Here is a 144179-nt window from a genome sequence, read left to right as displayed (position 1 = left end):
TTCATAAGCATGTTTGGGAAAACAGTTTAGTTTTAGCTTGCTCTGGTTATCAGGATCCTAAATAAAAGGTCTGAGCCTTAGTGACTCTAGTGACTCTCATCTTGTCTTTTTCTTTCCCAACTACTCACTAACTCCCACATTTTACTCCTTCACCCAATTCTCTTAAACCTTCTTGCCCCTATTCCTTTTTCCCATCTTTTTTCTTCACAAAATCCTTCACTGTTGTTCTCCTTTCAATTTTTCCCTCATAATTCACCTTGTCCCACCCCTCAGCTTTTGTTCTGGTCAGGGTATAGGAGAGTTGACCCAGGTTTGGATTCTGAAGCAGGATTTTACAGGATTACACCCTTAGACAATTTTTTCTGCTGACCATTTATATAGAGCTTTACCCTCTTTTTGATTTCTGCAGACATCAAGTCCTTCTCAATAACAGATTTAGCCTGGGATCATATGGCTCAAGAAAAGAGCCTACCAAAAGGTATGTTCGACTGAGGAAATATCTCTCCTGAGTGGGCAAATATTCTCTCTTTGTCTCCCATCTGATTTCCACGTGCTGTCTGTCTTGCAGAAGTGACTTCCATTTTTTAGGTATCCCTCTATACAATTATAGACATTTTACCTATAATTTCCAATACAGCCACTGCTTTGCTGCAGTCATTTCCTTTCCAAATACTGTCAGGCACTTGGCACTTCTGTGGCCTTCCAACTGCTGGCACATAAGCCCACATGACAGATCATGAGGGTTATGTAGCTCGGTTTAGCTTATCTCCACAAATCTGTGTGAGCAGAACTGAGAGCACATATCGACATCCTGGATGAGGTACCCGAAGTAGGTTAACTATCTGCCTTCACTTACAATGCAGCATCTGACAGTGAATGTTCAGCATCTGGTGTTTATCCATTCAAGGCTGTGGCAGTTATTTGTAGCTCAGACCAAAGGGTTCATGCTCAAGAGACTGTGGCAGCTTTTGTCAAATGAAAATGCACCAAGAGAACAGGAATAGTAAGAAGCTGTCAGGACCAGTGCATTGCCCATGCATGCCCTAGGTTCCACTCCTGTTTTTCCTTAGGGACGTCATAATAGCACCTAAAGGCTCACCCAGAGTGAAGGGCTACCTGTGCTAGATGAAAAACACTGTTGAGGACAATCTATGGCACAAAATGTTGAGGACTGACACAGGTCTGTCTATAAAGGAAAAAGAAAGCATTATCTTCCCCAAATCAAAGATGGGAACTGAAACATTAACTGTGACTTGGCAAGGTCACTCAAGAATTGAGCAACAGATAAGAGAACAGAAATTTTTATTTTCCTGAGTCACAGCTGCGTGTCTCAGTCACAAGACCATCCTTAATCTCTCTTACAACATGGGATGAACATGTCATTCCTATTTGCTTACCTAGAAGCAGTTCTATCTACAGGCGATAGGGTCCTTCTAAGTGAGCAGGGTACCAGCAAGAGTAGAGTCTGAAGTAATGGGGACACATCAGAGCTCACCTCCCTTCCGGAGGCACATGACACAGCTGGTGTGCATTAGAAAGGCCACCTGATTCTACAGCACACTTGGATTTCGTGCCTCAAGAAGTCGACAGAGACAAGGAGAATCTGCAGCCCGATCCCTCTCAGATTAGGTTTCTGAACATTTCCTTTATGGTATGTACAGAGAATCTGAAGGAGAGCTCAACAGCACAGATATTTTCCTGGCAAGGGGATGAACCTTTGAAGCTCTCAAGTGGTCCCAGAATAAACTTCATGACTTGAGAATGAACACTATGTGCTGACAACGTCATCAGTTTACGGCTTTAAAGGCAACCTTCAGGGCAGCTTTTCTTGTGCCCACTGCAGTGCTGTGATCCAGCCAGATCTTCTGGAAAGAATGGAAAGGGTAGGGTGGGATGCCTCCATGGGCATACACAGTAGTGAGGACACCAGTTAGGGCATCAAGGCGGGGGGCGCTCAACCCTTGAGAGGCAGGTGTGAGTCAGAGCTTTCTGGCAGGCATAATCCTGCTGGTTTTAGTGCCTCTAGATGGGCTCACCTCAGAAACCTGGAATCTCACTGCAGGTGCAATGGAAGGGAAAAGAAATCGTTGGGGCATTGTATGGGAGAGGAATTGCAACACAGTGACCCAGTTTAGGCTGGTATAGCACAGTCATATTATGGAAGGCCTCACATATATCTAGAATAACCACATAAAGAAAAAGCAGTAACTCATATTAAGTGTTTCTTTGCAGAAGACGGCCAGGGGGTTAAACAGGATGAAGGCATTGGTCAGGTAGATGGTTTGGAATGCGTGCCAGCTAGGGAGCAGTGCGGAAGATTGAAAGAAGTTATTCTGACCAATATAGATGTGGAGGAAATCCTGGCTCTACTGAAATTCAAGACGGAGAAAGACTTTACTGGAGTCTATGTTTGGCTGTGGACATCTACTGTGCTTGCAATCCTGCAGGAACTCTTTTTACTCTTAGTCTCACCACGATGGACGTACATGTAGCAGGAGCTATTGGACTGGGGAAGAGTGGCTGGAAAGCTGCCAGGTGGAAAAGAACCTGGGAGTGTTGGTTGACAGCCAACTGAATACGAGCCAGCAGTGTGCTCAGGTGGCCAAGAAGGCCAACAGCATCCTGGCTTGTATCAGAAATACTGTGACTAGCAGGACTAGGGAAGTGGTATTAGGAAAAATTTCTTCACTGACAGGGTCAACAAGCACTGGAACAGACTGCCCAGGGAAGTGGTCAAGTCACTGTCCCTGGAGGTATTTAAAAGATATGTGGATGTGGTGCTTAGGGACATGGTTTAATGGCAGAGCTAGGTTAATGGTTGAACTTGATGAATTTAGAAGTCTTCTCCAACCTAAAAGTTTCCATGATTCCAACTAGTTTCTGTCTGCAGGGATGTTTCTGGATCTCAGGGTATTGTTGACAGTGGAAGATAAAATGCAGCCACAAAGCCACAGTTTTTCTTCAGCAGAGAAAGCTGATGACCCTCCCCAGTTGGATGTCCAAGTTCATGACCATTTTTCATTCCTACAGGGGAAACAGGGTAAAGGCATTATTACGGTCTTACTCATATCTGTTACCAGTTTTGGGAACAGATCAGTAATTGTGATCAAAGCTACAAGCAAAAAGCTGGTGACAGATGAGCTGGGCAGCTTTTTTAATTAACAGAGAGAAATCTGGGGATCTCCCCACAGAGAATAGCTTTTATCCTTGCAGATTCTCCCACCTGGTGGAAAGCAGAGTAGGAGAGCATGAGAGAGGAGCCCTACACATACAGAAGTTGTGGCTGCCTGCCCCTGTGTCCTCAAGCAGACACAGCCTTGGCTGGACTGGAGTTCACTACTCATCCCCATCCTCTTTCATATGCTGAGTTCCCATACTGTAAGGTGATGCATTGCCAGATCACCACATACTCACTAAAGCCTGTGATGACAGTCCCCAGAGTAAATGAGTTCCCACAGCTCCTTTAATCACAGGTCAGAGAAGGGATAGCAGGAAACCAGTAGCTGGAAATCACCAGTGGAGAAGGCGGTGTGACAGCTAAGCAGCCTTATGAAAGAGGCAATGCAGGGATACGTGTGCAGGGAAGACAAGAGCACATCACAGGATCACTGCTTCCAAGCACTGAAGCACATGGTTATAATCCTTGCTATAATCACGATGTGATGCCTCAGATAAAAGGGGATGAGCCCACATCAGCCATTTGGCTAACAGAGGCGAAAAAGAATCCTCCTGAACAAAGCAGAAAGCTTTGCATGAAGCTTTGCAAAGGAGCAGCTGGTGTATGAAGTGGGCTTCCCTTTAATTATCTTGCCAGTAAAGAAAGTTCTAACACTCCAGGGGGTAAGACTGAGGCATGGTAATGAAGATAGTGAGATCTGAGCCCTCAAGTCTTCACCATAGTGTGTGAGCTCCTTAGATTGGAGAGGAAATGGAGAGAAAAGGAGGAGAGTCAGGCATATCTGTGGCTCCCAGCTTTGTCAAAAAGTCTGTGGTAGAAAGCAGGCAGAAAGCTGATCAAAAAAGATTGCACTGAGGAAAAAGTGTAGCAGTGTTTCTTAGCAATCCAGTCTTTCAGGGAAAAAAAAAAAAAAAAAAAAAAAAAAGAGACACAACTCACTGCTTTTCCTTTCTAATCAATTAAAAATGTGACTAAAATGTTATAAATGCCTTTATTTTTTTCCTTCTTCTGTTTATATAAATTAAATAGCACTTTCTCCCTCTCCTTTTTGTTGTTGCTGGCAAGCAGAAATGTAGGTGAGTGGATTTTTTCAGTGTATATTTTTACAGTACATTGTAAAAAACCTTTAATGTCTTACCAAGCAGCTGTGGTCTTTGGACAACAGTTTAATTAGCATTGACATGAAACACCCAGTTTTATGTCTCTTGCTTCTTTTGCTATTTAAGAGCAGATAGGGGAGAGCACATCAAAATCTCTGGCCACTATAACAGTCTCCAAGGGACATATACTTGTGGCGTAGGTACCACAAAACCTAAACTCCTTTTAGTAACACTCTATTTGGATCCATTTTAATCTTTCTGCAGGTTTAGCATATATTTCTGAGGGTTAGCATATATCATCCTGCCCTGCACACTTTTGTCTGAGACAAATACTAATGAAGTTCATCTGAAGATCAGGTCCATTATGATCAGTAATTTTTCAAGACATTTAGGGCATTGACCACATTTATACATAACTAAGTCACTTCCTTGTAAGGAACTGCTGCAAAAATACCAGAAGTTACATCTGTTTAAATGGGACAGTGACAGGAAGATTGTGAAAGGCAAGTATCTCTGTTACTGGCTGTACAGTCAGATATCATGTTCACCATATCACAGTTGCTCTTGAGACTCCCTTCTTGGAAAGACAGACAAATGATGAGAAAGGTCTTCATTTTCATCACAACTTAGACACACAAAAGTTCTGATACTTCAGAGAAAATCTCCCTATTCAAAACACAAGGCTTGCATAAGCCTGATTACCAATAAGAAGGCTGCAGTGGCATCGACAGACGCTTTTGACACTGCACATAACTTTTGTCTCTGGAAACACAACAGTTACAGCAGAGCATGAATAATACACAATTAGCTGTTTTTCCAAATCAAAGCACATGTAGAGACGAGCTGCAGCTCACTCTGCCTGTTGATGCATACACACATGCGAGATTCCTTGCATTATAGATCCCCTCAGAATAGTATTTTCATATAATTTCAAGTCTTGCATAGCAACTGCAGCATCCACAGCCTTTGCTATCTTCTCTGTCAACTCATTTTCTCTTTCATGCATTATACTGATGGGAGTCGCACGGCATGGGAGTGGGGGGCACAGAGGAGACAGAGGCTGCAATGTTGTAGAGAAAACACAGAGCAAAAATTGCCTGCTGAGGGGAACACAAGGTGAGAATTAATTGCATGAGTTTTACACTTGATAAGCAAGATCTGGCAAGCCTGTCATATGAGTTTCTACCCACTGTATAAACCAGGAAGCCTGCTCAGGGCTCTCCAAAAGCCCTGCTTCCCAGTTGTACATGCATGTTGCCTCAGCTGGAGTTACTGATTTCTTTTATGTTCATCCTAATCACCTCTGTGCTGTTGCTGTGGTGATCCACAACTGTGAGAGCTGTGAGAGTGATGGATGGAGCAAATGGAGAACCATGAGAAATCAGAAGGCAGAGGCTTGAAGCAGAACACCTGAGCCATGTGCTTCAGCAGGCAAGGAGAAGAAAGAAGTGAAGAGGACGTGAATGAGCTTGACAGAAACAGACTAAAATGGAAGTGGAAAATGAAACATGGAAGAAAGGCTAGCAGAGACATTGGCTTTGTGGTTAGGCAGTGAGTAGGGATTTGGTAGGCAATCTGTTCTATTACAGGCTTCCCAAGCAATTTTAGGCAAGTCATCCCAGCAGCTTGAACATCAGTTCCTCTTCCATAAAACATTTCTGTGAGAGGAACTGTCACAAAGAATCATGAGAAGCATAAATACAGCATGGCAACCACCTTTTAAGTGATAAATACCAGACTGAACAACATCCAGAAAAAAGAAGGCTTTCATCTGAACAGCCTCAACAAAGTCACGGTTCATGGGGGAAAGCAAACAGAAACAGACAGGGAGAAAGTTGGGGCTGTTTCTGCCTGTCTCCACAATGGGTCTGTACACAGTGAATGTTGTTACCATACTTTTAGGAAGCTCCTTTGGCTCATCTGTTGTCAGCAGCATCACAGGGCTATATTCCCAATTTGCAAATGTGGTGATATTTGGTGTCTCCCTGTACCAGGTAAGAATAAGGGCTTTCCGCTGAAAAAACTGTTTTCCTTTCCTGCTGTCTTTCTCCTCCCACCAAGTGTTTTCCAGTGAATCATGGTGTTGCACCCTGAGTTGTACTAGTGTGGCTGAAAGCACAGACTAAAGTCTAGGTGAAGTAGAGACCTCCTGGATGTGGATGATACTGAATTGCTTTGTGATTAGGCAAATATAGCCCCAGAAACCTCTTGGTCACTGAGCGCTGTCTTGGGAAACCACAGCACTAAATGTCTTTCATTTGAGTGAAATCCTCTTAAGCCATGCTGGCCTCCTTACCTCACCTCTCCCATTAAAGACTGTTCCCAAATTTAATTGCTCTGTTGGCTAGAAGCTTTCTTCTCATTTCCAGGCTAAATTCCTTTGTGGTCAGTTTATACCCACTTGCCCTTGGGATACAATTGTCCTTCAGCTTTAATAACTTCTGATTTTTACATCCCAATACATTCAAAGAGAGGAAATACATGATCTCTTATCCTTCACTTTACCGGCTGTAAAAGCCAGTCTCTCTGATTCTCTCCACATAGGCTAGTGGTCTCACTGTTCCTGGTATGATCTGCTTGCTCTTCTATTCACCTGTTCCCAGTAGAATACATATTTCTAGTATGTAGGCAACAAACATTGCACTCCATTTTTCAGATGAGAACTCTCCTGAGTCCTGGAAATGCCAGAGAAGGAAAAAAGATTGCACTTAGTAATATATTACACTGTCATGACATGGTGACTGTGAGCCCCAACATGTTGCAATCATGAAAAGGCAAATAATACCCTAGAACATATCCAGAGAGAAAAGGGAGAGTGAATAGTGGCATGCAGGACTCAACAAAGCCAGTTCCTGAATTCCATTCTTCGAACCTGGTACCTTCCATTTCCATACAACCATCTCCCCACCAGCTAGCTCTTTATCTGCCTTCTGACTTTTTCATAACTTCTACTTTAGCCATTAATTTAACATATGGGACTGTGTCAAGTACTTTATTGTAATCTGGATGGATAAGATCTCTATCATTTCCTCTATCCAAAACAGTTGTCTTATCAAAGAGAAATATTGAGTTATTCTGGCATGCTCTGCCTTTGACAAAGTAATCACAGAATCACAGAATTACCAAGGCTGGAAAAGACCTTTAAGATCTTTAGATCTTTATGATACTTTAAGATACTTTAAGATCATCAAGTTCAGCCTATGACCTAACACCACCACATCAGCTAGACCATGGCACTAATATTGCATTATTGTGTAATATTGCATTGTACCTCAGTGTTCATTTGCCTCTGTGTTCTGTTGTGTATTTTTGGCTCTAAAGCTGAATGCAGTGTGGTGGTCAGAAGAAGGGGTCTGCATTTCCCTAGATCACATCCTTTTCCTTTTCTTAGAGGTAAGAGAAGTACTGCATCTGTTATTCTGCATTCAGACAGTGCCACCACCAACTTATAGATTAATTAAAAATCCACCCTGGAAGACTTGCTATTTCATATGCCAGCAATCTCAATATTCAGAGATATTCTGGTCTCTGTGACTGGAGCTGATCAAGATGCTTACGATCGTGTTTCGTCTCAAATGCAGTAATTTCCTTCTCTATACACACAGTGCTTGCCCTGTGTTGTCCTTTGTCAGAATTACTGAAAACTGAAGTGTCAGTCATTTAATTAATTAAAGCTGTCCTGGGGTCACACCTATGATCCCCTCATTACTTTCCCCAAGCATGCACAGGTCCTTTCCACATCACATCACATCGGAATTGTTTGTTGTTTCTTTTACTTGCCTTCACAAAGTCTATCTCAAGTTGACATTTGATCATTCTTAATTAATCCTTACAGTTTTAGCCCCCCTGCCCTCCAACACACAGCAACCACTGCTGTGACCTGCTGCTTACTTCAGGTGCACTCTGTGCTTTCTGGGCTCACATCACTCTAAAAGTACCATTGACAGAACCAGTCTGGAGCCAGTATAAAAGAGATGTGACAGGGGCTTGCACAAGTTTTACATTAGTAATGTTCTAAACTATTAAAATTTAAACTCAGGCAAGAAGTGTGTGAAAATACTCCCTAAATCCTTCACTGAGGTTTAAATGAAAACACTTCATACCCACAACACAGTTGCTCTGGGTCAGGGAGAAAGAAGCATGTTCTCTCCTTGCCTGTTCTACACGTTCACTTATTTTGTAGATTGTCTCTTTTGTATTTTTAGAAGTGGATGTTGCTAAGGCAACCAAAGTAGCTGAACATTTTGTTTCCCTCAGAACAATACATGTTTAAATATTCAGGCAGTTTTCCATTGTTCAGCAGGGATGGTGAGATCAGTCAGATTATCCAGACCAGATGAGGGAAGTTTAGGTTGGCTTTCTCTTATATTAAAAGCCTTCAGTATGCTGACAGCCATTCAACAGCTCTGTCCAAGGAGAAACAATATACAGCAGACACACAGATTATCCTCTATAAATGGGGTAAATGTTTCATTTTATTCCCTTCTGCTACATTCCCCACAATAAACCACAGCCCAGATGTATTTTCAGGTAGCCAAGCTAAACTCTACCCTGTGTTGAGGCTGACTCAAGGCTAGCTCATGCTCTGAAAGCACAGCATCAAATAATGATAGTATCATACAGGTCAGAAGGGGCAAATAGAAGACCTATCAAATTTATCACATCCTTTCTTCTTGTCTAGTCTGTGGTTTTCACGCACATGTTTCAAGGATCTGGAAAAGATTTAGAAGATTCTTGCAGAGCCTGCTGGTTGCTTGTACCTGCAAAACTGGGCTGGTGATGGGATCTTGTGAATGACTCTTGCCTACTTGTGCCAAGCTCACCAGCCTGGCTACCTGGCTGACTTGGCACTGGAGCAGATTAGGAGGGGCTGGCACAGCCCATCCCACTGGCTGATCTGTGATGGCAGGAACTGCCACTCCGTGCATGGCTTGGAGCAAACTGTAGTGTCCATACACTGTAAGAGAGCCAGAACCCTGCACTGAAGCTGAGATACCTTGAAGTCTGCTTCTGATCTTGACATAAACATTTTCTGGGATGATCACTGAGAGCACTCAGCTTCACTTTTCCAATGGCATTGTGGGATGGCTAAAACTATAAAAACCTGAAAAAAATATTATTATGGCTTAAAAATGTTTTTTGAAGAAGTGTCAAATATTATTAAAATGCTGAAAAGAGCAGAGGGGGAAGAGGGGAGGGAAAAAATTAAAGGAAATTAGAAGTATGAAACTGGTCAGCATGTGAGAATGGAAAAGGCATAGAGGCACAAAAAGCATGGCACAGTCAAGGAGGAGGATGTACTCCCAGAGCTGATCTCTAATCCAGAAGCAGGGAGCAGCCTGATGCTAAAGGATGGAAGGTGCCGAGTCATTATGTGAAGGGATGAGGAATACAGGAGTGCAGCTCCTGTCAGCAACAGCAGAGATGCTGTGCAGTGGAGCAGACACTCCTCCGCTGAGTGTCACACAGCACACGCCTGACTGACTAGTGTTACTATGGGTTGGAGCTATTTATCCTTTCCAATACATCCAGCTCTGGAAATATGTAACTCCCTCTGCCTTCTAAATATCTTTTTTGGAGATGTTAATAGTACACTATTGAAAATTATGAATCTGAGAAGAATACTTTAGAAACCCCTCTCTTTTTCATCATTTGGTAGTTTCTGTGTATCCATTTGTGCTGTTCTCTGTCTTTCTCTTTATAAAAGCGAAGCACATCACCGCGAGCATTCAAATACCTCAGCCTAACAGCTAATCTGTGCAAAGAGGGTTGTGCTGTTCAAAGAGCAATAGCAAGGTCTCCTAGTTTATCTAGGCCAGATCCAAGCATACCAAAGAGTAAGAGAAGTGTCCTGGGATTGCCAAGGATACTGAGCTGAAATGGCAATGTTGTCAGGGAGAACCAGTTTTCAGGAAACTAGCTGGTTCCTAGGATGATGAAGAGCTACGAAAAGTGTGAATAACCAGAGAAGTCAATGAATGATGGGTTATCCGGACATTGCCATCTGAGCCATGAAAGAGCCATATGAGCCATAAAAACTGTAGGCCAAAACAAGTTTATCTGTTCGGCTTCCATCCCACCATTTTTCCTGAAAGACAAAAAGAACTCATAGTTTAGATGATAGTTTCAAATTTTGCCCATGGTCTATTGAAACCTCTGTGCAGCTGGAGCATGGAGCACCTGAGCTTCACACCCCCATGAGGCAGCCAATTGTAGGGGGTGAAGGAGGGAAGAAAGAAGTGGAAATTGCAGACTGGGGTATATTAGGAGGGGGTAACAAAGGGACCAGGGGCAAAGGGGAAATACAAGGTTGCTTGCTCTCAGTGCAGCCTATTCTTGTAGAATCATCAAACAACAAAACCTTAGTTTCATCCTTACTGACTCTTTAAATGTCAGCATCTCTACTCCTGCCAGGTGGTGCCTATAAATTATTCAGTCACCCAACTACATCTTGTGCCAAAAAGGGAAGACTGAGCTGAATAGGACCAAAACCAGGAAGGGATTATTTTAAGAAAAAGTACCTATTGTGTAAAAATTCAGCTACTTTCTCACCACAGACACCCTCAAGAAAAAGAAAGAGGAAGGTCTGCCAGAAGAACTGTGTGGGATCAGAGCCAACATAGTGGTGCAACCACAGTGTCAGCTGCACCAGCCATCTCCAATGAGTCTCGCTGGGGCAAGAGTGGGGAGTCCAGGGATGTTGCAGTTCAGTTTATTGCACATTGTACAGAAGCTGGCCTAAGCCAGGCTCAGTCTCAAGACTGGGCATTACTAGTGATATTACACCACTTTGAGCAATTCACTTGCCCTCCATCTGTCTCAGTTTCTTTACCTGTGAAACAGAGCCTGATAGTGGCTTTGCAGTGTGTGACTGCTTTTCTGGCCCTGGCTTCTCTGCCTGTTCTACAGCTGCCAGCACAGCAGTCTGCAGGTAGGTCTGCTTTCAAGTCTGTAGCCTTAAGGGAGGCAGCTTTTGCTGTGAGAAACATGGTTGTATGAATACATGAAAAGTGCAAACAGTGCTACTATGGTTATTACAGACCACAGTAGTGGCTGATGCAACTTCTCAGAAAAGGTGATTATGGCCCAGAAAAGGCAGATGGTGTGGACATGCAAGACATGCACACCTACCACTTTCAAATCCTATTTGCATTCATATATGTGAACACACTGCAAAGTGGTTTAACCTTTCAGTTACCTGTACCTTTCAGGTAAAATCTTCTCTCTGAGTATGATACAAAAATATCTGAATAGTTCTTTTGTGACCATTCCCCAGTGTACCTGCCCCATTATGAGGTTCTGAGGCCTCTGCACATGGCTGTGAATACTCCATCTAACCTGGGCAAACCACCTCTGTCATGCACAGCAGGAAGGACACCTTCCATAAAGGAGCAACCAGAAACTGCACTGAGAACAGACATTGCTCTGCACTAAGCAGTGAGCCTCCCAAACAATGTTTATTACCGGTTTTCTGAGGACTGCAGTTTTCTATTCAGCTGATAAAAGAAACACAGCCATGGGCTTAGGGGTTTTTACAATGAGATTAATTCTTCCTCTTTTTTTACACACCTGCTCTTCCATTTGCTGTTTTTATCAAGCATTTAGGAAACAGGAGAAAGGGGACCAGGAGAAGAGGGAAAGAAACAGCCAAGCTGAAAGCAGATGCTTGTGTTAGTCTCATGACCAGCTAATTGGACTTTGTTTCTACATAGTAACTTGAATTTTGCAATGCAAAAGCAAGAAGTTAAAATAAAGCTGTGACCTTAGAAACAACAAAGCAACATAGCAAGGTACTTAAAAATCACATTAAAAAAAAAAAAAAAAAAAAAGGTTGCAAACCCAAACATGAATTAAAATGCTTACAGGAGTGGAAAAAAAAGGAGGTTTGGATTTTACTCTGAATTTCACTAGTTCCTCAATACACAGACACACTCCTGACTTGGGTGCTGTGAGTAAGAGGTGTTACATAACTGTGCAAAGTGCCAGAGATGTGGGGGCAACAATCTTGTTGGGGCCCAGGTATTAGACTGGGACACCAAAAATATTGTCGTGATTTCCATCACAAATCCACTGAGTCACAGAAATGTTAGGGATTATTCACACTGTGGGAGGAGCCAAGGGAACACAGACTGGGAAAGAGGCCTTTTGCATGAGCCAGCTTCTCCTTAAGGCAAGCAGGGAGCACTTTCTGGTCTATCTGCAAGTAGACTAAATGTCCTTTCAGCTATTGCATACCAGGGACAAATGTTTTCACACACACACCCATCCCTCTATTCTAGGTACCTGTGTACAAGGATCCCTTTGGTATCACCCCAAAATAATTTTGGCTCTGCTAGAGCTTTTTTATACTACACTGATCCAAAGAATTGGCAGCAAATTTATCCTCACATTGGCCAACCAGACTGGAACTTCTTGACAGTAGGCCCAGAGCTGAGGACACAGAGAGATGAGAGAGGGGCATCTCCATATGTGAGGGGATCTCCACACAGGCTGGAACAAGCAGCCCTTTGCTTTGATTTCAGAGCAATAATAATCTTCTCTTCAAAATGACAGCTTAGGGCTCAGCTGCTGCAACACTGTTTTTGGAATCAAATTACTCAAAAGGTCAAAATCATTAACATGTGCTTTAGGGAGAGGGAAAATACCAGGCAAAACCTGTTAGCTCCCACTGCTGAAAGATGCCCCCTGGACTAGCAGATGCTAGTATTTGCTTCATTTCACTGTAGGCAGAAGAGTGTCCTCTCACCAAGGGAACAGAGAAGGAGGTCATTCTTCTTGGAGGTCTTTCAAAAATGTGCATAGCAGGAGAAGCCTCTTGTGACTTTGTAGAATTTAAAAGGCACAAAACAGTGTTAGAGGAAGTGAATTCAGAGATTATGTCAGTCTTAACCTGGCATGGCCCTAGCCCGTACTCTCTGTAGGGCTCTCTTAGCATTCTGCACTGTTAGAGTTGGTTGTCTCAGTGTACGGACTTATCCTTGCTCCCACATCCAGCAGGAGAGACTGAATATGGAGTTGGTGCTACACCCAAAGGTCAAGAACTAAGAAGAGAATTTTGCTCATACCTCAATTACATGGGCTGGGACAAAAGCATAACAATGATTACACTGCAGTTCCTCTTCACCAAGAAGTGTTAAAAAATAAAATAAAACAGAGCAGACAAAGGCTTCCACAATGTTTGAGCTGCAGCTTTTCTTTTTGCTGCATTTAACCATCTCCTCCCATGTATGTAAGCTGTCTTTACATTCCATACCCCAGTGGTGCTTGCTTATTTGTCATATATACTCCTGGCTGGATAATAGGATTCACCTTGATATGATAGCATCAATGTCTCTAAACTAATCTGGCCCATATAAAAACATCTTTCTAATCCTTGAGAATGCCATGTGTATTAGTTGCAGCCTTTCTGGTATGAATCCTCTAGAGTGGATTCAATTTCACACAAGTCCTAGCAAGACAGACCATCCTAGGCTAGGAATTCATACCCTCTACAGCCTCTACTCTTCAGAGAGGCAAGTAACAGCTGCTTTTCCCATAGGATCCACCTTTAAATCTATGCATCATTTTTCCTTCCCAGAGCAGGGAGATTCAGTCTGGGAATGTGGAGGTCAAATGCTTTGGACTGTCTTGCCCTATGTCTCCCTTTTGTATTTGTACACCTTTTTGTGTAGCACTGCATGTTCACACTTAAGTGTTCACCTTTACCTGCAGAGTTGAGCTAAGCTTTTCCACAGCATTTTTCCTTATCCACTTCCCCTTGACTCACAAAACCCTATCACCTGTGTTTAATGAGCCATTCAATTTGGCTGAGGCTCAGCTTGTTAGCCATTGTGTTCAAAACTGCTAGTCTTCCAGTGCTTTTCCATAACTTTCTGAGTATTCCCAGTCTGCTACCAACTCACTACTTCTACATCAGAAATGATCCCTCACTACGACCATCTATACCAGGTTTAAATCCACCTGCAATGCAGTCTGATGGGCAAGCAATATTTCCACTGTTTCTATAATGACAAGACCAGCTTCCAGCTGCCTAGAAGAAAATGTATCTCCAGGGCCCTGCAGGGCCTAGGACCTCAGAGGTGACTGCCAAAGTCCTACAGCCTCACCTGAGTGAGCACAGCATTTCGAAGGACATGCTCTGGAACAGCTTGGCACACTTCTATTTGCTTGGTCTAGCTTAATCTGACCCAAGGTCATGCAACAACAACAATGTATCTTTCATGCAATGTACTCTCCTGAGCATTCACCTTTGTTGTGTGCTTTGCATGTTCCATGTAGCAGTTGCCACATGATTATTCTTATATTCAATGCAACCACTGTGGCATGGTCTGGCCTTTTTTTTTTGGCTTTTATTACTGTTTTGCATTGCATTTTGTTTGCTACAGTACTGTCATTGCAATCAAGTCTTTTGGTTCACAGCAAAATAAATGTTTGAATATGTGCATAAGTACCCTGATTTACCCTATTAACCCTGTAGACAAAACATAAAGGTTCATGCCAGCATCTCCACTGGAGAAAAGGTATGTCAGGAACAGATAATGTTAGGGAAGATATTGCTCTGTGCTCAGGAAAGGCAATTCAGGAAGGTTGTTTAGAGGTCACAAGTAGTTTGCCTTTAGTGTTTTGGAAGGGGAGAGTGTTTTGAACTTTTGGAAGTGGGTGGCTGCCTCAGAACAGTGCCTCCTTGACTCTAGCCTCTCCATTGGAGACCCCTCACTCTTTAGACCTGGAGAGTTGCTTAGGCCAGGATGAAATAACTGAAATCATGACCTTGCTCTTACCTTCCCCTCTCAGAGATTTATTTGACAGCTAGTACTTTTGGGGGCATGAGGGCAATGGAAGGATTGTATTCACTTAACAATGAGATCTAGACTTTGTGCAGGAATATAACAGATGTAAGGAAAACACGAGTCCTCCACTCCTCTTTTCTCTGTTGGGACTCCGGCATCTCCATACAGAATTTCCTGAAGGGAAGGGTTCAAAAATTAAAGAACTGGCTTCAGGCCACCACTTGGTCCTTTGCTTGTTCAGGCAAACTCCTGAGATGCCCTATATGTGAAATGAATTGTGGAGCTCTTCCTCTGAGGGAATTAGAGTTAATAGCTTAATGTTCTTACAGAAGAAAAAAAAAAAAAAAAAAAAAAAAAGAAGAAGAAGAAAAAAAGCCATGCAGGCATTTTAAGCAGCCTCACTGCTGGGCTGTGTATTAATGCAGTTTCAGGAGACATGGTTGTTAGGGAGAGAGAGCAGGATCCCATTTTGCATAGAGATTCCAGTGCTGAATTTAATGTCCCACAATCTCATGGTATCAGGGCAACAGCAGCAGTATCTGGCCATTCTTTTTGCAGTGTTCATCAGATGACCTTGAGATTTACCCAACTGAGGCAGCACAGTTTCTATAAATATCCCATTTTCCAGGATCATGTTTTCGACTGCATCAGAGACAATCCTGGTGAAGAATCAATTTAGTTGGGCACACCCTCTCTTTTCTGTCACCCTTCCTCTCCCACCCCCCAGCTCTCCTTTACTCTGTCTTGTAAAAAAAGCCTCCAAGATTTCTCTTTTGGCACTGACCTTCTGAGCTATCTCATGCTGAAGACCTGAAGAGGCTGCAACCAGACATTGAAAAAAGAAAAGCCTTTTTGCTAGCAGGGGAATGTGTGAGTAATACACACACTGTTGGACAGTGGCCAAATCACTCTAGTAACGGCTGTTAGTTCCCCTTACCAAGAAAATGATGAAATGAGAGAGAGAAGCTGCAGTAGGGTGTCAGAAATGCCGAGTCGCAACGGGAGAGTGCCGCATCCGATGGAAATTTACCCAAGAGCCAGTGACCTTCACACACTGGGGAGGAAGACTTGCAGGGATATCCTGCCCTCACTCACACAGTGCTGTGTTACCTCCATGTCACCGCCCAGGCAGAGCACATCCTGAAAAAGGAGGTCAGGAGATGAGCTCAGGAGCAGTGCAAGCTTCAAGACAGGCTTCCAGGGTGGCTGGCCCGAGAGCACTGCCTAGTCTGTGGTGATTACTTGCCTCAGGTGATTACTTGCTGCTCACCTGGCCCTTCCCCTGCTGCTTTGGACACATGGTCTTGAAACAAAACAGTGAGATGCAGCTGAGTCACGCCTGGGGCTACCCCACCTGGAGATGGCAGGTAGCAAATGTGGCTTCACAGCTCCCTGCTTTTACGGCTGTGCCTTGTGACAGGCTAGAGCTTCCTCGGTGGCTGCTTCAACCCATGACTTGTAGCCATTTTCACAAGGTTTCAAGCACTTACTGTAAGCAGAGTGCAGGCAAAGAGTCTGCCATCATCAGACATCTATCTCCCTTTCTCCTGACTCCCAAGTACTGGGACATAGTTGATGGCTTTGCCTGCAAGTTTGCAGCCGCTCCCTGAAAGAAGATGAGGAATGGAGAAGGGCGTGCAATAATGCCAGAGGACAAAGGATACAAGGCAGCAAATAAGAGTTGTAGCTGAAAATAGAGGAAAACTACTTGCATCGAGCTGGAAGACGGAAAAAAAAAGGGAAGAAGAGCTAGCTGGTGATGCAATGACGGGGGTGCTGGCTAGGTGGTGCTAGCATACACTCCTGTGTTTTTGCCAGTGACAAACAGAAGATTGTTACTGCATTTTCTTTAGACAGAGGCTTCATTTCCACTGCAAGAGCTGGAGAAACTACCGTCTGTTGGTCGTGCCACGAACAGAGAACTGGTAGTTCTCTGTGAAGTTCTTGTCCTTTTCAAAGATGGAGGGCTTCTGGAATATAAGAAAGATAATGTTCTCTTTGCACCACAGGAGAATGATAAGCAGCTGGCTGTCTCGATCCAGTGCTTCTGTGTTGGCTAAACAAAATATGATATCTGCCTCACAACATCCTTGAAATCACCCCTTCTCGTGCTGTGCTGCAGGAACTCGTTCTTAATCCTCTGGACTATTCTGGATTAGGCTTTCCTGGCTGTGCTGATAAAGCCGGCTCCAGTCACCAAGGCAACAGAAGGTTCCTCAGCCTCTGGAAGGAGCATACCGACATGGTGAGGTGAAGATCGTGGCTAAAGCACACCCAGTCCCACAGTTCACACACTTTCCTTTTGTACATTGTGCTTTTAGCTTGGTTGTACCCTGCTTGTGGCACAGCATCCACACAGACCTGCAGAACATCCAAGTCCAGAGAGTTCCTGTGCCTACTGTGGTGAGAAACCAATGGGCTTCTGGGACACCTGCTGGTGGGCAGGTACCTGACACACCAGGCTGTGGGAAGTTCAGGCCCGCAGGACTGTACCCTAAGCCCAGAGCTTGGATTAAATGTCTTCTAGCCCTCTTAGTGGATATCTGTGGTGAAAAACACAGATTGAGGGTAAATTAGATCTTGAAAGAAGCTCAGACCAGAAACAAACTCCCTAGGTAGCTACAGCTTACAGTGAGCCCAGCAACCACTAGAGGGAACAGAAGGCCACAATGAATGACAAGTTTATAAGAGTGCTCTCTAAAACTAATGCAGTCAACCAGAAAATACAAGCAGCCATTCTCCATTAAAACTGACAAAATATACCTGAGTTATAAACATCTTCCAATCTGGCAAGATGAGGAAGTGGAGAATGGAAACTGAGAGCAAGTAGGAATTTCATATCTTTGCCTGTCATCCAAGCCCCATCACCAACTATTCCTACAGGCAGAGGAGTAAAAGAGAACACTTTACATCCAAATTTCCCTGAATTGTTGATAGGAAGCCAGAGTCAATTGAGAACAAGGCAAATGAAGGCTTATCAGTGTTGTGGAGGGGTACAATACCAAAATGCAAATGGATTCCCACCAAGGTCTGGGCTTCCAGGAATTTAGACAAAGCTACAGCCTAGGACAGTGTATATTTGGGGGAGGAGAAGCTATCATCTTTGTCATCTGTATCAAAAAGATCCTACGAGCTTCCCAAACCCTTTCCTTGCAGTGGGCATAACATGTTGCCCATGAAAGCAGAACCGCTTGTGTTTGCTGTCCTGAGATTGCTCCTGGGTGCTCTGGTGACAACGTAGTTCTGCTCTGGGCTGCACTGTCCAACCAGCCTTGCCATGCACAACAGTGAGAAAAGAAAGCACCAATGTGACAGAAAGTGGAAGTAAAATTTTGCTCAAGAGGTTAGAAATATGGGTTTGAAATGAGTAGACGCAGGGAGAGCAGTGGATGTAGTCTATCTCAACCTTAGCAAGGCTTTTGACACTGTCTCCCATAACATCCTCATGAGCAAGAAGAGTAGACAGTGAGATGGACTGTGAACTGATTAAACAATAGAGCCCAGAGGGTGGTGATCAGTGGTGCAGAGTCCAGCTGGAGACCTGTAACTAGTGGAGTTCCCTGGGGATCAGTGCTGGGTCCAGTCCTGTTCAACATCTTCATCAACAACCTGGATGAAGGGACCGAGTGTATCCTCAGCAAGTTTGCTGATGATAAAAGACTGGGAGGATTGGCAGATCCACTAAGAGGCTTTGTGGCCATTTAGCGAGATTTGGACAGGTTGGAGACCTGGGCAAAGAAGAACCTATGGAGTAGGTAGAGTAAGTGTAGAGTCCTGCACCTGGGAAGGAATAACAACATGCACCAGTACAGATTAGGAGCTGACCTGCTAGAAAGCAGCTCTGTGGAGAAGGACCTTGGAGTCCTGGTAGACAACAAGTTATCCATGGGGCAGCAATGTGCCCTTGTGGCCAAGAAGGCCAATGGTATCCTGGGGTGCACTTAGAAGAGTGTGTCCAGCAGGTCGAGGGAGGTTCTCCTCCCCCTCTACTCTGCCCTAGTGAGACCACATCTGCAGTATTGTGTCCAGTTCTGGGCTCCCCAGTTCAAGAGGGACTGGGATCTACTTGAGAGAGTCCAACAGAGGCTTCAAGGATGACTAAGGGGCTGGAACACCTGTCTTAGGAGGAAAGGCTGAAGGCCTGGGGCTGTTTAGTCTAGAGAAGACTGAGAGGGGATCTTATTAATATATATAAATATCTGAAGGGTGGGTGCCAAGAAGGAGGGGCCAATTTCTTTTCAGTCTTGCCCTGTGATGGGACAAGGGGCAATGGATTCAAACTAGAGCACAGGAAGTTCAACCTCAACATGAGGAAAAACTTCTTTACTGTGAGGGTGTCGGAGCATTGGAGCAGGCAGCCCAGAGATGTTGTGGAATGTCCTCTGGAGACTTTCAAGTCTCAACCATCTGGTTGTGTTTCTGTGTGACCTGCCCTAGATTCTGTGGTGATCCTTCTCTAAAAGGAGGGTTGGACCCGATGATGCCCAGAGATCCCTTCCAACCCCTAACAGTCTGTGATTCTGTAAGTAACCTCAGCTTCAGTAGCCAGATATCCAGCACTGCTCATCCTCAGGATTAGCAAAGGAAGGGTTTCACAAGTGTCTTCTGCTGATGGCTCCTTCAAAGCTATTAACACTGCCACAGGTACCATTTAGCCCATGCTGGGACAACAGAAGGGTGCATTATTGGGTACCCCAATGCCAGGCATTTCACACCAGCCCTCCTACTGGCTGGTGGTGCAGAGCCGGGGGCCAAAACAGATACGTCGACAGAGCAGTCCTCACATAGTGATTCTCCCTAAAGATCAAGGTTGGCTGAACAGTGCTGTGGGAACAAATTTCAGCATACCTTTAAGTCTTCAGGGCTGTCCCTTTCCTGGCTGTTATGCATCTTCATCCTCTCAGTATGTCAGGACAACCGCACTGACTTCAACGGGTTCACTCCTGATTCATACTGCTCTCCCCATGAGGAGAGGCAGGCCTCCATGTCATTGTTCCCAGGAAGGAATGCTGAAGGTCGCTTTTTATCTGTGCAGCAGCTACAGCGATATTTGTAGTAGACACTGCCTCATTACTGCCATTTGTCCATATGACTCATCTTGATCCTGTTAACTGTTACTAATGTAATTCCTAAGAAATAAACTTTTTCAGCTTCAGGCTGCCAGGTTTAGTTCCACCTCCTTCGTATGCACAATTTTTCCTCTAATTGCTGTTGGTGCTGCCTTGCCTGGCACGGAGTGAACCATTTCCCACCCTCAGGGCCAGCGCAGTTACCCCTGTTGCCTGCCAAGCACAGCAGCAGTTCTGCTTTCAGCTTCTTAGGCACTGATCTGCTCAGATGTGTACACACAAGGGTATTGACACCTGCGCTCATGGCCTGTCTTTCCTTCTCTCTCTTCCTCTTCATATGTCACTCTCACAGAGGTATGGAGGCTGACTCACTCCAAGGCTACATGCTTCAGCCTCCCTGTAACCTGCGCATCTGAGCAATCCTCCTGGGCCAGCTTTATCTGAGAGCTTGGCTGTGGGAAGGAATGATGTGTCAGAGAAGAAAGCACAACACTTTTGTCATTGACAGGGAGGCCTCTGGGCCTATCTGACATAATGCTGCTGGTGAAATGGGCTGACATCATGCAACACAGTAATGGGAACAACTCAGAGGTCAGGGCAATGCCAGCCTGCAATGTCAGGTCTTCTATAAGGAGAGAATGACCATTTGCCTCTGTATGGATCCCATTTCAGGCTTGAAAATTGAACCTCAAAAAAACAGCAGGGTAGATGAATCCAAGGTCTGGAACTGGATTTCTCCCTGGTCTTTTCAGATGGTTGCTTTAGGTTTTTTCTATGAGACCCCAGGCTGCCCAAAGAAGAGTGTTATGGCCTCATCCTATACAGCTGTTGACTCAGCTAAGTGTGTGGTTATGAACCTTTCTTGACCTACTCACCACGGGAAAACCATTTCTAAAGCAAAATATATTTTCACAGCAAACTGGGCTAAGAAAAGATATCCTTCTGTATGGCAGCCTCTGAGCAGCTTAGACAAGCCCATCTAGACTTCAGACATTTATAGAAGGTAAAGTTTTGTCATACTTTGGTTCCAGAGATGTCACTGCGAGTTTTGCTCTTGATTTCTGTGTGACCAGGGTTTAAGGGCATTTCATCTCATCAGAAACCAAAAGCACTTCATACACTCTGTGCAGATAGGGCTCACCCCCCCCATTCAGGGAAATGCTATCTCTGTGGGATGACTATGGGCTGACAAGACATCCACATGCATATAAAATCACCATGTCAAGGCCCTCATTTTTCTGAAAATTTTTGCCTCCAAGAGCTATGCAAATTAAGCAGTTCACCTTCCCTTCTCTCTGGTGGAAAATAGGCTGGATCAAGAGAAGAATTACAAATGGGACTTGATAAAGCATGTAATTCTTCAGAACAATTAGGGCCACGGCATGGTATAGGAGATGTGCACTTCACCACTCTTCCCACTGTTCACATCTTAACATTTGCTGAGAAGTTTGCCACTGTCCCACAAAAAAATAGTGGCTGAAGCTCTTGAATTATGCAAAGGCCAAACAAAAAATGAACTCTCACAAGACAGCTCTGTAGCTCTTAAGCCTGGAGCCTCTTTCCCTGGAGCCAGTCTGATACCAAGATGACACCGTCATACCTTTGGCAGGAAGTCACACTCAAAGAAAGGAGGGGAGAATTGAAACACTGAAGCCACACATGACTTCAGCATAACCACAGATACACAGGTAAGTCTTAGGGACATGGGGAACTCATGCCTTGTAGCATGGAGAGAAATCTGCCATATGCCCAATGGCCTCACATCAAAATGGTCTACTTTAGTATGTGCACTGCAGATAATCACTGACAGTCCTTAATTTTGAAGGGATATTAAAAACATACAAATAAATAAATAAATAAATAAATAAATAAATTGGGGTGGGGGGTGTTGTATATAAATAGGGAGGTTTATATAAATATCTATGTTGTTTTACTAAATAAATAACTTTTTGCACTCCTGTTACATCAGAAGCATATCTTTATCTACAATGGGATTAGAGTTGAGGTGGTTGTTCAAAAGCTCCAGTAAGGAGTCCTTCTGTTGGACAACTTGCTTTTTACTCTGATATTACAAAAGCAAGGCTGCTCTGGGTAGCAGGGTGATAATCAGTGGGCCTCAACAAGGCATGAGGTAGTTCAACCATCAGTGACTGGCGATTAAGCATTAACAGAAATCAGTCAAAAGTACAGCAAAAGAGGACATCACAAAGCAGCGAAAAAAAGATCCTGCTGCAAAGCTCAAATGAGGTACAGAAAATGTCACATCTACATGGCAAGCGCCTTTCGCTTCCTCTGCAAAGGAGTTCTCTCTGCAAACAATCAAGGGTGAGGTTTAGACAAGGGGAAAAACAAATGGCTTTCTTAAGCATGGAATGCAGAATGCAAAAGGCAACATCGGCCTGAAGAGTCCAGCAATCCGTTAACACAAGCTTACATGAGCCACGTTTTCCATGTTTGTAAAACACAACCAAAGTAGCTAACATCTCTCCTGTGGCTGGAGTCCAGAGAAAGAGACAAGCCAAAGCAAGATCAGGCAGTCCTCCAGCAGTGTGGCTTAGCTTCAGAAGCTGAAGTGCACTTAAAACTTTAAGGGGGAACAAGAGGCCAGCTTTAGATGCTGTTTTACCAACCATATGCAGATTTCCAACGTGAGATGTTCCTCTCTCCATATTAATACTTCACCGTTAGACTATAGTTTAATACATATGAATTATGCCATTTAAGCAGCTGGGACAGGTTTCATCATTCCATCAATTAGCAGAGCCGACGTTGGCAAGTACTCTGCTCCGCATACAGGGCAAATTTTCCCCTAACTTATTTATTTATTCAGTCCAGGACAGAAAGTAGGGAGAATTGTTTTTGCAAATGAAGAGTGCTTGGGAAATTCTGAGAAAGGCAGAATGTAACTAGCATCCAATAAGAAGTGGCACAGTCATGTATGGATGAGTAATCATGTGTTTAGAAATAAGACAGTGACAGCCTTTGCTCTTGTGGAAAACAGCATAGGAGGGAGCTCATTTTTGGTCCCACCTGTAAAATACCATTTCCATCAGTACCAAAGCATCTAACAGGAGGCAGCTGATCCACTTGGTATTGTCTGAAGCCCTTGAGGATCTCCCATCCATGTTGTTCCTCCAGTCACTGATGCTTTCCTTGGATAGAGCTGGTTGCAACATGCTGCAAAGTCAGATCAGCCGGTAGCCAGCTTATCAGCATGGGGCTACTCTTTCTTATGGCTGTTTTGCCTTGCCTTGTTCCTACTGATAATGGATGATGTTAAACAAATGAGAAAATAAAAACAGATCTTTACAATCAAGACTTTTTCCTGTGAGCATACTTAGTACAGCCCAGTAATCTCAGCCTTACTGATCTGCAGTGTGCATGTTGCATGGAGCAGGCTAAAGGGGAAGGGGGCTATAAGGCTGCTTGTGTCAACCGAGGGCATAGAGAAGAGCTACTCACAGCACAAAAACACTGTCATGACACATAACTCTGTTCTTCTGACAGCCTTAGTGAAGGGAGCAAGAACTCATTCCATTTGGAGCCTGAACTCCTACCTCTATCCAGGAGTGAACGTCAAAGAGCAGGAGCACTGGTAAAGAGTAGAGGAGTGGAAAGGGGAAAAAAAATAATATTATTCTCTTACTGAAACTGGCAGACAGCTTCCCTGGCGTCCTTACATTGGCAAAGAGCCTCCCCTCCTCCTTAGCAGCTGCCCCTTGTTTCAATGCATTAAAAAAAAAAAAGGTAAAAAATCTATCCAGAAAAGGCATTTACATAATGCCTAAAATACAAAGAGTGCCCACATCAATAGAAATCAGAATTTTGAATTGACTGTCACTTCACAGAGTACATTGCCCAGAGCATATGGTTACATGCAGAAGTTACGTTATTTTTTTGGTAAGAGTAAAAATAAAACAAAAACATCCCATAAAAACCAATCAAACCATAAACACTTCCCTTTATCCAGTTGCAACATACATAGATTATTGCCTTTTTGTGGTGCACTGCAGGGCAAACGCTAAATATTTCATCCAGGAAGCGTTTGGGGAATTTCAATGTGGGAATAACAGAAAGAGAGTTTGTATTGTCCCTATATCATTTCTGTGAAATACAGGCTGGGACAAGATAGCCCACATTCCCACATACTACTGGAGATGGTCATGTGATAGATATTGAGTCCAGAAGGGCCCCAGGAACAGCATTCTCCGAGTCTACACACACTGCAGGTTCTACCACATTTCAGAATGACCTATGTATAAAGCAAAATACTAATGGCTTATAACACAAAGTTAAATGCCAGCACTATAATGGGACACAGGAAAAAAAGCAGGAGAGATAAGAATTACTGCCAAGTGCAAGTGTCCAAGGTCCCTGAAATAGCTGGGAGTTTGCTATGGAAATTCCTAGCTGTTAGCATGTAAAAGAGAAGCAAGACTGGCAGTGTGTGAGCACTGTATGGCATATGGATCCATGAGAGGAGTGGTTGAGGACCAGATCCAGATTCAAAAATCTGGAAAATAAACTCCACTTTTAGGGATAAGACCTGCTGAAAGAGAGGATAAGACACTTGATAAAATGGGAGAAAGGACAGGAAAGAGATCAGGCATAAAGGAAGGGAATGGCTAAAAGGGAAATAGATGGTGGTGACCTGTTTAGTTTTTTTTTCAATTGCTAGTTTTGCTATAAACTCAGTGCATGACCTTGATGACAAAGGAAAACTTTCCATGCTTTTCCTCAGTTTCCCATATCTGTGGGAATATAACATTGCTGTGGGATATAACATTGCTGTACCTCAATAGATGTAAATGCCTCAAGATCATAGAACCATAGAATGGTTTAGGTTGGAAGGGACCTGAAAGATCATCTGTTTAAACCCCCCTGCCATGGGCAGGGACATCTTCCACTAGACAAGGTTGCTCCAAGCCCCATCCAACCTGGCCTTGAAAACATCCCAGGGATGGGGCATCCACAGCTCCTCTGGGCTACCTGTGCCAGTGTCTCATCACCTTTAAAATAAAGAATTTCTTCCTAATGTCTAATCTAAACCAACTCTCTTTCAGCTTAAAACCATTCTCTCTGGCCCTATCACTACTTTTACTACTTTCTAAAAAGTCCCTTTCTGGATTCCCTGTAGGAAGGAAGGCTGCTATGAAAAGTGCTAGAAAGCTATAAAATATTACAGTGTAAAAGTATCAGATAGGCATAAGAGAGAAAAGTCAACTCAGTAAAAAAATCACTGGTATCTGTGGACAAGTGTCCATTTTGGTGCCACAAAGAGCTAAGTCATGTATGTTCTTAAAAGGATGCATGGCAGAGAAAAGCAGTGCTCTATCCTTATTACCACTATGGCTCCCAGCAGAGCTTCCTACTGAAAGAACAATGTAAACAAATAAATGTTGATGTGATGATGACAGTGACTGATGAAGGAAAAAGAGGATCCCATTGTGTTCAGCAGTGTGAACACCTCATGATCCTTACTCAAGAGTCTCATATTTAGACTGTAAGCAAGAGACAACCATGGATAGAGTAAGCTGGTCAGAGATGTACATACTGCAATGAAATTGCTTTTTCTGATTGGGTTTCATCTTGGTGAAATGATAACCAATCCCATCATCCCAGGCTCATATTTATGGGAATTTCTAGCTGTCTGTTGAGTATGAGGGCAGCCAGCAATTCTCTGCTGTGGAGGGTAGAGACTGTATCAGGCAATTCAAAGAGCAGTAACTATATGCAAATTGTTTTCTCTGCAGTGGTTGACAGTGAAGAAGGAAATTTTGGCAACAACTCCAGGTGTTTTGCTGTCCCCCAGGGAATCTCTGTCCAAGTGAAGGGCATTTATGAGGTACATTATTTCTTTATTCCTGCAGCTTGGGCATTATTTTGCCTGCAGCACTGCAGGGATCTTAACGTGCAGCTTTGGGCTTTGCCAGTCAGCTCGCTGGAGTACTGAAGCAAAGTGATGAAGGCAATGCAGCAAAAATGCTGATTGTACAACAGCCTGGGAGAAGTGCTATTCATATTCAACTCACGGCAAAGCCTGTTACAACGTCATAAATCCTAAAAGCAGGACAAGGAGGAGAAGCCTGCTGTCTCTGCTCTTCTTGCACAGCCTATTCTCGGCGCTGTGCGTCACGCTCTCCTCCTTCATCACTGTCCATCCCTTCTGCACAGTTCAGGCAGGCTCTGAGATCTGGGTTTGCAGGGTTATGAGTCAGCAAAGGCCTTTTCCAGCACAATGCCACAAAAAGCAAGGGAGTTTCTTGCTGTTGATCCACATGCTTGTGTTCTGAGTAAATTTGATGTAAGAAACATGTAGTCCTCATGGTGTCAATATTAACAACGATTTTCAGAGTACGACAGAACTTTAAGTGGGAAAAAAAAGGAAAAAGACAAAGCTCTTGGAAGGAATAAAAGCAGCTATAAATGTCAAATTCATTTAATGTCAGGAAATAATACATCTACCGAGACAGACTCCTAGTAGTTACTATAATTGCTGGGTAAGAAACAATTTTTCATTTTCTGCTGTATGTTGGAAGCTTTTCTCCCCATCTTCTTCCAAAATAGGACAAGACAGAGACTTGTGAGATTTTCAGTGAGAAGACAGAGAGCAAGAACCAAGAAACAAATAGTTAATAGGTGGGGAATACAGGCATTTGCTTGCAGTTGCAAGACACTGATTGTCAAATCTATAGTAAAAGACAGTAACTTAACAACTGATCTTACAGCATCAGACTAGAAAGACTAAAAATGTGCAGAAAGCCGAACAGGAACATGCTGAGTCATTTGGTGAAGGATACAGAACAGCATAGTGGCAGAGCCAGCTTGAGCCATGACTAAACCCAGAGTATCAGGGTTTATTAACCCAGGTTTCCAGGACTTACTAAACCAGCAGCTTCCACTGAACTGCTTATATTCTGAAGCTTGGGTTTAAATACATGAGAACATTGTTGGAAGGAAGGTATAAAAAGGCTTTCAAGCAATTAGTACGGTTCTTTTATTGGGTGCAAGGTTGCCAGGGCATCTGGAGAGCTGCAGCACTACTGGGCTAGGGACAGTGATAGTTCCCCAGGCAATCAGTCTAACCCATTGCTGACATAAAAGAACATTGACGCACACTTTTTAGCTGCTGGGGTTTACATCCTTCATAAAAAGAACTAGGTGAGAGCTGGCAAATGAGCCTAATATAGGCTGTGAAAGAGTCTTTGACTTTCACTGCATGCATGGCATGCATCTGCATCCATGCTGCTAAATATTCTAAGGTCACAGAGGCAGCAGGGCATGCCTCCTAAATTGAAAAATATACTGTTTTCAATATAACATTTTGAAAGGGATAGTGATAAAGACAGCTCCAGAGCAAGGAACTACACAAGTAGAAGACTAACAGCAGCTTTGATTCTGTTACCACGTTCCTCTGCTCACAAAGATTGCCAGGAACTGTGACTTACACTTTTTGTTTGCAGGTGAAAAATTGAGAGGTTACACATTCTCCATCCATGGATGTTTTCAAGACTGGATAGAGCTGTGAGCAACCTGGTCAGATCTTCAGCCAACCCTGATTTGAACAAGAGCTTGAACCAGAAACCTGCAGAGGTGCCTTCCAACCTAAACAATGCTGTGCCCATTGCATCTTGAAGAAGGTGAGGTGCTGGTGCTCATAGTAAGTAGAACAGCAGCTTCTGGCCCTTATTTCCTTCAGCTGATGCCAAGTATTTGATGCCTACTGAAGACAAACCCTTCCATTTTCCATGCTTCATCAGAAAGTGCCACAGGATACAGCTGCAGAGGCAGCTTAACTTAGAAGTGCAAGACTTTTCCACACATATTTCTAGTTAGCTAGAATCATGAGTTCCAGAACCAATGGGTGCTGACACTTCACATTGTGAAGTGTGGACACAAAATTCAGCCAGGCATTTAAGTAATGAGCAGAAATTTGTCTTAATGATGTTCTATTCCCTTGAAGGCAATGACAAATTAAAAGCACAATTCCACTAGTGCCTGTCATGCCTGCTTTTATAATACCTCACCTTATGATCAACCCAAACACATAACTTCATTTCCAGAGATTTTTTTGGAGTTCTGCTGATTTTTCTTCCTTCTTTCTGTGTCTATCTTTACATTTACTGGCAGCTATTTATTCTTCATTTATCCACATAAAGCAAATAATAACACCAAGGTTATGCACTCTCAAGGTTACTCTTCCACAGATGCAGAGTATTCTCTGATGATGAGCACTGCCTGCAAATAAGCTAATGATGAGAAAAGGTAAGTCTGCTGCCCTAATAAAGCTGTTGGAGCTCTCAGTGCAATAAAATAACCTAGAGCATAGCATAATAAAAGGAAATAATGCATAATTCTGTGGATTCTGTCGTTGGCAGGCCACCAGAAACTGATGTGATTAGGAAAGCCAAATGCAGTAATAGCTGTGTAGGCATTTTCCTGCTTCTTGGTGAACACAGTTACTGCTGGGATCTAGCAGAGTGCCAGGCACACCAACAAAGTACACAGGTGCTCTTACAAAAATGGCCTGCATGTAGATGGGCATAAGGCATGATAAGCTGTGTGGTGCAAAGGCAAATCTGCACGTTTAAAAGCTGAGAGCAGGCTCAGGAACTTAATGGTTCGAGCACGTAAAGACCAGATACTGAAATCATGTTTCAGGGGCTTCTTGTGGTGAGGAGGAGCTGATCTGCTCCAGCCCCACTGGGAAGCTGAACTAAGAAATAGGGAATTTGTAACAATAGTGATCATAGTAGCATTGCAACAACAAGTAGGGTGGGAAGGAAGCACATAATGGATCAGAACTAATTACGGCAATGTGGAACTACTGCAAAAAAGGGTACGGCCTTATCCTACACGACTATGGGTACCAGGTTTTATGAACACGGGAGTAAAAACACCTGTACCTATACAGGAGGGTGCAGAATAGGTCAAGCTTATATATTTTTGGTTTTATGTGAATCCTATCAGAATGGTATCTGATCCAGGGCAGTGTCAAACATACCTGTCACAGGCACTGATATAGTTAATCAGCAAGTTGACCTGCAGGGCTATTAGGATCTTTGTTACCTGAATGTGCATTATTTGTTTGAACAGATACAATGACTACACAGACTGGATGTAAGACATTGTTACACTCTCCATATTCCAGTTTTTTGTTTGAAACCCCAGATATTTCCCCGGGGAATGCAATCTTCCTTTGAGCTGTCACTGTGTCACCTCTGCACAGCAGGTGAGCAGGACATGCTCCTCATTAGCTAAACAGAGTAGCAAAAATTATGATCTCCATCCACCCCCTGCTTACAGGATAGTGAAGCAAGATTTGTAAATGTCATGTAACAGGGGCCTGGACAACAGCAGCTGCCACTTGGAGAAAGTCTAAAGATCAGGAACTTGTAGCATGAGGAGGTGGATCTGACCTAGCTTTCATCAACGTGGTGGAGGTATCCACAGCAGAAAAGATGGTGAGTCTTAGTGGCATGAACCAAGGGCCACATAAATGGGCAGGGACCCAGGTGGTTTTGTACTCTGTGGTGCTCACACAGGGGGAGAAGTCCCAAGCAGAGAGGAAGGAGAAGGAAGATGCACACAGAGCAGCAGGGTCTTTCCAGAGACTGGGCAGACAGACCTCATTTGGCACAGCTGTGGAAAGTCACATTTATCATCATCCATCCACACAGACTCTGGGGCTATCGACTTGAGCGCTCATGTGCAGCATCACTTCACACAGCCAGCAAAGAGAGGTGGCATGTGGGGAGGCAGGAGGGTGAAGCAGCCCTGGGAGCTGGGAGGACACAAGGAAAACAAAGCAAGGTGGGATGAGGTAGCTGGTTACAACAGCACAAGCATGGGATTGTCTCAGTGTGAATGCCAAGGAGCTACTTCTGGAGCACAACAGAATCCGTCCTGCGGTGACAGGGTTAATTTTAAATTGGCTGAGATCTTCTTGGACTTTTTCACTTCCACCACCAAAGCTCTGGGGCTGGCAGTTGCTAATTACAATAATGTGAGGTGACAGTCACATGAGGAGTGGTGGCTGACTGAGCAGGGCTGAAAATCCAGAAGGTCAGATTGCAAAGAATTACAATGAGAAGACACAGAAACCTCTTTCCCAAATTTTCTCTTCCTCTCTCCCTCCTTCTTCCCCCCTGCCATCTGAAGCACCAGAAAAGCAAAAAAAGTAAAGAAAAGAGAAATTATTCTCATGACTAGAATGCAAATGGACAGAGGGCACCAGAAACTGGGCCGAGAGCTGTGTTTAAATGGCTGTCACTCCAGCTGTCCAAATTCACAAACCATATGGCCAAAAGGGACCAACTAAGCATCTCTTCATATTTCCCACATAACTTGGGCTGCCAGATAGCACCCAGCTTAGTGACTATTAAAGCAAGATCATTCTGAACTCTTTCAGGTTTTATTTTGCACAAAGAAAATACAAAATCAATATACAGCACCAGGAGCTCTGAGTGTTCCTGCTCAGCATTCACTTTGCACTGGCCTGAATGTGGAGACAGGATCCTTTGCATGTAAAACTGAGACACTCCTAAGGCACATTCTCACCCCTTTTCCCCCTTATCTAGCTCAGAGAAAACTGGGTTTGGCTCAGTCCCATTCCCATGACCAGCAAGTGAATTACAGCTACTGCCATTCTCACATCAAAGATCAATTCAGCCCTGACCTCAGACTTACCCCGTGGGTCTGTGCAGAGTTATTAGGAGTGATTAGTCCAGATTTTCCCCTCCAGCATTTCACAGTGATGTTATGATCTGTAGGTCACAATCTAAAGCCATATGAAAAATTTCCAGTGATACCAAAATTCTGTGAAGAAGAAACCTGTTCACCATCCACAATGGTTGGTTTCCCTGGCAAGGATCATAGCTGACTGACTTCTTAATGCTGTTTAGTTGGATGACTACAGTCACATCCCTTAAAAAAGGTGGCCCATATTAAGGCCCAGGTCAGCAGTCCATGGATTTTGAAAATGTTAGAGCTGGCTGCTGTGGCCTTTTCTAAAAGGTTTCCCATGGATTAAACCAGAATAAAAGGTAACTGAGCCATACATGGAAACAAGCTTTGTGTGAGACTTGTAACATAAACAAAATAAGACTTGTGCCTCTTATGTACCTCTTCTCAGATTATGAAGAATACTTTAAAAATACTTCGACTGGCTTTTCTAACTTCTTCTGCATTGGAATTTAGCATTTTTCCTCCCCATTTTATCACAACAGGATTTCTCAATGCTTCAAGAATCTGCTGAAGCTACACTTTCTGAGGCCAAACTTAGAACAAGTTGAGAGAAAATGTAGGTAATTTTTAGTAGATCTGCTAAAAACTCCTTATGCATTAGGTTTAGAACCAATTTTATTCAAATGTCCTGAGTCCACTAGAGAAGGAATCTTTTTCTGAAAGAATCATATAAAGGTTAAGAATATTTCTGCCTCTGATCATGTGCTGATGGCTGTTCTTCCACCACAGCTCTCCAGCTATATCAGGTAGGACCCACTAACTTCTAGATAGCACCGAGATAGACAAGCTTGAATTTAGCCCAAAGAGTAAATATAAAGCTATTATATTAAAAAAAAAAAAAAAAAGAAAATATTAGGAGAACTTCTATGGAAATAAGGATTCAGTTAATGTATAAAAACCTCATGTATAAAAAGGTCCTGGTAAAATGCTGCCTGCTAAATCATAGAACCATAGAATCACAGAATCATCGAATGGTTTGGGTTGGAAGGGACCTTAAAGATTATCTGTCCCAATCCCCCCCACATGAATTTCCTGCAGCTGTTACAGATTTTAAGCATGTATGCTAAAAGAAATAGGGATAACAGCAGCAACAACTGCTACAGCAATAACAAATCAACTTTTTAGAAAAGAGAACTAGAAACACCTAGCTTTTAGCAGTGATATATAATTGGAAAAATACCATACCCTGTCCTCACATTTGAAACTGTAATTGCCAACGCTCATCAAATTGGCTTTTCCTCATTCTAATGATCCTGGCAGAGTCATTGTAATTGCAGCAGCTCTGTAATTTGCAACAACTTTGGGGAATGAATTTATTAGCACAAATGGTAAGAGTTATGTTCTGGTTTGGTTGGGTGGGTTTTTTGTAGCAGAGGAAGGGCCCCAGGAGTGGCTCCTGTAAGAAGCTGAGAAGCTCCCCCTGCTCCAAACCCAGCCAAGGAGCCATTAAAGGGACAACAGATGCACCTCAGCGATTAACATGTGAAAGAACACCTGAGCAGAGAGGCACTTAGGGAGAAGAGTCGTGCAGGAGGAGGAGAGCGATGCTGGTGGTTGGTGAGGAAAAAGGGGAAGAAGGTGCCCGAGCAGAAGTTTCCCTGCAACCCATGGCAAGATGGCAGGCTTTCATCATGCAGGCAGCGAAAGAGTAGGAATCATCTAACTTCTTCGCTACTAGCGGACCTGACCAAAAATTGCATCATTTTCTATTCAAAAGCTGTGCATGACTTCTTATTATATGTATGTAATAGTCTAGTTACACAGTTCCTCATGCCCAGATTTGAGGAATGGCTGTATCACAACTATTTAAACACCCCCTAGTAAATCTACTTGAAATTGTTTCTGGGGAAAGATCTGTGGAAGCCGATAATGATGTTGATAGGCTCCTGGGTTATTTAATGGCAGACTATTCTGTGCAGACATTGTAGGATGTCTGCAAAAACCCTAAAGCTGATAAGGATGTCTCCCCTTTCACAATACAGTTCTTTTCCTCTCTGCAACTTTTCCCTGCTCAAAGCTTTGTGTGAGCAAAGAGAGTTTTGTCACCAAGGTTTGTCACTGTCACTTTTGTACCAAGTTTCTTGGGATAATTTGATCTAGGAATGGTGATCAACCTATGAAACAGGTGTTCGCTGATTCCTTGAAAAATGTGGTTTTAAAATACTAGGTTTCAGCGTTGCAGATGGAAATTGTTTGTCATGTCATCTAGCTGGTTCCCCAGACCAGCAAAATGTGTTACAGTTGTTTCTTTACTGGTGTTTGAGTTCAACTTCCTTACCCTTTCCTCTGAGACGTTATGCCTTAGATTTTGTATTTCCTGTTTGCTCCTATTACTTAATCCATTATTTAATCCTATACATGCAGGCAGGAAGCTGTAACAAAAGCAATTCAAAAGGCTTATGATAACCTTGGAAAAACAGCAGTGCAGCTAGTGCTTTTTTCCTCCAGTATTTCAGGTGGTATTGTGTCAGAATTTTCTACAGCTACTTCCAAAGAGAAAAGAGCTTTGCAACATCCTCTAGTATCACAGGATTTTAAATAGTAGCTTCCCTTTTACAAAGAAAGAGCTACAAAAAGTAGAAGCTGAAGCAGCGTCTCTGTAGGAAAGCAGCAGGAAGAAAGGGTTGGGAAAGGGAGTGCTTTCCCAGGACTGGAGTCTGATGCTGATAGTCTAGATGCTGTAGCTTAAAATCTGTTTCTATCCCTGAGGTACCGGTTGACATGGGGCAAATCACTGAATCTACTGTGCAAAATAAGGGGTTTTTAACCTTTCATGCTTTTCAAGAAGGTGATTGAAGTTAATAAAAAAACTTGAGAATACCAAGTGAAAGGTGCTAGAAAAAATATTGTTAGCAACAGGAAGCCTTGACAAATGAACTCCAGCCTTCACCATACGCATTGCTCTGAAAGAAGATAATAACTTTGAGCTAAAGGGTTGACAACTATAATCTTCATGCCTTGTGAAGCACAGCTTTCCAGCAGCTTCATCCTTCTTCACATTACCAAGGTTTCTGTAACCACATTTCACAAACATAATAAAGGTACCCCAAATCCTCACACTTTTGTAACAACTGACAGTGCAGGAAGCTTATTAAAAAATAGAATAAAATAAAAAGTCATGCTGCAAAGGTGGCATTGAAAAATAATCAGTAATAGAATTCAGTTTACAGCTCCCAGATGATGCAGCCTCCCTGACTCATCCAAGCCACTCTGCTTTATCAGAACTGCCAGCATTACTCTGAGACAGTGTGTAATAAAATATGGAAAATGTGTTCAAAATGTGTGACCTCGCTGATGCAATGAGCTGACATGAAAACCACTTACTTTTCACTGTGAAATGCTATGATGCTATTTCTCCTGGTGCAAACTCTAGTTGAAGCCAACCTAAATCACTAAGCTGCAGCCTAGTTTGCAGCTCCCTAGAGCCACTGGCTTTTGAACCATGATGTTTGTCTCACTGACCAGAACAGAATCAGATATAGCAGCTAATATGCCAGTGAATCAAAGGAAACAGCTAAAATTGCAACTCTCAGCACTTGCAAGACCAGTGGTATTACCAGGGTTGGAGCAATGGTGTGAAATGTTAGTGAAACAAGTTGCATGTAGCCTCAGCTTTGCTCCATGAACCAAGCAGCTGTGAACTGCAGAGCTGAATGAGCGTTACTCAGAAACAAAATTCACACACACTATTCATGTTTTTTTAACTTCTACAGGAATTTTCAAATCACAGCTCTTCCCACTCACAAATACCACCCATCTCCAAGGTGACTAAAAACCATCATGTCCCTCCTGTAAGAAATTCTACTCCTGTTTTTATTCAGTATCAGAATGAAGCACAACATTTAATATTAAAAGTTTGCAGAAAGCACTGGATCTAGAAACACAGAACTGTAGATATTTAGGCAGCCCCTGGGTAGGATGTGTCTGCACTGCCACAACTGCTACAGGGATCTGTAGTTGGCCATCTCTCTTATTCACTGTCCTTCATGCACAGCTTTTTCCTGCAGCCAAACTGCTTCTTCACCACAGTGCAGAAGGGAAGCACCACCCTACCTGCTTGCTGGGATCAGGCAGAGTAGACTGTATGTAGGCAGTCACAACAGACACCTTGAAGATTCACAGACACCAAAGGCAGGCAAAGGAAGACTGTGCCCTGCTCTCCATAGAGCCTTCCTTCCTCTTCTCATCCCTTTTTGCCCCTGAGTTTGTGTGGGTTATGCAAGGACTTCCTTCCAAGAAATGGTGCTTATGAAGTATTATGTGAGGATCCTATAGATACTAGAATGTGGTGCTTCCTGATAAAACTTTCAGACTGCCTCTCGGGCATATACAGCAGAGTGCAGTGCTCCCAGATGTTGACTACGTGTCTGTGGAAGTAAGAGGGGAAAAATATGTACTATTGTGTTAGCTTAAAAAACTCACATGAGATTGTGAAGTTCAAGTCTGCACTCTGGTGCCCATTGGATAACCATGGGGTTTTTAATCTAAAATTTCCTCTCTCTTAAGACTTTGGCTACCTGTGTCCCCTACTGTTACCTAAGATCTAAAGGAGGGCAGCTCCAATGAATGGGCCGTTTTAGGCTGCCTCCATAGGCATCTGTGGCTGAGACAGCTGGAGGTGAGGCACCAAGCTAGATCAGCAACTCTCAGCTACCAGGTTCATGTGGATCTGCACTGGCTGTAAGCATGGACAACCGGATAGTGCTGCACTATGCTCCTGGCAAAGAGTTCAAATCACACGTACAGTTTTGCCAAACTCTGCTACAAAAAGTGCTCAAGGCACAAAAGTGCCTGGTTGATGAGTCTGGAGGCAGAGTTTGAGATGTGGGACTTCTTAGTAAAGACACCTGCCTCCTGGGATGCTTATGTTCCTGCAAAGCCATGACCATACATGCTGTGTTTGCAGATCCCTAAGCATCCAAGTCCACTGTTATCCATCACAGGTGATCTTCCTGATGATATCAGCAAGAGAATAAAAACTTATATAATTATACTTTGTGTGTGTGTGTGCACGTGTGCGTGCATGGCCCCAGTGGGGAAGAGGGGTAGTGAAAAGAGAAGAGAGGGAACCTGCAGCAAGAAAGAGTCTTCAGATCATTCACTGGAAGAGACAGGATCTGAATCTGGAGCTGTCCCAATCACACATTTCACTAGTAACACAGCACAGGCACAACATACACAGAGTATGGTAGATTGACTTTGGGCTGTCTTACTTACTAAAACATGCCCAAGTCCCAGAGTTTTCTATAGGTCAAGTACAAAGTTAAGTAAAGCACACTGTGTTTTCCTTACAAAATAATCATTTGAGGATGTGGCATATAAACACATTTCCAGGTAGCAAGCCAGGTTTTGAATTTGCAGCACTTCAGCTCTTCAGCAGTAGCCTCTTGCTTCTAGCCCATGATAAATGCAAGGTAGCTTAAAGAGCTTGGCTCAAAGATCTCAATAGGCTTTAAGCTCCTCTCATAGTAACTTGCTGATGTACTTCATCCTCATGTTAAAATATCTGCTGAGACCAAATTGTTACAGTATTTACACACAATTGTGGCAAAATCAGTTCTGAATGGAAGAAGCCAAAGCCCACCTTCTCAGAGTGGGCTGTTTCCATGCCAAACTGGAGTCACAGTCATTTGGGCTCCACCTCCCTTCCAACCAAATCAGCCCAAAATATCTAAAGGATTTTTCACAACAGGAGCAGTGAATTCCCCCACCTTGCCCAGTTCCTCTCTTTCTAGGGAATGGCACAATCATGTCACACATATTAGGGGAAAAAAGGCTGGGGACACACACACATTTGCATTTTGTTGCATGTTACTAATGATGGAAAACGGCAACTTCAAATAAAGCTTTAATTTCAAATAAAGTAGTTTTCAAACTTAGCTGCTGTCTCGGGGTTAAAAGTGGGTTGTCTGTGACAGTTGTACTACACAATGTGTATCTTGCTCTAAACAGTAGCTCTGCAGCAAGGGATCACAGATGGTTGATGGGGGTGGGAAGACCCTGCCATTCAGGCCTGCAGACTTACTGTACTTGCAGAATTCCACCTTAAAAACAATTGGACGTGTCTGCAACACAGAGAAGGTTTGCTAAGCAATGACACACTGCACTTGGATCTGGAAGCATAACATCTGGAAGCCAAATGTTAGAGGCAATATAAAAGGGCCAGCCCAACAAACCAGTGGGGCATTTCTAAGCCAAGAACATCCCCGGGATGGACCTCATCCTTCTCTGTGTGTTCCTGCCTCTGGTGACCATGGCATGGGGCCAGTATGGTGACTATTACTACGGCCCCTATAACTATGGAGATAATGATGAATGGGTCAACGTGTACCGCCAGGGTTTCAACTTCCAGTGCCCACATGGGCAGGTGATTGTGGCCATCAGGAGTGTTTTCAGCAAGAAGGAAGGCTCTGACAGACTGTGGAACTATGCCTGCATGCCAGCATCCCAGAGCCTCGGTGAGCCGACAGAGTGCTGGTGGGAAGAGATCAACAGGGCAGGAACGGAATGGTAGGATACCCCAAACCATCCCTGGAGGGCACAGCCCTGATACCCCCTGTGGAGTGTGGGTACTAATAGTGTGGTCAGAGAAAGGCAAACGTGTATTAATGCTATCATAACCAGTGGCTTCACTGCCCTGAATGACTGCCTGAGACTCATTGATCACTATTCATGCATGTGAGGAGATTAGCATCACATTTGTCTTCTCTAGAGCTGTTTCTTGCTGGAGAGTCTCAGTGTGCTTTAGAAATGCTGTGTGGTTTGGTCACTCACAATCCCAGCTGCAAAGTAGTTTGGTTTTGTTATTTTGTTCCACAGATGAGGAAAATGAGGCATGAACTGTCAGTGAGGAGAGGATAAAATCCCTGCTGAAAGGCCACACACTGAATCAGTGACTAAAGAGGGGAACAAATTTCAAAACTTCTCACTGTGACCTCCTGCTCTTATCACCAGAAAAAAAAAATACTCTATGTATTGCACTGGCTTTTCGTGTTTTTGTTGCTAAGCTTTTTGGCTCAGGCCCAGTCAAAGGCTGTTTTCTAGTCATGCTGGCATTACAGGAGCCAAAAATCCACATTAACGAGTGATGATATATATATGATAGATATATATATGATATATATATGCAGGATAATGATAACAGAATATCATGTTAGTTCCCTAATATAGTCAGTTTAGGTTAACTGTTACACTTTTCATGAACCTGAGAGGCAAAGGTGATGACATTTTATGGCCACCAATAATTTCTGAAAATATGTATGGTGTTTCTTGTTTAGGTAGCACAAAGAAAGTATTTCATTACCTTCCGAATTTTTCATGAAACCCTGTTTTGGAAAACTGAGTTTGAAATATTCTCTGGGTAGAATGAAATTAGTGCAAGGCTATTTTCAAATACTTGAAATGGTTTTGTTCCAGAAAGTGAAATGTGATTTTTGTAGATTTCACATTATATATGGGAACAGGTTAGCAAAGAAATGAGAAGCTTCTGCTTTTTAAATGATTCAAATTTTTGCCCTGAATTATTCATACTCTTTCATTCACCATGTGATACATTCTTATGGCTGATGCAATTGCTAAGATTTACTCTGTATTTAATTTTTTAATAAGTGCTGAAAAGAAAGAGGAAGGGCTGCAAAACAGACAGAAAGACAACACTGCTGAGAATGCCGGATGACTTCCTCATTTTTCATATATAGATGTAATTTCTATTTCTTGCACAATTATTTTGAATCAGACCTTTCTATTGTTCAAAATACAATTACTATTGTCTTTCTAAAAATCCCTGGCAGCAATTGCTCAAGTTCCCTTCTAAAAACAGGGCACTGTGTAAGTTTACACAGAACATTTCTTCTGCTATCAAACCATGGGGCCACAATTATGACCATGTTCTGTATGCTTAGCATGACTACACCCACAGAGACTCTCATTTCCTTCACCTATTAAAAAAATCTTTCCACTTTGTTCTCTTGCCTCCATCTTTTCCCATTACCAACTCCCTCTTTCCTCCAAGTCCTTTTTTCTTTTCCAGACCCTGTTATATGTTTTTGACTCTGGTTCACTCTCTTTCCTAGTTTTTGAAGTTATTTTAGTTATTTCTTCCCTAGCTCACCTTTCCAATCCAACATCTTTACCTCTATCTGCCTTCTCTGCATAGACCTCTTTTTTCTTCTATGTATTTTTGGGGAGCATACACCAAAGTGATTAGACATCACATAACCCTTTGCAAAGGTGAGCTTGTGCTCTTAATTACTTGTGCTGTTTCCATAGCTAGCTGTACCTGGCTATATCCTGTAGTTTTCTGCACCCAGGGCTGAGCTGGTTGCATCTACAATGCTTCATGGAGACAGGCCTGCTGTAAGTCAGCACATCCTTCTCTGTGCTGAGATGCTGCTGCCCAAGAACCCAGCAGGCTTACCTCAGACTGGAGTGAAAGGGTGGGCCAGCAGGCAGACAGCCTGGAGTGTCTGACTGCAACCACAAACCTCAAATTAATGTGATGGTACAGATGTAGCCTGTGGGGCCTTTGACAATCCTAAATCATCCTGTCTCTTGGCAGCCTTACTTCTCATAGCTGTCTCTTTTTTCTCTCTCTCTTCCATGCCTAGCTCAGTTCTATTTGAAGCCATCCTCAGTTTTAAAAAGATTTACTCAGTAATCAAGTGGGACCACAAATATGATTCACAATCTGTACCAGTAGCTCCTGTTTAGCCACCTCTGTTTCCCTGCTGATCTCCTGATGAACCAGTCTGCTGGTGAGCAATACAGCATCCTTGATTCAGCTAACACAGCACTCTGCTGGACTCACTAGTCCATTCCCCATCCTGGTAGGATGGACTGTAATATTACTTATTTGGCTCTGCCTCACAGGGTATTTTGTCTCACTTTGCACACCATGTCCAGGGAGATTCAATGGCTTATACCACCAATAACTATAAAACTGCTAAGCTGTTCCTAAAATTTAAGCTACATTTCCTCTGCTGTAACTGAGGCCTTTTATTCCTTGCTCCACCTTCACTGAATAATGAGAACAACCCCACTGCATTCTTTGTTCAGTCTCTTTACCAGGTAGCAGTTATGCCCTTCCCTCAGCCATGCACCTTCACCCATGATTTTTCTTTTAGGCTGAACACATCTCTGTTCTTCTAGTTGTCCTTTGGAGGTTTTGTATTCCAACACCCCTAACCAAGTGTTGATCGTGTGTCCAGCTCTCCTCTGAATTCCCTTCAGCTTCTCAGCCATGTCCCAGAAACACTAGTCTGGCTAAAACTCAAAAAAAATTACCCTGACAAGTTAAGTCTCTGACATTTCACAAATCACCGTTCGTGTTGTGCAGCTGCACAACAGAGGCAAACACAAGAGAAGTTTCTTTAGAAAAGACAACAAACCAAGAAAAGCTTTGGAGAGAAAATGAAGTGGGAATACAAAGCAGACAGAAGAAAGAATATCCAACTTATTTTCTTTGGCCATTAGGGCCACTGGGGTGGGGAAATGGCAGGAATGGATGTGGGGAGTACAGGGATTGGAGAGTTGTGGGAACAGGAGGGCAGTAGAGAACCGGTGGCAGAGCTGGTTTAGGTAAGTTTGCTCCCTACACAAGCATTAGGTACCACATGGACTTCTAGGACTAAATCCATAAGAATTTGCATCTTACCTTTGCATCTGGATATAAAACAATTATTGAACAGAAAGAGGGCAATGACACAGATCCACAGTAGGCATGTAATCACGATGCCTAATTTATGGCCTCTGCCTCCTGCTAGTATCAATGGATACTCTAAAAACACTCTGGAGGCACCCCATCACTCTTCAGAAACAGACTCATGGAGGCCAACCATCTCTGACAGTTGTCTGGAATTACCTACTGGTATTTCAGAATCACAGAATCCATCTAACTATAAGTGCTTTGCTTAATACACTCATCCCTGAAATTAGGCGTATGTATACATGCACTTCTGAAGAGAGCATGTTCTTTTATGTTCTGTTGAACAGATATGAGTCACCTGCAAACATGTTATAAGATTCTTAGAGAAAATTTTGGCAGGAGATTGGATGAGATGATCAGTGATGCCTTACCAGTTTCATTAACCTGTGTATATATTTAAAGTTATGAACATGTAAAAGGCTTTGTTGATCTTCCCCAATACCTTACTCCTGGCCTCCTATTGCCTCTGCAAAGGCTATCTGCTAACCAAGATGCTATTCAATATTGGGAGCAGAACTTGTTCCTGGATGAGTTAGAAATACTCATGTCTAGAGCAGGGATAAGTCTTCAGAACATCCCCTGATTCTACACACTCCTTCTAAATATTTATATACTGTGACATTTCAGACATGTGCCTTTTCAGACAGAATAAAGCTTATGCTTTTAGCTCCATTTGTATTGAAGGAAATATAACCTTTGGTAAATATTTTACCACCTAAGAAAGTGCTTGACTGACTGCAGGTGAGGCTGTTCTTCATGTCTTCACTGAATACTACAGTTGTCTCTACAGACCAGCCTTTGAATAGGGTACTTAAGAAAAACTTTTTTTCTTGACTGAAAGTACCAAAGGACAGGGATCAAACAAATGAATAAACAAAAGCTTGTGAAAGACAAGCAACTCCTTCTTCCAGGAGAAAATGTTTGTTTAACACCACATGATACAAATGGAATCATGCCATGTCCCCAGTATAATCCCATAAGGCAAAAAGCAGAATTCTTTCCAGCCAAGTGGAATTTAATGCATGATTATTGCCTCTTTTTCTTGTTTAGACTTCTGAGAAAGTGCTTGGATGGGACTTACTAAAAACAGATATCTAGATTCTCCCTCCCTACTCCCATTTTCATTCTCCTTTGCCTTCTATTTAAGTGCACAAACACACACAGATCCTTCAAGTAGACACACAACCGTATTTCCCACAAATTGGGCACAAAGACAGACTCGAGAAAAGGAAGTGTCTGCAGGATCTTCTGTTTAGGGGCTGGCAGCTCACGCGTGTACATCTGCAAGGAACTGTTTTTGTTTGCAATCTCTGACCAATCCCAAATCTCAAAACTGAAGCTGTATCTCCATACCTGATAATCAAACTGCCCTTTCAAAATGTTCCAATTTGCACTATCTACACAAACAAGTTAATTTTCTTCAAAGCCCTGGGTTTATATCAAAGGGATAGTGCCACCAGCTGCAATGGACTGAGTCCAGCGGGGGCATCTGAGGAGAAGAGGGATGTTTCTATAGAGAGGGAGGCCTCATCAGTGTTTGTCAGGAAGAAATTAACAGGGTTATTAGGGCCTTGCCTTCCCTTTGGGCAGGGAGGAAAAATAAAGTTATCAGTGATCACCAAATGAAAAAAATACAGCTGAAGATGATAGTGAGGATGCCTTTGACATGTGGAAGTCACAACAACACTTCTCACCACCCCACAACAGATAGTGGAGACTCTTCGTAGAAGTGGCTATCGGAGACTGGCACAGCCTAATCAAACATGGAAAAGTCATTCCCTTCATCTGAGTGACAGTGTTTCAAGTGTCCTGAGCCTGCCCTCAGCCAGTTATTTCTCCCCACTCATCAGTAACAGACTGATCATTAAATTAGCTTGTATCACGCAACTAACCAAACTGCTTAGAGGAGGACACTCCACAAGAGCAACTCAGGAGAGCATGACAGGGAATCGCCTCCACAGCTGTACCAAAAGGAACTGAAGTTTTGGATAATGAAATTAACAGGTTTTGGTGAAACAGCACTCCAGGAAAACAATGTATCTAATGTCTCATGAAAAAATGCCTTCCACACTCCCACCATGGTCTTACCACCTGAGTGAGGTCAGGGCATGTCTCTTGCATGCACTACAGGAAGGTCTGCAGATGAAAGCGCACAGTGAGTTTGCCATGGATGACATATCTCCATAATATGTAGATCCATTCCACTGTGACAGGCTAGAGACAGGGAGCTTTAAAGTAATTAATGATGCAAAATTTACAGGAGCCATCTGCTCTACAGCAAACAGTAAGATTTTTTTGAAGTACATAGAATGACACTCTCAGGTTACCCTGTTATAAGGACAAAGTTGCCGCTAATGCAGCATGATCCAGTGACTATTGAGCTGTGTGTCAGGTCAGACTCCACATATTTCCAGGGAGATTCAGGGAGTGCTATCCAGTCAGTGTGGCAGAGGCTCGATGCAAGCTCTAACAGACAGCACCACTTACTGCACCTTGACTTGGGCTTCCCTGAGCAGATTTGTAGTGAATGGGTTGTCATCCTCAGGAAAACACGCTGCTCAGAGTAATTCCTGACATATGAGGGACAGAGAGCCTCAGAGATTGGTTTATAACACAGCACCAGCATTTGAGGTGAGGCCATACCTCATGTACTTTGTTCAGTTCTGGGCCCCTCACTATAAGAAGGACATTGAGGTGCTGGAGCATTTCCAGAAGAGAGATACCAAGCTGGTGAAGGGTCTAGAGAGCAAGGCATACGAGGAGCAGCTGAGGGAACTGGGGTTGTTTAGTTTGAAGAAGAGGAGGCTGAGGGGAAACCTCATTGCCCTCTACAACTACCTGAAAGGAGGTTGTAGGGAGGTGGGTGTTGGCCTCTTCTCCCAAGTAAATAACAATACGAACAGAGGAAATGGCCTGAAGTTACAGCAGGGGAGGCTTTGATTGGACATTAGGAAGAATTTATTTACTGAAAGAGTGGTCAGACACTGGAACTGCCTGCCCAGGGAGGTGTGAGAGTCACCATCCCTGGAGGTATTCAAGACACTTGTAGATGTGGCACTTCAGGGCAGGCTCTAGTGGCCGAGGTTGTGGAGTTTTTTGTGGGTGTTTTCTGGTAAAGCGTGTGTGCTTGTTTGTGTTTGTTGGGTTTTGGCTTTTTTGTGCTGATGGTTGGACTCTGTCATCTCAGAGGTCCTTTCTAACCATGACAATTCTGGGATTCTGTGATTGATGGGGCGCAACACTCTAGGGCTTTGTCTAGCAAAGAGCAAAAAAAGATCACAGAATCATTCTGGTTGGAAAATACCTTTAAGATTATTGAGTCCAACCATAACCTAACTCTGCCAACTATTAACCTAACTCTACCAAGTGCAAAAGCATCCTGCCGTAATTACGTAGGCATATTTATGCTGTGTCACCATAACTGGTGTCATTGCTCAAAACAGTGATACTGTTGCAAGCAATATTTGGCTTCAGTCTGGTAGGCAACTGTTGAGTCAGTGAGGTACACAGTTGGTCACTGAGGCTGTATCAGTGTCTGCAAGAATCTTTGGCTTAGGGTGAAACAGTTCATGCATGGACCCATAATCCACATAGGCAGTTTGAGTGGGTTTGTTTCAGAACAGCTCTAGTTTGGTATGTGTGCTCATTGGTGCACAAGGAAAGCAGTCCTGACCTGAACTAAACTGGTAACACGGATGCACACTTTGGCTGCTTGCCGTGACAGAACTCAGCTGTACAACACTCATCAATCAGATGAGAAGCAGCTTTGGCTAAGGAGAGCCTTTCCACAGCAACTGTGGCAGGATGTGGAAAGTCTCAGCTAGCATGTCTCCTACTACAAAAAACTCCACCCAAAATAAGGCTGGATAGTTTACTTACTGTCTATGAAACACTGCAGTCATTTCCAACAGATGTAAATGAGCGAAAGGAAAGGCAACTTCCCATTCAACAGCACCTGACCCTCACCAACACCAACCTTCCCACTCTTCCATCTACAAGCCAGCTCACCTCCTCTTCTCCCAGTACCAGATCCAAAAGGCAAATCTCCATACATTGCAACTTGAGCCAACTAGAAAAACAAAACAACCTATCCACTGCCAAGTTTAATCCCACACAGTCCAAGCTGGTTTCTTATGCTTTTCACCTAAGAGGCATCTTCCTCTTTTCTTAGCAATGTCAGGATTTCATGAGTGAGGAGCACCCAGTGACATTAATTCTGAATATTGAATTACCCTCAATAAAGAAAGTGCTATAGAGTGGGTCTTGTGAAAAAGGCTTTTTTTTTGTTTTTTTTACTTGGCCATAAATCAAAGTTTTTATTCACCATCCTGGTTTGCAGGATTTGCTGTAATAGGAGTAGTGAAGACAACAGAGAAGGAAGAAATCTTATATATTAATTGTTGTTTTCAGATCAGTATCAGTACCCAGAGCAGCTGACTAAAAAGGTGTGTGGGGAGGGGTCATTTGTTTCCCCTTGAAGAATTACTTTCTGCTTAAAGGAAAGAGGTCAGCTGGGAAAAGGAAAGAGAAGAAACTACTTTTTTATGTGTTCACAAATAAGCCCTCTGATTTCTGAGAGCATCTCTTCATTTTTTGGAGGAATATGTGGATTTTACTTGAAAATTAGAAAGATTAAGGAAAAATATCTTGTGCAATCTCAAAGCTAAAGAAAAGTATTAACGTCACTGTTATCTTTCTTTTGCTGAACCCAATATCTGTTAAATAATAGATTGCAAGACTTTGTGTGTATGAGACAACTAGAGAGAGGGAGAAGTGAACATGAACTTAAAAGTACATTTCAAATTTTAATCTGAATGTTCTTAAAATAAAATGGCAATTTAATTGTAAGACATGACATGCCCAGTTACACTGTCCATCTAAGAAGTTTTTAAGGCAACTCCAAATATTTATATTTTTTTCAAACAAATTTTCATGAGATGATAAAATCAGAATCAAAAATAACCAAACCTTGCTAAAGTTTGGTGCCTAAATATGTATGAATGTAAACACTACAGTACTTTGTTAGCTAGATTTTTTTCAATAAAGAGAAGGCTTCACCAGTGACATCTCTCTCAAAATGAATCTTTCGATCTGAACTGGAGTGGATTAGTAGAAGTATCAAGAAAATAAAAACTGCTGTAGGGAAAGAGAGCAAGACAGTGGGCAGGACTTCACAGACTGAATGTGAGGAGGCAAGGAGAGAAAAAGGAGAAGGAAGAACCTCTCACAAAGACAAGTATGGGCAGGAAAATCAGATGCTGATCAGTGGAGATGGGAAATTGTAGGGAAATGCTGAGCCTCTGAGAGGAAGTGCAAAGGAAAAGGAGGAAATAAATGCTCCCATTACTGCATCTGTGCAAAAGATCTAGAAAACCTCCCAGGTTTTCTGGGAAAACTTGAGCAGTGGAAATGCATGTCACTGGGAAGGGGAAGAAGCAGAAGAGACACAGGTTTGTTTCTCCTTTACACAATCTAATGCAGAAAAGTTCTCACGTTGCAACAGGTACAACCATTCCCTATATTTCTGTGGTACCACCCTTTCTCCCATCAGGATAACACCAATCAGCTGCAGCTACCCAATATGTTTACACAGAGTCTCAGCCATATGTTCCCATGGCCTATGTGCCAAAAAACAGAGCAACTTCCTATCAAAGTCCTGCTGAAATCCTCTGAGTGTGAGCCAAACTGCCTTACTTGGTGTGATACCATAGCAACTCCAAGTCCTCATCACTGCCTAACTCTGAAGGTCCTTGTAAGATTCTCACAGAGCACATCAAGTACGTGTGGCCCCAGCAATGTGGGAGATGCAGGGACACAAACAAATGTAAATAATGTTGCCTGAACAACAGAATGAAACAGAAGGGACATATGGAAGAGACCCCTGCTTCAAAGGAAGAAACTGGAAGTTAGGCAGAGGAATTAATCCCTGCACTGGTCAGTTTTTCAGCTTTGCATACACACTTGAGCTGCACACTTTTGTGAGCACCAACACCTGTACACACAAGTGAATGACTTTCTAAACACCAGACTGCCAGACGATGTGTTTTCCTTTCTGGGAACTCCAGGCATATTAAAATAAACTATGAGGTAACTGAAGGAAACTAGAGGAAAAAATGATATTTGCTTACAATAAAGTTACTTCTGAAAGTGTATTTTGGCTTTCATATTATGGTATGGCAAGGAAGGTTTGCTACAGCTCTAGGCTGCCAGTTTTCCTTAATGAAGGAAAAAGAAAAGGAAATGGGAGAAACTTAATTCCTATAATTTTCTCTAATAGGGAAACAATGAGGCTAGGAGGGTGTTTGAGAGAATGAGAACTCAACAGCTGAGCTAATGAGCTGTCTGTTTTCGCACTCTCCTTGTCTTTAGTCTTCAAGATTCAAACTATTAAAACTGATTATCCCTTGAATTACTTGGGGTATCAGTGTCCAGATGCTTGTAGGGTGTGAAAAAGAAAGCATGTATCTGCATGCTTAGAGACCAGACCTATTGTACTTGAAGGCAGTGATTTTTGTGGATGACAGAATTCCCAAGTACACAGAAAGCATGAAGGCAGAAGATTTCCTTTTGAAAATCCAGTCATAAAATGTATGCAAGTCTTTTAATTTAACAACATCTGAGTCTCAGGTTTTTCTCATGGAATTGTTATCAAATCATGCTTTCAGCACCAAGCCTTCAATGTTTTTAATTAAGAGTGCCTTCTCCTGGAGACAGGTAGTTCAGAAAGAAATAATAGAAATTGCTGAACTTCTCTTAAAGGAGAGCTTCTAAGGCTTATTTTTTTTGTAGAGAAGAAGTGGAAAAAATTACCTCAGTGAAGACCAAATGCTCAAGCACCAACAGTAAAAGGTAAAATAGAAAACCATTAGTGGAGTATTTTAAAGTCAGTCTCACGATTTGAAAATGATTGACCAGACAACAATCTTCTTGCCTGGTTAGCATAGTAGAATGATTAAATACTTTCAAATAGGTTAAATAGTTTTAAGTGCAACAGAAATATTAAGACATTATTAGTGAACTACTGCTGCTTTCTTACACAAAAAGGTTACTCAATACATAGCAAGCACATAGAGTGCTTCTCAATACAAAGCCAAACCCTTAGCTTCCACCTTGAATCAAAACTTTTAATGCTGTTTTCAGAAGTGCTTGAAACTATGAGGGAATCTAATATGCTTTCCTTGTGTGCTCTCTTCTTTCTCTCTTAGGTATCAAACCTGCTCAAACAATGGGCTGGTGGCTGGTTTCCAGAGTCAGTATTTTCCATCTGTGCTTGACCGTGAATGGCAATTCTACTGCTGCCGCTTTAGCCGGAGATGCTCGTATTCTTGCTGGTGAGTTCAAGCAGAAACCAAACCTGCTAGCCTCCTTTCCCCAGCAGTCCCTAGAAATGTTTTTGGCTGCTTGGCCCATCAAAAAATCTTGTCTGAGAAAACGTCAACTATGTTTTATGGGGCTAAGCAAGTTATTTCCAGTCTGGTAGTAGGATTTTTGAGAATCCATGGCTAAGGGAAGAGAATGAGGGCACAAGGTACACTGAACAGTGCAACGCAGCAGCCAGCCCTAAATGAACAGGTCTGGGCACCAGCAGCATCTGAGCTATGCTGGAAACCATGATAGAAGTCTCCAAAGTGGAATGACATTTCAAACGTGGTGGTATAGCTCCCACTATAATCCCAGCAGATTTACAGGAGTAAGCTTATCTCTGAGTTACACAATTGTGCCACAATGACCGACAGGAATGAACTTACTGCCAGTTACCTCAAAAAAAATATCCTCTGGCTGACCATTTGGGATTTTTGTATTTATAGAGCATCCAACTTTCTCCCTCTATCAAGGTTATTTGAAGACCAAAGTCAAAGTAAGCTACTAATCATAGTCCAACCCTAAAAAGAAAAATGGCCTCAGCTCAACACAGTATCACAACTGGTGCTGGCAACCTCACAGAGACTTCAGAAAAATTAACCACACATCCTCAGCTTCCCTGCATCCCCCTGTGTGGTCTCTCTAACTTGAGATGGAAGCAGAAAGTTCACATTGCTCCTGTCCATTCTGTGTAACAGAATTCATGATTTTACGATTCAGGGCTATTAATCTGGGTGTTCTCACCAATACAAAGAATAAGTTGCTTGCATTAAAAAAATATATTAAAAAAAGGGTGGGGGGGAAATATCTGTATCAGAATCTTTGTTTCCAGAACTCAGCTTTGACATAAACTTCCCCCTGAGATGCATACAAACTGTCTACATGCCTGTTGGTCTTGCTTGTCTGGTTGGCTACCAGCCAAACACAACAAACACAGCAATGCCTTGCTTTGCACCCTTCAGTCTCCTTGTAGTCAGAAGGAAAAGAAATGGGGGGGTGTGTTATTTTTATTTTTAAATGTTTTAAATGACAGGAACTCTGAAACAAAGTCTTTGAACATTCTTCTGCCCCCTTTCCAGCCTACGGATGTTCTCTGCCTGCAGGATTTATCTACTTACCTGCCAGACCTCTTCCTGCTGAGGGGAATTCCCTCTAACTTTTAAGCAGTTCTTCCAGTCTCTCTTGTCTAATATTGCATGACTTTTCAGCGACAAAAGAAATCTTCTTTGACCTCTTTTGTTGTTGACAGTTCTGCTTCCTTCAGATGTCATCTTGACAACTGGGAACAGCTTTGTCTTTGCCTTGCAAATTGGAATTCAGAGTCATGCAAATCCTACTGTAAATGTTTTGGGTTACTGATATCTTGCATTTCCACCCCAGCTGCACAGGACTCCTAATACTGCCCTATTTCTAACAGCAACAACACTATTTTTAATGCTTGGAAAATAGTGCCTTATGCAGTTCAGATACTACTGTCTTTCCCTGCTTTCCTGCTGGAAAGCAGTTCTGAGGAGAAGGATCTGGGAATCCTGGTAGATAGTAAATTATCAATGAGTTAGCAATGTGCCCCTGCTGCCAAGAAAGTCAAGAGAATCCTGGGGTGCATAAGGAAGAGTGTCGCCAGCAGGTTGAGAGAGGTCATCCTGACCCTCTACCCTGCCCTAATGAGGCCACATCTGGAATACTGTGTCCAGCTCTGGGATCCCAAGTTCAAAAGAGACAGGGAACTACTAGAGAGTCCAGAGAGGGCAAAGATGATGGGGGGATTGGAGCATCTCCCTTATGAGGAAAGGCTGAGAGAGCTGGGACTCAGCCTGGAGAAGAAAAGGCTGATGGGAGACCTTACTAATGCCTGTAAGTATCTAAAGGGTGGGTACAAGGAGGATGGAGCCAGATTCTTTTCAGTAGTTGCCAGTGACAGGAGGGAGGGCAATAGGCACAAGCTGGAACATAGGAAGTTCCATTTAAATATGAGGAAAAAGTTCTTTACAGTGAGAGTGACAAAGCCCTGGAACAGGCTGACCAGCGAAGTTATGGAGTTTCCTTCTCTGGAGATACTCAAGACCTGCCTGGATGCAGTCCTGAGTAATGTGCTCTACGGGATGCTGCTTTAGCAGGGGTGTTGGACTAGATGATCTCTAAAGGTCCCTTCCAACTCTGACAATTCTGTGGAGGGGCACAGTCACTTCACCTGGAGCCCACTTTGTCCTGTTCAAGCTACTGGCCTATCCTGACACTTCCATATCCGCTCTCACCCTGGACAGTCTCTCATAGTTTCTTCTACTTGAGAGTCTTGGTGGACCTTACTCTTTGAAGTGTTTCCTTACAATATTTTTCTTCTAATTTCTTTCAACGTGTCATTCTGCCTTTGGGGTTAGCAAGGCAAACACAAGCTCTTTCTACATACAGGTATCTGAATTACAATGTTATGGTCTGGATGGACAGACTAGATGGATAAAAAACTGGTTGTGTAACAGGCTCAGAGGGTTGTGGTTAAAGGGTGATACTCTGCTCAGATGCCCATTACAAACAGAGCACTGTAATTAACAGTCTACCCTGGGACCCATCCTGCTTAACATCTTTTTCAATGAATTCAAGGATGCAACAAAGCACATTCTCACCAGTTTGCATATGACACCAAACTGGGGGGAACAGCTGATACACTTGAGCACAGGACTGCTGTTGAGAGGGTTATAAAGAAAACCTTTTCTGCTGCAAGGACAGTGAGGCAGTAGAGCAGGTTGCCTGGAGAGGCTGTACAGGCTCCATATTTGGAGGTTTTGAAGACTTAGCTGAGTAAAGCCCTGCCGTCATGGCTGACCTTGCTTTGATCAGGAGGCTGTACCAGAGACCTCTTGAAGGTCCTGTTCCATCAGAGTGAGCCAAGGATCCTAAATAGAGGACTCCTCTGCTGCAGGGCCCATATCATGCACCTAAACTCTCTCTCCTCTCCAAAACAGTGGTGACCTACCTATTGGCTGCTGGGAATGCCTTCTTTTCTGTTTTATTCCCTTCACCCTGGCCTATACAGTGTCTGGGAGAGGGCTAGTTGTTATGCTAAGATATAAACAACATGAACTGCAATGTGGTAGCGTGAACCCCCCTGCCTTGGACCTACTTTCAGTACTACAGATGTGTCTTGTCTGAGTTGTTAAACTTCAGTGTACAGCCAGTAAAATTCCCATTCCCTAAGCCCAGGAGATCTCACTCACAACTTTACTTCCATCAGCATTTCCAAGTTATTGTCACAAAACCTTGTTCACACATCACACTTCTGGTCTGTTTCTGCACTCTGTTTAAATGCATTTGACAGAGAGACTCTGTGTCTTCCAAACAATCTGCAAGCAGTTCTGGGCTACCAAGGGTAAGACCTTAACATGTATATGCATATAAGACACAATAAAAATGTGTGTGCATTACAGTATTGTTAAGCTTTTTTCAGTGATGACCAGTGATAGGACAAGGAGTGATGGATACAAACCGGAGCATAGAAGGTTTAAGGTGAATATCAGAAAATTTTTTTTTACTGTGAGAGTGACAGAGCACTGGAACAGGCTGCCCAGAGAGGTTGTGGAGTCTCCTTCTCTGGAGACATTCAAAACCCGCCTGGGCGCCTTCCTGTGTGATGTGCTCTAGGTGACCCTGCTCTGGCGGGGGGGGTTGGACTAGATGATCTTTCGAGGTCCCTTCCAACCCCTATGATTCTATGATTCTATGATTCTATGATTTGCCATTTCTGCCCCAACCCTTAACAATATATATTCTGTTGCAGAAACTAGCTGTCAATAAACTGTGTGTGGAGAAATGGCTATTAACATGTTGCTGACTCCTGTTTCTTGGTAGAAGCAGCTTAATTTTGTGCAAAGGCATCTATTAGTATGTGACTATGTGGAAAAGTAATACCAGGAAAATATGTAATGACTGTGGTGCCTCATGGATCACACATGACATACAGGGAAACCCGTATTCCAAGACAATCCACATTGCAGAATTTCTCAGAAGCCTTGAATTTTAATTTGTAATGAACCCTTCATTATGACACCAAATATGGGCAGAAAGGCATTTTTAAGAAAATTGACAATACTGAGGTGTAACAACACTCTTTGTTTTAAATTAGCTCTCACCTTGCGTACTTCATCCCTTCCTCTTCCAGTTGTTTTTCTACAAGGCTCTCTGGGAAACATAAAGGCAGTAAGACAACTGATCCTTACACATGGTTTCTCTTGGCTCTTCTTCTTCAGTACTACATTCCTCCTGAAGTCAGCTGGTCTTCTCTACAATGAATAAAGACAGTTTTCCCCCTGTATACGAGCCATGCAAATGGTTTGTTGGAATTTGCCATATTTTTTAAAGCTGGAACATTCTTATGTTTTTGAGTCCTGTTAATACTTATTAGAATATTAATTTGTGATACCATCATGTTGACTGATACACTTTAACTTAAGAACATGGTTGACACCAAATACATGCTTAAGGATTTTGCTTGGTAGCATTTATATCCTTTCTCTTAGAGCCCAGTGTTTCTGTTTCACAGCTCATCTTCCCACCATTAATTCCCAGTGTACCTATACAGTAAGTCCATACTGCAAATAAATATACTAATCTTTTCCAGTTTTTCAGTTTTGCACTTGCTATTTATTTTTTTTTTCAAGTACTTTTTTTCTTTCCTTTCCTTCCCATGCCAAGTCTTGTCATGGATTCTGCACATTTTTACCATACTGAAAATAATTAACATTCCTCACAGGAGACAAAGCTCCCATAATTTTACCTAGCTCAGGAATGCCAACACAGTAAAATAAACTGTGTGCCAATTTGAACCATAAAGGAAGCAAATCCATCACAGATACAGATACAGTGTTATCAAGCCATCCCATTAGAGCTCAGATTTTTCTCTTTGCCAGGAAATTGAAACCTTTATTCCACACTCTCAAAATCAAACACGTCACAGAGCAGCCCCAAGTTTGCACAGACTGTTTATGACTGTTCTCCTCTCCAAACAACCAGCAGTCCAAGTGTCAGAAGGTCTGTCTGGAGCTGTGGCTGCTCTCTGTCATGGTGACACTGTCCAGGCAACCATTACATATTCCATGAGCTATGGGGATTAAAGAACTTATTTATTTTCTTGACTCAACCTGCCACCAAAGCAATATTGAAACTGATGAGATTTTACGCAGGTTTCTCAGAGATTATCAACAAAAGAGATACAAATCCAGGAGGTGAACTCAGAACAGATGTGGTGAAAACATGCAATTCTGGGCAACCCAATTCCCCTCCCACTCCCTCTTTTTTATTTTTTAATTTTAAAGAAAAAAAAAAAATAGGGGAGGGGGCTTAATTCATGTACATCTCTCACCAAACACAGTTCGATCTCCAGGACCAGCTTCCAGAGGCTTCTTAGGAGAAGCACATTTGCCTAATATTGGAAAGCTGGCTAATGTTATTTCAGATATGTCTTTCTTAAGGAAAAGGCATGAAGTGCCCTGAGCTCTCTGCTGCTGCTTTTATTTGTATGGTACCAGCTCGTGCAGGCCTTCAAGAAGAAGCGTGGCCTCATGGCTCCTCAGCCCTGTGAGAGTTTGTGGTTTTTGTAATAGAAGGAAACAGAAGGGCAGTGATGTGTCTAGGAGAATCCATGATCTCAGTTTGGAGGCTGAACTCTATCCCAAAATGCACATGATACGGCCACGAGAGAACTGCTCATCTCTAGAGCAGCTCAGGTCACCTCTAGTTCCCTAGCAGCCCAGCAACATGGGATCTAAACTGGGAGCATTGGCAGAAATTTCTGCAGGCAGTTTACTAAGACCTTTGGCTTTTCAGCATAGTATGCTTTTCAGAAGGGAATGCCTGCTGCCTTCCAGGTGGAGAAAAATTTGAAATTTATTAAAGAGCATATAATTCCAATGTCCACCAAATGAAACATGCAGGCTCAAGGCTCCTGAAGCCAAATCTCCTTTAGGAGAGCCATAGCCTTGAAGCACTTGTAAATAATCTATGAAACAGTAAAACCATTCAGGGGACACTTCTTGTCCTCAAAGGTCAGAAAGTTAATGTCAAAGCTTATGTTTCCTCTTGAAATTGAACAGCTCCTTCTTTAGGCTGTGGTATTGTTAAAGTAAGGATTCAGTGGCAAAAAGGAAAATTAAGGTTAAAGGGAAGCCTTTTGTCTTGTTAGCATCATAGCTGCACAAGAAGTAAAAGAATTAAGGCACTATGAAACAACATACATACTAGCAGGGAATAAGTATATTCAACACCTGGAGCAGGAAACCATGAGCTCTACCACTGACTGACGTTTTAAAAGACTCATTTATTTTGTCAGCCCGATATCTGAAGGAAAGGCACACCCACAGTTCCAATTTACATTTTTAAGGGGCAAGCTGTACAACAGTAAGGTGGCCATTGGTGTGACTTGATCTTATTGGGAAAAAAAAAAAGACTTATTGTAACTATTCCTGAAGTTAAATGTTAAAAAAAGTGCTAGGGATCCCCGTAGATTTGTACAAAACATTCTTCTCCATGTTAAGTGAGTAACTCTGTGTTTTCTCTTAATCTCTAAGGTAGTGATTCTTCACCACGGAAAATAAACATTACTACTTTCAGACTAAAATAATAACAACCGTAATCATGTTAAAGATGTAAAGCCTTTTTCCAACATATTTCCTGCCCCAAGCAAGATTTATAGGATTATGGTAAAGAACAATAGAAAAAGGTGGGGACAGGTGTGTGTCAGAAGACAAACTATCCCATACCAACTCTAAACCAGCTAGAAAGCCCATTATAAAAACACCTTTTTTCTGACAGGTTTTCCTGTTCTTCCCACACATGCCAAACCACTTACGTCCCTTCTCACAAGTTTTTATTTCCTAGTCTTTAACAAAGAATTATCTGGTTTCTTCTCCTCTCTTGACAATGCCACTAGTGCTCCAAGTCTCTTGCGTCCATATACCATACAGCTGATGCTAACCTGAAGTGGATTTGCAAACCTGAAGCGTAATTCTGTTTTCTGATCTAATTTTTGTAAATCAATCATACAGATGGAAAAGACTACCACTTGCTAAAGGTCTCACATTACTATTTTCTCCTCTGACTCCCTCCCCAAGCTTAACACCTGAGTATCTGGGTTTAGTACACAACCCCGCTAAATGCACCCTTCTAGCCCCTACACAGAACCTCTGCCTCCACAGGGTTCACTCAGCAGCCAATTTACTCAGTGCCTAGGTCACACAGCCCTCACAGCTGCTTTGCAAGCATCTCTTTTAGGGCTTCATGAACCCTCTTACTTACCACAAACATCACAGCTTAGTCCTAAAGGCCCTAGATCACCCCAAACAGCCACAGCAACTTGGTCTCAGCACTTGACAGATCCCAAGCTCACATGCACTGCTCCCCTAGCCTAGTTTCTTTGTTAAAAGGTAAATGCTAGAAGTGCTTACAGGGCCTCATGTAGGTTACTATGGATGGTTCTTCCCAAATGGGATTTGGTCTTTGGCTTTGACTCTCTGAGAGGGTCCCATGGGCAGGCAAACCCCCACCACTAAAGCAAAAATTGTGTCTCACTTGTTTCACAGCATGGCTCAAAAATGCTACCATGTTTGTAAATAAATTACCTGTCTATAGTCAGTTCACAGTTGAAACGCAGTTGATAAGCAGTACAGAGTAAAACACTTAACATTTTCAGTTAAGTACATGATAATAAGGTTATACATCAACCTACAAAAAATGCTGAGGGAGTCACTTTGAGAAGAGCCTCAATGGCCGAGTGTCGTGGTTCCTTGTCTCTCTCCTGCCTGGCTCGACATAATGTTGTGGTTTGGGCCCAACATGACAACAAAGGAACAGCCCCATGGCCGCTCACTCAGCTCCCTCACACACACACACTCTGAGATGAGGAGGACAAAGCTCCTGGGACAAGACAAAGGACAAGGAGGGTTCTTCACTGATCAAGGTCCCGGGCAAAACAGACTCAACTTGGGGAAAAAAATAATAATTTAATTTCACACTAATCAAACACACACAGGACACAGACAACACACAGAGCAGGGCTTGCATATGTTACCCCACCCCTCCCTTCTTCCCGGGCCCAAATCCCTTTCATAGAATCATAGAATCCTAGGGGTTGGAAGGGACCTCGAAAGATCATCTAGTCCAACCCCCCTGCCAGAGCAGGATCACCTAGAGCACATCACACAGGAACATGTCCAGGTAGGTTTTGAATGTCTCCAGTGAAGGAGACTCCACAACCTCTCTGGGCAGCCTGTCCCAGTGCTCTGTCACTCTCACAGTAAAAAAAAATTTTCTGATATTCACCTTAAACCTCCTATGCTCCAATTTGTATCCATTACTCCTTGTCCTATCACTGGTCATCACTGAAAAAAGCTTAACTCCATCTTCTTGACGCTCACCCTTTACGTATTTGTAAACATTGATGAGGTCGCCCCTCAGTCTCCTTTTTGCTAAGCTAAAGAGACCCAGCTCCCTCAGCTTTTCCTCATAAGGGAGATGTTCCACTCCCTTAATCACCTTTGTGGCTCTGCACTGGACTCTTTCCAGCAGTTCCCTGTCCTTCCTGAACTGAGGGGCCCAGAACTGGACACAATACTCCAGATGCGGCCTCACCAATGCAGAATAGAGGGGGAGGAGAACCTCTCTTGACCTACTAACCACACCCTTTCTAATACACCCCAGGATGCCATTGGCCTTCTTGGCCACAAGGGCACATTGCTGGTTCATGGTCATCCTCCTGTCCACCAGGACCCCCAGGTCCCTTTCTCCTACACTGCTCTCCAGCAGGTCAGCCCCCAACCTGTACTGGTACATGGCGTTTTTCTTCCCCAAATGCAAAACTCTACACTTGCCCTTGTTGAATTTCATCAGGTTTTTCCCCGCCCAAGTCTCCAGCCTGTCTAGGTCTCTCTGAATGGCAGCACAGCCTTCTGGTGTGTCAGCCACTCCTCCCAGCTTGGTGTCATCAGCAAACTTGCTGAGGGTACATTCTGTACCCTCATCCAGGTCGTTGATGAAGATGTTGAACAACACCGGTCCCAGTACCGACCCCTGAGGGACTCCACTAGTCACAGGCCTCCAACTAGATTCTGCCCCATTGACTACAACTCTCTGACTTCTTCCTTTCAACCAGTTCTTGATCCACCTCACTGCCTGATCATCAAACCCATACTTGATCAAGGATCATACTTCTACAAGGATGCTGTGGGAGACGGTGTCAAATGCTTTACTGAAATCAAGATAAACCACATCTACCACTCTACCATCATTTATCCACCTAGTAATTTCCTCATAGAAGGCTATGAGGTTAGTCAAACATGACTTACCCTTGGTAAAACCATGTTGACTGCTCTTGATGACCCCCATGTCCTTGATATGCCTAGAGATAGTGCCAAGGACAAGTTGTTCCATCACCTTTCCAGGGATGGAGGTGAGGCTGACCGGTCTATAGTTACCCGGGTCCTCCTTCTTGCCCTTCTTTGTTCCCTGTTTCTCTCCCTCCTTCCCCCAAGTGGCACAGGGGGACAGGGGATGGAGTTTAGAGTCAGTTCACAGGCTGGTGGTTCTTGCTGCTCCTTCCTCCTCAGGAAGAAGGATTCCTTACAGTCCTTCCCTGCTTCCCCATGGGGTCCCTCCCATGGGAGAGAGTCCTCCAGGAACCTCTCCTTCATGAGTCCTTCCCACAAGGTCCGGAGCTGCTCCAGCCTGGGCTTCCCACAGAGTCAGGGGCTGCTTCGGGAACAAACTCCCCCGGCTCCGGGGTCTTCCAAAGCTGCATAATCAAGAGTCCACAGGCATCAGATCCTCTGGCCACAAAATTCAAGTCCACTGGCCAAGTTCACCCCTCCTGGCACCTTCAGGGAATGTTCCACCACGCATCTCCATGAGTGCAGGGGACAGCTGCCATCTCGCCATGGGTTGCAAGGAAACTTCTGCTGGGGCACCTTCTTCCCCTTCCTCCTCACCAACCACCAGCGCAGCTCTTTTACCCCTTAAGTGCCTCTCTGCTCAGGTGTTATGTCAGTTCTTTCATATGTTAATCGCTGAGGTGCATCTATGGTCCCTGTCCCTCTAATGGCTCCTTGGCTGGTTTTGGAGCAGGGGGAGCTCCTCAGCTTTTTACCGGAGCCACCAAAAACCCACCAAACCAGAACACTAAGGTAAATGATCATTCTCCCCTCCATGAAAAGAAAAACAAGTACTGAATATCCCTAATGCATTAAACACTACAGCATGTCTCAGTGCAGATACATTTTGTGCAAGTTATTCCCAGGATTCTAACTATGGGGACAAGAGAGAAGGGCTGGGTAACACCACAGAGCCCTGCTATATGGACAGCCAATTGCACTTCCTTCTAAAGGATACAATGCAGTCCAGATGACCTTGAGATGCATGGGCTTAAGGGAACAGTTTCATAAATGAGTACAGCACACATCAAAGAGAACTGAATTAGACAGACCACACGGACTCAAGTGAACTCAAACATTGTTGTCATAGCACTATTTATAACTTTTCTCCCCAGAACAAAAGGAGTCAGTAGGCATCTGTCTATGTAACAAGACAAACTTCAGAGTGGCTCAAGCCCTCATATAATTAACGTTTGCTAATTGCATATACTTGCTTTTCAAACATTTCTTGGTGGACAAGCTTTTAGAGGCCGAAAGACAACAAGATGACTTTGTAGAGTGGTAGGGGGTGATGACAGTAGACAGAAAGAAAAGAGAGGGAAGCTAAATAAAGGCTGTCTACTGCATCCATTCACTTCAGAATAACACTGCCTGCTTCTGTAAAATGTTTGTGAGACCCTTCGCAGTAACTCAGGAGCTTGTAATCTGATTTACTTTCCAACTTAAAGGCTTATGAAACAAGTTCAAAGAACTGACTCCCAGCTCTGTCTCAGAGTAGAGCTGAAAGCAGCTTTTTAACCTTGTATTTTGCAGTTTTGTCTGCCCAGCACATACTGCTGGTCAAGATTACAGAACATTTTCCTTGCTGAATGCCAAACAGATGTTATGAAACATTTCGTGGAACATATATAAATACATGTCTTAGTGTTTTCTCATCATAGCAGCCCAAAAAATCCGTAAAACCTAGAGCTGATGGGAGAAGGCAAGAAGAAATACTGGTCTATAGGTGGTATTCATGCCAAGTGTTTTGAAAACCTGTTGTGGCTCAGGAATCTTTGAAAATGCTCTATCAGACATTCAGGATACAAATCAGTAAACTAAATATGAGGACTCGTCTAGAAGAGGAAGCAGCCACAATACTAATCTTCTTACACTCCAAAACAGGGTGTCTACATTCTGCCTATTAGGAGTGGTACTTACCATGGTGCTAACTCACAGACTGTCTCTGAGGTAACTAGTGAGACCATGCTAGTTGCTCTGGCTATGACTGTCCCAGGGATTGTTCTAATAATTCACACATCTAGGCAACTGAATTATAGTGCCCAGAAACATTCTCTGGTATTGATAATGTAACAGCAAAGGAGCAACCCCAGCTTCTCTTGGCCATTGGCTATGGATCCAGATCTCAAGCTCCCAGACTCAGATCCATAGCTTCACTGATGGGTGACTCAGACAAGCAAAAAAGTTCTCCTCAAGGCCTTAATTTCTTTTTAAAGAAAACTGATAAAATACAGACCAGGTAGCAGGGGTCAGGCCTTGTGACACATACTCTAGCTCCCATTACTGCTCTGGGCATAGAGTACAGGGCCCTGGAAGCATGTCTTTGCAAATGAAGGGCTCCCAGCAAGTTGACAGGACTGAAGAACTGCCTTATGTTCAGGTTAAGGTTCTGTCATGGGGCCATAAAGGTGTATTAGGGATTCAAGTAATAGATTGTCTAGGTAAAAAAAAGTATTCAAATCTGAGCTCTAAACTGTCTGACACTGACAAACAAATATATATTTGGGAGCACAAGGGGAAGTGTCCTGAAACAAAAACTATTACATCAGCCTTCAATTAAATAACAGATAAATTAGGTTTGTCATTGTTTGACAGAAACACATTCAGGTGATGATATTCAGTTTTCATGTAAATTTTCAGTTCCTGAGTATTCCAACAGTCATTGGTTTGGGTTTCAATGCCTTCAAAACATTTCATTTTATAAACTTGAAAACACCCCAATAATTATATTCCTAGTGAGTGAAATATTTAAGCTTGTGTTCAAACCCCACTGGTTTAACAAAAAGCAAACATGCACACAAGTGCTTGTCAGGGATGTGCTAGGATCACCTTCAAGCATCATTCAAATACTGCTGCTGGGTTGAATTAAGTCAGAAAACCAGCTGTCATCATTTCTGTAAAGGTATTCTAACTTTCTTAGTCTCAGTAGGAGTTGAGCTCTTCTGATCCATGGGAACAGCATCTCCCTTACAGGGAACCTCATTCTTCCCTGTGCTGCTTCAGACTGAAGCTGACACAACTCCACTAGCAACTCCCACCTAAAGTGGTGCAACACAGGGAAGGGCTGAGTGCCAGGTTTCCATTCCTGACCTCTAACATCATGTTGACATAAAGTGCTGGTCAAGGTCCCAGCCCCTTCCTGCATCTGTTCATTATTTGTAAAATGTCTGTAAAACCAAGGAAACTATTACTTGCCTATTTCCCAAAGAAGCAGTGACCACTATTTGACCAACAAATACAGAAGCACTTTGAGCTTCTTACATAAAATTCACTGCATAAGTATTGTCCAGGCCAATACTCCTACATTATAAACTAGTAGAAAGTAGAAAGGCCAAAGAGGAATGGGTTCATTGCTACATTAATATAATTCAGAAATGGATAAATGCTTGTAGCTATTTGACTTGGCAACATTTACAGAACTCTACAGTAGCAAGCCAAACATACTGACAAGAGGCCAAAGCAAATCCCTGCAAGACAGACATAAGTAGTAGACAAGCTTTACATGTTTGATCAGGCTGCTTTTATCCCAGAGCTCCAGATGTATACACATATAGTACTCCAACTCGCTCTCAACAGTTCTAAACTTACTGATATTTATTCAAATAGCTACATGAATTAGTTGCATAGAAGAGAAATGCAGTCTTACTGGTCAGACTGCATCTTGTGGTGCTACTAAAAAGCAAGAACTTTCAAAGAAACAGTAAACATCTACCATTTGAGTTGCATTTAGTCAGCTGGGACTGTTCTATAAGACGGTAAATTATTTTATCTTTTTTCCTTAACATAAAGGTTAACAACAGAATATCCTGGACACTATGGAGAAGATATGGACATGATGATGTACACTTACGACTACTACATCCGTGGGGCAACCACAACATTCTCTGCTGTGGACAGGTTTGCTTTTAATCTGCTTCACTAGAAATTAAAAAATAAAGTTTTCCTTTTCTATGTCTCCCAAACAGTGCATGGCTACACATCATCTGCTGTGATACTCAGCATCAGGCTAGTACCTCTGAGGACCAAAGTTCACTGTGCATGTGGTTAATTGTGCAGGGTGGTATATCAGGAAAAGGCATCTTCATACACAAAGGTATCATGTGTCAGGTCCACCTGAGTAGTGAAAAACATAGCAATGGTAGGCTTGGCTAAATCTGAACTCCACAAAACTTCAATATAATCAATATTGTTTCTCACCTACCTCTAGTCAGAGCATTTTTTATGTAACCCAGTACTAACTCAGCCTGGAACTCTGTCCTTTCAGGGGATGAGGGACTATTTTGGCCCACTTCACAGAGAAGTGAGGAATCTGCCAGCATGCAAAGACCATACCATTCAAATTACAATCTGAATGCTGTAAACTGCCCAAACCATTGCAACACAATTCTAACAGATTTGAGGCCACACTGGGAATTAAGAAAATGCAGTGCACACTGACCCCTTTCCAGATAATGAGTTCACTTCCTTTTCTTGACCAGGCCCTATGAGGCTCTATGGCTCATGAAGTTGTAGCTGGATCTTCATTCTTTCCGCTCAAGCTGACCTCTAACACATCAACTGTCAACTCTTTACTGCTGTTTTTTATCATACACATCATCCCAGTATATTAAAGCATTAGTTGTCACACACAGCACAGACAGCAAGGCAAGCTGCCATGCACCGGCCTATTGTTGCCACAGGGAATGGGAGGAGGGAAGAGAGAAGGAGGAGTTTAAACACACCAACATTTCAGACTGTCCGTAGTAAAACTCCAAGGAGCTGAGGTGCTTCTGTCACTATGACTCTCTCAGCTTGCTGGGCTGGACTAGGGATCCCCTCGGCCAAAAGATTACTTAAAATACGAAGAAATTATAACACACTGTCAAACTGCTGCAGGACCATAACTAATTTTCTAGCTAAAAATCATTAGCCTGTTTATTAACAAATGGAATTCATCTGCAAATTATTCCTACAAGCAGAAGCACAACTTTCACAGTTAATTGATATCCACCCCTTTGGAGAAAGAATTTACAAGGTTGCAAGGGACATTCCTGTTCTTAAATATTCCCCAGTGCTTGTTCCTCACGGTCAGGGCAGCGAACCGGGGAGATAAAGCAGACAGTGCACCCCCTTCAGCTGAATTCCAATCTCCATTGGATGGAGACCAGAGTAAAAATCAGGAATCACAAGGACAAGCCTGGAAAAGAGCAGTTGAGATAATCAGTGCTTCTGAGAAGATTTTTGTCTGTGACTGGTGAAGGCTTGATACAGCCTTCAGAACATGGTGGCAGTGGGGAGACAGGCCAGGGCTGAAGGCAGCACCACAGGGATGGTACATCAGGAGTTAAACGTCTTCACAGGTTAGGGGACCACCAGCACCTTAGTCCTACCACTGATGTGACACCACAGATGAACCTGCAATAGTAGCAGGTAAAAAAAAGAGAAAACATTTTATGAATTGCAATATAAGAAACTTCTGTGTCAATGAATTTTCTGGCCTGCAGCTTCCAGAATGACTAAAGCCAACTTGTGTTGCCTTGCGTAAGAAGCAAAAAAAATAAAATGCCCACTGCATGAGTTCATAATTCAGATTTGCAAAGTAACTCTCCTGAGTGGTATACACTAAAAAGCAGGTAAAAGCTATTCCCAGACCAGTCTGCCAGCAGCACGCACATGTGCAGCTTGTCTGTGTAAACATGCTGTAGATTTTGAGATTACTTTTAATTTTCAAACATGTTAAACTTGTGTCCATAATATCCAGCCCATGATGGGCAATGTTCTTGAGCTAACAAGAGGCACAAAAATAGCCTTTGAAGTTATTTTAGTGTAAGCTTTCCCAATTACTTCAAAGAGTTAGGTATTTTTAGACTTTTTTAATAAACTTGCAGTAATCATGTCCTCCCTTCCTACTGCCTAAGCCCTTGCATCACTGGGGTCACTGATGATGCACAGATATTTGAGAGAGCATGTGATGCCTGTGGCAAAAGCTGTAGAAAGTTTAAAAAGGTAGCATCCTGACCTTCTCTTCTCTAACCACTCTGAGTTTCCATGCCTCTGTATTAGGTCTGAATAAAGGAGATGCTCTTCTTCACCAGAGGTTTTAAGTGCTTGTTTGTGGAGAACAGATTTTAGAAGTGGCTAATACTTCCATTCTCCAGCCCATTTTAAATGGGTCAAAAGGAGAAAACAATTGTCTATAAAGCAAAACAAAACCAGCTGGAAAGAATTAGAGGTTTGAAGTATCTCTGGGAGCACATTTGGGAGCATAGTGGTAACACTGATACGTACAGGATGACCTATGGACAAAAGTTAAGGGAACATTTGCACGGAAAGGCAAATGTTAGACAGACTGATACAGTTAAGTTTCAGAGACAGACATGGGACATGTGAAGCAGGCTGTAAACAACAAACTGCCCACACAAGCATGCACATTGTAAACCCTTGGCAAAATAGTTTTCCAAAATAAATAAATAAAAAATATTTTGAAATAACTTCAGCCTGAACTCTGAAACATGCAAAGTAATGATGACATGGCTGCCTTGTGGAGATTTGTTAGGTGGCTATGGTCTCCAATCTCACAGCAGTGAGTAGCTTGGACAGGGAGGTGGGGATTGCCAAATGTGCTTGGTAGGTGCCACAGTTTGCCCTTCACTGCATAGTATAAAAATAGCACATGCACACTGTCATAAGCTCATTTCTTTTACAAAAACTGTCCTCTGCTCCACTTATTTGGGTGATCTGAAGAACCAGTAATTTCTTAACCACTCAGACATCATTACTAAAAGACAGATCAACACCCAGATAACCCAGCAGTAAGTACATTTGAAATGCCTGGACAAGCTCATCCATCAAGCTCAGCTGAGCTTAATTACAGGGTATTTTATGTCTGTAAGAAGTTTCATGTGAAACTTATGGCCTTTGGAAGAAGGGACAGGCAATGCAGGGGGACTTACAAAGATGTTGTTAGGCTATGCAGGGAGAAAATTAGAAGGGCCAAAACCCAACTAGAACTTAATCTGTATATTGCAGTAAAAGACAAATTGAAAAAAAGGTTTTTATAAATGTATTTGCAACGAAAGGAAGACTAAGGAGAATGTCCATCCTTTATTAGATGTGCGGGGAAACAGTGACAAAGGATGAGGAGAAGGCCGAGGTGCTTAATGCCTTCTTTGCTTCAGCCTTTAGCAGTAAGACCAGTTGTTCTCCAGGTACCCAGCCCCCTGAGCTGGAGAACAGGGATGGGGAGCAGAATGGAGCCCCCGTAATCCAAGGGGAAATGTTTAGTGACCTGCTACACCATTTAGACAGCACTAGGCTATAAGGCTGAATGGGATCGACCAAAACAATTCTGTGATTCTGCAGAAAGAGAACTTTTTCAAATTCAATATGAATAAGAATTCACAGAATTTATTAATGGAATTGGAAACAGATTATTCAGCAATATTTGGAGATAAAAGATATTTTCCCTATAACATCAACAACTTCAATTGGACAGACAACAGCTGGCAAATAAAACTAAAAATTCAATATTTACTCCTCAAGCCAAGGAAAATGCACAAAATGAGCAATTTGGAAGGGACCTATAAACTGGTGATAAAAATATCCAAAGGCAAGTTCATATGTGTTCTGGAGTATTCCACATAGGGCAATTCCTGACAGGTTTTGCATCCCCACTGGAAAACTTGTAAGGGATCTACAAAATCTAGCAGATGGATAACTATTGAATTAAACAAACTGCACCAATGGTACATATTAACTGCCTGCATCCTGAAAAGTTGGATGTATATGCTTAACTTAAAACACCAGTAATGCAAAAGAAGGTCAGACACTAAATGCATAAACCTGATGGCCATCAACTATGTGCATACATGCTGAAGTGTCTGCAAGTTCAAGCTTAAATTACTACTTCAGAAATAATTATGTTTTAAAGCATGTTACTAATTCAGGTAACTAAAATCATTTGGTTTAAATAACTTGACTTTTAACTTTACAATATCCTGATTCAGAAAAATTACCTCAGCTTTTGGGCTAAAGGTCTCTCTGACAATGGGTGTTAGTTTAGCAGATCTTAATCTTGACAAATATCACCCTGTTTCACAAATCATCCTTTTCTGGGTTTGTTTTTTTTTTTGGTCTCTGGGTAGATTAGTGACCAAAAAGTGTAACTGTCTTTGAAGCACATGCACATAGTCCAAATGAGGACTTCCTAAATAAATTTAAAAATTAATCTTTCATTTAATTAATCTTTGGTAACAGTTTTATGAGGCAATTACAATTAGAAACCATCTAATAAAACAAAAAAACCCCCACACTATATAACTAAATGTAGACTTGCTGATGAGTATCAGACTCATCAACGACACTCAGCATAAACTGAGTAAACAGTGTATTTCCAATCAAAAAATCTCAGTTAATAAAAGGCAAAATAAGATGCTTTATACCTGCACAGATCTTAAGAGTAAAATTAATCTTACTCCAGGATAGAGTCACCCAGTCAATGAAACCATATAAGAGCAATTAATACCAAAATCTGGGCTTAGAGGTCTCAGCAAAACCCCAAGAAACAGCAGGTTCTGTATCAGTTTCCTTGCTCTTTGGAGCTGCCCACCAGAACTTCAGGACTGTGCAAGGGTCTTGTAAAGCAAGCTCCTATTGAACCACTCCAGCAGCATTACCTGTCATCAGGTTCAGGAAGCTGGATTCTTTCAAACTTTCAGAAAGCTCTTGGAGTGCTACCCATAATCGATTTAAAATGACAGCTGCCATTTGCAAGGACTTTACTTTAGATCTAAACTCCTGTTAGCCAGTACCAAGCAGCCTAAATTGAACATTTGCTTCACAGCAGAACAGGATTTGATCCTCTGAACTCATGCTTTTTTTGCCAAGGGAAAATCTAACCTACAATAAGCTAAGGTGGAGATTTTCAGCCTGTTGCAGCTACTGGACACTGAATAACTGGCTGCTGCTGTTGAACCCTGCTGCTCCAGCCGTGTTTCCTATTAAAAATTGTTAGTAGGTGTTGTACCACTCTCCTGAGAATACAGACATAAAATTACTTACAAACCAAGAAGAGCATAAATGCTCCTGATACCCATAAACATTTCTCTACCTCACATGTGACTTGTGAAGATCAAGGATGAGAAATTAATTTACTTTCTCTCAATATTGATTTCTTCACATCTTTAATGAAAGACACTAGGCTAGAAGTAGTTGGAAAGGAAGGAAGGAAGGAAGGAAGGAAGGAAGGAAGGAAGGAAGGAAGGAAGGAAGGAAGGAAGGAAGGAAGGAAGGAAGGAAGGAAGGAAGGAAGGAAGGAAGGAAGGAAGGAAGGAAGGAAGGAAGGAAGGAAGGAAGGAAGGAAGGAAGGAAGGAAGGAAGGAAGGAAGGAAGGAAGGAAGGAAGAGTATTTTGCTGTGTGGGTAACTTCCTACTTAATAATAGCTTGCAAATCACCCACGTATTTTGCTTTGTACAAATTCCTGAGCAATATAACACATGACAATAACTTTTGACAGATCTATCCTTTTCCTCAAGGTCACTAAATTAAAGTAAATTTAGGATTTATTACCATCAAGAGTCATTGTCTTCTGAAGGATACTCAGAGACCTAATTACTCAGAGAACTGATTTTCTTACTTTGTAAGGGAGTGTGAAAGAATTATAACTATCAGACACATTTTATCTCCTTCCAGCCCACAAAACCAGAAAGCACTCAGAGGAAAGTCAGCTAATGGCAGACAGATGTGTCAAGTTATTCTTACTTGTATAGTCTTATCCTCTGCAGTTCTGGCTCACTAATATATTTGTGTTGTCTCTCTTCCATGCAGGGATCGTCAGTGGAAATTCATTGTCTGCAGGATGACAGACTATGACTGCCCATTTCAAAATGTTTAAAAAGATGGAGAGTACCAAACTTGGAACGCTGGGGAAAGGACAGGGTAGGATGGGGGTCAGTAATTATTGGAGAAGGGCAATTAGCCTCACAAAAATTGTACCAAAACTCGGCAGCTTTCTGCTGAAAATACAATTCTTTCCCTCTGGAGCTATTAAATAAATTGTCAGCACATATGCTTGCAACAGCGATTTTGGAGGATTCCTTCAAGCTACACTGGCAGTTGTATCCCCCAACTTAAATTCCTTATGACATACACATTTATGATACACAAGTTTAGGGCATATGCATTTACCTTTTTTATACATACATATATTCTGAACACGTACAACTTCCTTTCACATAGCATACTTGTATAAACTGCTTCCCAGCATAGTGACTCCCAGTTAGGTGGAACACACTTGCTACAAGCTTTCCAAAAACCACTAGACTTTTCTGTCAGTACTTGGAACCAACTCAGCACTCCCTACCAGCTTCTCAACATCCAGTAGCTGAAAGCAGCTGAAAGTGTGCTGAAAGCAGCACCAGGAGGCTTCTGACACACTGCATCTGGCATGGCTTGTTACAGCCCTCTGCATAACTCCATTGCAAAAAGGGTCTGCCTGCACAGGGGAATTCCAGGTATTTACAACACTGGAAGACATCAATGCCTGAATAAAAAGAGAGTAGATCCATCAATAAAAACAGAATCCTAAACCAGCTTTAATGAGAGGCTCTTTTATCTTGTCTTCAAAGTCTCTAATTACACAGCCACCCAGGAGCTCCGCTCTGGGCAAATCCAGGAGTAGTTTGGGCTACTCACACTCTCAGTAAATATGTATACTGCAGTTTTCAGGTGGATTTGGTTTCCACTGTGGGTGCCTGTACAACATTCATCTGCCCTTGGTAATATATTCTTGGCTTAGAACAGACAAATAAAGCCAATGCCTTAGGTGACCTCAGTTCATCCAACTTGCAGATCTCATTCCTTGTAAAGGATAAGCTGACCATGTTTTGAGCCTGCACAGCACTTGTGCAGCTGTAATTCAACAAAAACAAATACTTCTACTGATCTCTACCAGAAGCATTTGAGGATTTTTTGGTCTTGAACAAACCGGAACTTCGGGCTCGGTTTCTCAGCTGATGAAGTCAACAGTAAATTTAGTGGCTTTGACAGTTCTGGCTGAAGGGCCACAATGATCCCATGTACCAATTTAAGGTTGCAAAGCTTCACAGGAAACAGTTTCCAGTCAGCTTCCACATTTCAAGCATTTTTAACATATTCAATAGCATACCCTCAAGTGTGAGCATTAAAACTACACTTGTCCAATAAAAGAATAATAGGTTTTGCACTGCTGTAGCCCTGTTCTTTCTTGATTAAACTTACACTAGCTTATTCATTTGCACACAAAGAAACCATCTGCCATTCTCAGAGACCATAATGATGATTAGGGAGTTTCCACGAGAGTCTGTTGCTGAGATATGTAAGTAACAGTGGGAAAGAGAAATCGATGGGCCTAGGGAAGCTGGAGAAGCTTGTTAGCTGACAGGTAGAGAAACAAAGGAAGCCAAGAGGGCTCCAAACAGGAGAGCACCGGAGTAGAAGGCACTCACACCAGGAAGTCAATGGAAAAGGTCAGGTGCTGTAATTAGACATAGAAAGGTCACATCTGGGAACATCAGCTCTCAAGGGATACCCATCTCCCACACAACTTTGTCTTGACTATTTAAGCTGCTCTCCATTCTGTGTGCAAACCATAGACTTATGGAGGCTTCTGAGGAGTCAGTGCAAGATCAGTTTAGGCTGATTTAGAACCATGGAACGGAGCAGTTCTGCTCTCTTGCCCACCGGAGCTGCTGTGTCATATTGTCCCACGTGCAACTTTTCTCCCTCACCCCTGTCCCAAACACTTCCTTCCACCCATGCTATTATACCCAGCTCCACCCCAGCAGTGCAATCTGCATAGGATTCATTGCAAAAGACTCCTCTTCAGGAAGTTAAATAATTCTCAGATGAAGAAAGGTGTGGGTGGAAAACAGAATGTATCTTGGGAGAAAGCAGAAATTTGGATGTGGACCAAAAAAATATAAAAAGCAGAACTGAGGCAGGGAAAGAATAGTTCCTGTGAAGTCCTAGGACAGCTAGTTAGCAAAGCTAGGAACTGAATTTAGTTTTTATCTAAGTTTTTATCTAAGTTGCAGCATCCAGTTTCACTACTTAGGTAATCTTTGTGTGGGAAGACACTGGATAAGGCTGATAAGGTTCCAGCCCAAATTCCTCAGTACAGAGCAAGGCGATGACAAGCCTACCCTGCAAATGTTCACTGGCTCCAAAACCTGATCAAGCCTGCATTGACTCTCCTAAAGCCATTCTGGAAAAGAGAGCCTTTCAACCTGCTTAGGACATATTACCAAACCTGAACCACCTTTCACTTGTGCTAACACAAACCAGATGCCATTGCAGGTAGAGGAACAGAGTTGTGACTATTCAGATCAAGTGCAACTGAGCACAGCTGCCCAGTGCAGGGAGCCCACAGCACTTCTTCATCCTCACATATTCTGCGGCGCAGAAGCACCCCACCTACACTTGAACTATACAAAGCAAAAGTCACACGTCATCTGAGAGCCACCACAGAGCCCATGCATTTCTGCAGTTCCACATATGCCTTACATTTTAAAGAAACCCTTATTTTTGAATGAAGCAAACATCAGGAAATAAAGCCTTATTTATTTAATAAATAACAACAGTATGGATTTAATTCAAACATCTGAGAGAAATGTTTTCTTTCATAAATGCTGAGCAATGTCCCAGTCATGCCACAAAGGCTGCAGATGGCACACTGTCAGCATTGTCAGTGATTTTTTATATGAACTAGGACAGGGCAATCTTTGCATTCACAAAGAGAAATGCAGCCAACTTCAAAAATTCAAGGAGAACATTCTGAGCTTTTCTAACTCTAAATAAAAAAGGTGAAGAAAGTGAGGTAGTGAGGGATGGACTGGCTGCAGAAGAGAAATGCCAATACTGCCTTCCTGTGTGGGTCTCCTTTAACCTGAAACTCAGTGAAGACTGGTACTAAGCCAATCTCACATCCTCCCTTTGATCCATTCGTCTCAAAGAGAGGTTTGAGGAAAAGAACAGGATAATTGAGGAAAACACAGACAAATCTCTCAACCCCAAACAGCCAAAGAGTAGGACTTGACTACACCTCCTCCCAAGTCTCAGGGTTCATTCAAAAACCATGGGGCTTCTAGGAAAAAAAAAAAAAAAAAAAAAAAAAAAAAAAAGACAGCTCTATTTTTTCATATATTGTGATTTCTCAGTTTGCAGACTCTATTCCAGTATAGTCTTCTGATATTTTTCAACATTTGTCATTTTCAGTATTTTTCAAGTGTTTCAAGAAGTATTTTTAAATTACTTCTCAACAATGCTGAGCCTAGAAATGTGTTTTTTAAGTGCAGGCTGAGATACTTATTTCATCACTTGACAATGAGAGCTGGCATTAGTTTTACTGGACATCAAAGAGTAGTCTAATGATAAATATATCAGACTTAGAAATACAGCACTGAATAAAAAAAGAACTTGCAAACCCACAGCCATGTTGAAACAAGGTATATGTCATACATAATCAAGAGAGACCTTTCAACCTCTTACAGTCTAGTGTGTTCAGGATTTTGTAACAGGAGATAAACCTGGCAGGGAGTCATGGCATCACCTAAGCAGAGAGGTGCCAACACAGCTGAAGGGAAACCAGTCTGTTGCAGAAGACGACAAAGCAGAAGAGCTGACAGAAGACCAGTTGGTTGGCTCTTTGGAAAACTTAAACTTGACCCTTGACTCACAGCCATTGAATCCTTTGCTGGTTTTAAACTATTTCAAGGCCATATTCATTACATCAGCAACACGTTATTGTACAGGCCTGCATCTTTAAGGCTACAGTACTGTTTGCAAAGAGAGTATGAACATCACTGGGAGTGGCACTTTGTGCCAGAGTTGTTGGTGTGAACTGTAGGCAGGAGGAGTTCTGCTATAAACACCTTATCAAATATAAAACATTGCTTGTGCCTAGATCTACTTTTCAAGACACAATAGCTCCACAGGGACCTGCTACCTTACTCCTCACTATTCCATGGTGCTGGTATGCGTGTAGCTGATGCTCTGCATAGTAGTCTGGACTTATGCAGCAAGAAGTTTCAAAAAGGCAGCCAGGCTACCCATATGCTGAAAATTAAAAGACATGCCCAAGTGCCTGTGGTCAGAGCCAGAAGGCTTGGCTCTGTCTTTCTGAGCTCCACACCTAAACAGCATTGATTTCAGTCTTACACACCTTGTGAACTTTGGTCAAAATCAATGGAGCTCAGTCTTAAGCAAGAATCAGCCACCTAAGCATTTTTCAGGATCTCAGCTTAGCTGGTTTGTCTCTACAAGGAAGACTGGAAACACTGGACCTTGAGTTGGAGGGAATCAGTCAAAGAGTGTGCCAAGATACACAGGGATGGACAAGCCACAGCATATTCTGTTCATACTTTCTCAGACATAAAAGCCCTGAATTGGTCAGGCTGTTGGACTAGATGATCACTGAAGGTCCCTTCCAAATGAAATATTCTATTCTACTTGAAAAATCCAACTGACTTAAACCTCATGAAGACCATGACACACTCTGCCTTATGCTGTCTTTAAATAATTTCAGAAAAATAAATAGAAGATTCACTGAGCTTAGCATTAAAGCCATGTCAATAGGATAAATCCCACCTGAATATGCCATTATGTAATTTCTTAAAATAAATGCATGCTCCTCTATCTTAGGAGATGAGATGAGCAGGATAATTTAATAGCAGCAATATTTCAAGAATTTGGATAAAGCTCCCCAAATAACTTTGCAAAAGAAAAAAGTCAGCACAGTATATCAAAACCATCCTTGAAAAGCAGAGGATTTGCCAAGTGAAGCAGCGCAAACAGATAACGTTGCTATAATTTTTTTTATCTGTGTTGGGAGCTCTTAACCCTTGACCAAAGAAAACAGAGAAATGAGAACAGGAGGAATAAGCTAACAATGAAACCTGAGTAGAAGGTGGCGGTGTGATCACAGATGAAGAACGAGGTAAGGAAAAACCAAAAGCAAATAATTCTACACAAATAAAAGAAAATGGGCTTTTGGCACACCATGTAGCCCCAGAACTGAACTTCTAGCCTTCCATGGTTGTGTGAGGCTGCATGCAAGGTTTTGCTTCAGCTAACATAAACTGTGTTCAAGCTACTTTAAAGTTTGAAGTTACTTAAGAGTCTGGCTGGGGTTTAGACCCATATTAAAGTGAACAAGCTTTGACTTGGAAATTGATATATTCTTTAGCAAAAACACTGCCATAAATATACAAGTAATCAAAAAATAAGTTATCCAACAGATGTCACAGCTATGTTCAGCAGTGAATAAGATTCCCATCCACTGGTTTCCATCCAGGGAAGTTAACAGTTATTTTTCCTCCTCAACCCTTACTTCTCTGTTCATCTGGGAGGCAGAGAACAGGGCCTTGCAAAGCATATAAGATGGCCTTTTGTGGGTCTCATCTTGGTAGCCCCAAGCCAGGGTAACTATAACATTGGACACAAGCAAGTAGCTTCTCCTCTGTCATTTTCGTGGTCAAACTTCTCCTCATCTAGTTTTACGGTATTTTTTTTACTAAAGCTGTCTGTTCCCATGCTTCCACTCTCTCTCTCTCCTGTGTTCACATTATTTTTACAGCTACTGAAGGATTTGGAGGCAGCAATTTTCTCTGGCTGTCTGGTCTGTCAAGTTACATGCAAACTAACTGCGTGCAGCACCATAAAAATGACAAAAGACAACAGCTTATAACAGTATAGCATAGTGTCACTTCAGATAAACATTCCCACCTCCCAAAGTTCTGGACCAAAGCCCACCAATAACAGTAGAAGCCTCTATGTTGTTTTTTTATAAGATCTGCACTATTCCTCGTGTGAGGAAATAAAAGACATCTCACATGGAAAAAGCTCACATATATTTCTCAGTCCTAAGCTAACAGTAGGCAGGGAATTCTGCTATAAGAAATAAATTCTGATCATGATCTTACCATGGAAAGTTCCTTTCTTCCTTTATCATTTTACTTATGAAGAGTGAGTTTGGCACTAGTGGGAAAATTTGAGGTGGCTTTGGGGAAACTCTCACCCACGTAACAGACAGAGCACTTCTCTGTCATGTGTTTCTGCCCTCCCCTGGATGGACTCTTTGGAGTCTAGGAGAATAGGTGAGAGTCTGTGGCTTGCTCACCAACAGCTACGCTGCTGAGGCAAGCAAAGGCCATAAGTAATACTAGTTGCCACCATTCGTCTGCTAGAAATTGACTCATGACCACAGATTAATTCAAGATTGGCAATTAAATAGGTATTAAATTGTAATGGGTTTGCACTTGCTACAACTCACAGGCTGGACTGTAGCATCAAGAAGAGAATTTTCCATGCATTCTATTTGCTGAATGAGATGCACTGGCTCAGAAAAAGTCACCTACTCCAGTTTCTTTAACTGCAGTCCCAGGAGAGAACAAGATGAGACAAGACTGATGCAAACATCCTTCTCTACCATTTAGAAATGCTAAATCTGAACCTTTTTTAGCAGCACAGCCTGCAGTTTGCTCTTTTGCTAGTTCAACATTACCCACCTTCCAGATGCCTCTGTCTGACATCTGCCTTGGCTGCAGGTGGGAACAACAGCAAACACACCACAGACTCTGTGCTTAACATCACAGCACAGCAAACACTGAATTCACAGGCCAATAACCTGAGCTATCATTCTTACTTACTTTCTTCCTTATTTAACAAAGCAGACAAGACAAAAAGGGCTTTGAGTAATCGAGTGCTGTTCAGCAGATACAGGAAATACATAAATTACCATGGCATTAGCCTGAAATGGTGACAGAGTGTGTTGGTGCTTTGCACCCACATCATACAGATACAGCACATTCACAGGATTATTGGCAAGAAATGTAATGTCATTACTTCAGGTCATTACTTTCTTCTTTTAAACTGGATTTTTCTCCTTGTTCCCTGGCTAGTATAACTGGGCTGGATTCCTCAGCAACAGTAGAACTTCTCCTGCTTAGCGTGAGCTGAGCAAGTGGCTACACTGCTCTCTCAGGGCCAGGGAATCTCACTGCCAACACCTCTATCCAGCCCCTGTGCTCAGCCCAAACTGCTCTGCATGCCGTAAGCCACTCCACAATGTAACTAACTTGACCTGGCTTTTGTTAAGCCCTCTAAGATGCTCATTTCACCCTCTTTCCCCTTATACCCCACTAACAAATGTAATGACTAAACAACAAAAATCATTAACATCAACAGTGAAATCACTGACACCATATGGAATTTCAGATATGTAAACACAATCCAGTGGGACCTCCACATGATGTTGAAAAACAAAATAATCTAAACAAATTAGGAACCACTATTCTGGTGCATTTGAACAAATCTTTCTTTAATAATAAGACGTCTTCTCTAAATTGACATTTGGGTTGACTCTACTTTTGCTGTACCTTCCTTATACTAGCAGCCATCTACACTCAGTGGCCAACTGAAGAAGTTGGCAGAGATTTGTCAGACTTAGCTGAATCTATTCAGGAATGGAAGACGGAGTAAAGAGGAGGAGTACAAAAAATAGAATATTTTCAGTTGGAAGGGACCTACAAGGATCATCTATTCCAACTGCCTGACCAAAAAACAAAGCAAATTGTTAAGGGCATTGTCCAAGTGTCTCTTGAACACTGACAGGCATGGGGCATCAACCAAGTCTCTAGCAACCTTGTCCTAGTGTCTGACAACCCTCTTGACAAAGAAATTATTCATAATGCCCCATCTAAACCTTCCTTGGCCCAGCTTTGAACCATTCCCATGCATCCTTTCACTGGATCCCAGGGAGAAGAGATCAGCATCTCCCTCTCCACTTCCCCCTCTCAGGAAGCTGTAGAGCACTGAGGTTGCTCCTCAGCCTCTTTTTCTCCAAACTAGACAAACCCGAAGTCCCCAGCTGCTCCTCACAGGACATGCCTTTCATGCCTTCCCTCAAGAGAGTCAACACTACCTCCTAGGTTGGGATCATTAGCAAACTTGCCAATGGTGCGTTAAACTCCTATATCCAGATCATCAATAGAATATATTGAACAGAACTGCTCCTAGAACTGAACCCACTGGAACAACACTGGTGACTGGTCATCAGTCAGATGTAGCCCCATTCACTATAACACTTCTAGCTCTGCCTTTCAGCCAAGTCTTCATCTAACACACTGTGAGCCCACTCATCCCACAACTGCTCCGGAAGGATGCTGTGAGGTACAGTAGCAAAAGCCTTAATCAAATCCAGAAAAACTACATCCATCACTTTCTCTTAATCCACTAGGAGGGTGACCTTATCATAGAAGTATAAAAAAGTACTTAAACAGTACTAATGTCCACTTGTTCTCCTTTCGTTGTGCCTGTTGATATCATTACTCAAGTTAGATTTAAACTACTCTGGTTCTGCAAAGTTAGATACATTCACTTGTACCACAACACTCAAATTTTATATACATATTGCAGAAAGATAATGACATATTTCCGTAATGTATTGTATGAAAACCAGCAAAGATAATGAGCTGTTGTTACATCTTCGTGAGCTGAAAGTTTACAGCAGCAATGAATTAACTCTTCTGATCAAGAAAAGAAAGAAACAGCAAGTGACTAATATACATTATTCTCCTGTCTGCTGTATTAAAAATTGATTCAACCTTCAGTCTGTTGGTTGTACAGCCATGCCAAATAAGCAAAGAGTAGTGCATGATGTAGTGTGGGATAAGTACAACTAAAGAAAAATCAAGACATAAATGCTTTCAGAGCCAAACACCCTGAGTGAGAAGGATGGGTTATAGAAGACATACCTCAATTCCCATGCTGACTCTAAATTTTCCCTGTGTCTCCCTTTGTCACCAAGAATCTTAGCCATAACAGACAGCAGACTGCAGTGTGATGCTGACACACCAGAGCATCTTGAAATGAACTTGCTAGAGCAGTCTAATTGCAGCCAGTCAGAACTTGGCATTAAGAATTTTATCATGCTTCTCCTGCTGAGTTAATTAAAAGCCATAAAAAAAAATGGCTAATGCTTCAGAGATTGTTGTCATCAGAAAACAGACTATTTTCTACCCACTGGGTCTTCCTTTCTGCTGAGGCCTAGATCTTCCTGATACAAAGCCTAATGCTCTCTGACACAATTGTAGGAGAGTGTGCCATTCTGTTGAAATTATATATATGTCTGTACCCCAGCTAGTTTGCTTAGTGTTTTCTTGGGTGTTGCTAGGTGGTCTCCATGCAGCATACCATACAGACATGTATTCACCTCTCACCTGTAATGAGATACTGTACTTTCTTAATTTCTGCATGTACAATGAAAAAAACTCAGTCAGAAATTGAGATTTATAGGGGACGGGAAAGGACAAGAAGGTGACATTTGCCTCATTACAAGCATCAACTTTGTACGGTGAACATGGTCCCTCATGCCAAGCTCAGTCACATCTCTGAATGCCAGAGCCAGGCACATGCCTAAAATAGCTTAACTTTTGACAGGGAGAAGGACAGAAGGAACATATACCTGCAAACCATGTGCAGTCAACATGTCAGTAAGAAGAGAGTGAATGTTTACTTTAAATGTTACACCGATGAAGTGTGAAAACTCCAATTAAAAACAAATTAAGAAGGAATACTCATCATGAGGCTTTTCTAGTGAAGCAGTCAGTTGGTTAAAATCTTAAAAACTGAAAAGGGCTTGTGTGGGCACAAAATAATAATCCTGAAGATAATTCCAGCAAAAAAATAATCACAATCTGTTTCTTAGGGATCTTTCAGGTTGAAAGTGCAGTGCAGAAACACCTGTGTCAACTTGCAAGTTTCACCTGGGCAAAGGCTTTTAACTGATTCCTACTAAGTCCTTCAATTAAGGGAACAAATCCATTATTCTGTTTAGAGAACCATGCTACAAGCAGCTGTTCAGGTGGCAATTCATGTCTTAACGCTGTGCAAGGCAAAAAGATGTCTGAGTCATGCCAGAGACTGTTTCACAGCAAAAAGAAAGAAGGGAAGAAATGGTTGTGAAAAAGAAGCCTCCATAAAATAAGGGAGTCCTGGGGAATAGAAGTCCATAGAAGGACTGAGATGTGATTATATGCTTGAAAAACCCTCTTATAAGTCACTATGAACAGTCTCACTGTGAACAGACTCCATGGAAAGAGAGCCCAATCATTAAAGTGCTAGCCAGGGACTTGAAAGGTTCCTGCTCAGCCATCCACTCTCCATAAGAATAGAGAAGATTGCTTGGGTTATGCTGCCGTGCCACATTGCAGAACAAAGCTACAGATCCCTCTGTAAGCTTTCAGGAGGGTGATACTCCTAAAAGCCACACACAGAGATGCTAACACACATTTTTAAAGCAGTAATTTCATTGGGCCCAGGCTGCTAATTAATCCAAGCACTTACTTCAGCTAACACAGCTTGCCTGATTCCAGAATAGTTCAGTTAACACTAAGACAGTGCTTTGTTTCATGTATAACTTAGACATATGAAACATGCCCTGTGTCTCTCTGCATCTCATCTCTATTTCCACAAATCAGGAACAGTAATCTTCACTAGCATTGTGTGCAAATAAATACAATTACAACAGTGAGGCTTTAAGATACTACAGTATCTTTATCAAGGAAAGGCAGGGAGATACCTCTAAATATGACAGATCAGAAGAGTCACAGTGTGATAGACCTGCTTCCATGCTCTGGTATTTTGTGTTGCCAAGAGCATCATGTTTGGCTCCTCAGGCCTCTGCTGCCCCACAGGTCCCTCCAGAGCTAACACAGTCGCAGGGCAGCTTCCCAGTCAGCACAGTCACCACAGTGCACCAAACAGCTTCAAGTTCCCCATTCAGGTGACCATTTTTAACCCATGGAATATGGCTATTTCTTCTGGGAGTGGCAATATGTAACAGCCTGGACAGCAACCAACACCCTACCTACTTTGTATTTTGCTGCTAGACCAGCTACCTCACGCAGATGGTGTCAATGAGCCAGTCATGAGTTAGACTTAGCTGTCTACACCTCTTCTGCTGAAGAGATAAGGTACACCAGTGGTCTAGGCAAGCACCACCGTTTTCAGCCACACCAGTTATGCATTTTCTGGAATAGGGTCTTCCAGGACAGAGCTGTGGAGCTACTCAGTTGTCCCCAAGTTACTAGGGCTGCACTTCTCACCCACAGGACACCGACTGTTTAAGTGCTGCAGGAAACCCATATGGTACAAAGGGCACCTTCTCCAGCCATTGCCTTACACTTCTGCTGAACCAAGGAGGCAAAAGGTCCGGAAAGGATCAAAGTGAGACTTGCATTAAAATACTTTATAGACACTGACCTAAGGAGCTGCCTGGCATATCCTGCCTGATCAGATCTACCAGTTTCACGTGTATAAGACAGATACTTTGTATTTAGGAAAAATGCAAGCTGTGATCCACTTGCACTGCTGTGTTATTGCCAACCCAAGTAACTTCAGGTACTGCATTTTACACTCTTCACAGGGTATAACAATGTGTTTCCTAAGCCCAAAAATACCATGATAAATCACTGTTATTTTCTTTTTTTTTTTTTCTATTCTATTCTCTTTTTTTCTATTTTTCTTTCTATTTTTCTTTCTTTCTATTCTGTCTTACCTCACACCTCTCATTCCAGGGAGTTAAGAGTGGGTGAAGTTGTCATATGCATGACTTAAAGAGTCAAGTTTTCACTCAGAAGAGGAAAACCAAGTCCCTACATCAGGGAAAGATGCTTAATTATAGTTTCTTACTAGTGCTGGTTTGGTATATGAAAAACTGTTTCTTACACACTCATACACAGTCCCGCAAATTATGTGGCTCTTCCTGTAAATGAAGAAATATCTCCCAGGTGGGGAAAGCTTTGAAGAGGTAGTGAACTTCACATGCATCAGTGTAGTTTGGCCCTGTTAAACACAGGAAAACTTCCATGGTGAGGTGAACCACTTCTTAACCTCCTCTGAGACCTAGGACTGTTTTACCTATTGCCTCTACTCATTTCAGAAGAAAATAACTTCTTGTGCAAGCCCACAACAGCATATACACTGTTACTATTCACTGAGCCCCTAAAGGAGAGAGTAACTTGATCAACTCCCATTTTCAACCATAAAAAGCAATTTGTTCTAGCAAATATTAAGTTTTTAATACAGAGGCTCCAGCAAAACAAGCAATGAAGACCAAAATATAAGGTAGCCTAATAGTTTTCAGCAAGTGGAATACGTGGAAGCAAATTGTTACTCTAAATCAGGCACTAGAGAGACATTAACCTGGTTCACCTAAACCTTAGGTAAGCTTAACCACTGCTGCCCTGTGCACAGCCTGAGTCAGACTGCGAGCCCTGGAAATGCCTAAAAAATTGAGTTCTACAGGTGAAAGGTGCCCAAGGATCCTGTTGAGTTTTAAGGCTGGAGCCAACTGAAACTAAGCAGCTGAGTTTGTGCTCAAACAGCATAAATTAGTCAGAATTTTCCTGGAAGATTCAAACACACATGGCAGTCAGATGTGTCTGAACAACTGCTAGCTAGGGTTTGAAAGGAAATGCCAAGGCACCTAACTAGGCATTTATACTTCTTTGCAGAACTGGCTCTTTAAAAACATACTGCAATTGTATGTGTATCTCCTGTGGTAGCCCATAGAAAAGAGACTAGACTCTAGGCTCTGAGATCTTGGTACTGTTCATTTAAAGAATCTCACTCCGGAAAGACTCAAGCCAGACACTGAAGGTCAAGGCTAGATGTAACTTGAAGATGTTGACATAAAGCTGCTCAATACAGTAGCCAAGAAAATGTGAAACCTTTTTAGCTCTGTGTTCTCAAAACTTGCCTCCATAGATAGCTAGTGACATATGGGCATAGACACTGTCCTAGTTAGCACAGCTCTTCAGAGAGCTTAAAGAAACTTTCAGTGTACAGTTGCATGAACTAATACCCTTCAGCTGGAAAGGGCATTGGCTAGTGGATTAGGGTAAAGATTCACAAACCAAGTGAAAATGCTCCACAGCTAATGACCCGACATTAAATCATATTCTTCTATGGAGGAGGTTGTTACGCTTTTGTAATGGAAGGTTTTTCCACTTTTAAACCACAGAGTGGTTAAAAGGGGTAACTTGATCATGATAATAAAGGCCTGAGGACATGGTAAAGACACTGCATTTTTATAAGGCAAAACTATAAAGAGATTTATAACAGTGAGTACCCTTACAATCTCCAAAACATAATGCACAAACAACCATGAAATTAATATGCTTAGGTGACTGCTGGGCTTAATCCAGTGCAAGTTGAAATCAATGGAGAGACATCAGGGACACTGGACTGTGCCCAGAAGTGGGGAAATGAAAAAGCACAGCACAGAGTAGTGATCCAGGCAGCCTTCATACAGTAGGCTAAGCTCATCTGCCAGACGCTGGCAGACCTTGCACAGGAATTCTCAATGGAAAATCCTTGGTAAGGCAGAAATTGCCTCATTTTTGAGCTATTATGGGCATATTTTTCAACACCAAAGCTAAGGTCCCAAAGCCATAACTAAGGCTTTCCATGGGGCTTAGTGAGTTTACTGTGAGTCAGGTTTAGTACAGCATCATTCCCTTCTTTGCAAATTCTGTAAAATTGTTTCCACTCTCTCACCACTCTGTTTTCAGTAAAGATGGGTTAGCACAGCCTAAAGAAAGCAAAAAGGGAAATCTCAGTTGCTTAGCAGTAAAACATATGGACGGCTTCTGCAAACAGCTTGGATGTTTTGAGTGCTTGAATGCTGAAGGCCTGTATTTGGGGTGTTTCAAACAGGACTGGACAAGAGGAAATTTTCACAATTCTCTGTTTGTCTCTGAGTCTCAGCAGAGTATCTCTCCTTCTGATATGTCTGTACTTCCATGGACATTTTCAGTAATTGTTACGTAAAAAAGATCCACCTCCAAATCTCCAGTAGAGGTCCAAAAGACTTCTGTCTCTCTTCCTCAGTCCTGTGTGGTCTCCAGGAGTACTGACTGCTTGTGATTAGCTTGGAGAAAATCCTCCTACAATCTACTTGATTCTAATACTCTTCTCCTTCTCACTCTCTCCTAGATAATAAAGACTATCTCAGCTGACAAACCAACTCCCCAGAAATTCAGCAGCCTTTAGATCAGCGTTGCACAGGGACAGAATATTAAACTGTGTAAATTTAAGGGAGTTGCTATAATTCTGATCTATACAAATATGGAGTGTAAGATGAGATCTTGCTTCACTTAGGGAGGCAGTGTGAGGACACACTTGCAGACAGAGCAAGACCTCCTGCTCACCGTGACTCAGCATCAGAGCTCTGCTGATTCTCGTGTTCATTATCTTTCTCAATATAAAAATAACACCCAGACAGACAAGACACAAGATACTTGCTGCACACGGAAAACCCAAGCAACATTAAGATCCATTAAAGGATGCTAATTTAATGGACTCCTTAATGCTAAATATTACAGATACAGGACAATTTGGTTGCCAACTAGGAAATGTGTCAAATATTTTTGCTGTAAGTGTAATATGCCTCCTGAGATCAGCTTAACCTAAGCAATTAATTCTCTATTCTTTCCCTTTAAACTGACTAATAAAATACTTACTATGTACCATAAATTATGTACAATACTGTTGTTAACTGTGTGCTTGCCAGAGAAAGCACACGTAAAAAAAAATAATCAAGCAGCTTATGGAACTTGGCTGAAAAATATTCAAGCAGTGCCTCTCCATACACATACATATTTCCCTCAAGAAAGTGCAACTAGTTATTAAATATCATTATTGATGATGACTACAGTAAAGAGCCGGTAAGCCTAGAGAAATATCTTTCTTTTTTAAAAGCTCAGGTTGAGTTTTCTCAGTATAACAGTATGTTGTACCTAAATGGAGGGAAAGCTGCAAAAGATGCAAAATACATGCCAGAATCTATGGTGTGTCTCAGCTCAGTAAATCGATGGTCTTGAACAACTAAGAGGTGCCCATTATAAATGTTCTTTTTTGTTGATGGGAAATAGATGTAAGAGCTCTTATTTTGCACAGATTCATTGATGGAGAAAAGCTGTTGATTGTCAGCTGCTGTGCATACTCATCAGGGACTAAATGCAGCCAGGATCACCTTCCCACTGCCTGCAGCCAGTGCTTAAGTGACTCCCAGGTAAGAATAAGTTTACGGCAGAGACAATGAAGACACCCAGCTCCTCCTTCAGGAAGCACCAAATGAACACAGCCTAAACACATAGCTCACAGATGAGAAACTAAGATACTGAAACTTGATCAGGGACCAAATAACGATTTGCATGCAGACCACAGCTTCTGGCACCAAGCCACCTGCTGTGAAGTCAACCATCCTCTCTCCACCTTAGAGCACAAGTATCTCTGGCACCCAGCTGAGGTGACACAGAAGTGAATTAACAAATGAGAGACTAGAGGAATGGGAAATATTTTAGCCTTCACTTGAAAGATGCCGGAAAGCGCCCTCACTGAAGCACTTCCTCTTGAAGCTCCAAGCCTTGATTCCCTAGATTCAGCTTCAAATGTTTGCTTCATCAGAACGAGCCTGACAGTGCATGAAAAAATGGCAAGGGGATTTGTTTACACTGTACACAGGCTCCCTGCTCACCTGTTACATGATTAGGTGGTTAGATAAATGGCCCAAGATGTCACATTCCTTACCCGTGCACTGAACCTTGAAATAATCCAGGCAATGTGACTCCTGCATAGCTGGATGGTCTATATGTGAGAGGATGTGCCATGCGGGGCTGCAGCATAGAGTATTCTTTCCATTTTTATGGATGCGTTCATCAGTGGATGATCACTCACCATCAGAGAAATTCAGCCAGTGTTGATGCAGAGAGTTCCCGTGATCCATTCCAAAATTGGCTGAGCATCAATGGGATCTTCCTTTTTTCTGAGGACAAGGATAAAGGGCAATCAATCACAGGTTTACCAGATTGCTTCCCTGTTTAAAAACAAGTAGAGGTGACCTTGCATAAGTTTTTTCTCTGACATCCCTCCTTCACACTGACCATTTGACTCAGAGCCCACAGAAATCCAGGAAAAATTTAAGACAGACTTTGGAGGACCCTATAATCTTCCCTTTTTCATCAGTTTCAAAGACACACAGTATTTTATGCAGCACATTGTATTCAATAAATTTGGTGTAATTTGTCTACAGACCTCAAAGCACTTCCCAGTCATTAACAGCTCATGATAACAGAAGCAAATATGATTCTATGGCTGATTCCATGGCTGTGAAGGCAAGACACAGTGAACACCATCCCTGTTTATCCTGGCATATCCCTGAAGGCAGTTCTTACCTGTTGCACTCTCACGCAGTATCATAGCATGTTGTTTACTTTTCAGAAAAAAACAAAGCACCCAAGCAAGCCTGATGTCAATGCCAGCAGGCAATCTGCTGAACCCTCAAGAGGCACTTGCCTCCCAGCTAGAGGGTATTCAACCACAATTGTCCACCAATTCCCACCAAAAAAATGGAGATGTATAACAGCACCTATGAACAGAGTATGAAGATGCACTGGTGCTGTATTTGCACAACCAGGAGCAGTGCTTGTTTAAAGATTATATATTTCCCAGACTGAAGTCCTGCTACCTGGTGCACCATGGGCTAGCAGCTCTTCCAGAAAAGAACTCACCCATTTGTACTGGCACATGCTGGAGCAAGACAACAGGGCTGCTGCTTGTCCCCCATGGCACAGGCTGATAGGCTGATGCCTGAAAAAACTTCCCTCTACTTCCAGAGCAGTGCTACAGAACAAGCTCATCCATGATGTGAGGTTTATGCCTTCATCTACAGCATTCAAACCCCCTCCCTGACTAACTAGCATGGAAAAGTCTTCTCATGTCTTCAAACACAGCAGCATCTCTGTTCTTACAGAGAAAGACGCCAGTCTTTGGTGAAACAAAACAACTTTTTGTCCACCAAAGCAGGAAGTTTTTCTTGCTTGCTTTTTTGTTTTTTAATTTTCAGCTAATTTAAATAAGTTATGACACATGTAGATCAAAATGAAAGCTCATGTCACCTGTTAAAAATCTTTATTGATACCTTCCAATTCATTATAGATCTCTAGCTGCAATAACAACTTATTTCCTGTCTCTACTAAAGGTTAGTTAATTTATACTTAAGTATAGTGAGACTTATATAAGTGAGACTAATACAAAAAGACATCTCACTACTTATCAACTTGCAATGTGCTCCAGTTCCTCATGAGATACTGGATCTAACTGATCTAGTTTGTTACTTCCTAGAAAAGGTGTGCCAAAAAGGGGAGTGACAATATTGGATTGACTGGTAGTTATCTCTTAGAGAAGCAATGTGACATGATAGCTTGCAGCTGTTTCAATGGATAGTGTCTCCTGCACTTTCAAAGACAACTGATACACCAAATAGTCAAACTGTTGCTAACTGTATTCTAGTTTACAGGAAGTCTGCGATTTAGAGAAAGGCAGCACACAGGTGGCTACAACTCCTAAATTTATATTTAAAGTTAAAAGCCCTTCTAGCACCCAATCCAAAGCTCTGGGAAAGAGCAGCTCTCATTCCACAGCTCCTGACAGACCCGTGTGCTTAAACTGTAGCAAAGTCTCTACCTTTTTGCATTTGTTCACATGCAAATGCTACAAGCTGTCCAACACACTACCTACCTTCTCTTGTTCCTGTGTTTCATTACTTGTGCCTATTCTGATCCCTGGCTAATTGCTTTTGGGTCTGCAAGAGGTGACCATGATGTGTTTAGGACCAACCCATACATATATATATATTTTTAGCACATCCAGCAGCCTCATATCAAGGATGTTTTATTTTCAAAATGTAACATTGACAATACTTGCTTCTTGAAAGGCTGCAAGAATAACACCTGTTATAGAAGGTAACAGGTAAACTCAATGTAAAGTCATAAATTCACCTGCTGTGCTTCATTACACATTTTCAGCCCAGCAAATCAGTGCTCCTTAATTTTCACATGCCTGAATAAAAGAAATAAGCGAGATGACACTACATTAAAAGAAACCCACCATACAGGTGAAAACTGTTAACATTTCCCTGGTTTCATTAGCACCAAATGACAAAATCTTGCTCACAAGTGAATCTGGCCTTACAGATCAGCAGACTGGTTGATAAAGACATTACAGCTATCTGGTTTAGCTATTAACAGCCAGAGCAGATCATGCAGTTTGCAACAGAAAGAATAATTTTCTTCTTATCATGTATCCTCTCAATTTAATCACCTACAGAGCAGTTTATCTACTTATTTCAGATCAAAGTTGCTTTACTAAACCAAGCTGACACGTTGCAAGGTAGCAATTTCAGATAACTTTCTTAAATGAAGCAGATGAACTGCATATTTAGGTTTTAAAGACAGGGGAGCATTACCAAGACCAACATCAAGGCGGTCTTTTCAGTATGTGGTGGCATGCAAACACACACACTCCACATGCTGCCTCCAGAAACAGTTTCCTTCAAAATGAAAAGAGGATAGGAAAAGCAATATCCTTAAAATGCAGAAATTATGAGCTACTTTTGATCTGTCACCTTCTTTTCTGAATCTTGCAGGATTTTTACTTCAGTGCAGAAAGTAGTCAATAGAGAAGGTATTTGTACAGACTTTTCATCAGCAGGGATCTCCCAGGTAGTAGTGGGTCACACCTGGCAGTGGAGACCATGAAGATTGCCTCTTCTTCCTTTCTTGGGTTGCCAAGAAAGGTATCTAGCTACAGATGTTGATAACTAAGATAATGTATAGCTTCCTGATATTTTCTTATTTTCATATGTTGAAGTCCCATATTTTGGCACACTGCCAGTTTAGGAGCCAAACCTGCAATCTAGTTTGTGAAAACACCTTTCCATAATGCTTGCTAAGGAAGGCAGCTTCAGTCTTATCGCACTGGGAAAATCACCGCCTGAAAATGCTGTGTTGGAGTCACGTGGCCTCTCAAAATCATACAGACTTTCAAAACCCCTTGCTCTATGGGGTCTTGCCAGGGGAAGCTGTCCCTACCAACCACATGAAAGGTAAGTGCTGGATTCCACACCTGGGATGGGACAACCCTGGTGGCAAGTACAGACTAGGGAACAAGTGGCTGGAGAGCAGTGTGGCAGAGAGGGACCCAGATGTTCTGGTTGAAGTCAAACTGAATATGAGCCAGGAGTTTGCCTTGGCAGCCAGGAGGGCAGACCATGTCCTGGGGTGCATCAAGCAGAGGGTTGCCAGCCAGTCAAGGGAGGTGACTGTCCCTCTGTACTCTGCATTGGTGTGGCCTCAACTTGAATACTGCATGCAGGTTTGGGCACCACAATATAAAAAGGACATCAAGCTATTGGAAAGTGTCCAAAGGAGAGCCATGAGGATGGTGAAGGGTCTGGAAGGGATGGCTTCTGAGGAGTGGCTGAGGTCACTTGGATTATTCAGCTTGGAGAAAAAGAGGCTGAGGGGGACCTCATTGCTGTCTGTGGCTTCCTTATAAGGGGAAGAGATGGGGCAGGTACTGATCTCTTCACTCCTGTGATCAGTGACAGCACTTGGGGAAATGGCAGGAAGATGAATCAGGGGAGGTTTAGGTTGGATATCAGGAAAAGGTTTTTCACCCAGAGTGTGGTCAAGCACTGGAACAAGCTCCCAAGGAAGTGGTCACAGCACCAAGCCTGCCTGAGTTCAAGAAGCATTTGGACGTTGCTCTCAGGTGCATGGTGGGAATCTTGGGGTGCCCTACACGGGGACAGGAGTTGGACTCGATGATCCTAAAGGGTCCCTTCAAACTCAGCATATTCTATGGTTCTGTGAAAAGCAATTACTCTTACCTCAGGCACCATTACCGGCCAAGCAGGTCATTAAAAATAGCTAATGGCTTAGTCAGCCACTAAACCTTGTCACTTGCCCATGCATCCTATTACATTCTCTCAGCACACTGGAAATAAATTCAACTAGCTTATGGCAATCAGTCACATTCTTTCATTAAGGGAAGAAAATTAGGGAACTAATTGGGCAAAAGATGATGATTTATATGGCCCTTTGTGACACAGGAGCAAATAACTAGTTTTACATCCTAACAACATAAAACTCTTTCAAAAAAACTAATCGCACTCAGACTTCTGTCCCCACCTGGTTTTTCCATGTTTCTCCGCCAAGAGCCAAAGCAGCCACAGCACATGGAGGTACTGCTGTGCCCTATTTGGAATGTAGCTAGCCTAACTTAAATCTTTTTGCCAGCTACTCAGAGAGCATTTGCATTTTCAAGCCATCAACTGCAGCGACTTCACAGAAAGAACAAGCATTATCCAGCACTATTCAATAGCATTAATTATAATACAGATCTTGTTCTCAGGCTCATTTGCCTCCTCCCAGGCTCATACTGGCGCCTGACTTGCACTCCACCACAAACTCCCACTCCTCTTCATCACTGAGGGCTGAGTAATAATTTGACAGACTCCGGGGTTACCACCAGCAGGACAGTCTTTCAAGTGTTTCGGCATGTCAAGAGCTATTGATTTTATTAGTGCCTCTGGCAACTTAGAAAGGAAAATCTCTAGGGTTTTGCAGCAGGAATGCAGTTCCCAGAGTGGTTGCTAACCTGGCTGCCTTGCTGTGCTCCTGGAACCAACTCTATGGACAGAGGATGACGAAGCGACGCCAGGCACAGCTCCAGTACACGAAGTGGCTGCAGAGGTTGATCTCCCTGCTGCAGGCAGGCTGATGAACCAGAGTTACCTGCAGAACCGATCACCCAATGTTCCACAAAGAAAGTAAGTGGTCTGCTTGGTTTCCTGGAAGTTTTCCTTTGATTCTCCTCAAAATTATTAAGGCTAACCACTGTTTTTGAGATTAGATGAGACAGCTAATTCTACAGGATAATACATAGTTCAAACTAACATCCAAATTAATCCAATAAGAAAACCAAAATTCTACACATGAGCTTGGCATTTTCTTGTGGCAGCAGCATATTTACTGCTTTTTGAGTTACAGCTCTTCACAGCTCTTAGAGAATAAGGGCTGCAGACCACGTAGCAGCCACCACAACTCTCCATGTACCTACTCCAGGACCCTCTTCATCTATTTTGTTCCCTGTTAAGCTCTCATGGCCTAGCTGCTACTATAATATGAGTAAGCCACTTTGAAGATTTGGTGGAGGTTTCATAGCTCAACCTGGGATGTTTTTTCACTGTGGGGGCCATTTAAATAATGGGACAACACCCAAATGTGCAAACTGAAGGGGCATCTTCCCAATTATATTCCTTCTAGCCAATAAAATGGATATTTTTGCATTCACAATAAGGCACTTCCAAACTGCCACAGAGGGATAGCAATAAGCATTTCCACTTACTTTACACCAGAACTAGAATTTAAATATACATGTCTAACTATGAACCAAACTGGTAATCTGAGAAACCTTGGCTGGAGACAGGAGAAAGAAAAACCCTACATCATCAATTAAGAATAAAACATTCAGAATGCAAGAAAAGCCTTTCAACAAGCATGGTGATGCTGTATTTTGTTTCAAATTAACTGAAAAATATAGGACCACAGCTAGAAAACTCACACAGATTAGCTTTCTTCTCTGAAAACCAAACTAACCTTCAGATTAATAATTAAAAAGAGTATTTTTCCAGCACCCTAAGCCATTAATTTCTCTCTTCATTAAACTCCCACTAATTTTCACAATTGTTGCACAAATGGTAGTTTTCACTTCTTTGATCCCATACCATAGATTGTCAGCAGAGGTTTTAACTGATTTCTTCCCCGCCTTTGATAACAGAATGCATTTAATCTTGTGTTTATGTAGAGAAAGCATCCAAAATTCTGATGGTTGTCTACAAAAATTGATGGCTCTATCTCTAGTGTCAGTGTAACCCATATTCTTTCTAATTCCTTTCTCTAAACTGCATGTTTAAGGAGAGGCTAGGATCTACCACCCTGACCTAGCAATAGGTGTAAGTTTTGTGTTTAAGCCCTGTGCTGAACTGAGAACTACAAATGCAGTTCTCCACCTGTGGTCAAGCAGGCCTAAAGAAAGCAAAAGAAAGCAAGAAGGAAGGATGCAAAGAAGAGGAAATAAAAGGGAGAAGGAAGAAGATAGAAAAAACAATGCCATAAGATGCCTCTCTGCATCCTTAGGAATCTTATTGTGTATAAAAATGTGGCATTCCTCACTTAAAAGAGGCAGGTTCTGTAACCAGGTTGCTGGGAACATGAAGTTGCAAATGTATCAGTCTCTTTGTTGCCTTTCTAGCTTGACACAGGCTTGTGATGTTTTGCCCTCAGTAACTTTTTTTTTTTTTTTTAAACACAGGTTCTCTCTGTAACATATCACAGTGTCAGTGGATGATTGTTAGGTGAAGATTAACGGGTGAGCTCATCTAGACTGCTAAAGTAAAGTCCTTCTGCCAACCTCCAAGAGCACATAAAAATAAAATTCCACCTTGTTTTTTGACAATCTTTGCCTGGTAAACCTTTGTCCTCTCTCTTTCAAATTTATCCTCCCATTACCTGCTCTTTCTGACCCAGATGATATCCCCTCTGCTCTCTTCACAAAATGCCTGTTTCCCTTAACCTCTACCCAAATTCTGCCACATTGTCATTGAACATGTGCAAACTGCCCAAGCAGTCTCTTTAGATGTGACCTGGTTTTCTCTTTTTGGCTTACTAAAAAGTAGGATGCCCATTCCAAAATCTTGAGACTTCATAGAGTTGCTCTATGGGCTCTACCTGGATCTGGGTAGGGTCTCAGCATCAGTAACCACTTCACTGAAGGAGCAAGGATTTCATATGCCATAAAATGCGCAGACTGCAATCAGGAAGAGGTTTGCAGTGTCTTGCTGGTCCTCCTTTGAGTGGGACACATTTGCAGACAGACAGCCTGACCCTGCAGCATGATAATTCAACTCCCCTCACTCTTCTCTTCCTTGCACTTCTCTCATTATCACAAATACTGTTACTGCTTTGAAAAGCACAAGGCCCCAAGAAGTGCAGTTTTCCATGTGACTCCAAGGCAACTCTTGAAGGAAGCTATCCAGATTGCTCAGAAGCTGTCATGTCTCCAGAAGGCCAGGAACCTAGAAAAAACAGAGCATCATTGAAAGTACTGAAAAAGCTTTGGCACCTCTGGTATAACAACAGCTGTGAGTTCCAGAACACAAAAAGATGGATTTAGATGGCTGTACTGCCCTGATGCAAGAAGGACATTAGATTGGCCTTTCTTGGAGGGCCTTGGCTGCCAAGCTGACTTACACATTCCGAAAATGAACTGAAAATATGTCTGTCTCATTCTCTGTAATAGGCAGTCTTATCTATCAGACTACAAGTAGAATAAAAGTAGCTTAACCACAGAGATGAGCAAAGACCATTGTTTCATTACTTTGGGTTGATCAGAAGGGACCATTTACTTACAGAGCCATGTCACTTCCTGACAAACACGAAAGATACTGCTCCCCACTCACTAGCCCCTACACTTATATCCTTCTTCAGCCTAACAAACTTCCAGTTTCTGAACAGGTACGATCTTCAATTCAAGATGCTAACAGCAGTTCTGGGGTGGAAGAATGAGCCCCAGACACAGCTTGGCTGAAGTCTACACTTTCAGATTGTAACACTTTGTCTCACAATGTGATCTCTTGGGACCACGAAGAAGTCTCTCCCAATGGAAACCTTTTGCCCCTGGCTGCAGTGCAGAGGTCTGCAGACCTCTGGGACGCCTCCCTCAACTCCTCCCTCCCTCCCTCACCTCAGGGTTTGTAGGGCTGTTCCTCACACTTTTTTCCCCCTCACTCCTCATGCAGGATGGCATTTTGCCCTTTCTTACACAGGCTCTCCCAGGGCACCCGCCTGTGGCTGCAGGGCTCAGCCCTGCCCAGTGGTGGGGCTGCTGGAGCCGGCTGTGTCTGGCTTGGGGCAGCCCCAGCCCCTCCTCACAAGCCCACCCTGCAGCCCCCGCTGCTAAATCCCTGACACCAGCGCCCAATACAGGCAGTAATGTATCTGTCACTGGGGTCTGGTCCACGACTGAGAGCTAAAGAGCAACTTCAGCAGGGTGTTCTAAAGTAACATCTCTTTCAACCACACAGTTATTTCTTGTGTCTTGAAGTGATGAAGATTTGGGAACAAAATATTATTGCATGGAAGAACCCCACTACTTGGTGATTAAGAATGTTGTAATTCATGGCACCAGAGAAATGTCAGCAAGGCAGAATTGTCTTCTGATTAGGATAACAGAAAAGGATTCAGAAAACAAACCAGGTTTTGCCATGGTTTCCTTGTCAGTCTCTTCTAGTCCCTGTTTTCTTCAATAAAACAGGAAGAAAAGTGCTCTCTTGCAAAACAGAAAAACTGATCTCATTTGTAGTATCCTGAATCTGCTGTGTATGTTATTAAACATTGTTACATACTACTAATAAAGTTGAGTTTACTATTGTGGCAGGTGCAGTCAAAGAACTGTGCCATGAGATTTCCATGGTAAAGATAAGAAAAAGTAAAACCCACAAAAGACCGGAGATCTCTGAGGAAACAGGCTTTGCACAGGTGGTTGAATACTCCTGGACCATTTGTGATAAATGGGCTGTGGATTCTGGAAAAATCAGTTGGGTAAATGTGACTCGTCAGATAGAGGAAGGAGCATCCTCTCACAAATCAGAACAGAAAGTGCCACCACAACATTTTGGTGGTCCATAGAACTAACCCTTCTCTCCTATGTCAAGCCTAGAGCCAAAAAGAAAAAAAAGGGTATAAAAACATATCATCTGCTACTTAGCTTTACAAAGATATAGGTACAAAATTGATGAAACAACAAATCTAAATCATAGTGTTTGAAACATACAAGCCAAAAAAGCTAACAAAAAGTGCCTGTAGAGAGAACTCCCCTTGAAAGAGTTAATTCAGTGAACTAGAAAAGCATGCAAAAAGCAGCCAAAAGGCTTAATAAACTGAAGTACCTTGAGCAATTTGGGGGATTAGGCATTGTTTTATGTTTTCTCTGGAGTTCACAACCTTGCCTGCAGGAAGGAATAACTGAAAAGTTACTCTAGTGGTTATGAGCTAGTGAGGTGTGAAATGCATCACATTCAGCTGCCTACTCAGCTCCAGTTTTCAGTGATGCACACTACCACCTAGGTAGCCACTGCCTTCAGTTGTGCTTCTAGCATACTAAACAACCCTTTTTTCTAAAGAGATGAAAATGTTCAGTGTCAAAGCACTGGAACAGGCTGCCCAGAGAGCCTGTAAAGTCTCTCTCTAGAGATACCCAAAACCTGCCTGGATGTAGTCCTGAGTAATGTGCTCTATGCAATCCTGCTTTAGCAGGAGAGTTGGACTGGATGATCTCTAGAGGTCCCTTCCAACTCTGACCATTCTGTGATTCTGTCACTGACCTAACACTGTGGCTGGAAAAGTCCTCAGCTACTTTGTTGGATTCTCCTTCTCTTCAGATACACGAATGTATGGGCTTGGCACTTAGGGATTTTTCCAACCTAAATGATTCAATGAAATTATACAAACACCTCTACAAAATAATGTAGCAAAATTTTAAGTTAAGAACAAACTAAAACACTTTAAAATGATATCCTGACTCTTACAACAACAGAAATCTGGGAAAAGACAGCTTAACATGTAGCTTTGCTTCTGTGAGTAGACGACATTCCTCTCTCCTGAGCAGATCAGAAGTGGTTAAAACTAACATCAACAAAATTTGTGGCCCACTGTGTGGAGTGTGCAGAGGTTCATGGAAGTCGGAAATATGGCTGGCATTTGAATAGGAGTAGGGGACAGTAAAGACATCTAATATGTGTTACAAAATCCTGTGGCCAGATGCCAAATACATGGTTGTCCCGGACAGGGGTAGGATGTGGACTCTTTCACCACTCATATTGTAGTGAATTGCCATTTACTTAACTTAGCACCATGTCCCACAGCCCAAGATCTTTATTTATTGCTCTGATTTACTCTATAAATAATCCTGCCTGATTTCTTCAAAGACTAGATTAAGTAGAGGAACTGCACAGCAGGACCACATATCATTAAAGCAGCCACTCTGGGCAATGGGTAAGTAATGCCTTATGAAAGCAAAGGTGTGAGTGCGGGGCTTCTGATCACACTGGGATAATTTTCCTCTTCTCAGTTTGGGATTTGGTCCTCAGGAAAGAGCAGCCCAGACTGTGTTCATGCACTGTCTGCATTTACAAAAAAACAGGGGGAAGCTGACCTTGCCTGCAGAGAGGACCAAAGGGCAGACTCCTGAAATCCCCGGGCATACTTACAATCAGCATGCCTGTTGTTTACAGCTTTCTTTTCAAATTTAGAAACAGAGCCTTTTCTCATCTCGCTTGTTCCTGGCTGCAAAAAGGTCTCCAGCTATTTACGTATGTTGCAGAGGTGCCAAAAGACACACAACACGGCTGGCAGCTTCCAGGGGGGTTGGCTCCACTAACACGGCAACTATCCAGAGTTTTTTGGAAGCTACTTTATTCCAGCAAATCTTTTTTTCTGAGGACAGTTTGATCTGAGAACTTCTATGTATATAACCTTCCTAGCCTGATACTCTTTTTTTAGACTTCATAATTAGATGAAGGGTTCAGAATGGCTTCACACCCCTGATAGCCTGTTATCAGCTTACTTATTATTATCCATGCATGAGCTGGCTCAGATGAAACATCAAATTTTAACCTACCACAGATGAACAGCAGTTTGGTAAGCGGTGCATTTATTATGTCTTCTTTGTGTATACTGCATCTTTAAATCTACTGAAGCAGAGATGCATACAGAGAGCAGGAGCCATTTGTTCATTCTATCAGGCACACAGTGGCTGAAAGTTCCAATTCATATTGGTTTTGTTTGCTTCTCCAGCAAACACAATAACTTTTTCTTTCTTAAAACAAACAATTAATAAAATTTGTAGTGAGATTTAAAAATTAACTTTTGTTTCATTTTGTCCCAAACGAATATTTTTCACTTTCTTCTCACCTTTCTTTTTGTTTTCAATTTGGAAAAAGGAAGGAAATCGGAAGAAAAACATGATGTAACTAAACCTTAACTTGTTTGCATCACTTCCTTCTAAGTTTTTAACTGAAAAACTCTACAAACAAAGGAGAAACTGAAAAGTCACGGGAAAACATAATTTGGCTTTCCATTCTTCTACATTATACTTTTTTGTTTTCCTACGAACTCTCCCATAGATAGGATTCAGTCATGGTGAAACACTTTTGTCCCTTACTGTTTCTAGGTAACCTGCATTAAAAGCCACACAGAGCGACAACAGAACATTGCCAACACATCAGTCATGCCCTGTACGATAAAAATAAGGGGTATTTTGCATGTTTATCTTTTCGTGCTTTTGAATGTCATTGTATTCCTCAGCTCAGAGGAGCTGGGGTTACTTTAATTATTTTTTTGCTACCCTTCAATGCTGTCCTCTTTTCTAATTTCCCCAGCATATTACACCTCTCATACGCACTTCGCATTCAGATCCCCTTCCAGTATCACTGCTGGCTTACACATCAAGCAGAATTCTTCGTGAAACCTCTCACCAACCATCTCAAGATTGCCTCTGATCACCTCATGTTAGAGCAGACCCCCCTCAGGTGTGGACAGCCTCTTAGCTGCCATTGTTCCCCGAGAACCCACGTGTGCTGCATCTTGATAGTGTAGTCTGACATGAAGGTGAACCTCAAACAAGAGGAGACAACCAGTAATGCCTGGGCCTAGCAGCTGCTTCAGCCAGTCACCATGGGAGATATGCAAACCTCAACTGGGGCCTGGATGGATTATTTTAAGAATCACAGATGCACAGTTGGAAAGTAGCCTGTTTAACCCATGGTGATCCCAGCTCTGAGGGATGACATACAGCAGCATGTACAGTTTAGCAACTGGGTGCTCAAAGGAACATGGTGCTTCTTAGCATAAACTAAAGCACAGCAACACAGGCTGGTCAAGCCATGATGAAGCAACAGTCATATAGACAGTAAATGCCAGTGGGATCTCCCCACGCAGAAGAAGAGTATGGGATGTTAGAGGAAATTGTTAGCATATACGGAAAACAGGTAGATTCAGTCTGGAATTGGAAAGCACGGATTGTGGGAGAGGGAAAAGCTACTGGCAAAATAGGAGACAATTAAATAGAGAGAAAAGACAACTGGACACTAGAAGTCACAGCGAGGAAAACCCGCACACATACCCCTGATGGAAAGAGTCCCCTCCCTCCGCTGAGCTTCTGGGCATGAAAGCTTGGGCAGAGCCTCAAGAAACCTTCAGCAGGGTAACTGAAAATATGAGTCATCAGCCCCAGGATGACTCACAGCTGCTCTCCTCCACCCTGAGCAGCAACAGAAAATGTAGATGAAGAGGAAGGTCGTGCTGAGGACAGTACTACAAGCCAGGGAATTTCTCAGCCTCTCACTATGTCAACATTCATGTCATGAATCTTTTCACATTCAGCAGCTGGTGGCTGAGGGGAGACGGGCAGTGACCATCTGGGGAAGGGGAGAGGTTTGCCATCCTCCCTCATGTTGCCTGCCAGGGAGGGAGACATTGGCAACAGAAGTACGTACCTGAGAGACAGAAAAGGGCAACTGGTACTCAGTAGCTAGTTAGCAGGTGAATTAGGAACATGAAGGGGAAAATCACAAAGGGTTTTGCATCTCTTGGCTAACTGAGCTTCAGCTGTGAGGATGGCACCACTCAGTAGCTTGCCAGGCTGAAATCCTGACCTCATTAGAGTCACAGGGAGTTTGGCAACAGACCTGAGCAGATTTTGGTCTTCACATGGCTTTTGTGGCACATGGTACAGAGGAACAGCAAAAGCTTGAGGTCCAGGCAAAGGCTGAGCTGCATTACTGTCTAGGTGGCCACACCCTGCCCAGATCTCCCTGAGCATCTCTGCTTCACACCACAGGGAGCTCCCAGCAGGCTCCAGCTAGGTGGCACCACCCTGAAGGTGCTCCAGTGCTGGGCAGAGCAGCTCCAGCCCAGGCTGTGCCTGAGCCCTGCAGCTGAGGCAAGGCGATGCACTGAGCCTTGAGACATCACCTCAGCAACTGCCACACGGGCAGGATGCAGGGGGCTGCCCGCAACCACTCTGCTGCTAGACTCTCTGTTTCAGAAGCAGCTGTCTTGCACTTACTATCCATCACAATTCTTTAAGTGCAGATTGACTGGGAGGAGAGGGTAAGGTTGCTTGAGAGCCATTAATGCCTGCTATAGTGGCACATGCTCCCACATCACACCATGCTCGTGTCTCACCTCCCATTTAGTTCAACGCCGCATCCTCCTTTCCTTTTTCCATTATATTTGTTCAAACTACGTGTTACTACAGCTGTGACTCTAGCTCTTGAGCCCTGTTTGCCAAACAAGGCCTCCATTTTACTTTGGCGCTTGGATATACCAGTGAGATAATATTAAATCGTTCACGTGCTGTCTTGTCACATAGCACAGAGTTGGTTTTCTTTCTGCTGGGGCTTTTCCTGGAGTCTTCAGGACACTGGCTGGATAATTACTGTTCTGTTCCCATGACCAAGTGAGTTGGGCCATTTAGTAGCATGTAAAAAAAATTATTAACACAAATCTGAGCAGCAACATTTCAGCTTCTTTTTCCCAGACCAGTGAAAGTCAGCATTAACTCTAAGCGCAGTGGAGCATTCACTTCATTTAAGTACTTCATCTTCTCTAATCACCTTCAGCATGGAATCCCCTTCCCTTTCCATTCCTTTTTAGCAGCTTTTGACCTCCAGCTAAAATAATGCCCTTTCACTCCCATTTTTGATCAAAGCATTGCCCCACTCAAGGGGGCAAGGAATGTCAAGATAGATACACTTTTTGTAGATGCATTTAGTGCTTGTGTAAACGAATGAAAACTCAAGTCAGAGCATGCTTCATGGGTAACTGACAAGTTAAATTGGAACATGAGCAGCACAGGATTGTCTTTGTGCCTGTCATTCATGGTTGCAGTGTGCAGCAAACACCTCCTGTCCCGGAACAGTTCAGGTTTCATGATGCCATAGACAGCAGTGGTTACTGACTATCTGTTCTCAGCCACAGCTTCTGCTTGGCTGCACAGGCTCAGCACTGCATAGATTCAGCTTTGCTCTTCAGATATGCTTCCCTCTTCTCCTTCCTACACAGATTCAGTTTTCACTGCCTGCCAGCTCCATGCTGCTGGCTCCCAGCTGAAAGGAGTGGTCAGAAGCTATCAATTGCAACTCATTACATGTGTGGAAACTTGGCCAGGAGACAGAGGCAAAAGCAATAGAGGGCTCACTCCAGTCTGGGTTACTGTCACAAGGCTAGAAACATATTTCCCCTTTCCAAGGACCAGCCCAGATGTGAGAATGCTGTCCTGAATACTTTTATTATGCTCCTGAATCTCACAGGGAATTTAGGAAAATCTGAGATGTTTTGAAGGTTATGCTCTTTTTTGCTCTGCTCTTGCTGCTTTGTTTTCAATCCTTCTGAGGTCATGTTCCTTGGCTTAGAACAGTATGATTTTTTCTATAGCAACTAAGCTATTATACATTAAAAAATTAGAAATCAAGGTGTTAGAAAAGGCAAATGGCCCAACTAGATCAGTACCTGGCAATTTGCATCATAAAATGGTTCTCCCAGTGCAATGCTGTCTCAGAAAGCTACTCAGATGCCACACTTCATAAAAAGACATAATGGCAAATCTTCACTATGTCATACTAACCCCACTTGTGCAATGTTCTCTAACAGACAAAATGGTAAAAGGAAAAAAGGACGCATTTATGTCTTGGGGCAACACTCCTGAGGCTTGATAGCCTATTTTAGAACCTGTAATTTGAAGAGCTCTGCTTGTTTAGCCCAGGCTGGCACAAAATATGATTATCCCAGGTATATTTATAGAAGAGATATATCACGGAGGAAGAAGAGCTAATAAAGAACAAATGACACAATAACAAATGGGAATAAATGAGGCATAATAAAATTACACTGGAAAACAGAAAATGGCTCTATTTGTGCTGTTCTGGAAGAGCCTCTCAGGAGGAGTACAGGGTGCAAAAAAATCCCATGGCTATTTTTGGGAAATAACAAATCAGTTTAGGAAAGTTTTACCATTGTATGGCCTGGTGGCTATGATAGCACGGGATCATTCCAGGAATCTTCTGGCCCTATATACTTCTCTCACTGGAGCATTTACATTTCTTCTGAAAAAAGGATCCCACTAGGCTTTCAGAATACCCTGATGGAGCTTTGTCTCTGTAATGTACTGGTCTTTTTGATCAAATTTTAATGCAGTGTTGTTTAAGGTGCAGACTCTGCTCTTTGATGAAAGAAACAACAGTCATTTCTCAACCAAATAGATCTGATGTTTGTCCAAAAGATGATTTCTGATTCACAAAGGAAATAAATCACATGGGCTTGCAGTGCCCAAGAGGTAGTCTGAAGTGATCACTGAACATGCATTTATACTAACTCTGATAAGCTCTGCCAGAAGCACAAAAGGGGGCTCAATGCCAGCATATCTTGCAATATTAGAGCTACTAAATCCCAGTTTGTGAGCCTTCTAGCCATGCTCAAGGGCCTAAGGGCTAGAGCAGAGCTGCACAGAGGGAGAGTGGAGTGCCATCGAGTGCCACCATGACCATCCAACTCATTCCTCCAGTCAGGTTCCATGGCAATAAAAGCCACAACACATTTCCACCCCCACCTGTGGCCTGCATGACCCACTCTGATGCAAGACTCAAAAGAGAGTGCCCCCAAATTTCCCATTTCTCACCCTAATACATCACCTGGCTTAATAAATGGTATTATATGGCCTTACAAATCTTGCCAACCTCTTACTAGATTTGGGTAACTGAGAATTTGGCTCTTTCTATACATATGAGCATATTTCTGCATATTTCATACATACACAGACACACAGCTGTAGGGCAGAGGGGTAAACCCTAGCCTAAATCAGCTCTGAGGTGTGCCTGGCACCTGGGGATGCTGCCTCAGCCTGCCAGAGCCACCACCCCTGTGTTCCCACCAGGCTGCCAGAATTGGGTGAGCTACTAGCAGCCTGCCTCTGTCACAAGACCAGCAGCTATGCTCTGCGTCCTCCCAGTGCCACTGGGATCCCAGCTCTGTCTGCTCATGTCCAGGAATCCCATGATAGCTGCTGTGATATATATATATATTTTTAAAAGCCCAGCTCTGCACTGGCCCCTCCATTGTCATTGCTGCCTGCCTGGCCAGAGAGGGAAAACCCAAGGAGGCACTTTGCTATGTTTCTATTTCTGTCCCCCAGACTGCAGAGCACCTCAGAGTATAGCCAGTTCCTTGCTGAAGTCTGACTTTCACAGTACTAAATATAGGAAATGTGCACTCTGCAGGGGCTAAATTTAGCTTTGCTGCGTTAGAAGGGGAGGTACCTAGTTACTGGAGGCAGGAAAGCAAAACCACTGCAGGCAGGGAAGTTTGGGTGATGCAGTAGCAGCCACTGCTCTATTGTGTCAGCATAGGAAGGAATTAAATTAGAAAGTTCAGTTCTGGATTCAATTTCCTCTTTTTAAACAAATCTGTTCAATGCCGAGTTTGCCCCTTCCAGAGGAAATTACGTATCTCCATATTATTCCTGTAAAAACATTTAGGAATATTCCTTATTTAAATTGAGAAGAGAATTAAAAATAACACAAATTAAAATTCAGGGTTGAAGGCGTTTGAGCTTACTACAGCTGACATGCAAATCCTTACATAAAAGACCCTCATAGGCAGTAAATCATGACTACCTGACATAAGCCTGGGTAGGCTTTTCAGGAATGTTAATCGTTGCTGAACAAGGAGGAATGGCCCTCTTACAGCCACAGCCTTTCACCTCTAAGTCACCTGTTTCAGCATACTTGGCAGGGGGGCACACAACCTGGACTCTGTTCCCAAGCTGTGCTATTCACTGCAGATTAGACAACGTGCCTCGGTTTCCCTGCCTACCCACTGCGGGCAGCAGGATTTCTCCTGTGCTGCAGAGCATTTTCAGGGCTGAGTGGAGTTAAAGCCATTAAATTGGGCTGGCTGGCTTCTCCTGAGAAACCTGCAGAAAAATGTCTGGTTGCTTGAAAACAGGTTTCCTAGCAGGTATCATCACACAAGAACCAGCAAAGCCGGTGACTGCCCGAAGGCACCAAACACCCCAAGCCTGCAGGGAGGGGATGGCCAAGGCTGTGGGTGCATTGTAGGAGATGCAGCTCAAGGAAGTGACCCCACACTGAGTCACTCACCGGAGGAGTGGAAGCAGCTGATGGAAAAACCCTCTTCTGGAATCATGATGGCATTTCAGAAGTGTAAGGGTCAGGTCCCTTTCAAAATTTTAGAGAGTCCCATTTCTCCACTACCATTCCCATCTACCTGCAGTGTTCTCCAGTACAAAACAAGGAAACAACCCAGATCAGCTTCCAGGTGGAGAACTATTCCGTGGCAGGGAAACAAATCAAAACACCATTAACATACTTTATCTTCATACAGATGGTGATTATGATGATATACAAACTACATGATGCAGAAGAAGACCTGTTCTAAAAAGAAAAATAACATTGGGATCCACCAAATGTTCTTGTCAGAACCAAACACAATGACCAAAAATACTCTTCTCCCAGTCCACATTACATTCAGCTCTGGTTAATTCATGACAAGTGACAGCTGCACAACCATTTTGCTGTGGACTGCTGACAAAAATACATTTTTCACTGGATACCTAATGTCTTTACCAGGAACGTAAATGTGCCCAACACTTGTTCTCTAGTACAAACTGTCTACTTTTCACCTACTCCTATAGTCCAACTTCCTGATAGTCCAAAACATTTTGGTCCTTGTAAGCTTTCAAGCTGTGCATGAGAATTGCCTGGGGGAGTGTTATTTGGCTGGTCAGTGACAATAGCCTAGCATTACAAACAAAATCATACTCAGCATCTGGGATTAACCTCTGGGTCCATTTAATTTATTAGCATAGATATAGTCACTGAGCTTAAACCAAGGAAATAAAAATTGTCAATCTTTCCCCTCAATACATCTGTAAATAATGTTAAGTTAAATAGTCTTTGGTCTGGCTCACAGGATACACACATCTACCAGCCCTCTTGCCAGCAATTAACTCATATTCCATCACTTCAAATTTCAGTCCTGGAAGCCAAAGCTGGCATAACCGACACAGAAGGCATTGGGGGAGATGAGTCCTCCCAGAACTGCAACAATCAGCAGAATTTTTACATTCAGGATATTAATCATCCTGAACAGCTTACCCTTTTTTTTGCCTCTTGGTCTGCAAGTCATGCTCCTTCAGACTCATGCACAGGCAACCTTGGGCCTTCAGAAGGCCTTACAAAAACACCTTATGACTGTATGTTCATGAAGTAGCTACTGAAAAGGAGAAACCATTTTCAAATATAAACTCCGTGCAACAAAATCAGAAAGCACATGGAAAGGAAGGGACTCCATACAGGACTGTGTCTCTAACCTGGATATTTCTGTGTTTTTCATTTCTCTGAGAAGCTGAAGTCAGGTTAACTCCACCCTTCCTCCAATTAAGCCTCTCATGAGCCTGATATTCTTTCTATATTCCAAATATTTCAACTGGTTTAGTAAAAGATGTTACTGCTTCCTTCAAAACTTCTGCCCTCTCTGATACTAAGAGGCAATGACCACAAACCCAAAAACTGTTAGTGGGAATGTTCTGCTTGTACACTTGAAGAAGAAAACCTGCTTTGTGAGATGCCTTTGTCATGCTTCTCACAAATGCCAATAAAGACTTCACAGTTATACAACACGGCCAGTGACAGCACAGCTAGAAATAAGCTTAATGAAATATGCAATACAGACTTATTATACCATAAAACAACATTAACAAAACAAAAAACACACACATTCACAAAAACAGCCAAGCAAAAAAAAAACAAACATATGATTATGCAGAGAAGGGAAAATAAAGAAAAAATTAAGCCAATGGAGCCAGACCCCCAGGACCTCCCTTGTTCATAGAGTCCTACAAAGAAATTTTTTTGTGACATGTAACAATTCCAGCTACTCCTAACCCTAAAGGCAGGAATTCTGTCCTCTGTACTTTCAAAAGGCAACAGATATTTCATACTGTACTGTGCTCTTGATTTTCTGCGTAATTGCTTGTATGGTGTAATGTTTTGGAATCGTAACTAAAACAGCATTGACAATTTAGGAATGTTTTAGCTATTGCTGAGCAGTGCTTGCACAACATCTCAAGGCCTTTTCTGCTCCTCATCCAGCCCTGCCACTGAGCAGGCTGAGGGTGTACAAGGCATATTCCACACCATATGATGTCACACCCAGCAATAAAAGCTGGGAGAAGAACCAAGGGGGTGACATTTGGATTTAAGGCATTTGTCTTCCCAAGGAAATGTTATGCATGATGAAGACCAGCTTTCCCAAAGATGGAAAGCAATGGATGCCTGCCTGTTGATGGGAAGTGAATTAATTCCTTATTATGCTTTGTTTGCACATACAGCTTTTGTTTTACCTATAACACTGTCTCTGTGACAACCCACAAGTTTCCTACTTTTGCCCTTCCAATTCTCTCCTCCATCCCACTGGGAGGTGAGTGAGCGAGTGCCTGGGTGGGACTGACTTACCTGCTGGGACTAACCCACGACACACCCCTGGCTCTGCAAGACACCTTCCAGTGGGTTCTATCTACTGGCATTTCAGCTGTAAAAAAAGGATAGCATTTCCATCGTACTCTGTACCCCTATGCATTTCTTGACATTTGATTATTAATTATACTTGGGTTTTATTCTAAATTTTCATCTTATCGGATTTAATTCTTAATAATGCCACTTCCTTTTTTGGCTTAGCACTTCCCATCCTTAACAACATTTAAGCATGTACTCTCTTTTATCTGTCATGTAGAGGAAGGTACTAATTTAGTCTTTAAATCAATGTCAACTGGGATGGAAGATTTATGAACGTAACTGCGCACCCCCAGATCTTTTGTTGTGCAAAACAGATTGTTTAGCTGTGCCTTGCCTTCTCTCCAAGAAGAACGTCTGAGTTCCTCATAATTTTAACTCTGTATTACAAGATTCAGAGCTACTTTCCTATTTCCCCATTCCCTTCTCTGTAAGTGCAAACAGTTAAGGCACGCAGAAGGACAGTCAGGAGAAGTCCAATGCATTCTGGCTCAGGTCAACACTGAGCACAGCAGTTTCTGTAACAGAAATTCCCTGAAAAGAAGATATGTACCTGACAGGCAGAAGGAAGAAGAAATGGGCTAGGAGGTCTTCCAGCCTGAAAACAATCTAGTTGATGCTCCTAAAATCAGCTATTGATATTGTGTATCTAAGAAGACACGCAGGGTACTTATCATCCTTATCTAAAAATTAGTTATGAAACAAATATAATGTCTGCAACATCTATAAATTCATGTTCACGTGGTTAGGTAGACCTACAGAACACCATGAAATCATTTGGCACCATGACATCTTCCCTGTCATACTGAGGGGCTCTTTCTTAAAAAATGGTTTCAGGTGCCTGATTGTTACAGACCTTTCAGTTTATTTACTTGTAGGTTGTAAGTTTGTCTGTCACTCAGTGTTGTTCTGCTCAATATGTGTTTATTATCTGTTTACATCACAACATTTCTTGGTGCAAGACTGGAGTACCTGGATCTGGTTACAATGACAAAGAAAATTCTTCCCGAGGCCAAAAATATCCTTCCTAAAGCTATCAACTGAAGTGATTGTTACATTTACATGAGGCCAATATCTCTGAAAAATTAATGAAACCACAGACAGACGTAAGATGTGCAATGCAATTAAAGGATCACCTACATCGACATACATTGTATATAAGAAAAGATGCCACCTATCTTCAATACTTGCAGCCAATGCCATCTGCTTTGGAATTAGGATTAACCAGTTGACTCTACCTGGGATAGAATCCAACAAACCAAACATTTAGAACGCCTTGTAACTCCTTGTCCATGAGGTGATCAATTATTTGCTAGACAAAAAACATGTAAACAATCTTCAGATATAAATTCTTCACAATACTAGGAACAACCTGGAAAATAAAGAACTTAGTACATGACCTAGCTTGAGTATTTCTGTCAGTATTCAGTCTTTCACTTAAAGGTGATTTACTTAATCTGACAGTATTCTGATCCAGTAGTATTGCTGAGCCCAAGATTAAGTTAAAATAGTGAATTCATATGGCATGTCAATCATCAGAGTAAACTATGAAATTATAATTCTCTTAAAATAGGAGTTCATTATTATAATGATAAAGGCAAAATATGTACAACCAAATACTCCACATATATAATTCAAGTTTTCTTTTATCCTATAGAAACTTTGTGGTTTTGTCCAGTTTGTGATACCACTCCAGTCTTAAGCATCAACAGTAGAAGAAAACAGCAGAGATTGAGGCCAGTTGACTGAAATTTGGAGAGGGAAAGAAGAAACCAAGAAAACACAAATGCTTCTAATGAACCATAAAGGTAAACAAACATGTCTGGGTGGTATCACTGTCGTGTTGGATGCATATTATTTTGCTTGCAAGGGATAAAATGAAGGAAACTGGTAAAATAGCAGAGCCTGATTCAGGATAAATTGCTAGAGCTAAGGCATTAAAATGGATCCATTAGCAAATGTGTTTGCTTACTTTCTGCACTTCAGTCAGCCTGAGATGGCTCATACAATATGGTTATTTCCAGTTTAAGTCTTTTGTTTGTCTCCTGTCTTTTCACAATGTAGCTTTACATTTCCACTAAACCTACATCAATAAAAGCAGGCAAAGAAAATCTAGTTTCATTTCTGGTAAACATATATAAAATATTTTCTTAAATCCACCTTTTTATTTACATCATTTTACAAAGTTACTTTGCAGAATTATTTTGGATTAACCAAACCTCCTAATTCTGTGGTTTGGATTCAACACTGAAGAGATACATTTCCCCACTGAGAAGGGCTGACTTTCTCTAAACAGGAGGTGAGTTGGGCTCTGCACTTACTAAGTTAGTTGATCTAAAGTCACAGCTTCTTAAGAGCTGACAAAGAAATTTTCAAAGCTGTCTTTGATCAAAGCTGCAAAGAGTGACATTAGAAACAGCAGGGAATAGAAATAGAAATAAAATGAAGCAAACAAAGCCATATCCCAACACTTCTGCCTGCCAATTCAACCTCCCAGTGCCAAAAATGGAGCAGAATATAGACTAACTTATTAAAGCAGAATATAGAGTAACTTTTTTTTTTTTTAAAGCAGAGTTATGAGTTAAGGCTCCCCAGTTTTTAAGGTGTTTACATATCTGACCGACTTGACACACATGAAGCATAACTTTGAACCTCACAGGACTACTGCTTGCAAGAAAGTAAGCAGAGGTGGGTTTTCCACCAGCAATGCTCACCCCATTGGTGCTGCCCCATCCCAGAAATACACTCTGAGCCATATGAGGAGGGAGAGAAACTTCTGCCATGTAAAGTCCCCAACCAGAACAGGTATACATGCAACACCAGTTAAGCACCCATCTTCTGCACAGGGTATAAGTATATTCTGGTAATTTAAAGTATAGGCAGGCAATAAATAAACCTCTTAAATTAGTTTCAACATGAAGGAAAACGAGATTTCTATTGCTATTAGAAACCTGAGCTCTTACTCCAAACCACCCACAGAAATTTGTTCTAATCATGGCTGAATACTTGTTATTTTCTTTGATTACAGCAATCCTTCTATTTAATGAGGTAGCTGTATCTTTTTTGAAACTTCAATTTGTTATAAGTAAATAAGGTAGAGAAAAATCAATTCTTCAAAGTATTAGAAGTGAGGTTTTCATTTTAGTCAAATCTTTCTCTGATTATATTATGCTTTAAAAAATGAACTTATTTTATATCTCAAATGAACTTAGAACAAAAAAATCTTAATAATTAAATATAATACTATAAATTAAGCAATTGAAAACTGTCATTTATTAAATCAGTGAGCTTTTGTAAGTAGTTAAAATAGTTAAACTTTTTTATAGAAAGAATGGGGTGAAATACCTTTAACTAAATTATCATATCCCACTTTATAAATAAAGTGCAGCAAACCATTTCCTGAATTAAGAAAGTTTCTATTCATTCAAATGTCAGCACCTACAGAGTTTCTATATTGGCATATTCGCTGCTGTTATCAAGAATTCTCTAAACTGCAACTTTTACTGAAGATTTCAAAACCTGTTCAGCGTGGAAAACTTATTAAGTCACATTAGAAACTACTTAGAACATTGGTTTTCACTCTATGAATCTGTGTTCTAGTGTCTTTCCAAAATTGACTTGATAGAAATGGCAAGTAGAAAGTTGATTATGCCATATATATATAAAATGTTTTTTTCATCTCTCCCTAAATCTAATACAGTGAGAATATGCATTAGAATGCAAAGAGTATTTTTGTACAATTGCTTAAGTATACACAGCTACAAGATATCCTTCTTAGCTAAAAAAAAAATAATAAAAAACCCAAAACATTTTGTGTGAAGACTTTTATTTTATTACATCAATCAAATAAAAAATATTTTCTAGTTAGTGTCACAGCTCTAGGTTTGGGAAAATCCAAGTACAAAAAATACTAAAATCACTGAATTAAAATACAGTTTTAAGCTTGTGGATTTAAAATCGGAAGTGGCTTAAAATCAGTCCCTCGTAGATCCTATTGAGTGACTGGCAGAAAATTATTTAATCTGATGAAGTTTCCTTCATCCTAATTTGAGAAATATTTGAGAAAAAGCTTCCTAACTAATTTCTCGTATTAGGCATAGCTATTATCATTAATATTTATCAAATAACTGCGGGTCAGGAATGCCTTACCCATAGATCTTTTTCAGATCTCTCTGAGAATCCAAAATAGAAATTTTTATTTTAATATTCTCAGCCTCAACTGCATGCATTATGCAAGTCATACTGCAGTCTTCCATTTCTACACCAGATAAGCACAGCTCTTAGGTTGAGTTTTCCAGAAGAAATGCTTGTGTGTGTGATTTTTTTTCCACTTATTTCTCTACTTATTAGCCACCTTTTCTTACATACCTGTTACACAGACTGCGGGCAAATGGTCACACGGGAGATCTCCAAGATGCAAGTAGAAGCGGTATTGCAGGAACTTGAGTGGAGGTCCTTTCTTTCAGACTATATCTGAACTAAGGCTTTCATGCTAAACTGAAAAATTAAGGTACAAATCAATTCTGACAATTGAGACACACTGAACTCAGAGGCAGCTGCCTTTCCCCAGCACCAGTGCAGTATTTGTGCACAATTAGTATAGAAACATCAGCAGTTCTTTCAGAGTAAAGCACAGGATGAAGCAGCATATAGTGTCCTGTCACTGATCACCCCAAAAGGAAGGTCCTTCTAAATAGATGAACCAAAGAAAGAAACTCATTAGCCAATTAAACTCATCCTGCAGAAATCTGAAGTGTGCAGCAGAGTAAATGTGAATTAGATTACGTACAGTCCCTGTACACAAAAGCTGCTATCTGTATTTCTATGCTTTACTGTTTCAGCAGAGCACCATTCAGTTTCTCCACAGAGATGAAAACGTACCATGAAAGACAGAAACTTCTATCGCACGATCCATTGAATCTCATGTATGGCACATGAGACAGGAGAGAACTTGTAGAGCAAAGGTCCTACTAGTACACACCAGTATTGAGCTGCTCCAGAGGGAAGTGAAAGCAGGCTCAGAAGCCAGCAGCAATGGATGTCTCCTGCTCCTGGATCTGCTACAAGGTGCTCCCTGGTGCAACTAAGGCCCTGACAGTGTGATCCCATGGGGGTCCCCCTGCTTCATGGGGTGGAAGCACCACTCCCCCCCAAAAAAACTGCCCACTCCCCAAAGCACCCAGCATCCCATATCAGCAGTGCAACAGGCTCCTAGATGGTTTTCATTCAATCAGGCATGCAATGGCTCAGAGTAGAGGCCATGCTGGCACAACACTAGGTCCATCAATAACTTGTGCTGAGACAATTCCTGTTACAAGTTTATTTATAGGCAGAGCAGACCTATAAATATCCAGGAGATAGGCCAAATACCATAAAAGAGCCTTTTCCTTCTCTCATTCCACAAAGCAACACCTAGCAATCACTGGTCAGTAAAAGATATTAACGAGGTGTTGTTCCTGGTCAGAGAGCAGCTGAGTTAGAGGCCGAGGACTTTCCCACTTCTGTAATAACAGAGCTACAGCACTGAAGCACAGGGGTTAGGGAGTGTAATCAAGCATTGCTAATGTGCTCAGTAGCTTAGGTATTGAGTTCACTAAAGAATAAAAACGGCTTGGAAAGAACACGTAAGCAAAATGTAATGGATAGCCACAGGTGGGAGGAAAAATCAGCTTTGAATTATCCCTAGAATAATTATTGCATAAGACTTTATATAAGCTGACAGCCCTTCACATTCACAAAACAGGATTCCAAAATTCACTGGCAAGGTTGGCACCCTCTGGTAAAAACAGCACCAAAGACCACACTCACCAACTACCCTGCTGTTTACTATCAGGGAAAGGAGAAACAGCCAGTTTCAGGTGGGGTAGGAGCACCGTTTTGACCCCATTTGGGACTCTACTGTCACCTTCTGTGTCAGCTTACAGCTTGGCAGGCCTGGAGAGCCACCTCGCTCCCTGTCTGCAAACTGTGTGGAAAACAGCTGTGCAGGCAGGGGTGGAAAGAAAAGCTCACCTTGATCAAAGCCTCTCTGAAGTCTAGGCTTTTAAAGAAAGCAGAAAAAACACAGCAAGCTCTCTGTGCCTCCTGGAATTGCCACTCTGCAACAGCACAAGCACAGCCAAAACCAGCCAGCACCCAGGCACCTTACTAAATGAGCGGTGTGTTCGAGCACTCACTCACTTGCCAACAGCCCCAGAAAAACCTGAGCTCAGACAGAACACTCTAAGATGAAAGGAAAAACACCATGAAGGCTGTGCAGCTTTTTGCCATGTGAACATAGTTCTGCTCTGGGGGGCCTTTATGCATTTCAAGAGTTGTTTTTATGGTGAGACCCATGCTTAGCATGTCATTTCAAAGTGAGTTAGAGGCATAAGAAGCAAGAGAACGTAGAAGCTTGGTTTCAGATGCCAGGCTAACAAACTCTTTTTCTTTTTTTTTTTCATTATTCAGAACCATATGCCCAGCTGCAAAAGCAAGGAAGCCATAAAACCAGCATTACTTTAGGACAGCGCTCAAGGGACTTGTTGCCAGACATTCAGCGTTGCCAGAACTCCAGGTACAATGGTGGCAATTACCTTTACTAACTTTGCTCACTCTGGAGGTGAGCACACACTCCTTCATAGAAGTTAGCAGGGGGTTTTGGTTTGTATTTTTCCTTCCAGGGGAAATAAATCTTTTCTCAAGATCTTGAAGAAAATCTTGGTGATATTACTTTACTACATCCCTAAATACCCCAAATTCTCAGCACAGAAAAGCAAATCCCTCCTTTGATAAAGAAATGTGATGATTTTTTAATCTAACCTCATGCTTTGGGGGCCTTCGACTTTTCTAGAAGTTCAGGATTGGAAAAGTTAGTTATTATATACCCAAACCTCTGAAAAGTATACATTTTAATAAAGAAGAGGAAGAAAGAAACTATACCCTGACTGGGCAGGCATAGCCAATATAAGCAGCATGCAAAAGGTTGCAAGAGGAAATCAGTGGTATGCAACACAAACACAGATTTTCAGAATACTTTCGCAGTGCTTCTGAAAAAAATAAGCCTCTTCCTTTGAATCAAGAACAACTGTGGTAAGTTGGTGTGGAATCTCTTAATTGAAGCCCCTGCCAGACAAGAAGGAATAAACCAAAACTGGCCTGAAAAGAACGTGCTGTGCAACCTCATTTGGAAGGGCAGAAAGGTGCCATCTCTGCACACAAGCTGAATCCCCAGGTACAGAGGGGACAAAGACTGCTGGCCTTTAGAAATGTCCCAAGTAATGCTCACAAAGTCAGAAGGTTCATTCACCTCACCATTTCATACCTCCGGTAGGGAACAGTATTTGCTGTTTCATAACAGAGACTATAGCAGACTTCTAGAAAGCTCCTTCAGCTTAATCCAAATCAGGTTCTAGGTGTGCTTTAACACTTGCACAATCCAGTATTTCTTATTTGTGAACCCGCAAAAATTAGCAGCTGAGAAGTCCTCTTCATGCCAGTCAGGGTTGTGAGGTGCCAAGATGTATGAGAATGGATAACTATGCATAGACAGGTTGTTGTGAGTTTGAGCCCAACCACTTAACCCAGATGGTGTGAGGAAGGGTCACTGTTTAACAATTACAGCACAGAAGCTCGAAAGTATGGAGAATTACATTTTTCTGCCCTGCTCTCATTTAGCTGAGGGGTTGGGTTTTTTTCTTTTTCAATTCCTTTAGTGGTGAGGTAAATACAACACATCGCACAGAGGGTGTGACAAAACACATGCAACCCGTTATGCACTTTGTGTAAGTACTATTCATGTGTTCACCTGCTCACACTGCACCAAGTAGGTCTGATTCTGTATTGTCATATTGTGAGGAATGAGAAAAAAATTCTCTGGAGCAGGTCAAGTCTATGGCAAAAGGGACTTTAGAAGTATCTAGAAAGACAGTATAAGTCATCCAGTTCATTCAGAAATAAGATCATGGTGTAGCTGATCAAGGAAAAGATTGTATTATTTTATTATTCTGCCCAAATCAAATTAGTTGCCCATGCTCTGGCCTGGAAATTAGAATCATCCAAGTGCAGTGATTTGTAACCTTTTCAACGTGCTCGCCTCTAAAAAACTTGCCCTTGGCAAACAGACTCTATACAATGAAACCAAATTCACTGTCAGGTTTTCCTCAGTCTCCTTTTGCACAACCCTTAGAAGCAGCCCAGAGAACTCCCTTCTGCCACTCAGAGTTCCCAGCACTGCAGGATTCAGCAGCTGGAGAGTGAGTGGTGAGTTTGGCTGCACAATGGCAGCACAGACAGACAAAGCTGGTGTTGGCGTACAGTGCAGCCCAATTCCAAGCAAGAATTAACTGCAAAAAAGTAAATATTGGCAGATTACCAAGCCCAAGCTTGTGGAAATTCCTGCACTTCTGCACGGATATTTTAAGAAGCAGAGGAGAATAGGTCTCTCTGTACTGCGCTACTGTGCCTGTAAACAGACTTAACATGCAGCCTAGAAAATAAAGCTCAAAAGTAGATGATTCTCAGCACCCAGCTGCTAAAAAGAGGGAGTTTCATATTCAGGTATTGTTACATGAAAGTAAGGTCTCAAAAAAAAAAAAAAAAAAAAAAAAAAAGCCCTGACAGTCATTTCTCTCCCTTTCTGAGAGTATGGCATGTTTTCTCTGGCTGGTAAACCTTGTTGACTTTTAACCATCTCTCTTCTGCCTCATCAGTTTCCTGCATTGCTGGGCTCTAGCTAGAGCTGTCCTCCAGACAAACCAGAGCACAGGGAGCCTCCAAGGCACAACAGACATCAGGATCATGAAGGCACAAAACCTGATTCTCACCTGTTTGAACTCAATCCTCCTTCCCCCTACCATGAAGATGGCTTAAACAAGGTCATGCCCAAAGTCAGCTGAAACTGAATGGCTGCAAGGCAAGCTCTGCTGAGGGAAAATGTTTTTCAGCAGTTTTTTGGGCCAGGAAGGACCAGCAGACCACTTAGCCTGACATCCTGCATGACAAAGGCTGCTGCAGAGAAAAAGGAAAATACTTGCTGGGAAAAGGCACCTCCTTCTAACCTGGCAGTGAAGTACCAGCAGGCCAGGGCAGGTCCAAGATTGGTCTCTCCAGTCCCTGACTGGAAAGAATGAGGGTTGCCCATAACATGGCAAACAACATTTGGTTTCTTTCCTCACAGCAAACTGAACCAGCTCAGGTTGCATTTGAAATCCATTTCATTTACACTGCATTTCCCCAAGGCAAACAAGGTTCTAAATCCTTTTAAGTTCCCTCTTTTCTTCTCCCGCGAACACTTCTGTCCATGGAGAGGAGGCTTGACCCTTGCCTGCCAATTGCTTGTCTTTGCAATCTCTCTTTTCCCCTGGTTATTCAGGATAGACAGTTCTCCTAGGTTTAAGGCCCTGAGTTCATGGCACACCTTTCAACCTTTTCTTGCCCTAAGGTAAAGTTGAAATCACCAGAGAATTGGAAATAAGTGAGTAGATAAGCCACTGAAGACTTACCTGGACTAGATTGCAGCTGCCTCCAACAACCTCCCATTTATAATGTTCCCTGCAATCTCTATGTTTCCTCTCTTTTCTTTGTACTTACCTGCCATTCACCAAGGTGGTGAGGCCTTGTAGCAGAATGCCACAGTGTCACCATAACAAGGCCCAAACTCCCTGCACAAGCTACCTACACTACAAGCCAAGGTCTGAAGAAAGGGGGAGCCGCATTCCCGACCCACCTGTCTCACCCCACTCAGAGGAGAAGCAAATGGACACTTAAGACCCTAGAGAAATTAGGCAGAGCTTTGGACTCTGATCCACCTGATGAACTGTCAAGTTTACTTGCAATAAGAGCTGTGATTGCTTACAAAGAAAAAAACACAGGAATGAGATATATCTAGTCACAGGGGATTGAAGAAAGGAGAGATCAGGTGGGAGCATGAGTATACTTCAAGGCTGAAGAACAGAGTCATTATTGTGAGGCTCAACCAAGTCTCTGAGGGAAGGATAAAGGCACAAATTTGGAGATGGAGCCAAAGAGTTTGCAAACTTCCCAGCTCTAGTTCCCCATGAAGGAACTGCAGCTCTGCAGGGAGGACCAGATCTGCATGCCTCCAATGGGCTTCACTACCAAACAAGAAAATATATATACAAATCTTACCTAAACATTAATAACTATAGCAAACTGCAATGAAAAATGTTCCTGCTACCTCAAGGCGAGAGTCTAACCCCAGTTTATTTCACAGTAGCTATTACCTACTGCCTTTAAGACCTAGGCCATGCAATTTATTTTACATCTAATTGATCAACAGTACTCTATCCCCTGATGGAGCACAAGAATCCAGCAAAGACTAGTGGTACCCAAGAGCTACAATGCCCTCTCAACAGCAAATCTGAGGAACAGTGCACTGCTACAGCACTACTTCTCTATTCTGCCAGGCTTGTTTTCCCTTTTGTGATAGGAGAGCTAATTATACTTTCCAATACTGTTAAAACCTTTTGAGAACCTCAGTAGAGAAGTGCTATGCAACAGCAGTGTCATTACCTAATTAATAATTAATCTACCTGGGTGCATATGGTGAGAGGAGGCAAAATAGCTCACAGGTGGACCAACAGAGAGAAGAGCTGAAGCAAGGCAAGGACTGAGTTAAATAGGCAGGGCAGTCCCGAAATTTTGTAACTAGCATCAAGCAGCTGACACTGGTCCTGTTTAATTTGGGGCTGCATCAATACTTGGTTAGCTCTGAAGAACAAACTGTCCCATCCAGCAGAGATTATGTCACTTATTCCCATGAACACCTCTGATACTAAGATACCAGTAGCCTTCTTTTCATTTGGTGTAGAAAATGGGAGAAATAACTGTTTGTCCCAAAAAAGGTAGTGTAAAGGATGGAAGAAACCACTGTCCTATGTCAGTAAATAAGCACAGAGAGAAAAACGATAAACTGAAACTAGACCTGGCACAAGCAGGTAGCCTTACTTGTCACTGGGACATGTGGCTGCTTTGGGCTGGTTTTGTGCATGAGAAGAGAGTGAGGGCATTCCCCAGGTCTGGCATGCTTTGTTAGACTGAGCAGACTGCTGCACATGGGGCCGTGCTGAACCCCAGGGAAGGGATATAGTGGCCCCTGACCAGGCTGAAATCAGCTGAATGAAGTGCAGGAAATATGATAACCATAGGAGGGAGCTCTTAATTTATTGCTGTCTTAGACACAGTGGGGGTTTCTGCAGCCCAGAGATAAAAGTAGCTTGCAAAGGAAAAGTGAAACAGCATTTAACAGTCACAGTCTGATCTCTGAAATGGCAAAGAATAAAATGAATGCTAACTTGAAGGGGGAGGGAGGGAATTTTCCCACACATGCTTTCATACTCATTATGAGGGGGGAAAACCCAGAGAACAAATAAACCCAAAGGACACTTCTAGAACTTTCAGAATGGAACTTTGGCAAGAGTGGGTGTTTGCTGCAAGCCCCTGTGAACTGAGCTCTTTTTTCCTTGCCCCTCTCATTTAAGCCTTCATTTGCACAGTGACTCTCCTGCTGTTCCAGGCTCACTGAGCAAATTGCTAAAGAAATATAAAAACCAACCAAAAGGAAAATACTTCTTCTCAGTCTATATCTGTCAAAGGGTACAGGTGCATGGACACCAAGGTTCATTTCGTAGGCCAGATGAGGATCAAGTGCTGTGGTCAGTTTTAAGAAATTCTACAACACTTCATGGAACAGGATGTGGCCCAAAATTGTCAAATTACAGTAACAAGTGCGAAGCAAGGCAATGTACCTCAGTGGTGTGGTTAGAAGCTGTGACTGTTCTTCATCTGAGAGATGAAACAGAAAAGTACTTATTCCAGACCTCACTTTGAAGGAACATAAAAAAATATCCTCATTGAAAAAAATAAATCCATGGATTTCTCCTGCAAAGATTCTGGAATGATCTCTTCCTTTTCTCTTTTTCTGGAAGCCATAGAGTTTAACACCATGACTGCAAATTAAAATTTGTCAAATGTATTAAATTCCATCATAGGACCTCATGAAAGTTCACTTATTAAAAATGCTTACAAGTGTAGTTATTGTTTGAAACAAAGGCATTTATTAGAAGTCAGCTATGTGGGGAGAAAACCAACAAATCCCAAGAATTGCCTTTGATGAAGGTCAGAGAAGATGATGTTTCAAAAAAGAAATTTTGCATTATTCATCTGTCTTCCCTTTTTTTTTTTCTTTTCTTTTTTTTTTTTTTTTTTTTTTTTTTAATCGCCTGGCCAGTCCCAACCAATGCAAACCAAAAGGCAGAAGTCCCTACAAATTTTCCAAAACCTAGTGACTGAACAGAAGACTCAACACAGTGGGGAAAAGCCAGCACAATAGGGGTGTGCAGTGCTTGGCACTAGCCAGCAGGTCTGTCAGCACATGAACTAGACAGGCACAAGCACGTGAAGAGCCTGCACAGTTTTCTTTGGCAAATTAAAACACATGCTCAGGAGTTAGAATAATTCTTGGGAGGAGACAAGAGAAGGCAGCAGACAAAGGACTGAAAGTTGAAACCAGGCTTACTGGTTCTGCTTATTGCTCTGCTGCCTGGAACCTGCTGCTCTATTTGCGATTCTCTTCTACACAGCCCCCACTCCAAAAGTTCATTAAAACAGCTGTGACCTCAGAAGTATTTCATGGCAGTGATAAGAAAAAGTCTGTGTACCTGTAAAGAATAGCACATGCACGACAGGTAAGAGTGAGGTATATAAGTATCACTGATTATGTGCTTATACCTTACCCCTTACCCTCTAACGATCTTAACTCTTTAACATATTTCCTGCGATGACCAACACGGAGCAAAGGAATCAATCCAAATACATATAGATTGGCTAAGGGGCTCTATCCAGAGCATGAGATTTAGTTGAGGAAACTGTTTCCATGGATAAAAACCTAAGCAACTGAGCTTCTTCAGCTTTCTGAGGAAAGCTCAGGTTTATCCAGAAGCAACGTATTAGTTCAGATCCAACTCCAGTGTCTACGAACACTGACTATCCATGGTTAATCAAGAAGTATACATATTTTTCACCCAATAGGCTTGATTATTCTTTTGAAGACTAACAGAATAAAACTTGGTTCCCACATCCTTGATCCTACAGATAAAGCACACACAGGAAGAAGTGCTAAACAAAATCTGCGTTGACTGTTTTATGTTAGAGCTGAGGAAGAGAAAGCAGAAAAAGGAATAACAAAAAAAGCAAACCAAAACAAGAAACAAAATAGCAATAGGATGGACCGAGAATATTCCACAAATTCCCAGAAGTATTTGGCTCCTGTTTCAGCATGTACAATATTTAGATACCTTCACATAATTGTGCTATAGTCACCTCTGTGATTCAGCAGCAATATCAGACTTTAGGCCCTGACTTCACCTCCTGCTGTATGTGAGCAGTCTCAGGTGTCCCTTCACCTCTCAGTGCCATAGCTGCTGTATGGGTAAAATGGAGGCAGAGGCTGCTCTGCATGAGCAAGGACTGAAGGGCATAGAAGAGCCCTTGAACTACTCAAGCAGGAGCTTGCTGTTGCTGTCCTCTCACAGGCATGTGTCCCCCAGCCTCTCCCCACATAGAACAGGAAGCTTAGGAGCCTAACTCAAAGCCCATGGTTTTCTGCACATGATCAGGCTCCAGAGGATAAGTATGAATACATGTACACTTCCCTACCTGCAATATCAACTGTCTGCACCTGCTTTTTCTCTGCACGTGTTAAACATGCAGAGGGGAGGAGAAGGGGCAACTCTCAAGGCACACACAACATCACACCTCTAGCCAAGGATTTGGGAAGCATTGTGGTAAAGTTAGTCATCTTTATCCACAACTCAGACTTTACAAACTATTATAACTATAATCATACTGTCCATTTCCTCTGTGGCTGTATCACAAGATGCAAATGATCATTTTACTCCAGCATGCTTTGAAAGTAGCCTGTGATGAGTGAGCCATACAAGAGGCAGTCAAGCCCCAGGACAAGTATCATTAGTATTCAACTTATCCAGGACTGAGAAGCATTAATAGGAAAAGTAATGTGGGCCCTTCTTAGCTGTCCTTCTAATATGACTTGCCAGCAAGAAAACAGAAAGATGGTACATTTTATCATCTTGCACTAAGCTTCTGCCACAGCACAGAGGCACTGCACTCTGGTGCTAGAGTATGTGCAAAATGAGCCTTATACAACATTAGAAGACCAGAGATTACCAGATATCCACAGACTCTATCCCCCAGAACTCTCCTCCAAAACGCAGACTTCACTGGACATAAGCCAACTAAACAGAATGACAGCCCAGGAGGCCACAGCAAATGAGAACTAAAAAGAGGAAAAAAAAAACTTGCCACAGGGCAATTTTTCCATCCCACCTTAAGAATGGTGGAAAACGGAAGAAGCAACAGGGTTTCTTACAACACCTCAGAGATGAATCTACAACCTGCAGAAGCTTCTGTGGGAAGGACTGACTTTTTCTGAGCTGGCTCATGCTCAGTACAGCTGGTGACCCTTCCTCTCAAAGCTGTAGACAGTAAGTATATACATACATGCATGTACCGTATCAGTCAGCAGAAGTCAGAAGCATCTCTTCTCTTAATGGCAAGAAAACTTCTCTCTGCCATTAATGACAGAGTTGCTATCTTGCATTGCAATGCTGCTGAGTACCAAAAAGTTAGAATACCTCATTCAAGAAGTGATTCCAGGCAGTGTTCTGCAAAACACCAGGCTGCTACACTGCTTGGACACAAACTTAACATCAGATTTCCCAGTAGTGCTGCTGAGGTCAGCATGGCTTCTCCCGTGTGGCATGAGGGTTTGGTTGCATCTTTGGCTTCCATTTCATTGCAGCTCACATTCATGTTACAAATGAGTTTAGCAGGCATTCCAGTAAAGCAGCAGGTACCTTGCACTGGCTTACTGTCTACTTTTGCCATGGCTTTTGCCTGGTTGCATGGTATGTGTAAGATGAAAGAACCAAACCAAAAGGAACAAAGAATGTGCATGCATATACAAGTAAACCAAGCAGCGTGTTCTCTACCTGCAAGACCTGCAGACTGTTGCTAAGGTTACAGACCAGCCATTACAGCCAAGGAGTCAATTATTTGAGCTCAGTTCTTGGCTCAATCTTAATTCGCCTGAGAAATCTGGGGGAACTGACTTCCACATGCTGCATTTACGTTGACATTATCAAGAATTTGCAAAACTAGAAGTAACCAGCTAAGGCAAGGCCTGGAGGTAAGAGCTGGGGAAACTTCAGACTTACATTAATTGACATTTACTCCAGGCTTTGTACTTTTTCAACATATAATGATCCCAGTCTCTAAACTGGAAAGACATGGATTAGACAGATGGACCACATGGTGGATAAGGAATTGCTAGGATGGCCACAATCAAAGAATTGTGGTCAACAGCTCAGTGTCCAAACAGAGGACAGTAACTAGAAGAATTCCTCAGAGGTCAGTATTGGGACCAACAAGGTCCGACATCTTTGTTGGTGTCATGAATAGTGGCATTGAGTGCATCCTCAGCAAGTTTACTGATGACACCAAACTGTGTTGAAGTTCATGAAGTTCAACAAGGCCAAGCGCAAGGTCCTGCAGAAGGGTTGGGGCAATCCCAAGCACAAATACAGGTTGGGTGGAGATTGGATTGAGAGCAGCCCTGAGGAAAAGGACTTGGGGGTGTTGGTTAATGAGAAACTCAACATGAGTTGGCAATGTTTCTTGCCGCCCAGGTAGCCAACTGTGTCCTAGGCTGCATCAAAAGCAGTGTGGCCAGCAGGTCAAGGGAGGTGATTCTATCCCTCTACTCTCCTCTTGTGAGACACCACCTGGAGTGCTGTGTCCAGTTCTGGAGCCCCCAACACAAGAAGGACATGGACCTCCTGGAGCAAGTCCAGAGGAGGTCCACAAAGAAGATCTGAGGGCTGGTGCACCTCTCCTATGAAGACAGGCTGAGAGAGTTGGGGCTGTTCAGCCTGGAGAAGAAAAGGCTCTGGGGAGACCTTATAGCAGCCTTCCAGTACCTGAAGGGGACCTACCAGAATACTGGGGAGGGAATTTTTACATGTAGGGATATGAAAGGGGGTAATGGATTAAAACTAGAAGAGTGGAGATGTAGGCTAGGTATAAAGAAAAAAATTTTTACAATGAAGGTGGTGAGGCACTGGAGCAGGTTGCCAAGAGAAGTTGTGGCTGCCCCCTCCCTGGAAGTGTTCAAGGCCAGGTTGGATGGGGCTTTGAGCCACCTGGTCTAGTGAGAGTTGTCCCTGCCCATGCAAGGGGGTTGGGACTGGGTGATTTTTAAGTTCCCTTCCAACCCAAACCATTATATGATTCTATGAAATCACAGAGAAAACAAGGTTTTTATAAGCTCCACCACACATGGGAAATACGATTAATACCCCTCCAAAGCTTTGTGTTAAAGTGACCAAATACCTACAGCCACTATGGGAAAAGCCAAGGCGTTCCTGTTTCCATCATCCTTTAGCTCACAGTTCCCCTTTTTAAGTGGTCCGTTGGTCAAAGAGGTAACTCTGAATGTCGCTTTGTACCTCTGTGGTGCAGCTTAGCCACAGCTCTCTAAATCAAGGTGTGAAAGGACAGGAACATTTATTAAAGATTTCCACAACAGAAGCTCTCACTTTTTGCAGCTTGTAATAAACCCTGCTTGCAAATACAGAAGCAAGTGCAACCACAGCAGGGTTTGAGCAGGAAAAGCCTCCACAGGGGGGCTAGTGAGGGACGGGTGGGGGAGAGAAGGTGGTTCTCTGTCACCAGAAAAAGTACTGCCACTCAATTTTTTCCACTTACAGTCAGGCCCACCATGACGCCCCAAAAGTTAACACAAAAACTGACCACTGAGTGACAACATATAAACACTGTTGAAGAGGGTTGACAATAACCACTTTCTTCTTTCTTCTCTGCTTGACAAAGAAGCCACCAGCAATGAAACTCCACACTGCAGCTATCCTTGTCATCTTCTGCCTCGGCATCCTCACTGTGCACATGGTGAAAGGTAAGTTTACAACCCAAAGGAAGACAGGAATTTCTCCACATTGTACCAGTGGTCTGATGAGCAGGATTCATTCTCAGCCAGAGCTGATTCTTAAGATAAAACTGATAAGAAATCCAGATCAGGACCATAAGAAAGGCAGCTTTATGGGAAATTTTACCTGATGTCCTGTCATGTTAGTGTTGGCTTCTGCCTTAAGGCAAGGAGAGTTTCTGTGTCTTAGAACACTTAAAGGGTTTCTGTGCATTATTCTGTCTCTTAAAATAATGAAATCTTCAAGACACAATGTTTTTCAATTTCACTGATGCCATATAGCAATGAGTTAAATATGTTAATAATATTTTATGAAAAATATTTAAGATGTGCTTTTTTCTTTTTCCATATATATTATTTTATATGTATTGTATTAGATTATTTTTTGTCTTTCTCTATATAGTTTGAATCCCTCTTAATGTCCCTATCTTAAAAAGTACTTCCAGTTCTGTATCATATATTGCATGTTTGCTTGTTTCTAGCCAAATATTTTTGTACAGTTAGGCAAACTATAAACAGAAACTGCAAAGGACAGCAATGGATTTATACTATGACTTCTCTGTCTTCCTGATTTCATACAATTTAACATCTTGAGACCACTTACGAGCGCTGAGATGAGCCATGTTTATTAGCCATGCTTTAAGTACGTTTGTCTACAGTGATGTTTAAGTCTGTGACTTAGGATTAGGCTATGTGCATCATGCAAAAACATGAACATACACACATAAGCACACACCTTCTTGTACACAGTCAGACTCATGCAGACAAGCACATAAAAATCACAGAAAACACTCATATGCGAACCCACAAAAATATGCAAAGAGAAACACACAGAAAAGCCATCCTCACAAAACCAAAACCAAACTGAGACCACCTACACATTCACAAGATGATGTAGCTACACATTGAGTGTACTGACCTAGCGTTCCCAGAGCTACATTCTCATATGTAATTAAAGCTACTGCTGTTCATCTCAGCAACGTGTGGCTTTCTATCAGGCTGGCAGCTCCTCATGTCATTCTCCAGGTTGTATAGACCACCATAAATATCACCAAGTCTGAAAAAGCACACTGAGGTGCTGTGTAAGGGATAGAAATAAAATTAGAAAGAAGAATTAGAAAGAAGAAACAAAAAGGCACCAGGAAGAAAAACAAAAAGGGTAGTTACAGGCACAGAGCTGTTTGTTTCCAAGCTTAGAGAAGCTCTGCTGGTATTCCCTGCATGCGTTCCCTGGAGAGAGTTTAGTAGCAGAGAGACTATTTTCACAACTTGTAAGGATTGCTTGACTATCTTTGAGCTCTTTTAATGCCACATTTTGAAAACCAATCTGAGTGAGGCAGTAAGATACATATTTGTAATGAATCATCAAAAAATACATCACATTACTTGTGACTGAAGCAAGAACAGAATAGAGATTCATTCCTTCAGGGAAACAAAATCTCAAGAATTAGCAACACTGGCAGTACCCATGCACTGGCTATGCTACAGCTTCTCCAAAGGCTGATGGGTGTTTGCCTCAGCTATTCCTATTATTTCAAAGAAAGAAAAGTTCACAGATAATGAGATTATGTGAAGCAGGTTTTATATTTAGCAAATTGTACCTAAACAGCTCTTGGACTTCTCTCAAGCTAGTTTCTCTACAAATTATTTAAAAAGAACTTTCAGAATACAACAGGGTTTTGTTTGTCCCCTCATGCCTTCCCAAACATGTGTTGATAGGTGGGAGAAAACCAGAAACTAGCAAGCAGAAGCTTCCAGTAATGTATACATACACTCCATCTCTCTTAAATGAGCTCCCATTTTTAGCTGCTAACAACTGCCCAGAGAATGTTACACTGATATCACAGTCCTCTTTATTAATCACCAGTGGATTTCCCTAAAACATATGAAAATGTTAGAGGAAAGAGAGGATTAAGTAGCACTCCATTGCCTATGTAACCAGACTTACAGCAAGAGTTTGCAAGTACTCAATCTTCTGGCAGACACACCTCCCTTTCTTTCAACAATTTAATGCTAGCTTAGGATGCCCAGAGTGAGAAAAGTAGCCTTGCTTTCCTTTTCTTCACTTACTGATGCAAATTTAGATGGCATTTGGAAATCCACCAAGTAAAGGTACCAGTTCTAAGCACTACTCCACATGGACACTTTGCAGCTGATACAGACCTAATTATGAATTATGCCAAATACCTTTTCTGCTATGGAAGTAGTGATGCCCCAGGAGCAGAATGATTATACCACTGTTCAGCAGAATGGGTGAATATCAGTATCTTAATTGAAATAGCAATAACAGGAGACAGTAGGATGCATCATCAAACATACCTTAAGCTCTCTTGTGTAGCTGGCATTGTGGCTGTACAACATGAGATACTCATGCTCTAACCACAAGTGAAAATCTGCTGGAATTTAAGTAATTATGGCTAAATATGAATGTAGTATTGACTGCCTTTGTCATTTATCTATTTTTCCCTTTCTAGGGAGTGCTGGAAGTCAGTCCATGCGGAAATCCAGTTGCATAACTCTATCTACACAGCAACTGAACATCCGAAACCTTGTTGGCTATGAAAAGCAAAGACATCCAATAGAGGCCATCATGTAAGTATTCAGTGCACAGTTCATCTTCAGACTCCTCTGTGCAAACATCACAGCTAGCTCTGTGCTAGCACCAAAAAGGGAAAGAACACCATAAGACACTTTATGGCTCACCTCACTACATCTGGCTAGTTCAGGTCACCCTTCAAGCTCCCCCATGAAGCAGTCACCTAGCAGAGTGAGGGGAGAGATATGGGCCTTGGAGAGTTGGGAGATGAATGCTGCTCACAGCTGGCAGAAATCTCACTGAACAGCCACATCTTTTGTGCCCAAAAAGTGGGAGAAAAAATCTCAGTGAGGGGTCAGGGTGGAGTAGTCAGAAGCCCAGTGCACTGAACTAAACCAAGGTGAAAGATCATAGAGAAGAGTTTGGGGTAACTTAGACTCCTGCTAGGAGCTTATTCCTTTGATCTCAGGAGCACACATTTTTATCATATCTGGGATCTGCTCCTGGGAGGCATATGTGCATCATGATTTCATATAAAATCTCAGAATATCAATTATGTTCCTTTTTAATATGTCAGCCATGTTACATAGCTGTCTGTGCCATAAATAGAGAACTACTGTTGCTAACTGCTGTTATTCCAAACAAAAACTACAAACTTGGGCATGTGATACTGTTTTACCACATTTTTCCTCATGTTCTGCATAAAAACCAAGAACAGTAAACCTGGATTTGGAGACTGAAATTCGATGACCACCTGTTTTGCTTTCTTTCAACCTAAAGGTTTATCACCAGAAAAGGTATCAAGATCTGCACAAGCCCTCATCAGAAATGGGTGTCGGATGCTATGAAGAAATTAGACCAAAAACGTACCACCAGAGGCAAATAATCCTGTCCTAGGAGAGCATCTAATGCCAACTAAATGGAATCATCACCAGTGCTGCTCATAACAGGGAAGAAAGCATTAGGATCTGCTTTTAATTCCTATTTAACTGGCAATTAAAACTCTGAATGAACACAAATTCACTAGAATCTGTTCATCACTCATTGAATGTCTGCTGACTCCTTTGTTTTATAGTTGTATTCTGTTACACTGGTTATTTTCTGAAATGCCTGCTAATCTTTATTTACAATTGAATGCAGATATCTTCTCATCTTTGCTATCCTGACCAGTATTTAAGGATGAATGGCAGATAGTTTCACATTATGTAGGGAAGAAATTGAGCTCCCACAGAGATGGATGAGAGTAGACCTCCAACCTGATGGAGGTCAGAATGTTCTGCATTGTGTGCTACAGAATGTAGTGGTTACTCATACATATATCATCTATAAGTGAACTAATGTCATGCTTCAGGCTGTCACCTGATCAGTGCAATATTAAGAAGATCATCCTCGGGCCTTCTATTTTTATACTCAGTATTGCACTGTTAGCTTAGTCCATGATGATGTGTGAAAACTCTCATCAAGGGATGACCTGATGTAATTCAGAGTAGTAACTCTATGAATGTAACCATATTCAGCCTTACACTGGAGAAGACTTATCCTACCCACTGACTTTTTGTGAAGTTACTTCCATTTCACCCTCACGTGAGACAAACCTGAAACAATTTGTTTACTTTTTTCTTTGCTTTTGTCTGAATAAGCAAGAACAAAGCACACCTGGAATCTGTATTTCACAAACTCATAGGAACTCCCTACCCAGTAGAACTATGTATATGTAAATGCCATCTATTTTTATAATTCATAAATTCTACAAACAGGAGTTTTTCAATTTTAATAAAGCTGTTATAAAGCTGGAATAAAATGGTACTTTTGTCTGCTTATATGTAACGCAGATGGACACTGCTGAAATGGGTACCAAGATGACAGCACAAAGCTGAGAACTTCTGGGCAAGCCAGCTAGAGCTGATACTTCTGCCAACTCATGCCTCAGATTGTTCAAAAGTAATCTGCTTCTGAGGTTTCTACACCATATTTCAGCTGTAAAGACCCCGTTTCAGACAACACCTTTTCAAAAGTTTGGGTACTTATAAGCCATACAAAGCTCATGAAGTCACACAACTCCATACAACACTAGTGTGAGACCCACATTATCAGAAGCACAGACAGAAGAGCTCTTGGCAGAGAGATAAAAAACTGACATTGGAAGAGCCTTGGGGGGAAAGGACAGCTATAGGCAAAGGGGATCCAGGAATAAACTTCCTCTGGTACTACTGCATGCATGTAGCCTGCACTACTGCTGAACTGTGGGCTTTTCATCACAAATAACCTCTTATTGATACACATGACACTGAAACACTTCAAAATTACGCTACAGAAATAAGATCTTATTACTCTAAAAGCCAGTCTTTACAGTTCCCTGCTTTGGTCAAGTTTGCAGACGGAATTTATCTCCCATGGCTCATGTTTTGTCATAGCTCAGTCTCGTCTAGGGAAATTCATTTTGATTTTACTATCCAGAATAGGTTTTAAAGCAGTGCTGCTGGCCAGGCAGGGAAGAGAAGGATGACTGTATGTGTCACAGAACAGAGCCAAGGCTGGCTACCAAGCTTCCACTGCACGGTGTGAAGCTTCCCTACTCAAGTTCTCTGCATCAACTAGACTAGACAAAAATAGTGCTACAAAGTTTGTAAGAAGAGCTTTGCAGGTAGAAAGGATTGTTGAGATGTTTCTTGGGTATGGCAATATATTAACTACTGTTCATTCATTTTGAATTGTCAATCTCAAGGCCCCAGTCCCTTATATTATGCACAGCAGAAACCATTCTGTTCCCTTCAGCATCATCAGATGACGAGTGGGGTACAAAACCAGGTCACCTATAAAAGCATTTTCATGGTAGGCTCTCTCAGATGCATACCATCAGATTCCACTGATCAAATTCATCCAGGACCAGAGCTAACTAATACGCCTACACCAGGCAGAACTTTAATGCCTTTGCTCATACTCAGTAGTTCCTTATCCTGGAATTAATCTTACTGAACTGAATGGAATTCTTTTTAATTAGGACTATCACGACCTGAGGATACATTAATTATCATATAGCAATTAATACTTCATATCTGCTCAACCTCATGACAGTTCATAGCATGATTAATAATATTTTCTTAAGAGTGAATCATCCTACTTAACAATTACATCTTGTTTGTTATAACTTGCAAAATCTGTAATGATCCTTGTGCACCTTTTGGGAGTTTGGGTGACCAGTGCTCTCAACATCTCTTCCTACTCAGCCATTAAAGCCCAGGGACTTCCCTGTCTTTCCCTTACCATTCTTTACTCCCGCCCTTGCTGTGGTCCCTGTTGTGCACTATTTTTGTCATCTCTGTGTATAATCTGGAAGCTTATCTGTACTGGTACTCCTCCTGCCTAGCACTTTTCCCTGAGGCTTTCAAAATTCTTTAGAAAGATTGCAAAATATTATTAAGCCTCCTTTTCATACACCCATACAAAAGGAAAGTGCAAAATAAAGAACTAGAGTGCTGCTGTTGCTTTGGAGGCAAGTAAGAACCACATTCTTGGTCCTCTCCACATCTTTAGGAAACACCTTGCTTCAAAAAACAGGAGGTTGGGCTCCAAGGTATGTCTGAAGATCTGAGGCAGTGGTTGTGCACAGACGTCCTCCCTGTACCTGGCTGCCCACAATTTCTTCTCCAAGTAAGGTAGGAAACAGGGAGCTCACAGTGAGTGCTTCCCTTCCTGCTCATCCTCTGCCAGACTGCAGCCTGTAATATGAACACTGATTTCCTTTTACTCCTTTTGGAAGACCTGTGCACCACGTGGCCAGAAAGGACCCTCCAAATACACACGGCAGACCAGGGAGCAGCAACACTTGAAACAAGTCAACCATTTCTCTTCTGTCACACACCACTCTCACAGTTTCCAAAGGGGCTGAAGAGGTGCACTGTGCTCAGGTCTTTCAGCACAGGGGAAAGACAGCAGGGAGCACAGTGGACACAACCTCAAGCTAAGTGCTCACAGCTCCACTAACTCCAATAGAGGCAGACAATTACGCACCCCCTTGGGCATGCTGGCTTTTTTGCATTAAAAAGTATAGTTTTGGGCAATAACAGCTGTGTCTGTGATCTTTTCACTGCTTTATTTATAATTAAGGACCTAGAAAGTTAAGGGTTTGCAATAACAATCAGCTTTCCTATAAGTTGTTACTACAGTATTAAATCCCTAACTCCCATGAGCTGGGATATTCCTTGATTGGTTTTCTACATGCGTTCTGACTATCATTCGTGCTTTGCTTTAAACTGGAGGCTTCATCAGCTAATCACCTATTTTAACAGATTGCTCAGGACCCTACATGGGAAGAAGAAAAGGGAGGAGTATTAATTACAAATATTAATGCATTTAGCCAAATATTGGTACATGACATGACAAGTAAGGCATGTTAATTCAGCAAATTTTCTTCAGCATACTAATAAAACATTTTCTTCTCTCATCCCTGTATAATAATGCACCAAATGGATTTTGGAAAGCTAAAGCTTGTATTTTAAATTTAATTTATTACTTAACCCAAATAATTGGGGTTTGCTATAGAGGATGCAAGCTAGTCTAGGAAAGGAGGAGCCATAAACCTGTAAGCCCCAAGCTATACTCTTCCACAAGAAAACTTTTAGGAATCAAGAAACTGAAAATATCTGAAATTACTATGTGGCAAGTGATTGTCAGTATAATTCAGAATATGAATTTTAGCTGGGCATATGGTTTTATCCTGTTGTCCAAATCAAATACAGGGCACTCTATGATCAGCAGCACCACAGCTGCATGCCCCAGTGAGTCCACCCCCTCCCTAGGTGTGTCTAAAGCCTTTCCTGCAGCAGTATCTGACCTGAGGGCACCTGAAGTTCTGAGGGCACCCTTCTGACTCCCCTTACTGCTTACTGTGATGCTTGCACACTTCCTAACACTGAGAGCTACTTCTGACTGCCATTTCCCACCCCATGCTATCCACCCACATTTTGGTTAGGAGATCCTAGAAGAAGGGAATAGACCTGCCAGGACAACTCCCACAGAGGCTGCCTAGGAGATTTAAAAAATAGTCTACTGTCATGTCATGGGTTACCTCCCCCTCTCTCACCTGACATTTAAAGGCAGCAAGAGAGGGAAAACTGTACAACAAAGACCTAATGCAGAGAGGAAAACCTATTTCACCTGATCCTTCTCACCCCCTAGCCTAGAAAGCCTCAAAACAACAGAACCAGCAGGTTCAAACCAACAAAAACTAGTGTTTCCATATCTGCCTGTGTGTTTCTAAATTCCCAACAGGAAAGCAAGTGCTGCAAGTACTACCTTTTCTGCTAATAATTTTACCATCATTAGAAACATTAGCCCATAGAAGACCCATTCTAGAAATATCACCAGAGCAAACCATGTGCACACTTCCCAGCACCTGATCTCCAGGGAGTTTGTGCAGCCTGTTACATGAAACAGGAAATAACTATCCCAAAACCACACAGGAAATTACTATTTAAATGAACCTTCTAACTTTGCGAGGCTCATTTGAGGTATTTCCAGAGCATGCACTGGTTCAAGGCCTGCTTATTGCTTCAACTCTGTTCCTTTAAAGAGACCACGGAAAACAGGGTTGCACAGCAGTCCTTTTCCTGGAGAAGTTTTGTTTTTCCTTCCTGTCTGACTGTGACTTAGAATAAAAGAATCTAGACCATATTATTACACGTTTAGTACACAAAGAAAGAGGCTGGTCCTGTCACAAGACACAAGAAATAGACTCCTAAAATACAAGCTCATGTCCTGCTCAACTAATTACTTGATTGTTCATTTTTGTGCAGTGGCTGCCATTTGATTTGAGTTAATTATTATGTATCATATTGACTATTTCTTGCATTAAGCCCTTAAAACCTGAAGAAAAAAATATCTCAAAAGCTATTAATAAATCATAAAATTGAAGCAAATATGTTAATTTTTTCATTGCCTCTGTGTTTCTGAGCCTTTTAGTTCCACAGTGATGTTACAGTTTCCTCAAGAACCATTAGGTGAAAAAGTGTTTGTTGTAAGAGTAAGCACAAAGACTTGGAATCTCCCTGAAAGACTGGTGTTGGAGTGACAGTAAGGGGGCATGCATCTGTGCACACACGTGTGTTTCTGCATGCACGCCTGTGAGCACATGTGCAGGACTAGACTTCTGTAGGTTTCTCAGTGGGGAAAATAACTGTGTGCTTCCTACCATGTGCTGGTAGTGCCAGCTCCAACATTCTTGCTGCTCTGAGACAATTAGGGAATTAATAGAATTATAGAATGGTTTGGATTGGATAGGACCTTAAAGATCATCTAATTCCAACTACATGGACATGGACTACAACTCCTGCTCAATGCCCTGTCCAGCCTGGCCTTGAACACTTTCAGGGATGAAACATCTACAACTAATCTGGCCTACATGTTCCAGTGTCTCACCATCATCCCACTAAAGAATTTCTTCCTAATGTCTAATCTAATCTTTGCTTTTCCAGTTTAAAGCCATTCCCCTTTGTCCTATCCCTACAAGCCCTTGTAAAAACTCCCTCCCCAGCTTTCCTGTAGCCCCCTTCAGGTACTGGAAGGCTGCTATAAGATCTGCCCAGAGCCTTTTCTTCTCCAGGCTGAACAGCCCCAACTCTCTCAGCCTGTCTTCATAGGAGAGGTGCACCAGCCCTCAGATCTTCTTTGTGGACCTCCTCTGGACTTGCTCCAGGAGGTCCATGTCCTTCTTGTGTTGGGGGCTCCAGAACTGGACACAGCACTCCAGGTGGTGTCTCACAAGAGGAGAGTAGAGGGATAGAATCACCTCCCTTGACCTGCTGGCCACACTGCTTTTGATGCAGCCTAGGACACAGTTGGCTACCTGGGCGGCAAGAAACATTGCCAACTCATGTTGAGCTTCTCATTAACCAACACCCCGAAGTCCTTTTCCTCAGGGCTGCTCTCAATCCAATCTCCACCCAACCTGTATTTGTGCTTGGGATTGCCCCAACTCAGGTGTGGGATCTTGCTCTTGAGTCAAGTCTAATGTTTTGCAGAAATCAAGAGAGAATACATCAGTTGCTCTTCCCTTATCCACTAACTATGTAACCCTATCGTAGAATGCCACTGAATTTGTCTGGCACAATTTGCCCCTAGAGAAGCCACACTGGCTGTCACCAATCACCTCTTCTATCCATGTGCCTCTAGCAGAGTTTTCAGGAGGATCTGCTCCACAACCCTGCCAGGCACAGAGGTGAGATTGACTGGCCTGCAGTTACCCAGGTCTTCCTTTTCCTTGTTTTAAAAATGAGGTTTTATTTCCCCTTTGTCAGTCAGTGGGACCTTCACCAGACTGCTGTGCCTTTCAAATTTGATGAATAGTGGTTTAGCAACTTCATCCACCAGTTCCCTCAGGACCATGGATGCATCTCATCAAGTCCCATGAACTTGTGCACCTTCAGCTTCCTTAGATGGTCTCAAACCTGGACCTGCCTCTACTTTGGATGGTTGTTCACTCTCCTAGTCCCTGCCTTTGCCTTCTGCAACTTGGGTGGTGTGACTTGAGCACTTTCCAGTGAAGACTGAGGCAAAAAATTCATGGAGTATCTCAGCCTTTTCCATATCTCAGGTAACCAGGTCTACCGTTTCCTTCCAGGAGGGTCCACATTTTCCTAGTCTGCCTTTTAACACTGATGTACCTGTAGAAGCTTTTCTTGTTATCCTTGATGTCCCTGGCCAGATTTAACTCTATCAGGGCATTAGCTTTCCTTACCTGATCCCTGGCTGCCTGGACAATTTCTCTATATTCCTCTCTGTTCCTCTTTGTGTTTGAATTTATCCAGGAGCTTCTTGTTCATGATTGCAAACCTCCGGGCACTTTTGCCTGACTTCTTCTTTGCTGGGATGCATCACTCCTGAACTTGGTGGAGGTGATCCTTGAATATTAGCCAGCTTTCTTGGTCTCCTTTACCCTCCAAGGCTTTATCCCATGGTACTCTACCAAGCAGGTCCCTGAAAATGTCTAAGTCTGCTCTCCTGAAGTCCAGGGTAGCGAGCTTGCTGCACACCCTCCCTCACTGCCCTAAGGCTCTTGAACTCCACCATCTCATGGTCACTGCAGCCAAGGCTGCCCTTGAGCATCACATTCCCCACCAGACCCTCCTTGTTGTTAAGAACAAGGTCCAGCATAGCAACTCCCCTCATTAGCTCCTCTATCACTTGGAGAAGGAATTCATCATCAACACATTCCAGGAACCTCCTGAATTGCTTATGCTCTGTTGTGTTGTCCCTCCAACAGATATTGGGGTGGTTGAAGTCCCCCATGAGGACCAGGGCTTGTGAACATGAGGCTACTCCTCTCTGTCTATAGAGGGCCTCACCTGCTTAGTCTTCCTGGTCAGGTGGCCTGTAGCAGACTCCTGGCATAATGTCCCCTGTTCCTGCCCTCCCTTTAATCCTAACCTGTAAACTCTTGCTCAGCTCCTCATCCATTCCCAGGCAGAGCTCCATGGATTCCAGCTGGTGATTGACACAGAGCGTAACACCTTCTCCTTGTATGCCCTGGCTGTCCTTCCCAAAGGGCCTGTATCCTTCTATTCCATGACACTCTAGTCATAGGAGCCATGTCTCAGTGATGCCAACAAGATCATAGCCCTGCAGGCATGTGCACGTTTCTAACTCCTCTTGTTTATTTCCCCATGCTGTGTTTGCATAGAGGCATTTAAGTTGGGTGCCCAATGAAGCTGACTTGTTGCCTGGAGTGGCTGGAATTCCTTCATGCTGCAACTCAGGTGTTCTCCTGCAGATCTGTGATCTTTCTCCAGGCTCTGGCTATCTTTTGCTGGCACTTGAATCAGATTTGTAGAAGACGGACGGACCAAGGTTCCCCTGCCCAGCAAAGTTAGTTTAAAGCCCTGATCACCAGCTTGGCAAGCTCATGACTAAAGATACTCTTCATCTTCTCTGACAGTTACCCTGGTATTCCCCAGTGGGACAACACTAACTCAGAAAAAATCCTCAAGTCAAAACTGCCTAACGCCTCTCTGTACAGGGTGAGAAGAAAATGTCTCTGATGGGGCTCCAACCTACCTCCTGGGTCACAGAATCACAGAATCAGAAAAAAATAGGGGTTGGAAGGGATCTCCAAAGATCATCAAATCCAACCGTCCTTCCAGAGCAGGACCAAAAAAAACCAAAACAAACAAAACCACACAAATAGGGCAGATCACTCAGAAAGGCATCCAGGCAGCATCATCTTAATCCTGCCTATAAAGAAACCCCAAACAGGAACTGCCATACTTCAAGTTGCTGATTCAGCTGGTACTATCTTTGGGGTGCTTTTCATGAGTTGCTGGTTCAGGTCTGATTTATTAAGGCCTTCTAGCATGAGCATCTCTCATGAGGGAAACCTTGTCTGCTCAGAAGGACATAGCAATCAAGTTAAGCAACTTAGCTGGCAAAATATGGCAGATCTCCATTCTTTGATTTCTGCTATGCTAGAAAAAAGTGGTAGATACTTTCTGGATAAAATTATGATTATAAGAAACTTACTCCAAGGCATATCTTTTATGGGCTTAGATTTAACTTTTTAATTGAAAAATCATCCAATTGGAGAAAAATAGGTGGGGTAAACTTCACTTTTTAAATTCAGACTGGTTGATTCCTCCTTACTGTGACTATGTGTAGTAAATGAAAGTTTCAAGAATGTCTAAATACAGTCTTTACAACTTCAATAAACAGTTATCAATCAGAAAATCTTAGAAGAAGCTTTGTGGTTACAGCTAAAGATTTTAGTAGTACTGTAGCTGAGTGGCATTCTCCCATCTCAAAAATCATTTAAGAGATCTCAGGACTTCAGCTGACATATATAGGAACATACCTGCAAACTCCCTAAAACACATTCTGCTTTGAACCCCACAAACTTCTCTGTGACTGCCTAATGGAGCCTATCCTCAAAAGCAGGATTCACAAGGTGACTTGTGGCGATGGTTCCATTCTGCAGGTGAGAGTGTGTCTTCTGCACTTTCCCTCAGCCAGCCCAAGCACCTTGTGGTATCAGCCTGGACTTACTGGAGGTCAGCAGAAAGCACGAAACTTTTGACAAGTCCCACCCCACAGAAGGAACATGTGGTACTCCTTCCAGAGCTGCTTCCAAATATACTATTAAGAGTAACCACAGGCTTACACAGCCGCTATGATTGGGGCACATCATTCCCATTTCCATTAACAAAACAAGATTTTCTTTGATGTATGTTCTCTTTGTCATTTCTGAGAGTGCCGTTCTGTGCTTCTGTGGGGCTCTTTACATGCAATGTTCAAAATGCAGACAGCACAATACAGCAGAAAAGTAGGTAAGTTTAAACAGACTAAAATGAAACTTATTTCAGAGAACTTGTCACAACAGAGCTTCAGCACGAAAGGCCTTCACAGAGGGAGCACTAAGAGATAATGGACAGGAAAGACATCATTCTCTGCCACCAGAATTAACATTTTCTACCTATGTACTCCTTTCCAACTACTCCACTGCCTTTCTTTTGCAAAACTGACAACTGAAGAACAGTACATAAACTCCAATAAAGGAGGCTCATTTTCATCACTTTCTTCTCTGCCTTGAAATAGAAGCCACCAGCAACGGAACTCCGCACCACAACTACTCTGGTCATCTTTCACCTTGTTATCTTCAGTGTGCACAAAGTGAGATGCAAGTTTGCAAGCCTAGAGGAATTCCCAACCACATTGCACCTGCAGTCTGATGAGTTCAGGATTCATCCTCAGCCAGATTTGATGAATGTGATCAAACCAACAAGAAACCCTGTTGAAGGCAGTTACAGAATAACTTGTCTACATGGGAGATTCATCTTAGTGGTGGGCTTCCACCTCAATGCAAGGAGAGTTACTTGCTCTCCTGTAACTATGATATCTTGAAGCCATGTATGTTTTAATCTCACTTTTCTTTTTTCCTGCTCTGGCAGGGGGGTTGGACTTGGTGATTTTCAGAGGTACCTTCCAACCCCTAATATTCTGTGATGCCTTATGGCAATGAGCTACATGGGTTAATGACATTTTATGAAGATTCCTGAGTCAGTTTCAGATAATCTTTCCCTTTTCACTGTGCATATTTGTATTTCACCTCTCATTTCCCCTTCTCTAATCTATATAGGACTAATTTTCTAGTATCCTCATTTACCAGTCCATCAGCCCTTGGATAATGTATCTGACCTTCTTCCTAGGTTCTTAACTTGCTGATAAGTATGTTATAGGTGTGAGGATAGTGGGAACAAAAACAGTATTTATGACAAAGGGGTACAAACAATTTCTATAATGAAGTCTTGTTCCTGACTTTGTACAGTAAAGACCTTAAGACCACCATTGCCCATTACTTACAGTGGTAACAGCCTCAAATCTACATACCATGCCTGCTGCTGAAGCTCTGACGTGGTGTGTGTAATCACAAAATGAAAATTTTTTAATAAACCCAAGAGTGCAAAAATCACAGGCACAAACTGATCACATGTAGCCTCATGCAAACCCATCAAAATGCAGATTAAAGCACAAAAAGTACATATTCACGATACATGGGAAAGCCAAAACCAAGGATGCTTCTGACATTTTTTGTGACGTGGCCCATCCACATACATCCTGAGGTTTCTGCCACTGTTTTGCTGCTGCTTATTCTCAGTGATTTCATGGAGAATGGTTCTATATCCAATCTTCCTTGTTTGCAGCATTGTTAGTAGCTTTTTAGAATCCAGTACTTTTGTTTTCTCAGAGGGATAATCTGCTATAAAACACTCCCATGTGGCAAGAGAGACGCGCAGGAGACAGTTTGTGGAAAAATTACTCTGGGACTTTTTGTTAAGTACAAGGGACGTGCAGAAGTGACAAGAATTAGAGAGGTAACCAGAGTAGCTAGCAGTTCTGTAGACTAACATGCTAAAGAAAAGAGACTTTGTGAAAAACAAAATTCAAAAGGGACCAAAAAAATGGGCTTAGAGTCCATGTTGTAAGGACACTTTTCAAGGTGTTTTCTGTTGGTTGCAAGGTGAGTTTGGTTTTTTCTAAAAAGCTAGTGTTACAGGCACAACAGGCAGCCATACCTTTTATAAGGGAAAAGAGTTGTGAGGAGGAGGAGCTGGATTGGTCCTGTCATGAAAGAAAAAAAAATGGAGAGGGAATGACAAGCAAGAATAGTAGTGGCAAAGGCAGATGGAGGGAGAAAAGGCAAAAAAGGATCAGAGAAGTGAATGACAGGACATAAAAAAGGAGACAAATGGAATTATAGATGTGGATCTTGGTGCTCATGGTGTTTCTTGGTTTCTCTTAGAAGACCGGTTCCTGCAGCATGAGTTGAGAACCTGCTCATAGATACTATGAGCTTCTTGGTATGAGCTGCCCTGATTTTTAGGTTGTCACCTCCATCATAGTAAATCCTCATTGCATTCTCACTGCAGAACACACTTATACAGGGAAGGGAGGAATAATCACTGGGATCACCATCACTTCACTAGCTCTCACAACAAAGCTGTTGGCCTTTTAACATTTACACTCTGTTCCTTTCAAAACTGCATACTAGGGAAAGAGGGGGTGGCTTCTATTTTTGAATGCCTACCTTAAGAAAAGCTAACAGTCATTTTTGGGGTGGCTGTTCATACAGAATTTATAGGTGCTGTACATTACTGGAAACTGACACAAAAATAAAACCACTGCAATTTATGTACTTGGAGAAAGAGGGAGCACAGTTTTCATCCTGTATAACCATTGATCTATCCTGATGTTCCCACTAGTCATACTTAGTGCTGCTTCACAAACATACCTATTTTCTAAGCATAGATGTTTTTTTGCCAAGCATTTTTAGCCTTTAGCTTAGTTACTCCTTCACCAGCTGTTCACAAGCTATTTGCTGTATATGAGTGGTGCACAGTTGGAGACAGCAAGGCTAACTGTTCATACAGTTAATATAATTACACTCACATGCAGAGTATGAACTGCTGGTTCATACATTGCTGTCTGTTTTTTTATGGAATATGTCATGACAAATGAATTGGAAGAGTCTCATTGTAACATTTATTGTGAATCTTTGGTTAGACACCAGAAGAGTAACGGCTGCCTGGCCGTTGCTTCTCTTCTGCAGGTTCCTTACCACAGCACACCAGAAGACTTGTGTGAGGACTGTCCTCCAGTGACTGCAAGATACCATGGAATTGTCAATTGAAAGATGTGAAAAAAAGACCTTTGAGCAGAAGAGTAAGTGCCTATCCTAACACACACAAAAGGCAAGGCAAGTTCTCAAACCCTCAGAGAAAGTCAGTCCAAAGACTACCCAGAAGAGCACACCAAGGACTGTATTTTCGCAAACACTATGCTCATTCCTGATACTCTTCCCAAGACCACATCATGTTCCAAATGCATTCATAAAGCTCCATCCACTCCCAAGCCTACTCTCTCCCCCTGCCCCAGATACCTCCCCAAATGTATCCACAGGGTCATACTCTTTCCCAAACCAACTCCCAAGGCCACATCCAATTCTAAGACCATTCCTAAAGTTACATCCACTCCCAACCACATTGTCCCTCCCAAATGCACTCTCAGATCCACAGTTGCTTTTAAACCCACTCATAAGTGACAGTGCAAGCCTATGACAGGCGATTACACATAGCCCCAAACACAGCAAGAAATAGCAGACTCATCACCTGCATCCTGAACTACTTGAAATTTCTGCTCACTAGACAGCAAGAAAGTCTCTGAACAAACACAGTTTCTATTCAGTCCTAAACTTCTGCTTGCATTTTCTGGAAATTAACTACCCTACAAGGCTAAGAGCCATCCAGCTGTAACTACATCATGTGGTAGGGGAACAGATGTATCACAATAGCCCTCACTAGTGTAGGTGGAAAGATGGAGTTTGAGTTCTCTGAGCCTCCAGTGCCCTTTGAGTAAATCCACAGTCACTGAATAAGGCAAAACAGCTCCTTGAAGCCACATCATTATACGGTTTCTCTCCAGTAAAGAATCCTGCTCATGCGGCTGAAGACGACATTTGGTGGTTGACGCTTTACCAAAATGAAAAGCGTTGTCTCAGGCTGACCAAAACACATTGCAAATTCATCTTCAATTTGGCAAACTATTGGGTTGAGAATACAAATAGTAAATCCCACAAAGATCCTGAAAGGTTTAACTGTTTCAATGGTCTATATTTGCATTTCATAATTAAATTTATTTAATTCTGTTCTAAAACTTTATTAAATAATTATATATTATATTATGATCATATCATTATATATTTGTATATTATCATAATATTATTATATTATATAAGATAAATTTAAATTTTCATTTAAAGCTTGAAAAATTAATAAATTACAAATATTAATTTCCTGGAAAGTTACTTTAGTTTGTTTCTATTAAGGTTCTATTTTGGCCTAATTTGAGGCCAAACGTGGAATGAGTAGTCTTGCAAACCCTCCCAAATCCTGGCATTGATGCTAATATGGTGTGTGATGAGGTACTAAACATACTAGTTATTACAGCTAGAGAAGAGATGTGTGAAGTCTGAAATCTGGCCGAGGAATCAAGTAAGTTCCAGTAATTCACTTTACATTTATCTGTTACTAAATTAGTCCAACTTAGCCCATACCAAGTAATTACAGAGAGCATGTATAGGGCCAAGTACAGAGATGGAGGTGCCCTCAGATATCTGAGGGCAACAGAATTAACGTTCTGATTCATTTTTAAAGCCACTTGACATTTACACAAGTGACAAAGTGGTGGGCTGGTGAAAGGGGAATAATAGAGGGGGAAACACATAGAATAGGGAACCCACAAGGAACAAAGAAATTGTTGCATGAGGGTGGTTGGGGGAAGGTCTAACAAAACCTCATTTTTACTCAGATACCAACTGTGGAAATTATCTTGCTTGCTTCAGTGTCCTGATCCCTGCCAGGCATTGCCCTCAACAAAAAAGACATCCCCTTCATACAGGAGCAGGGAGAGGAGACACATGAAACAACTCAGCTGCATGTTTGAATCCTAACTTAATATAGTAAAGGATTATTTATGACCACCTACCACCTAGCCACCTGTTATACCTTCCAGCAAATGTTTAAGAGCTGCCCAGGGCACGCACATGGCTGCTTTGAATTTCTGTAATATAATTAGCTCATCCCTTAGAGAACTCGGTAAACAAAAAAGAAAGGATACCCTTCAACCTAGGAAGCTTGCAATTCTAGGACTCAATTAAGAGCATACATTCAACAAATCAACTAACCTACAATTTTTTTCCTTACAACTTTAAAAATCTGCTAAATGAACTAAGATCCTCTGGGGAATACAAGCTCCTTTCACATATACAACAGCACTGAAGCAGGGAGTGAAAGTCTGTTCTACTGTACTCTAGGCCCTCCACCAAAGATTCCTGGAGCAGAGCATTACCACAATTGATGCAGCCTTATGCCACAGTGAGTTTTTCCTCTCTCCCTTCTATTATTTCAGAATAAATTTCCCATGGATGTAATCCTTATCTAGCCTCTCTGTTTTATGATAAACAAAAAAAAGTCCTGTCATGTACCTCAGCTGGAGCAAGCAAGGCTAGTTCTGAGGGCTTCATGAAGTCTTCCTTTTTGACTGGCTATATCCACCAGTTTGCTGTCATCTGGGGCTGACCAATCCTCACAGGCAGCACTGAAGGAGGAGGGCATCTGGAGGAAGTTTTCTAGAGTACAGTGAACATGAGCAAAACCACACACCTTCCAAGTCTCCTAACATTCTTACAACTGTTGCCAGACCGTCTTTTTAAGTGGTAGATCTTATGGACAAATCATGCATTCCTATTTATTCCTCTACTTCTCATCTGTCAGTTCAGCTGTGATTCTGAGGCACAATAAAGTCCTTCTGCCTCTTTACTTGGTGAGATTCTTTACTTGGCAAACACCAGTAGTGGCTTCTTGCTCAATTCCTGTGGCAGACAAGTGTCACTGGTGGTCTTCCAGTCAAGTGGTAAAGAGATCCAGAAATACTCAGTCCAGCAGTGCCCTACAATCAGTATCCTTTCACTCAAGCAAAATTATTGCCTTTGATGCCAGCAGGAATTTAGCAGAACATGGATGGAGGACTTGCAGAATTTGACCCTGCAGTTTTAGCTGGCCAAAATCATGGTTGCTTTAGCTGATTATTCCCATGGGAATTCTTTTCACTGTTGCTCAAGTGGGTTACTGGAAAGTGCTTCCATGCTTCAGAAAAGCTGATTCAAATCTGATGGGAGGGAGGCAGGGTGGGAAGGTGGTGAGTGTTAGTTCCAGATTGTTCAGATAAACTAACCTTCAGCTCCTTTTCTCTGCCAAGTTCTCTTGTGAATGTATTCAGCACTTTATGAATGACTGCCTTTCTGCTTCTGCTCCTGGGTGGTAAGGGCAATCACAATTGTACAAGATTCATATATCCTTCAGCCAGAGTCATCCTTCCAAGTCTCCAAAAGCAAAGTACAGTCAGAGAGGAGTTAGTGATCCTTCACATACAGCTAGGTAAGACAAGAAGGCAAAAGAACTGCCAAGAATTAAATAATACTGCATGAGATTGCATTTTTATGTGAGCTGCCCCATCTCCCTTTTCCTGGCCTCAAACCAAATCAACTAGTATTTCAGAGCTAACTGTAACCCGGTTACAAATCCATTTCCGTATGCAAAGGAATGTCTCTCCTTACTGTAGGCCAGATTCTTTGGTTTAAAACAGATGCCCTATTAGCTTCAATTTAGCTGACTAACATATTCCTGCACTTTAAACTCACAGATTACAACTTTATCTGCTTAATCTCTTCCTGTCCTTAACTCTGAAAACACTTACTGAACAGATTTAAGTTAACCAGTTTCAAGAAGCAAGTATGAGCACCCAAATAGATTCCTGCATACTCCATCACTTGAAATAGCTAGTGAAGCTCAGCCTTGCTAGGGGAAGAAGGGGCAGGCATTTGGGAGGCATAGTGACTATTTGGGTCTCCTAAGGTTCCTCTAGGATGCAGGGTCACATAGTCCTTCAATCAGGGTCTCTAACAAAGCCATTATTATGCCAGAGAAAATTCTCTGCTAACTTTACTTGCTTAGCTGAGTGTAAGTATAATTCTCCTTACTTCCTGCCTAGGATTGAAAATGAAACTAGACAGTTTTAATTAAATACTAATGATAAAAGAAAATATGTACAAATATATACAAGTATGTGCAGGAATGTGCAAACCCCTGTTGCCTCCCCCCACCCCCAGCAACTCCCACGGCATCTCCTGAGCTGTGGGCAGCTCTGAAATTTCCTGGAGCTGCCAGAGAAAGCAGCAGAGCAGACAGGAGCTGAGGAGAGAGTTGTGAGGGTCAGAAATGCATGAGCCTGGGGATCAATGATGATGGATAGACAGAGTCTTCCCCAGATGCCGGCCATGGACGGAAGAGAAGAGAAGAAGAAACAGGAAGAAGTTTGACTTCTGTGATTCCCTGACCTTACACTGAGCTTATATAGATATATGGAATGGAATACTTTTGCCAATTTTGCTGTCAGGAGCGTTACAGATACAACTATGGGAGGGTTGCAGATACAACTTGAGGCCACAGAGCAAAGTGTCCTTGAAGTCTCAGCAGTAACATACACATTCTAGTGTAATCAGTCCACTAGCTGGAAAACTTGCTGCTAGTTAAAGGAGAGCTCATGGAATAAATAAATAAATAAATAAATAAATAAATCAGTAAAAAGAAAATTGGCTCCATCCTGGCTCAAACCAGGACACTTCCACAACCACAAGTTGTTCCTGTGTCATAAAAAGCATTGTTTGCTTTTTGTTAACTATTCAGAAGGGCAATTTTCTACTGGAACAACCACAGATCCCATTTGCAATGCGATGAGAAAAACACAGCATATATCTGAGTATGTTGCATGCTGATAACAAATTATTTAGACTTTAGGACATTTAGGACTGCTGCTAGTGATGAGAATGAATCCTTCCTAACAATTGAAACTATACCATCTACATCCAAAATAATGAAGAATTCCATTTAGCAAGCTGTGATACATAGGATTTGATGACCAAGGGACTGATAATAGGCTAAGAAGACTGTACTACTCCTGTATCACTGGAATAACCATACCTTTTGTAGATAGGTAGCAAAAAGGAGTTGTGAAAACACCTGGCAGGCTGTTAACCATGAAGGAGCTTTTGATTAGCTGACGGACAGCATCCATGCCAATACTTCCAGACCTCACTGGAAGATCTAGAACTAACTCAAGGCCCAGAACTGACCTCCATACACAATCAGTCTCTGGATGAACTGAGATACTGGTTACTCAGATTTTTCTATGCTTCATGAATCCCTCTAGGCACTTTCACAGCCCACACTTTTGGTAGCAAGAATCTAGATGGTATTGATTAATCTCTCTTTTTGCTTCCTCTGCTGGTACCTCTTAAATGCTGCTATAAATCCTGAGAAGAAAGGTTAGTTTTAAAGGTGTTCAGGCTGGCACTACCCTGTGAAGAGAAGACATCAGGTTCTAGGCCTCTCAGTCTAGATCAACTCACTAGTACCATATTTAGTTATAAACCAAATTACTTTTGAAATAGGGGATAGTCTTGGTGGTCATCAGCTTATGACTAACAGGAAAAGCAGCCAAGGGCTGTAACAGTAAAGATGCCAATAGTGTTTCTATAGCAATATTCACAATCCTTATCTCTTTTACAGCTGAGATAGTGGGAGGGTATATGCAAGGCTGGAAATTCAATCTGTGCTTGCTTTGTGAGTGTCATGCACTTTCCCAGATAAGCTCAGGTGACTGGAAACATAATGCTCTCTCCCTTCTAAACCAGATGATGAACATCACGAAAAGGCCAAGCTAACAACATAAATAGGATGCTTTCTGCTGAGCAGAAAGAGAGGTTTTATTTTGAAATATTCATTTCAGCTATTTGCCAGAAGCAAATAAGCCTCTTCTCCATGTTTATTTATGTAATCAATGCTAAGATGAACTTGTTATTCTCTCATTTTTAATTCAAGTCACTCCATGTTTTTCTTCATATCCTTACATTATCAATTGTTTAGAAGGGTACAATAAATCAAAGAATTTTGATGTAACAATATTCCTTTGCTACGAGTTCTGGTACAATAGATCTCCATTACTGTTACTTTGCATCTATAGTGTCACTCAAAGCATCTCCAAGCAAGCGAAGCCTTACAAATGCTTATGGAGTAAATGCAGTTGCTTACTTCTTCCACACAAATGCACAGAGAATTAATGAGTACTGAAATTCAGTAGCTGTGTGACACTATTATCTAGTGACACTCTTCAACAATTCAGGATGAAGACAGAAATGTTAAGGGCCTGCTGCTGAGCTGGGGAAGGCTGGCAGAGCTGCCTTGAATTCAATCTAACAGAGATCAGCACACTGACTCAAAGCTGCACTGTTCCAAAACTGTAATTAAAGCCTGACACATCTTTGCTAACACAGAAAACTGTGATTCCCCGTTAAGATAAAATTTCTATATAGAAATGTCGCAGTTCCGAACAACTTCTCTTGATTCATCGCCAAGTTCATTCCTACTGGCCAAACGGGCTCTCAAGAGGCTCCACAAGCACCCCAACAGGCTTCCACAAGACTCCCTGAAGCTCAGACTGCCACAAGAGTTTAACAGGAGACCACAGGGCACTTGGAGCTCGACGGGACATGCTGTAGCAAGGAGGTGGGAAGCGCTGACAACTGTGGCTTAAATCTGGTTCCTCAGAGTTTCCGTTGCCCCTGCTGTGGAGCCAGCAGGGAATACAGTTGACTCTTCAAAGCATCTGTGTTTCTGGCTCAGCAGATCATGCATGAGTTGCGTGTGGCCTGGCTTCAGGATGGCCCCCATGTTCTGTCACTTTCTTGGAGCAGTGCCCTTCAAACACCTACTGTTTCAGATTATAAAAGCTTTGGGGTTCCCAACATCAGGGAAGCAGGTATCATAGCACTGCACTGAAGCAAGTTCATGCTGGATACACAGACTTTGTTAGGAGTGCAAAAGCCCAAAGAACCCTTGTTCAAGGCAGCCTGATCAAGGTTTACCAAATCCATATGCTATACCAAGGGATAACAGCTATTCTTGAATTCTTGGCAGTAGCCTGGGGAATCCTAGAACTGAAGTCCCAGAGAAGCTTAGATGTGTTTCAAACAAGCAAATAAAATGTCTCAATTTCTTTTCCTTTGAAATGGAAAAAAACATATTCAGTTGTAGAGAAAGTTTGAGTTTTTTCTGTTTCCAAGTAGAAAGAAAGCCTCCTTTTTCCTGAATTCCATAATTTTCCAAGGGTTGGCAATTTCGAGTTTTCACTACCTTTAGCTGTAAAAACATTTCAATAGCCTTTCCTACCTGAGAGTGTCTTATTGCACAATGAACATCTGTTTAGACTTTATGACAACTCCAACAACTAGGTATCAATGAACCTTTCCTACCACCATGTAATGAATAAAATGACACAGAAGTTGAGTGGCACAGCAGTTGTTGAACTACTAGTTTTAAATCTAAGAACAGAGCAAAAGTCTTCATTCCAAGTCATTCCTGAGGCCTGAATCTTAGAAAATGCTCCAATCTGCCAGACTCTTGTCTTTATTGTTGCTTTATGTAACAATTAATCTAATTACAAGTATCCTAACAAGAATGTCAAGAAGTATGAAACATCAGTTGCTTACCCACTATTTAGTGGACTCTCTAAACATAGGTTCCTTATTGCAGTCCATCCATGCATCAGTTTTAGGTATATTTCGTTCAATTTTGTACGTGTATCCACATCAGAAAATATAAATATTCTCTAAATTTAAAAAAAATAAACAGATTATGAACAAACATATATGCAACATTAGAAGAAAGCAGAAAGTTAGTTGGATGGGGTGAGACTGACAACAGAGTTGATTATTCACTGTTCTGTGCTTTGGTTCATTACACTCCTGAAAAGAGAAAGAATGCTGTCAGGTAGAAGTGGTCCATGTAAATCAGCCATAAAACTGTCCTGATTCAGTGGTGTCTAGAACTGGCATGGGGGGGACACCATGAATTTAAGCAAGCAAAGTTTTTTCAAAACTAATGGGTTTTTAACTCTGATTTTTCTTTTTTTTTTTTTTTCCAGCTTCAAAATCAGCAGGAGTCACAGAAATGTGAAAAATTGTCACTTTTTCTTAGGTCAATATTGGAGTCATGAAACATGCATATCACCTCCAGCCAGGGTGACTAACACTTTCTCTTTTACTTTGTCTGTAAGGTGGCAAGCCCAACGGAAATCCATGACTTAAAGGAAGCTTTCAGATGCTGTCAAGTTCTACAGCAAGTCCTACTATGTCGTTTATGTATAAAACTCAAACAAATATTGTAAAGTATATAGCAAAATTCCTCACACCACAGAAGTACCTTTCCTTCTCTGTCCTTGTATATGTACTTTTAGAAACTGAACAGCCTGTCTCAGATGACATAACTAAATTGCAACTAGAAGCACTGATAAATGGGGGCTCCAAGAAAGGCCATCAGCTCCATCCTCAGCGAGGGCAGTGTTTTTAGAATGACAACTAGTTCTGAAAAACAATCTGGAATAAATTGCATATTTGACAGACAGATACACACTATCTAGACAGAAACACAGATCATTTGTTTCAGAAGGGTCGTCAGAAATAACCAGCACTGTTTCAGCCTCCTCCTCATTTATATAAATAGCTACAGATAATTTTACACACACTCATATATACAG

At 42.2% G+C, this 144179-nt stretch overlaps 2 protein-coding genes and 2 long non-coding RNA genes across 7 annotated transcripts in view; 3 read left to right on the top strand and 1 right to left on the bottom strand.

Annotated features, from left to right (window-relative positions):
* Positions 1-1504, bottom strand: part of LOC127380607 (uncharacterized) — a 462715-nt gene extending 461211 nt beyond the window's left edge. For all 4 annotated transcript variants that reach the window (XR_007888533.1, XR_007888534.1, XR_007888531.1 and 1 more), the window contains exon 1: positions 1398-1504. This is a non-coding gene — a long non-coding RNA (uncharacterized LOC127380607). The remainder of the gene's footprint in view (positions 1-1397) is intronic.
* A 35573-nt stretch (positions 1505-37077) lies between these two features.
* On the top strand, positions 37078-68559 carry DPT (dermatopontin). Its single transcript, XM_051609817.1, has 4 exons — positions 37078-37393; positions 47792-47917; positions 61148-61255; positions 67164-68559. The coding sequence occupies exons 1-4, from the start codon at positions 37095-37097 to the stop codon at positions 67228-67230; spliced, it is 600 nt and encodes a 199-aa protein (XP_051465777.1). The 5' UTR covers positions 37078-37094; the 3' UTR covers positions 67231-68559.
* A 24722-nt stretch (positions 68560-93281) lies between these two features.
* On the top strand, positions 93282-109460 carry LOC127380611 (uncharacterized). Its single transcript, XR_007888536.1, has 3 exons — positions 93282-93334; positions 104588-104738; positions 109381-109460. It is a non-coding gene; the product is annotated as an uncharacterized LOC127380611 (long non-coding RNA).
* An 8375-nt stretch (positions 109461-117835) lies between these two features.
* Positions 117836-123372, top strand: LOC127381229 (lymphotactin-like). Its single transcript, XM_051611266.1, is given in 4 exon segments — positions 117836-117857; positions 119768-119920; positions 122425-122542; positions 123267-123372. Coding segments are annotated over 4 exon segments (399 nt in total).
* Positions 123373-144179: the final 20807 nt, after the last annotated feature.

This window comes from Apus apus, chromosome 1 (assembly GCF_020740795.1).
Source record: "Apus apus isolate bApuApu2 chromosome 1, bApuApu2.pri.cur, whole genome shotgun sequence".
Lineage (NCBI taxonomy): Eukaryota > Metazoa > Chordata > Aves > Apodiformes > Apodidae > Apus > Apus apus.
The sequence above is the reverse complement of the archived record's forward strand: the minus strand, read 5'-3'. Positions and strand labels throughout refer to the sequence as shown.

Excerpts from the sequence above, each read along its gene's own strand:
- DPT (XM_051609817.1), top strand. The coding sequence starts at position 37,095 with ATGGACCTCATCCTTCTCTGTGTGTTCCTGCCTCTGGTGACCATGGCA. Across the intron at positions 47,918-61,147 it reads AGATGCTCGTATTCTTGCTG|GTTAACAACAGAATATCCTG; the intron begins GTGAGTTCAAGC and ends CTTAACATAAAG. Across the intron at positions 61,256-67,163 it reads ACATTCTCTGCTGTGGACAG|GGATCGTCAGTGGAAATTCA; the intron begins GTTTGCTTTTAA and ends TCTTCCATGCAG.